Below are 141,038 nucleotides of genomic sequence, written 5' to 3'. Positions count from 1 at the left end.
ATCCGCAGAATTTTTATTAATCCATTTCAAGAAGAAACAGGAATTTTCCCCCTGTGACTTTTTTCTTCCCTGATGCACACCTCAGGCCTAGAGCACTGTCTGTTGTACATCAGTTCCCACCTTTGTTTCTCCCTTTCCAGAACTGGTGGGTTTATGAGCCAGTAATTTTCTTTCTTTCTTTCTTTCTTTTAAAGAAAGCACTATCTTTTTTTTGTTTTTAAAATTATTTTTATTGATATTTATTGAGCTCTACATTTTTCTCTGCTACCCTCCCTGCCTCTACCCTCCCCTCTTCAATCCTCCTCTAAGGTCTCCATGCTCCCAATTTACTCAGGAGATCTTGTCTTTTTCTACTTTCTACTTCCCATGTAGATTATATCTATGTAAGTCTCTCTTAGTGTCTGCATTGTTGTCTAAGGTCTCTGGGATTGTGGTTTGTCGGCTGGCTTTCTTTGCTTTATGTTTAAAAACCACCTATGAGTGAGTACATGTGATAATTGTCTTTCTGTGTCTGGGTTACCTCACTCAAAATGATGTTTTCTAGCTCCATCCATTTTCCTGCAAAATTCAAGCAGTTGTTACTTTTTTCTGCTGTGTAGTACTCCATTGTGTAAATGTACCACATTTTCCTTATCCATTTTTCAATCGAGGGGCATTTAGGTTGTTTCCAGGTTCTGGCTATGACAAACAAAGCTACTATGAACATAGTTTTTTTTTAATATTTATTTATTTATTTATTTATTTATTTATTTATTTATTATGTATACAATATTCTTTCTACCTGTATGCCTGCAGGCCAGAAGAGGGCACCAGATCTCATTACAGATGGTTGTGAGCCACCATGTGGTTGCTGGGAATTAAACTCAGGACCTTTGGAAGAGCAGGCAATGCTCTTAGCCTCTGAGCCATCTCTCTAGCCCTGCTATGAACATAGTTGAGCACATGTTCTTGTGGCACAGTTGAGCATCCTTTGGATATATACCCAAAAGTGGTATTACTGGATCTTGAGGAAGGTTGTTTCCTAATTTTCTGAGAAATCACCACACTGACATACAAAGGGGTTGTACCAGCTTGCATTCCCACCAGCAGTGTAGAAGTGTTCCCTTTACCCCACAACATCTCCAGCATAAGTTGTCATCAGTGTTTTTGATCTTGGCCATTCTTACAGTTGTAAGATGGAATCTCAGAGTTGTTTTGATTTGCATTTCTCTGGTGACTAAGGATGTTGAACATTTCCTTAAGTGTCTTTAACCATTTTTGATTCCTCTGTTGAGAGTTCTCTGTTTAAGTCTGTACTCCATTTTTTTTTATTGGATTATGTGATCTTTTGGTGTCCAATTTCTTGAGTTCTTTGTATATTTTGGAGATCATACCTGTCTGATGTGGGGTTAGTGAATATCTCTTCCCATTCTGTAGGCTGTCGTTTTGTCTTGTTGACCGTGTCCTTTGCTTTAGAGAAGCTTTTCAGTTTCAGGAGGTCCCACTTATTAATTGTTTCTCTCAGTGTCTGTGCTGCTGGGGTAATATTTAGGAAGTGGTTCCCTGTGCCAATGCGTTCAAGTGTACTTCCCACTTTCTCTTCTATAAGGTTCAGTGTGGCTGGCTTTATGTTGAGGTCTTTGATCCATTTGGACTTGAGTTTTGTGCATGGTGATAGATATGGGCTTATTTTCATTTTTCTGCATGTTGATATCCAGTTATGCCAGCACCACTTGTTAAATATGCTTTTTTTTCCATTTGATATTTTTTGCTTCTTTATCAAATATCAGGTGTTTGAAGATGTGTGGATTGATATTTGGGTCTTCTATTCAGTTCCATTGGTCCTCCTGTCTGTTCTTATGCCAATACCTAAAGAAAACACTTTTTTTCATTTTACATACCAATCCAGTTCCCACTTCCCCTCCTCCCATTCCTTTCACTTACTCCTCCAGCCACTTCTCAGAAAGGGTAAGGCACTTTGCTTTGGGGAAGGTCCAAGGCCCTCCCTACTATGTCTAGGCTGAGCAAGGTATTCATCCAAAGAGAACAGGTTCCAAAAAAGCCAGTAGAAGCAGTAGGGATAAATCCACTGCCTGTGGCCCCTCTGTTTGCCCCAGCCATGCAACTGTCACTCATATTCAGAGGGTCTTGTTTTGTTCTATGCTTGTTCCTTCCCAGTCTGACTGGAGTTGGTGAGCTCCCATTAGCTTAGGTAGACTGTTTTCGTTGGTGTACCCATCGTGGTCTTAACCTCTTTGCTCATATTCTCACTCTTCCCACTCTTCAACTGGACTTTGGGAGGCCAGTCCAGTGCTCCAATGCAGGTCTCTGCCTCTGTTTCCATCAGTTGCTGGATGAAGGGTCTATGGAGCCAGTGATTTTCACAGAGAGATGGAAGCCACAGCAGGGGGACTATCCTTTCAGGTTCCACCCCACAAGAGGTCTTAGCCAGCTCAGGCTATGCGCTAGAACATCACAGAGCAAGCAGTTGAAACATCAGGCTTTGATGTCTCAAGGCTCTGGGGATTGGGAGGAGGTAGGTGGGAGATGACAGAGATAAGGAATCAGAGACAGAGGAGTGAGACAGAGACAGAGAAGAGAGATGAAGACTGAATAAGGAATAGAGACAGACAGAGACCAGCTTTGACAAAGATAGCACTTACCAGGCATGGGGATTAGAAAAATTAGTAAAGAGTATGAAGATGTGAGTTAAAATAGCAAAACAGAAAACATAGGATAGTACCAGGAGGGAGTTCCAGTGAATACTAAAATCACCTGCATTTAATTTTCCATAAGTTTTATACCCCAATACAATGGAGAAGAAGACAAAAGACTGCTTTAACATGATACAAAGGACAACCAGAATAGATAATTGCTTCAGTACTTTGAGACACCAATTCATTAGCATTCTGTTGTTTAGGCAGGGAACCCACCCTAGATCAAGTATCCTGAAGGTAGCCACTCCCAAGGTCAAACTATTTCAAAAGAAGGAGCAGAAGTATGCTTAAATTTCCTGACCATTGGTCAGGGTAGAGTGGATCTACCTCTATGGGTCATCTTAATGTTCAAAACACAAACACACTCCAGGTCAGAATGTGTAGCCACACTTGTCAACAACTTCGAACTCTTTGACCTTCAGACAAGGTAGAAATAGGCTCACATTTTTGGGCCTCCCCAACAGATAAAGACACACACAGAGAATGAGACAGACAGGGATGTGGGGTGGGAGGAGGCTCTGTTCCCAGGGCTTCCAGCTATGAGCATGGAGCCCAAGACTTTAGTTTATGACAAGCTACCAAATGCAAGTTCCATTGACTTCTGTTGCCACAATTTGGGGGTCAAAACATTTGGGCAGAGGGAGTAGATATGGTCCAGATGTTGACCCTAGGAATTATAAGAGCTGTCCACAGACAGATTGATCTCCTTTGTGAGACACACAGGACCATATTTTATTGTTGTCTAGACATTAGACTTGACTATGGACCTGCTTTGGTGGCTGTGAGAGTGAGCCCTGGGTCTCTGGTCTTCAGTAGTTACAGAGAGAAAAGGCAACCTGCTGCTGACACATTAATCCCAGCACCTCAGGAGGCAGAGGTAGGCTGATCTCTGTGAATTTGATGCCAGCCTGGTCTACAAGAGCTAGTTCCAGGACATGTTCCAAAGCTACAGAGAAACCCTGTCTTGAAAAACAAAAAAACAAAAAGCAAAAAAAAAAAAAAAAGGGAAAAAGAAAAAGAAAGAAGAAGCATACCTTTATGTGCTTCATGTAGTGTGGGAGCTATTTGTTACACAGCTCAGTATTGTCCCTGCTTGACTCATACACTCCTAACGAGAATGAGGGTCTGTGTCTCTACTCCTATTTCATGGCACAAAGATACAAAGCTGTTTTATAGGCATGTCCCAAACTCCTTATTTTCTATGTTCCTCAGAAATAGTAAAAAGAAACAAGATGGGGCTTCCTGGGAAGCCATTGCAAAGCTGGTGGACTCTCTTCTGGTGAAAGGGTTAGGAATAAGGTTCCCCAGGATTCTACCTCCAACAGAGTGGCAGATCACAGATTCTCTCCTGAACAATAACCTTGGTTCTGCTGATGAAGTAGAGCCAGTCCTCCATATCCCAAGCAGGAAAGGTGAACCTTCACAGTACAGGTACTGGTAGGTCCATGCTGTATCCCATAACCCCCAAATTCCTGAGAACATGCAAATGGGAAAATTACCAAGAGCCTTTGGTTTAACACATGCTTCTACATGTTTTGAACGAACACAGTATTTGTTGTATGTTATTCATTGTGGTAGTGCTATATATGTGTCTCCTCAGAGCAGCTTGTTCCCTAGATGGTTCATTGGTCTATTCACCCACAATTTCTATACATCTCTAAAGAGTACCATTTTAACAGCTTTTGGTAGATACCAAGAAGCAGTTACATTTTACAGCGCATAAATCTAATTTCCTCTGCACTCAATTTTCTCAGGCTTCAGAATCAATTTGGATCTGTCAGGATTTTATTCCAAAGTCTATTACTGCCCAGCTCTTTCCTTCCACACCTCTTCAAACTTCCCCCTTTCATCTGCTCCATCCCCCCTGAAAAAGATGCCTTGCTGATACAAAGTAACAGTTTTTATCTCTTTACAACAAAATCCAATTAGGTCTGAAGAAGACTTCCTGGGAGGCCCTCTGACTTGACACGTGTCACATCTCCACTCCCTGATAAGGGTTGTGTCCTTACATTAGTGACTGACAGGACTGACTACCGTTCCCTGTAGGAGGATGTGCTCTCCGGGCCTTCCTGGTGTCTGTAGCCAATTGGCTCTGTGTATTTCCATATGAAACTTACCAGCCTGGCTGGGGTAAGCTTCCACTGTAGAACCCACACTGAATACCAGCCACATGTCAGTCCTATAAACAGGTGCCTCTGCTGGACCAGTTTACAGATGGGAGACAGACACTAAATGTGTCAGTTGTCCCGGGGAGTGGCAGAGCCTTCACCTGTCCCCACAGACAGTTGCCACATTTGCTGGCCAACCTAAGCTGGGCGTGGTATGTACACCTTTAATCCCAGTACTCAGGAGGCGGAGGTTGCTGAATCTCTGAGTTTGAGGTTACCCTGGTCTACATAGTGAGTTATATGATACCAAGGACTATGTAGAGACCCTGTCACAAAACAAAACACCACACATAAATAATAATCCCGTTTCCCCCTGCCCCCAAGTTGTTTTTTTGTCAGGGAATTTTGTCAGGGAAACAGACATCTCAATAACGAAGGAACTTTTCAAGGCCTCTTAAGAATGATAATCAATTCACAGAGCATGGGAAACTGTGTGTGTGTGTAGATGAGGGGTGGGGTTAGCTCAGAGTCTAGTGGTGGGGTAGGCACTCCTGGCCTTCTGCCTTAGAGAAGCTATCCTTATCTGCACTGAGCTAGCCAGTTTGCTTCTCTCTCCTGCTTACCTGGTGTTTGGATGGTGGTGTAATGTAGTGGGGAGCTGCAGGCTGAGTTCCTGCCACCCCAGATCCTGGTTGCCTGGCTAGCTTATGCCCCGAAATAACAACATACAAACTGTATTCTTTTAAACACAGCTTGGCCCATTATATCTAGCCTCTTCTCGGCTAACTCTCGCACCTGGACTAGCCCATTTCTAATAATGTGTGTAGCACCCCAAGGTGCGCTTACCGGGAAGATTCTAGCCTATGTCCATCCTGGGTCGGAGCTTCCTCGCATCTGCCCCAGAGAGGAGAGCTATCGAGTCTGAGCTTACTTCCTCTTCCTCCCAGCATTCTGTTCTGTTTACTCCACCCACCTATGTTCTAACCTAAGCAGTTTCTTTATTTTTTAACCATCATTTCCCCTTTTTCTGTTTAAACGAACAACAACAAAAAAAGTTAAAGCCTTCCTTTTTTTTTTTGTTTAAACAGAAAAAGGGGAAGGCTTCCACTTTAACATAGCAAAATTACATATAACAAAAGTTATCAAGCAAGAATTACAGTTACAATATTTACATCTATTTTATCTTTTATCATGACAAAGGAAAACAGCTATAACTATCTATCTATTCTTCAACTCCATCAAAGACTCCAGAAGGATATAATATTACCTAAGTAAACAAGTAAGAAACTTCCAAAACTCTAGAAGTGACAGAGACATCTCGCTGCCTGGACAGTCACCCAAAGTTCTTTTGTACCGCTGGGGCATCCATCTTCAGCCTTCAGGCCCATAGTATCCAGCAGACATTTCAATGAAGCAGGAAATTTCAAAGGCAGTTCAGTCACTATCTGCTGTGTCCTGCAGAATGTCTTGCAGACTCTTTCATGAATCAGGAACCCCGAAAGATCATCTCACCTTTAGGCAAGTTCAGCAGTCCTCTCTCTGCGGGTTCTTTGTGTCCAGTTTATACAATAGTCCAGGCAAGAGCAGTTTCTTGCCCAAATGGCTATCAAACTCCATAAGGATCCTCTTCGATGCCCATCTTCCTCTTGAAGTGGATTGGTGCTGCCAGGAGCAGAGTGTCTCATTGTCATGAAAAACCCTAAGTTATTAAAACATTTAAAATGCCATATTCTATAATATTTGAAAGATATGAAGAATGCCTATCTAAAATATATCTATGTACATCTAGAAAATCTTAACTAACATGACTATAAACTTGACTATTATAGATGATTATCTATTAACAACCTATAGACGTTACATTTTTAAATGAACTACACAATCACAATACTTTAGTCAAGATCAGAAATACATATACATATAACAAAATTGACCTTAAATCTCTATCAATAAAGCAAAATCTATACTAATGCAAATTACTCATACCTATATCATATCCCCCTTTAAATGTAAAAGAACATTTATAAACAATATATGGGAACATGGGCGCAGTTTTTCTCTCCAAACTGCTTCCTGCTGAATGGTATAACATGTGTGCCAGGGTCATCTCAGTTGGCAGTTGAGTGAAGTAATTTTTTTAAGGTGTTCACAGCAACCTTTCAGGAGGGCGTGGTCTATCATACCATATTGGAATAGAAACAATCGACAGGGTCTCATCCTCTGTGAAAACAAAAGAAACTCCTTTCCAAAGCATCATGTCCTTAGATCCAAATTTTAAAGTGAAGGTATTTTCAAAATATCTATGTTGGATTAGTTCAGCAGCATTTATAAACAAATATCTTTTAGCATCTGTTGCTCTTTCCTCAGCATTCAAACAATTCAAAGAGAGCATAATAGCATACAGTATCAAAATTCTCTGTGTATTTTCCATCTTTGTGCAGCTTTATTTTTAACCTCTATTTCATTTATTTTTACTTTTATTTTATATTCTCTGTATATATTTGTCCTGGAATAACTCTGTAGACCAGGCTGTCCTTGAACTCTCAGAGATCCTTCTGTCTCTGCCTTCCAGGCATTGGGATTAAAGGTGTGTGCTACCACACATTGAAGTCATAGAGGTCAATCTCCCTCTGTCTCCTAAGTGTTGGAATTAAAGGTGTGTACTACCACACCCAACTACTTTCTTTCTTCCTTTTTTTTTTTACTTTTAAGTACTTTAACTTTTAGCTTGCATATATTTTTAACACACTGTAAATCATTTAAACATTTTCTTTGACTTTGAATCTTTCTTTTACTGTATATCTCTCTTTTTCTGACCACACGAGCCTTGAAATTACTGAGCAATATGGGTAGGTTTAAAGCTGTGGCTTTGATGACTTAGCTTTCCAGCCTCATGGCTGAGGTACCGGCTGTAGCCACGTTTATCACCACAACTCTGTGGCATTTCAAGGTCCTTGCCAGCAAACAAGCTACAACACTCAAATGCTCTCTCTGTAGCTGACCTCCTGCCTCAAAGAGTCAGAGTTTGCCCTGGTAGGATGGCCCACAAAGCCGGCATTTTTAAATGGCGCAGCTTTTTTCCTGCTACAGCTGAAAACCGAAAAGCATGCGTTCAGCTTTTATCAATACCATTTAAGTGTTTCGTGGCAGGACCTCTTAAGAGAGCTGCAAGTTTTTGCAGCTAGAGCTGAGTCAGGAAGCCTCTCTTAGATGAGAGCGCTTGCTTGCCTCTAGCAAGCAGAGCAGACCCAAGAAATTGCTGCTACCAAGAAAACATGCTTTATTCTTTCCCAAGCTTTCTCAGGCTTTCTGTGGACTCAGTTGTCCAGACATTGGGCAGCCATTCTGTAGTGGGGAGCTGCGGGCTGTGTTCCTGCCACCCCCGCTCCTGGTCTCCTGGCTAGCTTATGCCCCGAAATAACAACATACAAACTGTATTCTTTTAAACACAGCTTGGCCCATTATATCTAGCCTCTTCTCGGCTAACTCTCGCACCTGGACTAGCCCATTTCTAATAATGTGTGTAGCACCCCAAGGTGCGCTTACCGGGAAGATTCTAGCCTATGTCCATCCTGGGTCGGAGCTTCCTCGCATCTGCCCCAGAGAGGAGAGCTATCGAGTCTGAGCTCACTTCCTCTTCCTCCCAGCATTCTGTTCTGTTTACTCCACCCACCTATGTTCTAACCTATGAGGGCCAAGCAGTTTCTTTATTTTTTAACCAATGACCTTCCTCCATCAGTGTAATGGTTAGCTGTCAGGAAGTGTTGAGGTGTCTCTCTGTGTCTAGTCCATGTGGGCCACTAGGCAATATGTCACAAATGGTGGGTCACACAGAGGATCCCTCTCAAGAGGCAAAAAGTTCACAGTCACCGCTCTGCAAATCTGGAGTCGGGTGGGGCCTCCTGACACATAATTTATATCTTGCTATGAGGTCAAAGGTGGAGGGCAAGGCAGTGCTCTGAGCATAGGCCATAAGGCACTGACAAACCCAAGGGCTCTGTCCTCTGACCACACAAGTCCCAGGTCCCCTAATGCCACCCCTATGGTGTCATGTATAACCCGCCCTGGCGGGTCAGTTATTCCAGGGTCCCGGAGAGGCACTATCTGAAAAGACATGGGCGGGAGAGAGGAAGGAGGCCAAGCAAGAAAGATCTGTTGTCAAAGCCTCCGTTTATTAGCGTCATGGTTGTGGCTTATATAGCCCTTGGACGAGGAATTTGGGTTGGGATGGGGGCAGGGGCATGGCCAGGGCAGGAAGGGATCTTGCAGCGATGGTCACGAGCTGACACTTGGTCACGAGTTGGTCAGGAGGACACGAGTCGTTGGTCAGGAGGTCATAGAGTCCTCGGTCAGGAGGTCACGAGTCGACACACCTAGTTCTCTATGCAAGTGGAATCGTTCCTTTTGTGATTCCAACCACAAACAGTTCTCTAGATAGTTGGAATGTGGGGCAGGTTCCGCTAATACCGTTGGGATGTAGGGCTCTCTGCAAACATCCCCAGGACAATGGTCCCCACCATCATCCCTGGAAAATGGCTCCTGACAGTCATGTGAATGTAGGGCCACACTTGCTACAGCTGTTGCTAAAGATGATTTTATGTGTATGAGTGTTTTCCCTGTATGTATGTATGCATGCACACCTTATTCTTTCCTGGTGCCCATGGACACTAGAAGAGGTGCTTGAGTACCCTGGAACTGGATCTACACATGGTTGTGAGCTGTCATGCAGGTCCTGAGAACTGAACCTGGATCCTCTGAATCAGTTCTCTAGCTCCATTCCCCATGTTTTTAAGACAGGGTTTTACCCACATAGGCTTGACTGGCCTGCACCTCCAATTGTAGATACTTTGACCTTGAACTCAGAGACAGGGCCTTAGAAATCCATCTGTAGCTCAGCCTGTTCTTAAATTGGAGATCTCATGCTTTCGCGCCTTGAGTGTTGGGCTCACAGATATGTCACGCCGCTGCAGCTCATTCTTGACATATGTCACAGCAGCTCTGATCTTGCTGCTGTTCTGTGATTGTACACCCTAACCAGGTTTTTGTACAGCCTTCAGACCCTGTTTTCCCACCCTCCTACAGGTTTGCCCTTAGGGTTCTCTCTACCAAGGCATGGGGCAGGGCTCTCTTCCATTCCTTCTCTTTCAGCTGTCCTGTCTCAGCCTCTTGAGAGAAGGATTACAGGTGCATGCCACTGTGCTCAGTTTCCCTTCTCCCTTCCAGTGTGTTAGGAAACTCTTTGGGTCTACAGGGAGGTACTGCTCTGTGGGCTGCAGCAAATCTTTCTTTGGCTTGCCAACTCCCAAATAATGACGTGGAGACATGGAGACTTTTTTTTTTTTATTATGAAAATTTGGCCTTAGCTTGGGCTTGTTCCCAACTAGCTTTTTGGTTTTTTAAGACAGCGTTCTTCTGTAGCTTTGGTGCCTGTCCTAGAACTCACTCTGTAGACTAGGCTGGCCTTGAACTCACAGAGATCCATCTGCTTCTGACTCCTGAGTGCTGGGATTAAAGGCATGTGCCACCACCGCCCAGCCCCAACAAGCTTTAAAACTTACATTAACCCATATATATTAATCTATGTTTTGCCAAGTGACGTGTTACCTTTTCTCAGTACCGTACATCTCCATGTCTGACTGGCAAATCTCCTGCTTCAGATTCTTTCCCAGCATTCTTACCTGCCTGGAAGTCCCGCCTATCCTCTCCTGCCTAGCTATGGCCATTCAGCTTGTTATTAAACTAATTAGGAGGTGCATTAGACAAGTGAGGTTAAATGGGCACATCTTCATAGTGTCCAAAAAGATTATTGCAGCAGTGGACTATGGACCTCCTCTCCACTTCATGCTGGGATGCAGCTCTGCTGATAGGGTCGACATATACACCTCATTATAGCTCTCAGAAGCCTGGGAGGTGCTAGTTTTGAAGAAGTCAATTCCCAGGAAGTGGCAGGCCTTTATTTCTTACAAGCCTCCAGCTTATACTCTGCCATGTACTTGATCTAAGCGGTTCTCAACCTGTGGATTGCCACCCCTTTAGGTGTTGAATGACCCTTTCACAGGGATCAGCTAAGATCACTGGAGAACACATATATCTACATTAGGATTCAATACAGTAGCAGAATTGCAGTTACGAAGTAACAACAAAAATAACTTTATGGTTGGGGGTCACCACAACAGGAGACACTTATTAAAGGGTCGCAGCACTAGCAAGGTTGAGAACCACCGGTCTAAATAGATAATTCATGATGGGAACGAACTGACTCCCACCAGCAGGCTCTGCATGCAGGACTGAGGGACCTATGAGACTGGTGCTCCTTTCCAGCTCTTCCCCAAGGCAGGGGTCTGAGCTTCCTTAAGTGAAATCAAACCTGGAGGGGAGTGTAGGTATCAGTGGGTGTGTACAGTGTCGGGGTGATGCTCTTTAATGCCCTTCATCCTGTCGCCCACTGTCAGTAGACCCCATTCTATGTTGCTGAGAAAGTAGAGGGCAAGTTCCTGCTGCATAAGTTCCAGGGATGAACAAGGACACAAGAGGAGAGGAAGGGAGAGGAGCAGTGACACCTGAGCTAGCAGCTCCCCCCCCACCCCTGCATCACTGGGTGTGGCTAGGCAGTGGAAAGTGGAAAGGAGGTTGGTGCCCTCTTCTGACCTCCTGTGGATTTTTTTTTTTTTTTTGGTTTTCTGAGACAGGGTTTCTCTGTAGCTTTGGAGCCTGTCCTGGAACTAGCTCTTATAGACCAGGCTGGTCTCGAACTCACAGAGATCCGCCTGCCTCTGCCTCCTGAGTGCTGGGATTAAAGGCGTGCGCCACCACCGCCCGGCTTGGATTTTTTTTTTAAACAACAAAATTCTGGCAGTTTTCCAAGTTCCTTTCTATGACAGGGAAGCGTGCTTTTTCTTCTTCTTCTCCTTCTTCTTTTTCTTCTTCTTCCTTATCCATTTATTATGTATACAGTGTTCTGTCTGCATGTATGCCTGCATGTCAGAAGAGGGCATCAGATCTCACTGTAGATGGTTGTGAGCCATCATGTGGTTGCTGAGAATTGAACTCAGGGCCTCTGGAAGTACAGCCAGTGCTCTTAACCTCTAAGCCATCTCTCCAGCCCCCTGAGCCTACTTCTTTATCTCCCCAGATATCCTCTTGAATCTGAATCCCTAGGTCCTCCCTCCTGACCTGCTCTGCTGTTGCCTCCCATTCTATACTCTGCTGGGGGAAGCCCTTGGCTTCTCAAATGAAAATGGGCTGGGAGGTTCTTCAAAGGCCAGAAGAGCAAGGGAGAGGACTGGGAGAGAGCCATATCCCGTCTTGTCAACAAGCTAGATTCCAGTTCCTTCCAGGCGTTTGGTAGCTGGAACACCTTAGGCTGTGTCTAAGGACTTGAAGACCCCGCGCCCAGAGCACATGGACAGAGAGCCCAGATTGTAGCCACCTCAGAGTTGTAGCACAGGGTTAGAGGGAACATGGCCAGAACCCAACACGGCAGGGATGATGTCTGAGTCTTGGGATTCTCATACAGCTGCAGTGACTAGAGCTTCAGGTACAGGCCTGGTAGTGGGGCGTGTGAAGGGCTGTTGGAGGGAGATGAGGCTAATCTTCCCTCTTGTTGAGGTCATGCAAGTGGGGCAGAGTAACTTACAAGTGAGGCCTGATCTCAGGCACTCAAGTTTCTGTCCTCCCTATTCTGCAGCCTGAATACCTACATCTTGGGGTCCCTCTGACCAGCAACACCGTTACCTGTGGTCTGGGTGGAGAGTTAGGGATGCGAACCTCCCAGACTTGGCCTGAGCCTCTGAAAACTTCATGCTCTGTGACACCCTGCCCTGAGTCCAGTGTGCTGGGGTGCAAGGGCCAGGATGGAGCCCACAAAGGGTAACCTCTCTCTCAGGACATAGCTGGGCCCCAGGCGCTCAGTTCTGTGTTTGTGTCCTAGGCTGAGGCTCCCACAGAGTGTGCAAATGTAATACCTAGTCGTTAAAGGAATAATTTGCCCAGGTGGGCAGGGTAGCTTTGTTTGTGTGACGTGTGTATATGTGGTGTGTGTATCTGTGAGTGATGTGTGATATGAGGTGTATATATGTGGTGTGTATGTATGTGTAATATGGCTGTATGTGGTGTGTGTGGGTGATATGTGGTATGTGGTGCGTGTGTATGTATGTGTGTGTTGTAGGTGCCAAAGCAGTCTAAACTGCCTCAGAACTGTTCTCCTTCCTGGAAAATATGGATGGGGCCCATGTGTCATCCTGCCAAAGCCATTTTTTTTCTTTTTCCCAGAACTAGAGACCTGCCCTTTCAGACACAGCAAGGTCTTCAGGCCGAGTATCAAATGGAGGTGACATTTAGGTTGAACGCCAAGTCTCCTTTGGCCTGCAGCTCATGGCAGCACATTGTTACTTTGTTGAACTGTCCCCTGCTTGTGACTGTGCGAACACATTGGATGCTTCCACTTAATTCCTACCTCCGAAGGACACTGGAGACCAGACCAGTATTTTTCTAGAGGAAGGCCTAGCCATCACAAGCTCTCAGTCCCTGGAGTAGATCTCTAGTCAGACACAGGGAGAGGAGGGTCCCTGAATGTTCCCTCCAAACTAGAAATAAAAATCCCCCAAACTGACGTGTCCCATAGGTGGAGAGCCCTGGGCCACGTCCTGGACAGATGGAGAAGCTGGCAAGAAATTTGAAATCTCAAGAACCGTATGGTCCGCCAGAAGCAAGGCCAATGTCGCGTCTTCTGGTTGTATAGAGTAAGCATCAGGGACCTGCAGGGAAATGTTGGTGAGGGGAGCACAAGCACCTATGGGCGCCAGGCATGTAGAACCTGATCTGACCACAAGGTGACAGCACTATACCTTCCATACCGGCTCAAGAGGCCTGGCCAGGAGGGAGGACCTCCCTTTCAAACTGGCAGCAGGCCAGCCTTGACCAGCAGAGGCTTGGCTTAGGGAGTAGCTGAAGGTCAGGTAGGGGGTCCACGCAACAAGAATACCTCATTCTTCAGGCTCCCGCCTGTGATGTGGTCCTTTCTCCTTTTAAGGTTCCTGTCTTTTGCCTTCTTGTTATTTCTGTTTCATTTGTCTCCTTATCTTGTCTATTTATCTGTTTGTATCTCTCTGTTTGTCTCTCTCTCTATCTCTGACTGCCTTTGCTTTCCTTTTGATCCCAAACTGTTTGGGCCCACATCCTAGGTTTCCCTTTTTTAGGGGGGAAGAGGGTTTCGAACTGAAGATCAGAAAAACAAAGCAGTCAGCCACTGGCTTTTACCTCTACCTCAGACCAAAATGGGTGATCCTGTCTCCAGGAACCTCAGACTGAGAATTAGAGTGAGACCTATCTCCTTGCATCTTACAGTCCTCTCTAGAGCTGGTATTAAAGATAGGCACCACTACTGCCTGGCCTCCATGGCTAACTAGTGTGGCTGCTGGGATTAGAGGTGTGTGCCACCACTGCCTGGTCTGCAAGGCTGAACAGTGTGGCTGCTTTGCACTCTGATCTTCAGGCAAACTTTATTAAAACACAAAAAATATACCATGATATTTCCCCTTTTGGTCTAAAATACAAAAGGTTATAAGTAATATAAGAAAAACTATGCCAGGCAGTGGTGGCGCACACCTTTAATCTCAGCACTTGGGAGACAGAGGCAGGCGGATCTCTGTGAGTTTGAGGCCAGCCTGGTCTGCAGAATGAGTTCCAGGAGAGTCAGAACTACACAGTGTCTTAAAAAACACAAACAGGAAAACAAAAACCAGTTCCATTTTGGGGCTGTAGAGGTGGCTCAGCAGTTGAGAGCTCTAACTGCTCTTCTAGAGGACCAGGGTTCAATTCCCAGCACCCACATGGCAGCTCACAGCTGTCTGTGCCTCCAGTTCCACAGGATCCAACACCCTCACACAGACATATATGAAGGCAAAAACATCAATGCATATGAAATAAATAAATTAAAAAAGGAAAACTATATACATTAAGTAAAATAACTATATGCACTATATATAAGTAATAAATAAATCAACAATTTCTAGTACATTTGCATCTGACGAATTCAGAGAAAATACTTCATATCTCTCCTATCTTTTTTTTTTTTTTTTTTTTTGGTTTTTCGAGACAGGGTTTCTCTGTAGCTTTGGAGCCTGTCCTGGAACTCCCTTTGTAGACCAGGCTGGCCTCGAACTCACAGAGATCCGCCTGCCTCTGCCTCCCGAGTGCTAGGATTAAAGGCGTGCGCCACCACCGCCTGGCTTCTCTTCTATCTTGATGAGTCCAAAAAGTTTACCAAATTCACTTTCAATTCTAATTTGCTAGGTCTCCCTTTTTAGCTGGGTTGTCACCAGATGGAACCTGAGCTTTGTACACCTCAGTGTTCTCATTTCTCACATGGGAAAACAGCATCTGTGGTAGGCTCACTACTATGGGGCTCAGATGAGCAGAAGCGTGGCTTGGAGGACCCCGTCTTGCACACACGTGTTACATTAAATCTCTGTTTTATGTAGTCTGAGGCCCTGTGAATGAGGACTGGACGTGTGTTCCAGGCACTCTCTGGGTCTTCTCAGCCAGTGCTTCCTCGTTCCTTGTACATATGAGTGGAGCTGAGAGGATCGATAGCCAGGCAATGGTTTGCCCAAAGGTTAAGAACGTGTATGGACTTTCATAGTTCCAGAGCAGCCTAGGACTGTGGCCTCCAGTGCCCTAGAAGCCTATGCCTGACTGACTAATGTCTATAAAAGTCCTTCTTTTCAGCTGGGCGATGGTGGTGCACGCCTTTAATCCCGGCACTCGGGAGGCAGAGGCAGGCGGATCTCTGTGAGTTCGAGACCAGCCTGGTCTACAGAGCTAGTTCCAGGACAGGCTCCAAAGCCACAGAGAAACCCTGTCTCGAAAAACAAACAAACAAAAAAAAACCAAAACCAAAACAAAAAAGTCCTTCTTTTCAGAAGAGAGGACCTGAAATACACTTAGTCTACACAGGACATGGTCTACACAGCTGGGGAGGACAGCCCGCACCTTAGTACCTATTCCAATAGACACCTAGTGCTTACAATGACACTGAAGAACCCACCTGATACCTACTCTGGTGTCTCACACCCTGCCCAACATCCTAGGAGGCACTTTTCTTGGCAGAGTTGGGAACCTCACATATAAGAGCAAGCAGACATGAGCATCATGGATCCTGTGACCACAACTCTTCTCTTAGCTGCTGCACATGGCCCAGGGGTAACACTTAAATTTTGTTTGTAATTAAAAGAAGGTGCCCTTTAAAAATGCTTGCTGTTTCAGCATCTAGGAAGCAAATTATGTTAAAGTGGATTTTCTTTGTTCTGGGAAGCTAATTGATGGGCTATGTATATGCATAAGCACGTGCATATGTGTGTGTGTGCATATAGAATGTGCTTGGAGCTTCTCAGTCCTAGTCATATGATAGAGACATTCAAGGACTTTACAACGACACAAAACAAAGCTCATTGCCTGCCCCAGAAATAGTGTCTCCGCTGATTGGAGGGGCCTGGTTGCACTGGGTGTCTTGGGAAGATCTTGATAGAAAGGACAAGAACCTCAAATGCTTGGTGCATAAGGGGCCAGGCCCTGATGGCCCTGATGCAGAGGTCCCTGCTCAACTTTGATGCTCGAGCTATTTGGAGGTTCTGCCCTGCCTTGGAGTTCCCAGTAGGTTTATCACCAGGCTGCTGCCCTTGATTTTAAGGCTGCATCCTAATCCTGACCCAGGGGATGAACATCATGTTGAGTTCTGCCACTCAGAATGGGTGGGTAATCCCACCTCAGTCATCGTAGAGGTGTCGATTATGCTAGGGGTTTAAAGCCCCACCCTCTCCTTCAAAATGTGTCAGTCTTTGGACATGGATCTTTGCAGATAAAATTTAAAATGAGTTCAGAATGAAGTAGCATGTTTTAATTCAGAAACTATGAAAATTTGCATCAACACACACACTCACTCACACACACACACACTCACACACGCACATACACACACACACACACACTCACTCACATGAAGCCATGTAAAACCAGAAGTACATCTAGGGTAATGCTTCTACAAGCCAAGGAACTTGAAAGATTTCCAATCTCCCGTAGTATCTCAGAACACAGCCTGTGACCCTAATCCTGCTCTGTAAACAATCCAACAAAGTGGGCACTGTCTGGGGCAGGGCAGAGCCATTGGAAAGACCCTGTGGGTAGCAGTGGGCATTTCAATACCAAGACTTGGTTTAATCTCTGTACCCTGGCAGAATGCTAACATTCTCATGAAAGTTGATCCCTCCTTCCAAACCGTGTCTGTTTTCTTGAGCTAGGTGTTCTGTATTCCCTAGGGAAGGAGGTCCCTTCCTTTGTTTTCCTCTTACTCCTGGCATTATGATGAAGTTTGAGGAGGTGAATAAGGAAAGCTCCTCTCTTCCATGATAAAAAGCTTTTTCAACTCCAGCATTAGTGTCCCTGCATCCGCATGTTCTTGTTTATTGTGCCAGTGGTTGCTCAGCTCAGCAAGAGGCCCAAGGCAGTGACCAACAGGAGCAGGTACAAGGGAGCTACTGCTGAGGTAGCAGGCCCAAGCCAGAGACGTCTACGGGAAGGACATCTGAGGGAGCAGGCCCCAGCCAGGGACATCTGTAGGAACAGGACCTCAGGTGGAGCAGGCCTGAGACATCAACCTCCACAGGAGCAGTAACAGGTACAGGGAGTAACTGCCAAGGGAGCAGGCCTGAACCAGAGACCTCTGTGGGACCAGGCACGAGTCAGGAACCTCCGAGGGAGCAGGCCCAAGCCACGGACATCTGCGGTAAAAGGCCTGAGCCAGCAACCTCCACCAGAGCAGGCCTGAGGCAGCGACCTCCACAGGAGCAGGCTTGAATCAGTGACCTCTGCTGGAGCAGGCCCAAGGCAATGACCTCCACAGGAACAGGTGCAAGGGAGCCACTGCTGAGGGAGCAGGCCCAAGCCAGAGATCTCTGCAGGACAGGCACAAATCAGCAACCTCTGAGAGAGCAGGCCTGAGCCAGCGATTTCTGCTGGAGCAGGCCCGAGCCAGCGATCTCTGCTGGAGCAGGCCTGAGCCAGAGATCTCTGCTGGAGCAGGCCCAAGGCAGTGATATCAGCAGAAGCAGCCCCAAGCAAGCAACTTCCATGGGAGGGGCCTGATCGACCCCCAGGATTGCAGAGCGATCCCCAAGAGTGCTAAGTGACCTCTGAGAATACCGAGTGACTTCCGGGGTGACTGGAACTGTGGCCCTGACCACACCACAAAGAGCAACCATCTGAGCCTTGGGTCCACTGGCACCTGGAAGATCAGTCACCAGAGACACAGCCCCCAACTACACCAATCAGAGGAAAAGATGGGCAGACAAGGTACAAACACACTCAAAACCACAAAGAGCACCATGACACCAACAAAAATTAGTGACTCACAACAGCAAGACTCAAACACCCGAATATAGATAAAGCAGAAGAAAATGACTTAAGAAATAACTTTAGGAGAATGTTTGAGGCCCTTAAAGAGGAAATTGAAAATTCCCTCGAAGAAATGGAGAAAAAGACAAACAAAAAGATTGGTAGAAATCAACAAATCCCTTAAAGAAAACCAAGAAAAAACAGATGAAAGAAATGATTCAATATTCAAAAACCAAAATAGAGACAATAAAAAAAACACAAACCAAGGGAATTATAGAAACAGAAATTATGAGAAAACTATTAGGAACCACAAATGCAAGCATAAACAGCAGAATACAAGAGATGGAAGAGAGTCTTTCCAGACCAGGCCATGCAGGAGGCACCATCATGGGTGTTGACATCCGCCACAACAAGGACCGAAAGGTTCAGCGCAAGGAGCCCAAGAGCCAGGACATCTACCTGCGGCTGCTGGTCAAGCTGTACAGGTTTCTGGCCAGGCGAACCAACTCCACCTTCAATCAGGTTGTGCTGAAAAGTTTATTCATGAGTCGCACCAACCGGCCACCTCTGTCCCTGTCCCGGATGATCTGAAAGATGAAGCTTCCTGGCCGAGAAAACAAGATGGCTGTGGTTGTGGGGATGGTCACAGATGACGTGAGGATTCTTGATGTGCCCAAACTGAAGGTGTGTGCACTGCGGGTGAGCAGCCAGGCCCGAAGTCACATCCTCAAGGCTGGGGGTAAGATCCTCACCTTTGACCAGCTGACCTTGGAGTCTCCCAAGGGCCGTGGCACTGTACTCCTGTCTGGACCTCGGAAGGGCCGAGAGGTGTACCGGCATTTTGGCAAGGCCCCAGGAACCCCACACAGCCATACCAAACCCTATGTCCGCTCCAAGGGCCGGAAGTTTGAACGTGCCAGAGGCAGAAGGGCCAGCCGTGGCTACAAAAACTAACCCTGGATCTTCCTGTTATTAAAAAGCTTTGGATGTTGAAAAAAAAAAAAAGAGAGATGGAAGAGAGAATTCCAAATGCTGAAGATACAATAGAGGAAATAGACTTGTCAGTCAAAGAAAATATTAAATCTAATAAAAACTTAACACAAAATATCAGGAAATATGTGACACAATGAAAAGACTAAACTTACAAATAATGAAGATAGATGTCCAACTCAAAAGCACAGAGAATATATTCAACAAAATCATAGAAGAAAACTTTCCCAACCTGAAGAAAGATATGCCTATGAAGATACAAGACACAACACCAAATAGACTGGAACAAAAAAAGGTCCCCTTGCCGCATAATAATCAAAGCATTAAACATACAGAATAAAGAACGAATATTAAGAGCTGCAAAGGAAAAAGGCCAAGTAACATACAAAGGCAGATCTGTCAGGATTACACCTGATTTCTCAATGGAAACAATGAAAACCAGAAGGTCCTGGTCAAGTGTTATGCAGATATTAAGAGACCACAGATGCTAGTCCAGACTACTATACCCAGCAAAACTTTCAATCACCATAGATCGAAAAAGAAGAAAATCCATGACAGAACATGTTTTAACCAGTACCTAGCCACAAACCCAGTCCTACACAAAGTACTAGAAGGAAAACTTCAACCCAAGGAAGTTAGCTACATCCACAAAACCATAGACAATTGATGATCTTACAGCAGAAAATTCCAAAGAAGGAGAAAACACACACAATAACATCACCAACAATGAAAACTAAAATAACAGGAACTAGTAATCACTGGTCATTAATATCCCTTAATATAAATGGACTCAACTAACCTATAAAAAGACAGGTTAACTAACTGGATACGAAAACAAAATCCATCCTTCTGCTGCATACAAGAAACACACCCCAACCTTAAAGACAGACATTATCTCAGAGTAAAGGGTTAAGGAAAAAGTTTCCAATCAAATAGACCTAAGAAACAAGCTGGTATAGCTATCCCAATATCTAACAAAATAGACTTTGAATCAAAAATCAATTAAAAGAGACAAAGAAGGACATTTCATATTAGTCACAGGAAAAATCTATCAAGAGGAAATCTCAATACTGAATGCCCCAAATAACAGGGCACCCTCATATGCAAAAGAAACACTACTAAAGCTTAAATCACACATTAAACCCCACACACTAATAGTAGGAGGCTTCAACATTCCACTTTCACCACTTAACAGTTCTGCCATATAGAAACTTAACAGAAAAATAAGGGAACTAACAGATGTTATGACTTAAATGGACTTAACAGACATCTACAGAACATTCCATCCGAACATAAAAGAATATACCTTCTTTTTAGCACTTTATGGAACCTTCTCAAAAATTGACCACATATTAGGTAACAAAGCAACACAGATACAAAAAAGTTGAAGTAACCCCATGTATCTTATTGGATCACCATGGCTTAAAATTAGAATTCAACAGCAACACCAGAAAGCCCACAAACACATGGAAATTAAACAATGCTCACCTGAATCATCAAAGGGTCAAGAAGAAATAAAGGAAGAAATTAAAGACTTCCAAAAATTCAATGAAAATGATCACACAACATACCCAAATTTATGGAACACAATGAAAGCAGTGGTAAGAGGAAAGTTCATAGCACTAAATACCTACATAAAGAAGCTGTAAAAATCCCACACTAGTGAGTTAACAGAACACCTGAAAACTCTAGAACAAAAAGAAACAAACTCACCCAGAAGGACTAGATGGCAGGAAATAATCAAATTGAGAACTGACATCAACATTAAGACAAAGAGTTGGTTCTTCAAGAAAATCAACAAAATAGATAAACCTTTATCCAAATTGACCAAAAGGCAGAGAAAGAATATCCAAATTAACAAAATCAGGAATGAAAAGGGGGACATAACAACAGACACAGAGGAAATCCAGAGAATCATTAGGTTATATTTTGAAACCTGTACTCCACAAAATTGGAAGACTTAAAGGAAATGGACAACTTTCTGGATAAATATCACTTACTAAAATTAAATCAAAGTTAGATAAGCAAATTAAATAGACCTATAACTGCTGAAGAAATAGAAACTATCATCAAAAGTCTCCCAACTGAAAAAAGCCCATGGCCAGATGGTTTCAGTGCAGAATTCTACAAGATTTTCAAAGAAGAACTAATACCCATATTCCTCAAATTATTCCACACAATAGAAACAGAAGGAACATTGCCAAACTTTTTATGAGGCTACAATTACTCTGACACCGAAATCACACAAAGACATTACTAAGAAAATTACAGACCAATTTTATTCATGAACATTAATACAAAAATACTAAATAAAATAATGGCAAACTGAATCTAAGGACACATCAGAAAAATCATCCACCATGATCAAGTCGGCTTCATCCCAGAGATGCAGGGATGGTTCACCATATGAAAATCTGTCAATGTAATCCACCATATAAACACACTGAAAAAAACCCCACATGATCCTCTCATTAGATGCTGAAAAAACCTTCGACAAAATACAACACTTTTTCATGATAAAGGTCTTGGAGAGAGTAGGGATACAAGGAACATACCTAAACATAATAAAGGCAATATACAACATGCCAGCAGTCAACATCAAACTAAATGGAAAGAAACTCCCAGCGATTCCATTGAAATCAGGAACAAGACAAGGTTGTCCACTCTCTCCATCTATATCTATTCAGCATAGTACTTGAGGTTCTAGCTAGAGCATTAAGACAACAAAAGTAGATCAAGGGGATACAAATAAGAAAAAGTCAAACTCTCACTATTTACTGATGATATGATAGTTTACATAAGTGACCCCAAAAATTCTACTAAGGAAATTCTATAAAGTTCTGTAAACACCTTCAGTAATGTAGCAGAATACAAGATTAAAAAAAAAAATTAAAAAAAAAATCGGCCCCTCTTTACACAGATGATCAATGGGCTGAGAAAGAAATCAGAGAAACATCACCCTTCACAATAGCCACAAATATATAAAATATCTTGGAGTAACTCTAACCAAACAAGTGGAAGACTTTTATGACAAGAACTTTAAATCTTTGAAGAAAGAAATTGAAGACACTAGAAAATGGAAAGATCTCCCATGCTCTTGGGTAGGTAGAATTAACATAATAAAAATGACAATCTTATCAAAAGTAATCTACAGATTCAATGCAATGCCCATCAAAATCCCAGCAAAATTCTTCAGACCTTGAAAGAACAATACTGAAGTTCATATGGAAAAACAAAAAAACCCATGATAGCCAAAACAATCCTGTACAATAAAGGAACTTCTGGAGGCATTACAATCCATGACTGCAAAATCTACTACAGAGCTACAGTACTGAAAACAGCCTGGTACTGGCGTAAAAACAGACAGGACCAATGGAATCGAATCAAAAACCCAGATATCAATCCACACACCTACAAACACCTAATTTTTGACAAAGAAGCAAAAAATATTGAATGGAAAAAAAAGCATATTCAACAAATGTAGTAATAAGAGCAGCGGGGCTGCGTCCCTGGCACCCGGCCGCCCGCATGGCTAGCTTATGCCCCGAAATAATTACACCGGAATTGTATTCTTTTAATCACTGCCTGGCCCATTAGTTCCAGCCTCTTATTGGCTAGCTCTTACATATTGAACTAACCCATTTCTAATATTCTGTGTAGCACCATGAGCTGGCTTACCAGGAAAGATCTTAACCTGCGTCTGTCTGGAGTGGGAGAATCATGGCGACTCACTGACTCGGCTTCTTTCTCCCAACATTCTGTTCTGTTTACTCCACCCACCTAAGGGTTGGCCTATCAAATGGGCCTAGGCAGTTTCTTTATTAATTAACCAATGAAAGCAACAGATTAATACAAGACCCACCTCCATCAAACAAATGTTGCCAGTATAACTGAATGTCAACATGTAGAAGAATGAAAATAGATTCATATCTATCACCATGCACTAAACTCAAGTCCAAATGGATCAAAGACCTCAACATAAAATCAACCACACTGAACCTCATAGACGAGAAAGTGGGGGGCTAGAAAGATGGCTCAGTGGTTAAGATCACTGACTGCTCTTCCAGAGGTCCTGAGTTCAATTCCCAGCAACCACATGGTGTCTCACAACCATCTGTAATGATGTCTAGTGCCCTCTTCTGTCATGCAGGTACACATGCAGGCAGAACACTGTATGTAATAAATAAATCTTTAAAAAAAGAATTAAAAAAAGAAGAGAAAGTGGCACAGGAGACCACTTCCTAAATATAACCTCAGCACCACAGACACTGAGAGAGACAATTGATGAATGGGACCTCATGAAACTGAAAGGCTTCTGTAAAGCAAAGGACACCGTCAACAAGACAAAACGACAGAACGGGAAAAGATCTTCACCAACCCCATATTGGACAGAGGGCTGATCTCCAAAATATAGAAAGAACTCACAAAATTTGTCATCAAAAGAACAAATAATCCAATTAAAAATGGAGTACAGACCTAAACAGAGAACTCTCAACAGAGGATTCTAAAATGACTAAAAGATACTTAAGGAAATACTCAACATCCTTAGTCATAAGAGAACTGCAAATCAAAACAATTCTGAGATTCCATCTTACACCTGTAGGAATGGCCAAGATCAAAAACACTGATGACAACTTATGCTGGAGAGGATGTGGGATAAAGGGAACACTCCTGCATTGCTGGTGGGAGTGCAAACTGGTACAGCCACTTTGGATTTCAATATGGCGATTTCTCAGAAAATTAGGAAGCAACCTTCCTAAAGACCCAGCAATACCACTTTTGGGTATATACCCAAAACATGCTCAATCGTGCCATAAGGACATGTGCTCAACTATGTTCATAGCAGCATTGTTTGTCATAGCCAGAACCTGGAAACAACCTAAATGCCCCTCAACTGAAGAATGGATAAGGAAAATGTGGTACATTTACACAATGGAGTACTACACAGCAGAAATTTGCAGGCAAATGGATGGAGCTAGAAAACTTGATTTTGAGTGAGGTAACCCAGACCCAGAAGGATAAATAAATGTACTCACTCATAAGGGACTTTTAGACATAAAGAAAAAAAAAAGTCTACAATTCACAATCCCAGAGAATCTAGACAACAAAGAGGACCCTAAGAGAGGCTTATATGGATCTGATCTACATAGGAAGTAGAAAAAGACATGATCTCCCGAGTAAATTGGGAGCATGGGGACCATGGGAGAGGGTTGAAGGGGAGGGAAGAGAAAGGGAAAGGAATGGAGAAAAATAAAATCAACAAAAAGGTAAAGCCAGGACATTGTATGATTGAGGATGTCTCTGCAGTCCAAGAAAGGAGTCCCCTACTTCAGCATTCCTCCTGCCCTGGAGTCATGGGTAGGTTCCTTAGGATGTTCTTGGCTATAATTTTCAGCTGGGGGCAAGTGTGCGTCACAAGGATGTCTCTAACTAACCAGGGCAGGTGCACAGTGCCTTTAGCTACTCAACCTTCAGTTCTACATTGCTGATCTTGCCAGAATCTTCGAGGGTCTCTGACCTCTCATCTCATCTGACCTACAGTGCACTTGGGCCTGCAGAATGAACTTACAGGGACCCCACTGCCATTTTGGTTTCCTGACTACAGTAAAGGTTTATGGGAACAAGGACCCTCCAAATCCAAGAGACACACTAATCTTACCCCCAAGTTTTGGCAGATAGAGAGGGCTGGGAGTGGTCCCATGGTGCAGCTTTCTGTCCTTTTTATGGGGGTCTTCCCACCTCCAGGTGTCCTTTAGGCAGACCTTATGTGCACCCGTATGTTCCAGGCTGCTGACTTCCCATCCCAGAGCAAGAAGCTGTGGAAAAAGGGGGCAGAGGGAACTGTGGCTGGACTTCTAAGAAGTCAGACATGGATAGCCCTCGGGAGGGGTCTGGGTGGAGACATCAGGAACCTTGGTTGCTTCAGTTTCACTGGATGGGCCCTGGCTTTCCTGTCACAGGGTCAAGTAGATATTGGTTTTCAGGAGCAAAGGGAATGAAACGTGAAGTGGTCAGGTCAGCTCAGGTCAGGGGACTTCCTGAAAATGATGATATCTTCCTGGCTGTGGATATGGAGATATGAGCCAACAGCTCACTCTACAGTCTATCCCACTGAGCCCTGGTCTTGAGCTTGTCTCTGGTCCATAGAAAGGGCACTGAGGTGGAATGAAGGCTTCTTAGCAGGCTCAGAGAACATCATCTATTGAACTTAATGGCTTAATAATTGGGGCTTGGACAAAGCCTGGAGTCCTGGCAGCTAAGATTTGGGGAAGACTGGATATGGCCCTCATGGTTCATGGCCTTCTCTTAACACTGGGAGGCTCTCCAGAGGCTAGCAGGTAGAACAAGCCTGTGGAAGGCAGGGAGGCCTCAGTGGCTTTGAGAACCACCGGCATTGCTCTGAGAGCATCTAACAGTTTCCAGAAGCTCTTTGAATTCCAGTCTAGGAACTACTGTTCTCTCTGCCTTCCAGGCCACTCCACATGAAACTCCCCATCCCTAATAAAGCTGTGCTCACATGTCTCTGTCCTTCCATTGAGTTTTGGATGCTCAACGTCAGGGCCTCCTTATGGCTCTCAACTTGTAGCATCCAGTCTGTGATCTGTCCTAGTTTGTGGACAGGAACTTGTACTGTCCCCAAAGTTGTATGGCAGATTCTTGTAGGGACTTCTGGAGGCATCTGTGCCTGTGAGAGTAAGTTCTCCACATGCATCTGCCAGTAGAGACTCCAGTACTGGCCTTTGCTGCTATACCCACTCACTTTCATCTGCGGAACTACACTGTCCCCGCCAGCTGTTGGCACCAGCTACCTTTTAACCATCTTGCTTCTCTGAGGTGGCCTGGCCTGGTCTGCACGTCCCCTTCCTGTGTCTCTAGGATGGCCCTTCCCTTCTTTTATCTCTATCAACGTTAACATCCAGCACCTTCCGCAGGTGTCCATCCCAGGTTGTCCGCTCTGCATCTGGTGACTGGTGCTCCTCTTTGCGTCCCACTCACCTAGAACTAGATTCATCCATCACAGCTTGGCCTTTCTGCTCCAACGCACTTCACCTCAGCAATGTGTCTTCATAAAGTCATGGTTCTTTCGCAGTGATTCTTTCCTCCTTAACACTAGTCCGTGGCGGTAGAGCCTTTATCATTCCTTTGACATTAGTGGCTCTGCAGAGGAAAGGGAGGCTGGCACATCCCTGACATCTGAGGACAAATGTGATTTCAAGAACAGGGAGGTGACTTTATTTCCCACAGGCATGGAGCATTGTTTGGACCGTGCAAGGCTGGGAGTGGATCCGAGAGTGAGCAGTAAGTAGCCTGGTGCTTGCAGATCCCTTCCGTGCTGGCCCTGGCCCACAGATCTGCTCAGGGGCCCCTCAGCTTTCCTGAGCCCTGCTCCTAGGCCCTGAAGTTTATAGCCCTGGCTGCTGTCTGCCCAGAGCCCCTGCTGGAGTAGCCCTGACCCCTCTTGGGCTCAGCGTGAGTGGACTGGATCAGACTCCCTCTAACAGATCCCATGCCCCATATCCCTCTGGACTCTGTGCCCAGCTTGTCGTCTACTACCCTGGAGTTCTCCTGGCTGTTTCTTTGGCTTTGTTTCCTGGCCGTGAATCCTTGAGGATCAGGAGTGTACGGAACAGCCCTCATTCGGTATTAGGTACAGATCACGTACTTCAAAGCCTCGAAATCACGCTTCTCATCTCCAGTGTCCACAGTCAGAGACTGGGCATAACCGAGTTCTGTGCTAGGGCCTCTACAAGCTGGAATTAAGGTTATGGCTGACGTCTTGTCAGAGGCTTGAACTAAGTTTATGGAGTGGGCGGAGTTCAGAGTCCTGAAGCATCAAGCCGTTTTCTCAGTCTGTCATCCAGGCTCCTCTCAGCTTCTGAGGTGTCACCTCGGCAAAGCCAGCAGGAGAGGCTCCATGAAGTTTTAGGGACTGTGATATTGAGAATGACTGTTCATCATTCTTGTCATTAAGAGTGAGCCTCATCAAAAGCACAATGGCCCAATCATGTCTACAGTCCCCACCGGTGGCTGGGCCAGGGAGGCAGGCCACCTCAACCCCTACCCCATTCCCTGGGAAGCCAGCACCCTCAGTAAGGATGGTAGCTCTCCTTGGGGACTTGGTTTCATGTTCTGTGGGATCAGAGGCTCAGACAGGATGTGGCTGGGTTTCAGAGGTAGAGAGAGGGAAGCAGAACTTTCTGTAGTCAATGGGACTGGAAGCTTCATACTCAAGGATCAGGAAGTCCCCAAACCAGAACGTTCTCTGATAGTCCCCATGTTTTTAAGCTATTGATGTGGAAAGGCCTGTCTTCTTCTGCTTAGCCCTTTCTGGGGGCCTGGGACAGGACTGTGACTTAGAGCAGAGAGGGCCAACTTGGATGATATAACTTGAGCCATAGGGCTGGCCAAAAGAATGCATCTGCTTCCTTCTTTTGCTCCAAACTCAGACTCCTTCCGTTAGCACCCAATCAATTAGTCTCAGGAGGCTTCAGGGTGAACAGCCCCATGGTATGGGGTGGTAGATCTTGCAGACCAGCACACTGTTCATGACCTCGTAACTGGACCACAGAGGCAGGTGTGAGATTTTGCTGGGACTTTGAGGTCTCAGAGCTGTGCTGTCATCACTGATGCCTGACCCTGGTGGTCAACTCTTTTGAGAATGACATGTTTTGATCAGTCTTCCTATTACTATATTTGGCTGGGCCTCAGTCAATCCAGCGGCTGTCTGGGTGGGTAATCAGTGGTATAGTCTCTGTCCATATAAGAATCTGAAGCCTGGGACTTAAGCCCCACCCTAGCTGGCATCAGTTACATCTCACCCTACTGGTTTAAATGTTATCAAATATATACCAATTTTTAAATCCCATTTTTCTCTGTTGTATTTCGAAGTCAAGAAGTTTAGCTTCCTTAATTTTTAAGGTCTCATAGTTGGGAAGATCGGTGGCCCTGCTGATTGTGATAGTTTGATTCGTGGCCCTAGGATGTTGAAACATGGATTTCCAACCACAACTCCTCAAGTCTCAAGAGCCAGGAGCAGGCTGGCTCCGTAGGCATTCTCCCCTCCGGATTCCTGCTCTTCTCTAGCAGGGCAGTCTCCGGCCAGCATGCCTCCTGCATTCATTTGAATCCATCTGTGAACCTGGTTGACTTTGAGTATATTAGAGATCAGTTCTCAACCCCCATCCACACACCACAATGTCCTTCTGCAGCTTCCCTGACCCACATCCTACTCTGTTCTGGGCCTTCACAGGTATCTGTGACCTCTGTCCTCACCCTGTCTGAGCACTGCTACCCCAGTGGACACTGCCTTAGTTTGCAGCTACAGAAAGGAGTCTCTGGCCTTGTTCCTCTGTGGGTAGGAACAAGGCCTGCCATGCATGCACCCTGCTTCTAGCAGAGCTGGTGTAAAGATCTCCTGTACTCACCGAGTACATCCCAGTGCGCAGTACAGAGCTGTGAGTCTTGTTTCAAAATTAATTACATTTTATCGACTACTGGGCAAGAGATCAAACACAAACAAATCTCCTGTAATCCCCCTCAAATGCGGAGCAGGCCCCAGCGTGCTCAGCATGGAGGTCTCAGCAGCTAGTCACCATTCTGCCTGGCAGGGAGTGGTGTGGCTGCAGGGCTCAGACCACACAGCACGGATAGTGAGAGGACACAGATAAGAAAATCTCTCTGATTCTAGGTCTCACTGGAGCATCTGGGAGGCAAACTTTTTCTAGACATTCAGTCTTCCCAGTGTGCCCTCCCTTGATGGACAGAATACTCATTTATTAGCTCTCTCCTGCTGCTTACTTGCAAAAGCAAGCTGAATGTGGCAATGCTTGTCTGCTTGGCAGAGCTTTGTTGTCATAGGATGGAGAACAGCAACACATGTGTGTGTGCCTGTGCATGTGTCTGTGTGTTCTGTGTGCATACCAGAGCTCAACATTGGGCTTCTTACTTGGTCTTATGGAATCCTTATTTTTTATGTACGTGAGTGTTTTAGCTGCATGCATACATGTTTACTACAGATGTGCCTGGTGCCCGTGGAAGTTAGAAGAGGCCATTGGATCCCTTAGAACTGGAGCTATGGATATTTATTTGTAAGACAACATCTGTATGCTGGGATACAAACCTGGGTCCTCTGCAAGAACAAGTGCTCTCAATCACTAAGCTATTTCTTTTACTTCTTTATTTAAAAAGTATTATTATTATTATTGTGTGTGGGTTTTTTACTTCATGTATGTCTGTGTGCCTCATGCCTATGGAACTCAGAAGTCAGACAAAGGCATCAGATTCCTTGGGACTAGAGCTACAGATGGCTGAGAGCAGTCATGAGGTTAAGAGCCCCCCATGCTCATAACTGCTGAACCGTCTCTACAGCCCCAACCTGATTTTTTTGAGACAGGATTTTTCACTGAATCTTGAGTTCAGTGACTCAGCCAGACTGACTGACCAACAAACTCCAGGAATCCTCCTGTCTCTGCCTCTCTAGCATTAAAAATTCAGACATTTATCACTTCATCTAACTTTTTATGTGGGTTCTGGAAATTTAAACATGGGTTTATATGCTTTCATGACAGGCACTCTACAGACTGAGTCATCTTCCCAGAGTCAGGTGGATTTTTAGTTGGTTTATCATGTAGCCCCCAACCGTATACACCCTGAGGAAGGCTGCTCACACTGCCCCACTCTTACAATGCTATGAATAAAGACTACTGCTCTTAATCAAATCCTAGAGGGGACAGCTCCTGGTCTGATAACTCAGTCTATTTTCCTTTCTTCACTGCCATAGGGCCATAACAAGGGTCACATTATCCTAAAATGACATTTAAAGCAGAAGGAGGGGCCAAATAGAAAAGGCTTCCTGCTCCCAGGATAAATGTCGCCCTACAATTCTTTAGCCAGTTTTATTTAATGAAATAATGAATACACATTAGTGACTTTTTTTTCAAGACAAGGTTTCTCTGTGTAGCCCTGGCTGTCCTCGAACTCACAGAGCTTCACCTGCTTCTGTCTCCTGAGTGCTGAGATGAAAGATGTGTGCTACCACCTACAGATTCTTTCTTTCTTTCTTTTTTTAAAATTGGCTTAATAACCTGGCTATTATAGACTGAACGGGAGAGTGTCTAGGTTCTATTTGCAAGGAAGGAAGCAATAGATACGACCCCAGGAAGTGTTACCAACCCTCGGTCACCGCAGGGAAAGAAAGCCTTCCTGAGGTGACAACACTTGTCTTCTCTGTTCCTGTCACCCTTATCCCTGCTGTGACCTGCAACCCATGGGGTGGGGTCCTGACTCCACTTCCTATCTGTTTCTGCCTGTTCCTGTGTTGGCAGAGGCTGATTGCTTATTCCTGGCTGCTCAGACCATGAAATAATCACTCAGAAACTGTATTAATTAAATCACTGCTTGGCCTATTAGCTCCAACTTCTTATTGGCTAGCTCTTACATCCTAAACTAACCCATCTCCATTAATCTGTATATTGCTACGTGACTGTGGTTTACCAGGTAAAGTTCCATCCCTGGCGAGGGTAAATGGCATCTCTGACTCCCCCTACTCTCTCTCTATATCTCTTCTGGCCTGGCTATATTCTGTTAAGCCATTGACTAAAATCAGCTTCTTTATTAACCAATAAAAGCAACACATATAAAGAAGAAGTTTCCACACCATTTCCCCCTTTCTGTTTAAATAAAAGGGAAGGTTTTAACTTTAACATGGTAAAATTATATATAACAAAATAGGTATCAAGCAAGAATTAAAATTACAATATTTATATCTACTTTATCTTTTATCATAACTAAGGAAAACTATAATAATAACTATCTATTCTTTAACTCCATCAAAGATTCCAGAAGGATATAATATTATCTAAGTAAACAGAAAGTACATTGTAAGCAACTTTCAAAACTCTAGAATTGACAGAGATCTCTCACTGCCTGGACAGTCGCCCGAAGTTCTTCTGTAACATTGTGGGCACCCATCTTCAGCCCACTGGCCCATAGTATCTGTCAGACTTTGCCATGAAGCAGAAAATTTCAGAGACAGTTCCACCTATATTGGCAGCTTTTCAGTCACTTTTTTCCGTGTCCTGCAGAATGTCTGGCAGACTCATTTATGAAGGACTGTCTCACCTTTAGGCAAGTTCAGCAGTCATTTTTCTGTGGGTCCTGCATGTCCAGTTCACACATCAAGCAGTCCAGGCAAGAGCATTTTCTTGCCCAAATGGCTAAAAAAAACTCCCTGAGGAGCCTCTTTGATGCCCACCTTCCTTTTGAAGTAGATTGGTGCTGCCAGGAGCAGATATGTCTCATGTCATGAAAAGTCTAAGTTCTTAAAACATTTTAAATGCCATATTTTATAGTTTTTGGGAGATCCAAAGAATACCTATCTAATGAAAAATATGTATCTATATACCTAGAAAACCTAACTAACATGACTACAAGTTTCACTATTATAGATGATTATCTTAACCTGTATTTCTTAATTATACATTACATTTTTAAATAAGCGGCACAAACATAATACCTTAATCAAGAGCAGAAATATACATATGACAAAATTGACCTAAATTTGTATCATTAAACCAAGATCCATACCAATGCAGATCTCTATAGCATATCTGCCTTTAAATGTAAACAAACATTTATAAACAATATTTGGAAATTTTGGTGTAGTTCTCTCCAATCTGCTTTCTGCTTTTTGTTGGGCAAAGTAATTTTGGGGGGTGTTCATGGCAACCTTTCAGAGGGTCTTGGTCCATCAAACCACATTAGTCTGGAAGGGATCCATAGGTTCTCATCTTCTGTGGAAACAAAAGAAGAACCTCTTTTCCAAAGCAACAAATCCTTAGACCCAAATTCTGAAGTCAAGATACCTTTAAAATATACATTCTGGTTTTTCTTAGCAGCCTGTACAATGAAATGCCTCTGTACTTAGCTCATTCACAGTTAAAAAATTCAAAGAAAACACAATAAAAAATCCAGACTCTCTGTGTATATTCCATATTGACATGGCTTCTTTTTCTTTTCTTTCTTCTTTTAAAAAATTTTTTGGCTTATTTTTCTTTATTCTTTTAATCTATGACTCTCTGTACTCTGTTTCTTTAAAGACTTTATTTTATTACTTTGTAAAAACAATTGACTTATTTATATAACTCTCTGTACTCTTTTTCTTTTCTCTCCCAAGCCTATGTACATTTATCCAACACTGTGACCCATTTAGAGGTCTATGTCTGTCTGAATCTGTCTTTATTGTGTATCTGTAATTATTTTCTGACCAGACGTGCCTTTTTTTTGATGCTAAGTTAGCTTGGCTAAGGCCAACATGGTGCTGCCTGCTTGCTCTGCAATTTGGTGGAGGTATGTTTGCTGCCTCTGAGAGCCATGCACATTGCCCCATTTTTAGGCACACAGCGGGTCTATGTTGTCATTAAACAAGTTGTAGCACTCTGCTCACAGATCCCATTGAAATTCTCCATAACTGAACCTCCTGAAAGAGTCAGAGCTATTTGTGCTGGCAATATGGTAAGTCTTTTTAAAGAAGCTGCACAGTTTTTGCTGCTACTGCTAAGTCAGGAAGCCTTCTCTTAAAAGAACCTGCCTCTGCTTGCTATCTAGAATTTCTTTTTGAGCTCTCTCAGGTTTTATGTGTTTAGCTGGCACACGTTTGTGTGCCAATCTGTTGACAGAGGCTGCTTGTTCATTCCTAGCTGCCCATACCACAAAATAATCATTCAGAAACTGTATTAATTAAGTTACTGCTTGGCCTTAGCTCTAGCTTCTTATTGGATAGCTTTTATATCCTAAACTAACCCATCTCCATTAATCTGTGCATCGCCATGTGGCTATGACTTACCAGGTAAAGATACGTCCCTACATCTTGTCTCTTTGATTCTGCCTACTCTCTCTCTATATACTCTTTAGTCTGCCATATTCTGTTAAGCCATTGGTCGAAAGCAGTTTCTTTATTAACCAATAAAAGCAACACACGTACAGAAGGACCTCCCACACCATCTATGTCTTCTGTGTTTCTCTTTTCCTTTCCTTTCTAGCCCTGTGTTTTACCTGTTTCTCCTTTTGTCACTGCCTCTGTCCTAGCTCTTTCTCCATCTCACACCGCTGCTCTTGGGCACATGCAGGGATATTCCTCCATAGCTTCCCCAGGCTCCCATCTCCAACACCGTTTTCTAGTGGTTAACATTATAACATGGATGTTTGGGGGACATCACAGTCAATGTAGAACTGTGTCAGATACCTGTAAAGCCAGCACTTAGGTGACTGAAAAGGAAGAACGTGGGTTCCAGGTAGGCCAGGGCTACAGGGTGAGACCCTGCCTCGACAAAATGAAATGAAACCAAGTTAAAGCGAATCTGTGGGAAGCGTAATCTATTTTATTTTCATGAGTATTTGTTTTGCCTGGGGGTATGCATGTGAACCATCTGCATGCCTGATGCAATGGAGGTCAGAAGAGAGTGTGTTGGATCCTCTGGAGCTAGTTTGATGATTGTGAGCCACCACATGGGTGCTGTGAACCAAGCCCAGGTCCTCTGCAAAAGCAATAGGTACTCTATAATCTTTGAACCACCTCTCTACAACAAGAAAAATTTAAAGGATATCTTTTGAGTTTTATTTATTCTTTGTAAATGGGGACTGCTTGTTCATTTCCTGGCCACCTAGACCCAAATAATCACACAGAAACTATATTATTTACATCACTGTTTGGTCAATGGCTTCAGCATATTCCTCCTACATCTTAAATTAACCCATTTCTATTAATCTATGTATCACCATGGGGCTGTAGCCTCTGGTAAGGTTCAGGCATCTGTCTCCTTTGGCAGCTACATGGCATCTTCCTGACTCCACCTACTCTATCTCTTTGTCTTTGTACTGATTTCCTGCCTGGTTTTACTCTGCTAAGCTATTGGCCAAAACAGCTTTATTTATCAACCAATAAAGTAACACGTATACAGAAGTCCATCCCATATCAGTTCTTCTTTCATATAATACCTCCTTCCATTCTTCCCAACCCCCACTCCACCTACCCTCTTCCCTGGATCCACCCCTGTCCCATCTCCCCTAGAAAAGAGTAGGCCTCCCAGGTGTCAACTGAACATGACACATGAAGATGTAGTAAGACCAGGCATAAACCCTCATCACAAAGCTGGGCAAGGAAGTCCAGTAGTAGGAAAATGGTGGAGCTGGAGAGATGGCTCAGCTCTTAAAGGCTAGGCTTACAACCAAAAAATTGAAGAAAAAAATGTTTTTTGAGACAAGGTTTCTCTATGTAGTCCTGGTTGTCCTAGAACTCACCCTGTAGACCAGGCTGGCCTCAAACTCAGAGATCTGCCTGTCTCTGCCTCCTATGTGCTGGGATGAAAGGCATATGCCACCTCACAAGCACTAGCTGCTATTCCAGAGGTCCTGAGTTCAATTCCCAGCAACCACATGGTGGCTCACAACCATCTATAATGAGATCTGGCACTGTATCCTGGAAAGTGTATATATAATAAATAAATAAATAAATAAATAAATAAATAAATAAAACAATTTTTTTGGTGTCATGGTCTCATGTATCCCTGGCTTGAACATGATTTGTAGCTAAGCCTGATTTTGAACTTTTAATTTTCCTGCCTCTGCCTCCTAAGTGCTGAGACTGCAGGTGTGTGACATCATGCCTGGCTCCATTTCATCCTTTAACTATAAAGTAGCCCTCACCCTGGTAAGGTGGTCATATCTGGATATGGGTCTTTTAGACATAATCAAGTTGATTCTAAATAATTGACTGAAGTGAAACCATCCTGGGTCATCCAGGAGGGACCCCAAAATACAGAGTGTCCTGATAGATTCAGAAAAGGAGAAGAAAGGAATCCCAGTAACAGTGGAGGCAGAAACTGGGACAGCAAGACAAGCCTGGGGTGGGTAAGACTACAGAGTGCACCAGTAGCTGGAAGAGGCAGGTGAACACTTGCTGGAGATCCAAGGCAGAGTCTGTTACTATGTGACTTGGAATTTCTTTTTTTTTTTTTTTTTTTGGTTTTTTTCGAGATAGGGTTTCTCTGTAGCTTTGGAGCCTGTCCTGGGACTCCCTTTGTAGACCAGGCTGGCCTTGAACTCACAGAGATCCGCCTGCCTCTGCCTCCCGAGTGCTGGGATTAAAGGCATGTGCCATCAATGCCTGGCATGACTTGGAATTTCTTGTCCATGCTCCTAGAGGTCAAATTCTTGCAGCCCAGGGCACAATTAAAGTGAGTCGTATTCCGATTGCCTCAACCCAGCCATCCACAGCAAGCCAGTGGCTGCCACACACCACAGGATGTCAACATCTTGCTGAGCCCTATCCTGTATTTCAACAAACAAAAATCCCAGCAGACCTCAAGTTCTAAATTACACAGTAGCCTTGAGACACAGGCCTGTAGGGAAGACCTTTTTAGCTTTACCTGGTAAGCCCTGGCCTGCCCAACCAAGTCTAATTGTGTCTTGATGTGGGAGTCCCCTCTGTGTGTTGTGATTACCATTAATGAATAAATAAACTGCTTTGGACCTATAGCAAGGCAGAACTTAGGTAGGCAGGGAAAGCTAGACTGAATGCTGGGAAGAGTCAGGGAGATGCTATGGAGCCACCACTGGAGATAGAGGTGATGAAACTTTGCTGGTAGGCCACGACTTCGTGGAGATACGCAGATTAATGGAGATGGGTTAAATTAATATGTAAGAGTTAGCCAATAAGAAATTAGAGCTAATGGGTCAAGCAGTGATTTAATTAATATAGTTTCTGTGTGGTTATTTCAGGTTTAAGCTATCTGGGTGGCCAGGAACCAAACAAAGGCTCTCCTCCTACAGTCTCTGGTAGGTTTTTGTTATTTATCCGTTTACTTCATCTTGATCACACCATGTCATCACTTCCTCTTAGATAGTCTTAATGGAGATGGATAGGTCCTTGGAGAGGGCAGCATCCATGGTCAGGGCCACACTTGAGTGCTGCTGCTTTCCGGTGCCTTCTGACTCTGTCTTATGGGTGGGTCCCTGAGGTCCTCTCAGAGAAACTCTCCTCATAGCCCTGTGAGAATTCCAGGACAATGTTGTCATCTTGTGGTTAGTTCAGCCTACAGAGGGGACATGGTGATTCTTCTGACTGCTACAAGCCTCTGTTGGACTCCTGTCAGTCACCTGCGACATGACCAGTTTGTGGTCCCTTCATCACCTTCCTCTGTGACACCTTGAATTTTCCTGCTGGAAGCTTGTAACTTTTGTTCACATTGCTGGGTGCTTTTGTCACCCTTCTGGGCTCTGGATTTTGTCTGCGTGGCATGTCCTGGACTCCTATGTGGTCAGGCACGTTCTAGTGCTGGGCTGTGAACAGATGTCACAGTGATGATCAAGACTTAGCTTTAGTGGCCCCCATGTGAACAGACACCAACCCTGAGCTCAGACACCCAGCCTGGGAGAGCAGTCCAGTCTTGTTGACTTGAGACTCAGCTTTGAAGAAGCTGCCAACACCTGTGGATGCTGCAGCTTCCGGATCAGATGATAGACACGTGGGCTCATAGGCCCTTTACACATTCACATCTGGCCATTGGTGGTTGACCCTGCATTACTTTTATTTATTTCTTTTAACGGGGTCTCATTATGTAGTCCTTCTAGCCTGGAACTCACTATGCAGATTAGGCTGGACTTGAATGCAGAGATCTACCTGCCTCTGCCTCCCAAGTGCTGGAATTAAAGGTATACACCACAACACCTTGCTAACCCTGTACTTTGGGGACGTTATGAAGTGTCTTCAGAGGATCCATGGGTAAGTGTCCCACAATATTTCCAGGGCTCCCCACAGTTCTCCCTTGTCCTGTTAGTCAACACCATATATGAGTCTACCTGCTATATCTGCAGGGAGCTCATGACCAGATGGACTTGGGAGATACCTGAACTCTGTTCTTAGAGGCAGTTAACCTTCTAGGATAGTCCTCACAGGACATGCCTAAGTACTGGGGAAAGGGAAGCAGCCTGGCGGGCAGGGGTAGTGCATAGGGCTGAAAGCAAGATTGCAGATGTTCTGAGGGAGGAGGTAGAAGCCCTGCCTTGGTCCACAGGAACCAGCTGTGTCCCTCCTGAGAGGTCCCTCACGAGGGTGTGTAGTGTTTGGGTATAAGACGTGCCTTCATGTGGAAGCCTCTGCTCTGTCTGCTGCCAGCGGCTTCTCCAGTGCCTTCCTATTTTTAGCACTCACTACATCTGCCTGGCTTCCTCGGCACCTCTGGCCCTAGACACTACAAATTACAGACATGTTATCTGAGGCTGAGCTGCAGGCAGAAATTGCAGTCTATTAAGATTTGAAGAGATTTAACGTAACCAGACAAACAGGAGAAGGAATTTAATTTAGTGATAAAAAGTAATCAAATCTCTACTGTGGACACAGGGCACCTGGCTTGTTGATTGCTTCCAGACATCAACATGTAGTCCATTATGAAGCAATTAACATGGTGTGTGGTTTTCCGGAATGACCAGCCTGGTAGGCCCCACCCCTCCAGTTGTTCCAGAGTTGGATGGACATTGTGAGACCACGTGGGAGGAGACACCAACCTGAAAATGGTTTTTTCTCCCCCACTAAGAGATTGGTCTTGGTTTGGACTCTCTGTTGTCCTTTTTAGCAAACTCAGACTGCTGGAAGTCTCATTTGCAGGCATTGTGTGCACCAGCGCTAGTATCGCCTGCCTTCTGCCGCTTCAGCAAACATCCAAAGCTTTGTTTCTCCTGTTCAGTTGTCTGCTCTGAGGAGTGCCAGCAGCTTCCAGCATGTTTGTATCTTTTGGGGTGCATCTCTAGCCCTTCTGATCAGCACTCTGGGTGAAGGGGTGTAAGAGGACCCCTTCCTCATATCCAGAGCAGCAAGGACTGTCCTTTCTTTGCTGAAATTTCTCCAGGAGCTTCCTCAGCACATGGAACTCAGACAGACCCTTGAGGATTTGGCCTATGACTTCTCATGTATTGAAAACGGCTAGGATTTCTTGCTTCATCACTGAAGCTACTCTCTGCCCAAGACCTCTGTATCCCTTTCTCATCTGCCCAAAACTCATTTTAGGCCTTTACATTGAGATGTAAAATGACCCAGCTCTTTAGTGTGTTTGGGTAGCTGAAGCTATGAGTGTAAACTCTTCACATGAAATCACAAACCCCACTATTGTGTTTGTGAGTATATACCACATGTGCAGGTACCAGCAGAGACCAGAAGAGAGCATCAAGTCCTCTGCAGTTAGAGTTACAAGCGTTTATGAATGGCCTGCCATTGATACCCAGATACCAACCAGACCCTCTGTAAGAACAGCATGCACTCTTAACTACTGAGCTGTGTCTCTAGTCCCTGATGTCCAGATTCTTGTAAAATGCCCGAGAGAGGGGAGTAGCCTAAACAGTACCTCAAGAAATAGCCGGGCAATGCCAGGCACTAAGACTAATGTCCTAAGGGACAAACTCATTCTCAAGGATTCTGCCAGGTCAGAAGAGCGTTTGACTTCAGTGAAGGCTGTGTTGGTGCTGGGTGGGCACTGCTTTCCACAGTATGACTATTCAGGAGGATGTTTGGGACAGTGTAGTAATCAGTAAATGATCTGATTACTGAGAGGGAGTACATCGAAGGGAAAGGCCATATGCTGAGTATCGACAGCAGGTCACAGTGAAGAATAAGCCATGTGGTTTTGTTTGGAAGTAAAAATCACACTACATGCACATATATGTAAGTGTGTGTGCACACGCTTATGTCTGTAAGGCCAGGAAAGAAATACCATAGGTATCCAGGCACTGGTGATGCATGCCTTTAATCCCAGCAGATGGGAGGCACAGGCAGGCAGATTTTTGTAAGTTTGAGGCCAGCCTGGCCTACAGAGTGAGTCCCAGGACAGACTCCAAAGTTAAAGTTACACAGAGAAACTCAAAAAACCACACATGAATGCAACCCCCCTACACACACAAAATACCTTGAAGAAAACATTCTTGGGAATAGCCGTAAGTCATCACAACTAAATACAATCAATTACCCAAAGCCCACAACCCCCAAGACACTGTGAAGGATTTTCCTCTCGTATACTACCTGTGTGGACAAAGGTTCAGGAGGGACGTGATAGGTGGTTCCCTCTGGAATCTCAGTCAGGATGTGGCTGGGGTGCTGTTGCTTGGTTGAGTGATAATCAAGCACTTCACAGGGCTGCTAAAGAAACATCACTTCCTTGTCATGTGTACGTCTTCACAGAGTTGCCTCTTGTTTCTGCTTGGTCAGTTTCCCTATGACAGACGTACAGCCCCTGGTGGAGTTGGTCAGATGGATTGCTCAGTAGATGATAGACCACATCTCTGGTCGGTAAAACCCTTGCAGATTCCTGGCACTCTTCGAGCAAACTGTACCCCTCACTCTGAGTCAGATACCACTCCTGGCTCTGTAGAACCATAGTGTGATCCTCAGGGTCTCCCAGCAGGCTGGAACCCAGAGAAGGGTTATTGCTATAGCTAAAATCCAAAGGACATTGGGAACTTCTCATGGAGCACTGAGACCTTATGATCTGGGCCATGGCCCTGCAGTGGAACCCGAGAGAATGCTTGGCTGTCAGGAACGTAACTGCCAGGGTCTCTCTTTAGGCAGGTGATCAGGGTGTGTTCAGAATATTCGACATCCTGCACCATGAACTAGAAGACAAGGCTGAGCCTATTGTTGGTCCTTAGGTCATGGTGCTAGGCTTACATTACCAGGGCCACAAGCTTTTGCTGTCTCTGACACTGGAGGCCTCTTCTCCAGAATGACACACTCACTGGAGGCGGCTCTTCATCAGTCCTGCCGAGCAGCCTTTGGCAGGCTGCCTGGGAGCATCTACTGAACCAATGGCTTCAGTTTTAATTGAATGTGAAAATGTATTTCACCACAGAATAACTGTTATTATTTCGTGTCTGAATTTTGAGTAAAGTAAAAATAAAACTTCCCAGCACCAGTTTGGCTGCAATCATGAATCTCGCCCCTGTTCCCCACATAACAAGTTGTGTATTCATGGAGCGGTCACACTAACGGCTACAGGGCTGTGATTATATTGGTAATTGGATACACCGATTAGCTGTTTCTTTTGTGTGTAGGGCTGCTCAGCTGATAGTGTTTGCCTAGCATGCATGAAGCTCTGGCTTCGGCCCCTTGCATCATTTGGTGGTTCGTGTAATCATAGCTCTGAGCATGGATGAAGAAGGAGCAGAAGTTCTGGGTAGGATTGGTGACCTGGCTCAGTGGGTAAAGGAACTTGACATTAGTGTGATCCCTGGAAAGAGGAGGACATAAACTTCCTCAAGCTGTCCCTGACTTCCGGGGGATACTGTGATATGTATATTCTACCTCCTGACAAATAAATAAATGGAATAAATGCAAAGCCTTTCTCAACATTATCAGAAATTTTCAGGCCAGCCTAAGCTACATGGGACCCTTCTTCAAAAACAAAACAACTGGATGCCTATAATTCCTGTACTCTCGAGGCAGAGACAGATGACTTTATGTGAGCTCAAGGTCAGACTGGTATACACAGTGAGTTCCAGCACAGCCAGTGCTACATACTGTGACCCTGTCTCAACATGCAAAAAAATGCAACAAATACAAACAAACCGAAAAACAAAATCAAGGTCATCTTCATCTACATAGAGATTTTGAGGCCAGCCTGGGCTACATAAAACTATCTCAAAAAGAACAAAACAAAAAACAAAAACAACTGTAGAGCTATATGACCCTGAACATGCCCAGTCTCATCTGACCTCAGGAACTAAGCAGGGTAGTATTTGGATGGGAGACCAACTGGGAATACTCAGTGCTGTGGACTTTAACACACAACAATAACAATGAAAGTTCTGAAGAGATGGTTTCGTGGTTAAGAGTATTTGCCGCTCTTCCGGAGGACCCCAGTTCAGTTCCCAATATCCATATCAGGTGGCGTACCACCTGGAACTTCAACTCCAGGGAATCTGTTGCCCTCTTCTGGCCCCCATCGATTCCCTTAGACCTCACACGTGGCATTCATGCACACGTGAAGAATATAGTAGAACACACCTTTCATATCAGCACCTGAGAGGCTGAGGCAGGTGGAGCTCTCAGAATTCAAGGCTAGCCTGGTCTATGCATTGAGACCCTGTCTAAAAAATAAGGGTTGGAGAGATAACTCAGCAGGTAACAGGGCTTAGGACCTGGGTTTGATACTCAGCACACACATGGCAGCTCATAACTGTCTATAATTCTGTTTCCAAGGAATCCAGTACTTTTTTTTTGTTTCCACTGGCACCAGGCACACACATTGTGTACATTTATATATGCAGAAAAAAATTGCATGCAACAGATAAAAATAAATCTTGAGTGAGGTGGTGGTGTCACATGTTTTAATCCCAGTACCTGGGAGGAAAAGGCAGATGGATCTCTGAGTTTGAGGCCAGTTTGGTCTACAGAGTGAGTTCTAGAATAGCCAGGACTACACAGAGAAACCCTATCTAGAAAAAAAAAAAACCCAAAATAATAAATCTTGAAACAACACCCACATTAAATATATATGTATATACACACATATATACATATATTTAAATATATATACACACATATATACATATATTTAAATATATATACACATATATATTTAAAAAACAAAATAAATGAAAATGGGATGGTGCAAGAACTACATGTGCAAATGAATGCATAGGTGTGAAGATGAGTGTGGATAAGTGTGTATATGCAAGTATGTGTAAGAGCATTCTCTGCATGTGTGTATGAGCATGCATTTGTTTGTGCGCACAAGTATGTATATGCATATGCATATCTTTATGCACATGCTGCACATGTTTGTGTATATATGCATGTGTGTGCAGGTACCCACTCATGCAGTGGATATGCACTGACTGAAGCTCGCTCTTTAGCCCTGCTTACTCAAGATAGGGGAAACCCACAGCATGCTGAGCATATGGGCTCTGGCTTGGCCTTCTGCTGCTGCAGAGGGTAGAATCTGGATGTGCTGGGCATGCAGAGAAGGTGACTGGAAGGTGGTTAACATCCCCCGGAAGCATCTTCCATTCTGGCTTTTTCGAGACAACGTGACTAGGATGGTGTGGCTGGGTACACCAGAAGGCTTCCTCAGAATTGTGGATCACTGTCATCCTGCCTGGTGGCCTTCTGTGGATGTTCCCTTCCTCCTTTCCATCACTGGGCTGTGTCTAGCAGAGCAGCTCAGGAGTTGTGGAGATGGTTGCCCATTGCTGAGGCAACCAGGTCTACTGGGCTCCTTGACCTACCAAATGGCTCAAACAATCCTGGGGATCCACAGGCAGCAGGTGAGTGGAACTGGCCAGGCAGCCCAAACTCAGACAGAGTGACAGGGCTACAGAAATGGACCCCATCCCAGAAATAAACCCAGTTCATAGGTGATGTGAATATGGGCCAGGGAGCACTGGATGGAGGACATGAACTTCCGGTCTCAGCAGCTGCATTCAGAACCCCTGGAGGAAGGAGCTAATCTGTCCCTATAGCTCTAGGATGGTCAGTTGGGTTTTTGTTCTAGTGGAGAGTGTACAGAAATATTTGTGATTTTATACCCAGTCTGAATCAACGGTGGTTACCTAACAAGTAGAGTTTGTGCCTCTCAACTGTCTAGTTGCTCTGTGAAGGTGACACTGCCTCGTGGCATGATCGGGGTAAATTTTCTTCTTCCTCCCTCTTCAGGAGTGACCAATGCTTCTGGCTAATGCTTTGGGAACCCATGAGGTCCCTGCCCAAAGTGCTGGTGGCCTTTTCTCCAGCAGAGCCGCTTTGTCGCTCGGCAGGCAGCAACTGGGGATGTTCACACACCGTTAAGGGTCAAGGCCCTGCATACGGCCTCTGATCACTGTGTAAGCTTGCGTGCTTTTACTATTGGCCATTTTGGCGAGACAGGGTACTCAACAGTGACTTTAAGAACGCCACAGAGAGTGCTAGAGAGATGGCTTAGTGGTTAAGGGAAACCTTGGCCCAGGCTCTCTGAAACTGTGGGCCAGCTCTGAAGTTCTCTCTTTTACATTGCTTCTCTCAGGCATTTGGTCACAGTAATAGAAAGTTAATCCATTGTACACATACAGAGGAAAAGAGAATGTTCTCTGAACCAAGTACTGGCGCCATTATGTTACCAGAACAGGCATGGAATCTGGAAACAGGTAGCTATGAGGTATCAGCCAGGAGAAAGGCATCATCTGGATGACATTGGCTAAGCTCCTCTGTCTTGATGTGCCTGAAGCTCACACTACCCCTGAACACCAGTGCATCCCTTTTTCCTGATTTATGCACTTCCTAGTTGGGGTATCTCTCTGAAGCTACTGAATGAGCCCTGACTATTAGAGAGACCATTCTTTCAAAACATTTTTAGAGTTATTTTTATTTTATGTGCATAAGCATAAATGTTTTGCCTCTGTGTGTGTGCCACATGCATGCCCGGTGCTCCTCAAGTTCAGAAAAGGGTGTCAGATCCTTTAGAACTGGAGTTACCAATGGTTGTAAACCACCAAGGACCTTCACTGAGCAACTGATCTCTCTAGCCCCACAGACACCATTCTGTTAAAGCGAGTAAATTTCTTTTTTGGTTTTTTGAGACAGGGTCCTCTGTGGCTTTGGAGCCTGTCCTGGAACTAGCTCTGTAGACCAGGCTGGTCTAGAACTCACAGAGATCTGCCTGCCTCTGCCTCCCGAGTGCTGGGATTAAAGGCGTGCGCCACCATCGCCTGGCAGCAAATAAATTTCTGAGAGGAAGATGCAGAGGCTTAGGGTTTCGTGGCTAATGTTGATCTAGCAAGCAGAATTCTGGCTGCCTAACTGTGTCTCTGTCCTACTGGACAGGGGAGGGTGGTGGACTGTAGTTCCATTCCGGGCTGTGGAAAGCCCTTTCCCAAAGCCATGGAGTGGCTGAGGCTACCCCAAAGTGCCAGTGAACTGAAGGAGATGGGAGGGCCTTCCTTCTTTAAGAAGCATCCTTGGGGCCGGGCGGTGGTGGCGCACGCCTTTAATCCCAGCACTCGGGAGGCAGAGGCAGGCGGATCTCTGTGAGTTCGAGACCAGCCTGCTCTACAAGAGCTAGTTCCAGGACAGGCTCCAAAACCACAGAGAAACCCTGTCTCGAAAAAAAAAAAAAAAAAAAAAAAAAAAAAAAAAAAAAAAAAAAAAAAGAAGCATCCTTGGAGCCTTGTCTACAGCTGGACACTTTACTGAAGTCACCTTAGCAGAACTGGCCTCCAAGTATTTAGGTCGAGTTCTCTGCGGGCTGCTCTAAAAAGAGTCCGTCACCTGGAAAAGGCCAGGAAGGCTGAGCCAGAGACTCAGGATATGTTCTGGGGCCCAGCGGGGTGCTGAGAAGCAAAATATTCTGAGAAAATGTGAAATTCCTTTTTCTTTACATGAAGCAGATTAAGAGGAAGTAGGACTTGGCAACCATCTGCTGGTTCCATTGGCACTAACTGAAGTGCCTACAGAGAAGATCTGTCGGTTGCATCCAGAGGAGAGGCAGGCTTGGGCTTGGGTACAGCTTCTCCATTTCTGCCTCTGATAGTCAGACATCTGCCATCTCCACGCTGCTCAACCGAGGGGTAGGAACCTTAGGCCAGGCGAGTAGGTGACCCCTTCCCTCATCACGAACTGACTGAGGACCTCCTGAGATCCCCATCCCCGTATCTCCACCCTCACCTCCATGGAGAATTGCCATTGCTGGAAACCAGGCTTTCTCTGTGGGTTCTGGATTACTTGGTACTTCTAAGTATTTGGCATGAAGCCTGAGCAACTGGGGTATGTTGGTCAAGGTATGGAATTAGGGCTCTCTTCTGTGAATCATGATTGATGGATCTAAGGGGGTTGATCTTATTTGAGATTAAGTTCAGCTGCACCAAATAGAAACTCAAGTACAATAACTTGAACAAATGTGGAACAGACAGGCAATGTGGGGCTCAAAGAGCTGATGGGAGATGTTAACAAGAACTCAGACTTGCTTCCTGGGTCACTATCTTTAGACTTTAGACTTCATTGCTAAAAAATGTCCGCCACACCCTTACCAACAAAATCAAAATTCAAAATCGAAAGAAGAAAAAGGAAGCAATTTCTATGTCAGGACAAAGCTTTCCCAGAAATCCCCCCAAGATGTTTTCTTTCATGCCTTAGGGCTCAGACTCTGATGCATAATCTCATTTCAGGACACCAGGCAAATGTCATTATTTACGGTTGAACTATAGAAGCACAAAACATCAGATTGTGTGAGGAGATGGAGACAGATTCAGTAGACCAGCTGATGACTGCAGACTCTGACAGATCCAGGGGTTTCGTCTTGGTGCACAGAGCAGGAACCCTGCCATCTGCAAGAGGGAGCAGGTAGGTAGGAGACATAGCCTGAGGGGCTTGGGTATAGAATGGACAGTTGAGGTTGGTTTTAAAAAGTACCATAGCTTACAGAAAGCACAGTGGCCCCACTATTAACCCTCTGTGTGAGAAGAGATGCCACCATTGGTGGACTACTAGTGAGTGATGTGATGTTATGGGCCAAAGTTGATGTTCTCACAAGAACCACAGAAGGGCTGCTCTGTGTCATGTGCTGTGTGGTAGACAGACACATGCTGAAATGTATCTGCCATCATGTACCCTAGGTCAGCTCGCAGCTCTAAGGCCAATGCTGTTTCTTTAGCTTTGCAAAGTCCAAGCTTTATTGTGCCCATCTTATCCAAGGAAGCCCTGAGATGCTTATTGCCCGGGTCTAAGCAGTGATCCAGGAGCCACGCAGGAGTGGAGTGCAGTTCTGATAGGTCATCAGCAGGATCCGAGGACAGCTGGAGCAGGCAGCCTAGGAGCCTCCGGCACTGAATAGGGAGGGGCCAGCCAGGGTTTCTTCTGGGTATAACTCCTGCCTCCCCATGAGGGCAGGCTTGCTGAGTAAACATGCGGCCAGTGAACTTTGTCTGTAATGAGTACGCTCAGTCCAGGTGTAATTACCCATAATTTTGTATTTACCTTGCAATTTGCAGGAGCATCTTAGGTGGGTGCATCATCTCTTGCTCACTGCAGAAACTGAGCCCTTGGAGGCTGTGTGTGGTACCCTTGTGTGAGGCATATGGTGCCAGCAGCTGATTGTCCAACCATCCGGGCCACTCTCTAAAATACCACTGGGATGAGGAGTTCTAGACAGCAGCCCTGCTGGGCCCTGTCTCAAAGGTCACCAGACTGAATTTGCCATTGGTTCCTGATGTCATGTGATCAGTCCAAGAGGACCGCCATGTTTGCAGAGAAAATTGCCAAGTTGTCTGATGGAGGTGGAAGGACCATGGAAAAGGCCTCTGTAGCTGTTCCATGAGATACATGGACTACAGGCCCAGTGAAGGTCTAACAGGACCACCCTCTAGAGCACGCAGGCTCCAGAGCTCTTTGCTAGGGGGATCTGGTATCTGCCCCGAGATGATCTTGAAGAGGATAGATAGATGAGTGGTCAGGACAGTAGAAGGCTACATGGTACCTTCTTCAAGGTGTGACCCACTAAATATCACAAATGACTTGTCTCCAAATCCAGAAATCCACGTGGAAGACCGAGAAGGCAGTATGTGCCAGCGCCTAGCCTGGCAACTTGTTTTCTAGATGGTGCTGGTCTCCCCACCCCTGTGCTGAGCCCAAGCCCTGCATGGCACATTTCTAGCTTGTTTCTCCAGCACTAGTCTCTTCCCTAAGGTTCAGGATTAGCAGATCCCCATTGCAGAACACATTTTCTCTTCATTCCCTTTCCTGCCTCCTGCTCTTTCTCTCCCTCTCTCTTCTCCACCTCTCTTCCTTCTTTTCTTCCTTCCTTCCTTCCTTCCTTCCTTCCTTCCTTCCTTCCTTCCTTCCTTCCTTTCTTTCTTTCTTTCTTTCTTTCTTTCTTTCTTTCTTTCTTTCTCGTGAGACGGCTGTCCTCAAACTTTCTATAGCTGAAGACGATCTTGAACCGCCTGTCTCCACCTTCTGAGTGCTTAGGTTACCAGTATGCACTACCACTCCTGGTTTATGCTATCCTAGGAATCAAACTGGCTAAACGGGCATCTTGGAACTAGTCTCAGGCAGCTGGGCGGTCAGATGAGAGGATCAAGTCTGTAATAGTTTATCAGGTCCAGACAGGAGATGAGAGCTAAAATTCACATCCTTATTACTGCCACTTTATGGACTGGCACTACTAGACAGTCCAAAGGTACAGTTTCATGGTGTGGCTCAGGCAACAAACTCACGGCAATCCTCCTGTCTCAGCTTCCTATGTTCTGGGATCACAGGCATGAACCACCATATTTAGCACTATGCTTTATTAATTGATTTTCCTATTTAATTTTTTAATTCCCAGAAATGCAATTCATATAGAATCTTCCATGTAGGCTTTTTGTGTCATAAAATTTAAGTACAGAGAGCTCCATGCATAGCTGCATCCAGGTGCTTTGATTGCATTTTTTTTTCGAGACAGGGTTTCTCTGTAGCTTTAGAGGCTGTCCTGGAACTAGCTCTTGTAGGCCAGGCTGGCCTTGAACTCAGAGATCCACCTACCTCTGCCTCCCGAGTGCTGGGATTAAAGGTGTGCGCCACCACAGCCCGGCCTCAATTGCATTTTTAAGGGTCCCCTTTTCCTTTCTTCACTTTGACCTCTTTGTCCTGTCTCACCCACAAGCTGGATCTCCGTGAGCTGACCGCCAGGGAACCCTCTTTGCAACAGCTAGAGCAAAAATCTGGTACTTGAACACCGTCTTACCTTGCTTGAACCTGCTCCCTTCCTGAGTCAGTCTGTGGACTAGGGTAGAATGTGCTAGCTGGCCAGAATGGAAGCAGATAGGTGCTGGGAGTTCAGGTGACTCCTAGAGATTTAGGGGAGGGAAACACTGTGTTCTGGGTAGATAATGGAAGCAAGTGTCTAACACACCAACTAAACCCGGTGCCTTGGTGAGGGACAAGAAAAGGAACCCAGGAAGCTCACTTGGGGCTTCTCTTCCTGTTTTCCCCTCAGAGGAAAGAAGAGTCTGCACAGTGTCCTCCCTATACAGATCCTCCTGAGCCTAGGCTTCTGCTTTTGGAGTGTTAACAGCATTCAAGGGAGTCCCTGAGGGTGCTCCCCCCACCTCATCCTTCAGACCAACTACTAAATAAAAGAACTGGAGGACAAGGAGGCAGGGTTTCTCCTTCATGAGCATGCTCATCAGGACCCGCTGCCACATCCTCTGTCTTTGAAAGGGAAGGTCAACAGTATGAATAGTCAAAGCTCAAAGATAATGAGAGCAGCTAAGCTGCTTTGTCCCGGTGAAGGACCAGTGTCTGACATCCTTCCTTTTCCTCTAGGTCAGGCCTCCAAAATCACCCATAAGTAACAGAGACAGCTATGATGAGGACAGAGAATCGAACTTCAGAAGGGGACACTTCTAGGTAGCAGCGTCTGAGGCGGGTGAGAGGGACCACACACATTGTGCCCTCCCTCCATTTTGGCATGCCTATGCTTTGGACAGATCTCTCTTGACCATTGGGAAGATAGCAATCAAATGAGGATGCCCATATTGCTATGGACATTGGTAAGTGTTACTCGAGACCATTTGGAGAAGAACAAGAGTCCCGATATATTCTGGGAGTAAGAAAGGCTGAGCTGTACAAGATGAGCAGCAGTTAGCTGATGGAAGGGGACTTCAGGGGAGTGCAGAATGCCGAGGAACATGGTGTACAAAGGCCTGAAAAAGAGAGGAGGCTAGAGGACAGGAGTGGGAGGTGAGAAGGGAAGAGTGACGTGAGTGAGTTGGGAGAGGCCACAGGGGCAGGCTGCACAACTTTTGGCAATACCAGTCTGTAGTCTGAGAGGTGTCTCACAGTATCACTAGATACTGATAGATGTCTCACAGGGCAGATTAGCTTCTCAGAGCAAGGGTGGTAGAACTGGGGGAGTACATGGGGGCCCACTCTCATCCATGATAGCTGAGTGTTAGTAGAGACACTAGACCTGTTTCTACCCCTAATGGTTAGGTAAGCACTGGGCCTGTGCCCATCTGTCATATCCAGGTGAATATATTGGGCCTGCTTCCATCCATGATAGCTGGCCTTACGGATAACTTACGGGATTCTGGACCCCTGGAAGATCTGTTGGCCAACACCAAAATAGACAACTCCTAGGGGACACACTGTGAGAGCTGCCATTTGGAGAGATTTGGAGCTGATGAGGGACTTGCTGAGAGGTGGACCCTTTCCAGTGGCTACATGCCTACTGCCCCTTTGGTGCCCTTTGAAGACGGAAGACATGTCACCTTGGCAAGAGAAATGATCACAAACAGCTCCAGAAGGCTGAGGTGCAGAGAGTGGGCTGCTAGGAGAGAGGCTCCACTGTGTGGAGCAGACGAGACCTGTGTAGACTTAATGGCGCCCTAACGATTAGGCTCTCTGCAGGCTGGGGCATCTCTATCTGATATGGCCGTGTGACTGTTTGGAGTCTGGAGTGTTAGCCAGCGCTAACAGGGTCGGTCTCTGTTTTGTATATGACTGACCTTTCTCTGACCAGTGTGCCTTTTTGGTTTTTGTTTTTTTGGGACAGGGTTTCTTTGTGTAGTGCTGGCTGTCCTGTGACTCACTCTGTAGATCAGGCTGGCCTTGAAATCAGAGATCTGCCTGCCTCTGCCTCCCAAGTGCTGGGATTAAAGGTGTGTGCCATCTTTGCCCGACTCAGTGTGACCTCTCTAATCAGAATAGTTTTGATCTTTCATGAAACAGGCCCGTTCCTTTGGTTCTTGCTGTTTAGAGGCACCGGATTCTCATGTAGCCCTGATTTTCTGACACAGAAAGTGATCTTTGTTTACCCTGACTCAAAAGAGGCCAAGCAGAGTCCTGGGGTCTCTAAAGTTGGGACCAGAGAACTGAAAGACAACATAGTCACTCTCAGAACCACTGATCTTGGTAGCCCCATAGCCATTCATCTGGGGGTATCAGCTGGCTTCCCTTCCCTGCTCCATACCTGTCTCTCTCATGGGCACCAAGCGCTGGATGTTCTCCTCCAGAGGGCTTATTCCCATGATAAGAGAGATTGACAAGGGCCCTTCATTTTGTACAGCCCACGTTGGGGTCTACCACTATCTGGAGTGGGTACAGAAAGAATACAAGATACAAAATGGATGGAGTATAAGTCATGGAAGAAGAAGCTGAGGGTGAGGTTGGCAGAGGGAGAGAATATCAAGACATCTGATGGAGAGCAGAGCTTACAGGTCCCTGGTCTCAGTCCCCTCCTATGGCACTAAAGCTAGGGTCTTCATTATACATTAGATCTCTATTGCAGCCCACAGACAGTGCAGACACTTGGGGACAGAGGACCAGTTAGTGCCCAGGCTTCCCTGCAGGAGCTGAAGACTCACTCTTTAGGTTCCCAGGGCTCACGACTCGATGACACAAATGCCACGTCCCAGACCTCACCCAGCTTGTCTGCAGAGTCCCAGAAGATACAGGAAGTTTAGAGGGTACCCTGAATGGCCCAATGCACCTGATGCTTTTTTCCCCTGCACCTGCTGAGACCTTCCCATCATGCCAGGCAGCAGTGACCCACCTTTCAGAGAGAGAGGTTCCTCCTTTTCTGGAGTCTCTGGGCTTCCTGCCTTGGTGGGGAAAGGGCTTGGAAAGCCTTTTTCATTTTTCCTCTCTGGTTTGTTTTTAAAGCATGGAGAGCAAGCTGTTCTGTGCCGCTGAAACATATGAGAGGAAGCGCGGTTTTCCACACACACTTGCTTCCCATCTCAGACCCCATGACTGCAAAGTTTTAGAAAGTAAACACTGCAGACACAGCAGAGAAGCAGATGGTGAAGGGCTGGAGCCGGCTCCTGGAGGCTGGGACATACATGCAGGGCTGGGAGCTCCTTGTCTCTCTCCTGCCTCTGCCTATTCACATGTCCCTGGGGTTCAGGAATAGAAGGCGAGGGCAGGACGGGCAGTCAGCTGTCTGCTCTTGTGGTCTTCCACCACGTAGGAACTTGCTCCAGCAAGCACGTGAACCTCTGGGGGACACTACAGTGACATCCGGACTGTAGCAGAGACTATGGGAACTAGCCACATTTTCTAAAGCTACATTTCACATTTATAACATAAAATTGTTGAAACATTGACTGTCAGTGGGAAAATGATCACTACTGGTTAAGTGGCCCCTGAGGCCATTGGTGCAAGGGCCCGGCGGATCCCCGTGGCTCGCTTAAGGGATCCGTCCATTCACCTTCTGTTTGCACATGAAGGGTTGTTCTAGAGCATGGGAAGTTGCTTTCTGAGACATAGATAAGGGGAGACGCTCTGGGTGAATGGGGGGTATCACAGTCCTGAGGAAGACCCACCTTTGAGCAGCTTCGGCTTTTCATAGTGTTCCTGCTGCAAGGGGTCATTGGAAGAGGCTGTTGGTGGGGTCAGGAGGGCAGAGCCAGCTGCAGGGTTCTACGGGGGCTGAGTTCACTGAATTTCTCTCTCAGATGGACTTTCTCTACAAATGGGCCCCTGCTCCGTGTAGCCCCGTCTCAGAGCTCCTAGGATATTCCCAGAGGGGCTCATCATCGCTTCGGTTGTGGACTCAAAAAGGGAGAGCTCTGGTTGGCCTGGCAGAGAAGTCCGTGTGGGTTGCCAGAAGTGCTAAAATGCAAAGAGGTGCTACCAAGGGCACTTCTGGGACCACACCCCAATCCAGGCCATGTCTCTCCTGCATAGAAGCCCACGTCAGTCACCGCTCCTGTCATTGTGGAGGCACCAGTGAGGAGGACCATCTTTGCCTGGGCACATATCCTCATCCACCCCGTGTCAGAGGCCAGGACTCACTGTGCTTTGTTCTGGTCAGTTCTGACTCCTGCTTTTTAGGCAGAGCCTGAGGGAATCTGTCCTTACAAAGGAGCCTTGGTGGAGGGAGCTGGGCAGGGAAAGTGCAGCAGTCTGTGCAGAGTCTGATGGATCCCAACTATAGCTCAGGAACAGGGTCCTGGTGACTACATACTGAGCAGCCATGCCTGGAGTATGACAGTTCCCCTTGGGGACTCAGAGTGAAAAATCAGTTTCTGGCAGTCTCATCTTATCTCCAGGCCCATCCTGCAGAGGAGGGGAGTATTCAGGAAGACCTGTCTTATCTCTTCTGACTGCCTTCATCTCTTCTGACTGCCTTCCTCCCCCGTGTTGAGAAGACAAGGCAGGAAGCATTTGGACCAGCGTGCTGGAAAAGAGAAGCATGTAATGTTGGCAGGAAGCAAGGGGCTTTAAATCCATCCACTTGAGAAACGCGCCTTTGAGAAGGAGCATATGGCTAAACCGAATTGAGAGCACCCTTTTTTGAGATCCCTTCCACCCGTAGCCCGATCTAGGGCTGAGGTCTGGAGGTAAGCATAGAGGAGTGGGACAAGGGCAATAGGTTGAAAGTTCTTCCAGGCTCCTGGTGTGTTTGAGGCAGTGATGACTCTGGCTTCTGGGTTTGGGAACTCGAAATATGACACTTTGGGTCAGGGGGCTCTTACCCATCCATGACTGGACAGGAAGCTCACCTAACCATTCACAGCGTCTGTGGGCTAATTTGTCTTTGGTGCCAGAAGTTATCCAGAAGCTGCTATGATGATATCTGTCCCACTCTGTTTGGGAGATTGTGGCACTATGTGAGGAAGACTGTGACAAGTGCCCTTGAGGTACTTGCGCAGCTCAGTGTTCTGTGTAGATTGAACGCATAGGAGGCAGGTCCAAATAAAGTAAGACGGCCGTGAGAAGGAGCCCAGGGATGGGACTGGGGCTTCCATGTCCGCAAAACACAAGGACAATCTAGTCCTCCGACCACAGTTATGGGTTTGTGGAGAAAAGATGTGGAGCTGCCATAGCCATGTCTAGCCCATGGTCAGCTGGAAGGGGCTCAGAGTATGTTTGTATAATGAATGAGAGGTAGACTGTCCTTGGAATTCTGAGGTCCAGTGAGGAGCCACACTCCAAGGTAGGAGCAACCTGGAGATAAATCCTTACATCCAGAGAGGCTCCAGTTTTTCTTTCTGGTGCTTAGAAAGCAGAAATTCAGAATGTTTTTAGTTCTGAGCTGCCATGGTGTTTGACATACAGAAAGTATTAATGAGAATAAGGAGCCATGTGTATGTTGAGTGTGTGTGTGTGTGTGTGTGTGTGTGTGTGAGTGTGTGTGTGTATCACCTCTCCCCATTTCCCCCCAGACTTTCTTGTGTCAGTTTTCACTGACGAGACAGTGGAATGCCAGGCACCAGGGAGAAGTTCCCTCCAGTGGATGGAAAGAGAAGACGCAAGACAGGATAAAGGGATCCTAAGGCAGTGGGGTGTGTGATTTGCCTAGACTGGACACCTTCTATTTCTGGAATATTTTTCCATTGGATATTTTAATCACAAGCTCCTTTAATTAGTTATGAAGCTATGAGTCAAACCTGGGGTCTTGGGTTTGATAAGTGCTGAAAGGAACCTCAGAGTCAGCACACGACACCCCAAGACCAAGTTCTCAGCACAAAAGAGATGTATTTGCTACAGAGGTAGAGGGCAGAGATAAAGGACAAAGACAGGATAGATGAGGAAGGAGAAGGGGAAGGGAACAAGGGAGAGGGGAGAAGAGGAGTAAGGGAGAGCAGAAGGGGTGTTTGTCTTGGGTGGAGCAGACAAAGGACTGCTTCTGGATAGAGAGGAGACAGAAGTGGCACATAGGCAAATGGTGGTTTATAAAGGTAAAGGGGAAACCCCATGTTAGGGTGAGTAGTTTAATTTTAATTGGGCATGTTGATTAGGTGAGCCAAAGGTGGCTTCTGTTTACTGGACTTTAGTACTTTAATAACTGGATCTTGGTAGTCAGCCTCAGGAAAAGGAAGTGTCCAAATAAGGGAATAGATCTTGGGGACTAGCAACTTTTAGCAAGGCAGAGGAAATGGGGGAGAAGGGTAAGCTTGTCGTTCTGCAGGCTCAAGAATACAGTACTAGCTCAACCACTTTCCGTTTATCTTCTGCCCCTTAAAACTCCTACCACCTTATGCCACCTTAGATTGAGGACCAAGTTTCCAGAACATGGGGTTTGAGGTAATGGAGCTGTATGAGGGGGATTCTGAGTGCTTGTGGGAAAACTCCAAGAAACCAAGACAAGAATTTTGTGACTTACTTTTTTTTTTTTCCAAAAATACAAAATGACTGGGTGGTGGTGGTACACACCTTTACTCCCAGCACTCAGGAGGGAGAGGCAGGTGGATCTCTGTGAGTTCGAGACCAGCCTGGTCTACAAGAGCTGGTTCCAGAACAGGCTCCAAAGCTATAGAAAACCTGTTTTTTAAAAAAAAAAAATCAACCCAAAATCCCCAAACACAAAATGTTTCTTGGATTATGCTTTCGTGCCTCTCCCAGTATAGCAGATAGGAGTGAGTTTATTTCAGATTATTCGTTACAACTGGTTATTGTTGTATGTTTATATACCTCTATGGGAAAACATATCTTAGTCACATGTTGCTTGTCAGCCATGTGCAGCGTGCCCTGTGACTATACATGTTATTCACGTGACTCCTTTTAACCCTCAGAGAATAACTTGTCTGATGCTTTGAATAAAGTTGACTATTGCATGAGACTTTAGTTCACCTCATTAATCAGCTACACACCCCCAGCTCCCACCACCTCAGTAAACATGGGGCACTCATGAACCACAACGCTGCCCAGTATATGCTGGGGAAGAGTGTCAGGCAGGGCTTCTTGGCAGCAGAGCAGGAGTTGGAATGAGACCACAAAAGATTCAGGAGCCAGAGGACGAACAAGGAGCCCATGGCTCTTCAGATGCATTCCTGAGCAATAGGCCCTAGGGATGGGACAAGATGTCTGAACAGACTGGTTGCTGTCAGGCTCGAGTCTCAAGGGACCAATGACTAGTCCCAGACTAAGTCCAGGAGACACTCTTCACTTATATCAAAATCTCAAAGGTTAGGTCTATTGAAGAGATAGGTGCCCAAACAATAGAGACTATATGTAGAAGGAACGGTGGGCTGTGTTCCTGCTGCCCAACTCCCGGCCACCTGGCTAGCTTATGCCCCAAAATAATTACACGGAAACTGTATTCTTTTAAACACTGCCTGGACCATTAGTTTCAGCCTCTTATTGGCTAATTCTCACATCTTGCTTTAACCCATATTTAGTAATCTGTGTAGCACCATGAGGTGGTGGCTTATCAGGAAAGATTCAGCATGTCTGACCTGGCGGCTGGCTTCATGGCATCTGCCTCACTGCCTTCTTCCTCCCAGCATTCTGTTCTGTCTACTCCGCCCACCTAATTTTCTGCCCTATTAAAAGGCCAAGGCAGTCTCTTTATTAACCAATGAAAGTAACACATAGACAGATGACCCTCCTACATCAACTATAGGTCATTCTATTTTCAATAATTCCAATCACAGGGCTAGGTTGATTGATAGGCAAAGACCAGGCATTTGAGCATCTTAATCTTGCCCATTCCAAAGAGGCTGTTAGGCTGACACAGCTTGTGCCTTAGCTGATAGAGGTGGGAACATTCATCTCGCTTCAGGGAGAAGAGATTGAAAGTTAACAGGTTTTCAAGTGCTGCAGAAGTCAGCTTGGTGGGGATGGTCCCAGAAAAATCTTCCACAGAAGATGAATGTGCCAAGACTGTTTTGATTGTACTTGCCAGAGCTCAGCCAAACACATCAGAGCAAGTCCTTTGGTTGTACAGATGCCTCAGGCACAGCTACCACAGGCTAGAACGTCTCCCAAGAGCTCAATTGTCTCCTGCTACTCACTCCTTCGTCCAGCTTTCTATTGCTAGGGAATACATACCCAGGAATTCTTTACTCATATTCCACATGGTGCACAAAACTAATGGTAAAAGGGTACATTTGGCATCTTCTAAAAAAGGTCAGGCAATAAGTCATGGCCTGTCTTGGGCCATGGACTTTCCAAAAGCCAATACTTGGGCAAGGGCTGGGAAGAACTCTGTTAATTGGCCGTGATGCATATATCATTCTTGGAACTGGGAACTGGTTATCATTACCTCTACCAATGGCTTTAAAGAAATCTTATAGTTCAAGGAGAGGGGAAAATGAATGCTTGCTAATCAAATAATAGAGGTGACTTGAGTGTAAGAAATGGCACAGGGGCTGGAGAGATGGCTCTGAGATTAAGAACACTGGCTAGACTCCCAGAAGTCCTGAGTTCAATTCCCATCAACCACATGGTGGCTCACAACCATCTGTAATGAGATCTGGTGCCCTCTTCTGTCATGCAGGCACACATATAGGCAGAACATTGTATATATAATAAACAAACAAACCTACCTTAAAAATGACATGGTCATTCTTTCTCAGCTAGATACACAGGCAACCCGGACACAGTGTGTGGTCAAGTTTTATCAATATCTTCAGAATTGTGCCAACTTGACATTATTACTAACGGGTTTCAAACCTGCCTCCACTCCATCCACCTCTTCATGCCTCAGCTCTGATCCAAACATGCTAATATGAACTGACAATACTAGATGTATTGAGAGGACTCTTCTGGAGCCAGAGTTACCCAAATCAACCTGATGAAAGGAAGACTCCATTGTGTAGATGCGATGATAATCATGATGATGCTGATGACAGTGATTATGGTGATGGAAACTACCGTGAAAAAGACCTAGTGTGGTGACACACGTCTTTAATCTCAGCTCTTGGGAGCCAGAGGCAGGCAGATCTCTGTGAGTTCAAATCCTGGCCATCCTGATTTACAGAGTGAATATAGTGAGTTCTAGGACAAACAGGGCTGTGTAGGGAGGCTATGTCTCAAAAAACCAAAAAACCGAAAACGAATGGAAAAAAAGAAAAAGAATTGACAGTGACAATAACAATGGCGATGGTGATCATGATGATGCTGGTGATAATGGTAGTGAGATGGTGGTACCCATAGTAATGAAGGTTATGGAGGTGATGGTGATAATGGCAATATGGTAATGACAATGATGGTGGTGATGATAAGGATTCTTCTGAAGATGCTGGTAATGGTTACATTACGCTGTTACCAACCAGCCTAGGAAATTTGAAGATAAGTCAAGGGACCTCTACAAATACTACCCCAAATTTGACCAAATGGTAGGGAGGAAAAATAAATGATCAAAGTGTGCTAAATAGGAGTTGTTGCAAGCTGAATTTGCACAAAGTTCTTTTAGAAGCAGCACCACTTGCTCAGGCCCACTTTGCCATATTACAGAACACTCACAGGGAAAAACCAGAGATATTTTAGATGGGAATACACAAATATTAGGGCTAGGGAGATGACTTACTCAGTAAAGTGCTTTCTACAAAGGTCTGAGAAGCTGAGTTTGAATCCCAGCAAGTCATGGTGTCAGAAATTTGTAACCCCAGCACTGGGGAGACATACAGATTTCTGGTCTAGCAAGTTGATGAGCACTGGGTACAAGGAGAGACACTGTCTCAAAGTATAGGTGGAGAGTAATAGAGGGAGATACTTTATGTTGACCTCTGCCCTCTACCTGTTTGCACACACATATGCAAATATGCATGTGTGTATATGATAAATACAATGTAAAAACGCAAAAATGTTTTTAGATATTGACAACTGAATTTTTGAAGAAGTGTTGATGGGCAGAAGGTTTGTCTTCTGGGAACAGTAGAACGCTTTCTTTGTGATGAATGGGGTAATGGACAGACAGACTGAAGGCAGGGGCCCTTGAGATTCCCTCATTGTGAGTTCCTAGAAGTCCCGTCAAGATTTCAACCTCCAGCTGCCCCAAACCCTACCTCCTCGTACATGTACCCATGTTTCCAAGCCTGGAGAATTCTGGGTCTTGGGGCACTATCTTGGAGAATGCAGGTGGGGGTTATTGAGATGGTAAGAAAGACCCCGACAGAAGAGAGACCCAGAGGGGATGGGGGCATCAGGACTGGGGAAAGCACTTCTTCCTCTCAGGGCCTGGCTCTGTGGGAATCGCAGCAGCCCTGCTGTGCAAAGTGTTTGATATTCAAATTAAACTGGTGCTTGTTTGGGAAAACTCAGCTCCACAGAAGACTTTAATTGGTGCCTATGGGAACATTTACACTTATGGAAAATTAATGAAAACTTTGTTGCTGCATTTAAGTAGAAATCTTGGGAATTTTACCACCAGCACCAGGCACTCTGACATCCCATTTCTATACCTTCAAGGGGACAATGAAGGAGACAGAGCCACAGGCCGGCTCTCCATTGCTAGGTCCTGTAGGAAGTAAAATGCCCCCTTTTGGGCCTTGGTTATGGAATTCTGAGGCAGAACATGAAGCCAACAGGGGGACTGGAGGGAGGAGCCTGTGGAGCTGGGTTCACACTCTGACCAACAGTAATAATGGCTGGCATCCGCTGAGGCCCCTGTAGGAAGATGCTGTTATTCCTGATTGCATATGCTAATTCTGAAGTTCTCACATCAATCATCAATTAAGAAAATGCCTTTAGGCCAATCTGCTGGAGGGAATTCTTTAGTTGAGATTTCCTCTTCCCAAGTGACTTTGGGTCAAAATGACAAAAAACTAACCAGCACAGGCTATGTTCTAAAAAAATGCATCATCAGTTTCATTGCTTTGTGAATGAACATACAGTGTATGTAGACAAACTAAGATGGTTATGATAGCATTAGGTGACGTAATCATCATAGGTCCACTGCTATATATGTAATTTGCTGTTGACTGAAACATTTTTTTTTTGTACAACACATGGCTGAAACACACCCATAGACTTGTGCATGGCACAACATACTATATATATGCGTAACAAGTCACACACAGTCACATATACACATACGCATGCAAAAAGACACAATTGCCAGTATATACACATGAAAACATACACATACAGGTATGCTCACATGTAGGAATACACAAACTCAGATACACATTGTAATATTAAGTTGGGGGCCTCACCCCAGGCCCTGGCATTCATCCTTGGGGTGCCAATGGAGCACCAATGGAGCAAAAAGCTCCATCTCAGCCCCGCCCCCCAAAGTTGCCTTGGGCTGGGCTCCACCTCCAGGAAAGCCTGCCAAATGCTGACCCCTCCCCAGGGAGGGTCAGGACCACTCCCACAGGCTATTTAGGCTTGCGCTGGAAAAAAGAACACGGGGTTTCAGGTTTTGCGTGTGCTCTCCCTCTCTGTCTTCCTCTCACCATGCTCTTGGCCACCTGAGAGCACTGCATTCACTAAATGTGGGCATTTTTGATTTGGTCTGATCTGTTCTAATTGGAGTTATTTTGTGTCAGTGGAGAGGGTCTTCTTAACACACATGAAAATACATACGTGCAGGCACACACTTACAAATGAATATACATACAGGTACACACACATACAAGTTCACTTATACCAACTCACCTATTCAGGCACACAGTGTTGGAAAATGCACATGTGGGCACACAATATATGCAGGAGTACACATGCAAACACATATACATGGAGTGTGCCTGCATGTATGCCCCTGTATAAATATGTGCCTATAACGTATATTACTATATAAATGTATTCCTTCACTTTTGTGGTTGTATGTATATTCTCTCATATACACACACTTAGTGTGGGCTTAGATGCATGAGCAAGACACGACAATGAAATGAAAATGCCCAGTACTACAGAGCTGGACAGGGAGCCCCACTGCAATCATAAAGGTGTCTTCTGTCCATTGTGGAGCAATCAGCTGGGTGTTCTGCATAGGAATGAGCCATGGTGGAGTGTTCCTTAGGGCCGCTGGTGCCGCATGGCCAGGTAAGGAGGTTGCTGGTCCCTTTCCTGCTACCACATGTCCTGTTCTCTCAAGGTTCTCTGTTTCCTGCTCTGTGGGCATCCTAGCCCTTCAGAAATATGATGCCAAAAAGAAGCTGACCAGCCTGTCTGAACCTGCATGGTGTAATCAGTGCCCAGAAAGGTCACACCTGTTCTAGGCCTTCCACTTTCTGTGGAAAGTGGCTGTGGCTGACTTTTTAAAAAATCTCATTTTCTGTCTTTTTCAAGTCTGGTCTTTGTTCCCCTCAGATGATGCATTGTACACACCCATAAACCTGGTTTCCACTCTAGTTGCTCAGGTCATTAGTTCCTGTTACCTTCTGTTGAAGGCCATGGCAGGCTGAAGGCTCCCATACCTGTTATGCCCAAATCCGTGGGTACCCACAAAAGCCAACAAAGGAGACCAAGTCCTATATGTAAAAGCAAAGAGCCTTTATATTAATCAAGTTTGCAAACTCGGTCTCTCCACATGTCCAACATATTGGAATATCCGGAGAGCCCCGAGCTCAATTAGAATTGGGTTTTTATAGTAGTAAAGGTGGGGATGAGGAGTCTCTGAGGTTCAGGATCCCTGATTGGCTGACATTTGTCTAGGGGTGTCCTGGTGAAGTACTGGCAGATGTTTCTATCTACAGTGCTTGGATGCCAGGAATTTCCTTTGAATGGTCTGCTCTCGGGTGGGGGTCGGGTAACCTCGGCCTGCCAGGCACTGTCTCAGGATAAACTATTAAGACTCTAGACACCATTTATATTTATCGATGGCCAGAGTCCCAGGTGATAATGGTTGGAAGTAAAGAACTTCCTCTGAATGACCTGCCCAGACTTAGCTTTCATGGCTGGCCCCCACATACCCAGGGAGTGGGCCTAGCCTCCCAGGCCTCTGATTGAGATTTTATAGGTTCCTCCCTCTGATGCTGTGACTTCTATAGAGCAGGGATAATGGCAATAAGAATGCAAATATACTTTAAGAGCACCCGTGCTCAAGTCTTGGTCTTGAGCTTTTAGCATTATCAGGGAGGTGAAGGAAACATTGGGACTCAGATCTTTGCTTCTCTCTTTTTAAAAATAATTTATTTATTCTTATTTTATGTGCTTTGATGTTTTGCCTGTATGCATGTCTGTGCAAGGGTGTTAAGTCTTGGAGTTACAGACAGTTGTTAGCTGCCGTATGGGTACTGGAAATTGAATCTGGGTCCTCTGGAAGAGTAGTCAGTGCTCTTAATGCTGAGCCATCTCTCCAACGCCTTTTCTTTTTTATTTTTCTATTTGGCTCCCTGCCTGCTACAAGGTGAACAACATCCTCTGTCCTGCTCTCCTACCATGGTGTGCTGCTCTCCACTGGTCCAAAGCAACTGGGCAAAGTAGCCATGGAATGAAATCTCTTAAATCATGAGCCAAGCCGACCTTTCTTCCTTGTACGTTATTTGTCCCAGGAACTGTGTCACAGCAGTTGAAGCTGATATTAGCACACGTGTTCTTCTGTCTGGGTACAGTAAGCCCAGTCAGCCTGCAGGAGGAGGGTACAGCATCTCGGCTAAGGTTAGATTGTCCCAGAGGCACCCACAGAGCCACTCACTGAACACAGAAGGACCCATGTCAGTCACTTTGTCAAAGCCACATGCTCCCTTCATGCCTCTGATGTCTGAGCGACTCTTCTTGCCCAGTACAGCTGTAGGGTAAGCTGGCATGTAACTCAAGAGAACCATTATTTTCCTGTGGGGTCTCCAGTGAGTCCCTTGGTGTTGAGAGGTCACCAAGGTGGCTGTGGGGGTCTGACCACCAACAAATTGCCTCTTTTCCTGTGGGGCTCCTCTCCTGGGATCCCATGCTCCTAGGCATCTAAGAAAGAATGCTGGAGGCAACAGATCCCATGAGGCCAACAACACAGTCTCAGGAGCAATTTCCTTTGATAAAGTTGTTAAGAAAATTATATGTAGTACTGAAATTATATAACTGTTATTATGAGTTGTTTAAAAATTATTTGGATTTAATTGATCAATTAGATTAAATTATATAGTAGTGAAAGTTGGCAAAGCTCCAGGCCAGCACTGGTGGAATTTGAACAGCACACAGTCCTGGTGCAGGCGCCTGATACCAAGCATAATATTTTTTAGATTAAAAAATTTTTTATTCATATGCCCATCCACGAGTGCATATGAATGCAGATACCTGTGGAGGCCAGAAGCACGTTGGAAGCCCTACCACTCAAGTTAGAGGCAGAGGTGTTGTGAGCCACCCTATGTCAGCGCTAGGTACTGAGCTGAGCTGTGGTCCTCTGCAAGAGCAGCAGGTTCTCTTAACACTGGGCAATCTCTTCATCCTCTGCACTAAAAAATGAGGTTGTGACAGCTTAGTCTGATGGTTTGCAGCAGTGATCCAGGTGAGGTGGCTGTGACATTGGTTCCTGAATCCCAGAGAGGGCACGTATGACTGGGTCCATTCTGGTGTCTGCTTAGGATGCTGACTTACATGGTGATTGGTGGGAAGGGTGTTCCCAGCCTCGCCCACAATCTAACTTTGCTCACATTCTACCTGTTCTTTTCAGTCAGGTTAGTGTATCTCACAGGTGATCAACCCATAAAATACCAGAAAGCAGGAAAAGTTTAAGACGAAAGAAATCAGTCTTCTTGTATTTTTATTTACGAGTAGAGCAACTTTACAAATAATGGCCCAGAGGGTTGGGGCACATCAGAGTATATATGTAAGTGACTTCAGCAGAGCCTCGGTATATGAAAACCCAGCCCATTCCAACAAATGTGGCAGGAGGGGCTCATGTGTCTTCAAGGGTTTGTGCTGTGTCCTTATGTGTAGCTAAGGGCACATCAAGCCAAGGTGGGGCCCTGGGTGGGTCTAATCTTACCTCCAGTGCACCAATTTGGTCCCATCAAGCTCCACTGGGTAGCAGACAGAGGAAGTACAGAAATGCTTTCTTTGGGGCTGGAGAGACAATTCAGGCATTATGAACACTTGCTACTTTCTCAGAGGACCTGAATTCAGTTCCCAGCACCCATGTCAGACTGCCTATAATTCTAGCTCTAGGAGATTCAATATCCTCTCTGGGTACCTACACACATAGATGCATTAATACACACACAAATAAAATAGATATGTATGTTTACTTTTTAAAGACAGGGTCTTACTATGTAGTTCTGGCTGGTCTGGAAACAGACTTGCCCTGGACTCACAGAGATCCACCTGTCTCTGCCTTCCAAGTGCTGGGACTAAAGGCATGTGCCACCACACACAGCATATAAAATAAATCTTTAAAAAATGTTTTCCTTTGATGGCACAAAACCTCTGATTTTCCCCCTAAAAATAGATCATAGGATGAAGATAGTTTAGGAAAGGGGTATCCTCCGTTATCTTGTGGTTGATATAACACGTGAAGCCACCCCATTCCTCCGTCTCTTTCTTTCCTTCCTCCTTTTTTAATTCCTCCCTCCCTTTCTCCTTTTCTTTATTTTCCCCTCTCTTCTTTCCCTTCCTTCCTTCCACACATGTTCTCATGTAGCTTGAGCTGTCTTCAAACTCACTGTGTAGCCCTTGTATGCAGATGGTCTGGTATTCTGGTGACCCTTTATCCCAGCCAGGCAAGGGTCCAGCATCCATGACACAAACCTGTTTCTACACAAATGCCAGAATCACTGTCAGGGCACAGTTGGTCACCTGGTCCTGGCCTGTCCCTTAGTTCCTAATGAGGGGCAAGGTACAGGGGTATGATCCCTCTGTCCTCACATCTGTTCCAGGAAGATACCCAGGCCTCTCCGAGAGCTACATGACACAGTAAATTGATTATGAAATTCAAAGACTTGTACTTCTCTATAAACAGGCATGTCGCACACGGTGAGTGCCGAGTGCCTCAGGGGCTGGAATCTGGTGCTGGAGAGCAGCCCTGGATGGTGAACAATAGTACCTGGGTCCTTCAAGCGCAGAGACAGATGCTGACTTTCAGGGCCAGTCCCCATGAACTTCACAGGAAGCTACCAACTCTAGGATGCTACATCTGAGCCATGTGGATGCAGACAATGAGAGAATCCTGTAACCCTTAGGTGAAGATGTTAGCCAGAAATTCCTGTTCACCAAAGCTCCTTCTCCCAGACACCCCTGATCACTGATGTCCTGGCATGAGAGCAGAGCTCTGAAGTGGGGCATGTTGTCTCAGGCACTCCCTACCCACTCAAAGAGCAAATCAAGGACACCGAGGCAGGTGCTGCTGCTCCAAGCCAGCTGATTTATGAAGAATGCATAAATGTGATTCGGGACCAGCTTGCTCCTAGGTACTAAATAAAATAAAAAGACGGCACCGGGCGCAGTGTCTAAGAACACCACACATACACAGTCCAGCTATGAATCTTCCTTACGATAGCTGTGCTTTGTGCCTTATCTTTTGGGAGTTCTGTGAAGAAACCAGGGTTGAAAAGATTACCACCAAGAGGGGAGATGGAGGGAGGCAATGTGAATATCATTGTGCAGACAGAGAAAGATGGCCTGGGAGAGCCCGCTTAGCCTGTCGCTACTCTGGTATTCTCAGTGTCCCAATATGGCCCAGCCTAGGCAGTGGGCCTTATAATCCTTGCAAATTCCATGAAAGTCCTTCTCCGATGCCTGGGGAGATCTCAGAAGAAAGATTCCCTCCCTCTACCTTCCGCCTTCTGCTGACATTCTGGCTAAATTGGATTTGGAGTTAGTAAGGCAGATTTTATTAGTAAACAGCAGAAACTAAGCCCAAACTGGATTAATCAAAAGAGGAAATATATTGATTTATATAAAACCAGAAGTTGTGCGATGAGTGGAGAGCTCTAGGCACATCTGGATCCAGGAGCTGAAGTGATGGGGGCAGGGTCCTTAGGTGTGTGTCTGTGTGGGGTGTTCTCAGTATCCTCAGGAGACATCTCTGTCATGCCCACGAGATGATTGATCTGGTGGAAACACAGGCTCCTTCAAGCCTCTGCTATGGTCTTTTCATCAACCTGCCGTATATGATCCTGGTTTGTGTATTTCTGTCTAATGACACATTTTTAGTACCTGTTAGCTATTCTGATATGCTAATATACTAATGAATATCAGTACTGACCTCAAGCCTGGGTGTGCGGCTGCTCTAGTAGCAGAAGGGGGCCCCTGGGACGCATAAGTTGTCTTTCTATATATGGTCAGCCCACCTGACTAGGTTTTGCAACCACCCACACACCACAGGTACAGATTGTTGACACACGTCCCCAGCTGAATTAGCCAAGGCCCCCTCTGCGTTCTGAATCCACCCACAGGCCTAGAACACTGCTTTCCCATGGCCCGTGTAGGTTGGCCTGTGAGTGTTTTGGCGTAATTCTCAGTGGAGTTAGTAGCTTCCTTCCCATCTCAACCTCTCTTGGGAGAAAGGGCAGCTTTGTAGGGAAAGATAAAGGGTTTCTCTGGGTGGTGCTCAGCTGTGACAGGGGCTGTGGCAAATGCGGAACCCAGCCTGGAGTTTCTGCCTCACCTGAGTTGCACACAATCCTCCATGACCCACGTGACATCTGGCCTAAGTCGAGGGTCTCAGCTTATGTTCGCACATCTCCTTCTGCCAAACCTCAGGAAAATACCACCAAAGCAAGCACAAGCCCGTGGAATGCTTGGTGGGAGTGGCCCCAAGGCGCCCGATAGTGTTGATCTTTAAGTCTAGAGATAGTCACGTGGAATATAGGCTTGTAAACACTGGTGGGAGAACTGACAGAAGCAGGCTACATTCCCATGTTAGCTCTGGGTTAGCTGTGTCATAGGTGTGGTGTGGGCAAACTGAGTGGGAACTCTGCTCTCCATGACCTACAAGAGCTGAGCTAGTGGCTCAGCTTCTGTGTGTGGCTCAGCAGAGAGCTGGCCTGCCAAGAGCTTTCCAGTGCAAAATTGTGAGAGATGTCTGAGGTCAGACACTCCACAGTGCCCCAACTCCCCGAAGGATGACCCCACTGTCTCTCTGAGTGCACCCTGCACTCCTACTGTCCTTTCCCCTGCAGCCTGTGCCCAGAGAGTGACTGCTGGGATTCTCCAGGTGATGTCTCCATGCGCAATAGTCGCTGTGGCCCACAGAGACTTGGGAACTCAGGAAGCATTGCTTACTGAGTCAAGGCTACCAAGGACAGAGTTGGTATCATGGGAGACAGTGGAAGACGGCACTGGGGGACAAGTACATTTTCAGGTATTATGTCTCAAACAGGTCTCCCTGCTGCCCAACAGTGCAGCCTTTGCATGCCCTGTGACCCCAGGCTGCATTCCACACTAAGCACTCAGCATCTCTTCCAAAGTCAACAAACCCAGGCAGGTCCTTCAAACTAGTCCCCTTTTACCCCAGGTTCCACACACTCACACTGTCAGTGGAATTCAGCCAAATACTGACTCAGGACCTGCTGCTCGGCATTTACACGAACAGCATTCATATCACTTTCTATAAACATATAATGAAATGTTTTTGATTTTTTTTATTTGAATATCAGTGGCTAATAAATTTGATTCTGGAGCCAAGTTGTCTGGGCTTAAATCCAGACCAAGGATTCCCTGCCAGCATGACCTTGGGCACAGATACATCTCCTTGGAGCCTCAGTTTTCTCTGGTGGAAAGTTAGGTCACAGCATTTCTACCCCCATCCAGTTACTGTTAGAAATAGCCTTTCAGGCTGTGCGGTGGTGGTGCACACCCTTAATCCCAGCACTCGGGAGGCAGAGGCAGGCGGATCTCTGTGAGTTCGAGGCCAGCCTGGTGGTCTACAAGAGCTAGTTCCAGGTCAGGAACCAAAAACTACGGAGAAACCCTGTCTCGAAAATCGAGAGAGAGAGAGAGAGAGAGAGAGAGAGAGAGAGAGAGAGAGAGAGAGAGAGAGAGAGAGAGAGAGAGAGAGAGAGAGAGAGAAATAGTCTTTCAGTAGCCTTCCAGCTCCAAACAGTGCCTATACTCAGAGCTGGTGAGTTCTGCTCTGTGGTTCAAAGGCTGCCCTTGTAAACTTGTAAATATCCAGACCCTGGTGTGTTACACACAGAACAGCACATTATGTCAAATGAGAGACATGGGGTGACAATTTATGAAAAAGACCAGTGTCTGTGAGTCACTCTGAAGTGTGAGGTGTGTTGGGCTCCATCTTGGTAGGCATGACCTCTACAGTGAGTGACTGTGGAGTGCTGGCCTCAGTCCTAGGGGTTGGGGCTTTCCTGACAGTGTCTTCTGAGTCCCTGAGGCATATTTTCTGTGAAAGGAAGAAGGAAAGTTTATTCAGGAAAGAAGCAGTGTGACTTTCATCACTGCTACTTCCATGAAGAGGTAGAATGTCTCCAAGTTACACAAGATACGCTGCCCTGTGGAAAAGACAGTGTGGAGGAAAGAGCCTGAACCAGGACCCAGAGCCTCTGCCCATTCCCCCTGAATGTGGACACTCACACTTAGAAGACACAACACATACATATATACACAGAAACTGCACACACATGAACACATAGGTGCGTACAAACATACACATCACATATACATTACACACAAGCATAATCATAAGGACACAGCATGTGCATGCACATATATACATACACATGCAGACACATCACATAGTACTCGTGTGCATACACACCATGAAGACACCACATATATGCACAAACATGTGCAATACATAGAGATGTGTTATACACCCTTTGTTCATGTGCACATCCACAAAGGAGACTCATGAACATAGAAACACGTGTACACAAACAAGTACACATACATGAACACATATGCATGCCTATGCACACAAAGGTACATACATAGACACATGGGCACACGCGCACACAGCAGACATATAAAAATGCATGCACACACAACAAATACATGCATACACAAATACTCATATCCAGAACCAAGAGCTACAAAGTCCCAGAGGCCTTTTCCTTCTATGGGAAAGACCCACCACAAAGGAAATTCGTAATAAATGCTCCATCATTTATTCATTCAGTAAATATTTGCTAAACACCAGCTACATGTCAGAAATCTTTCAGGTACTGTCGATACAGTGGTAACCAAGCATACAGGAGCTCGCATTCTATGATCCCGGTTAACAACCCATGCTGTGTGATTTCTGTCATCTCTCCTCTGATTCCAGTGGTCTTATCCACAGCTGCCTGTTTGGGGCTAAATTAGAGATGGGAAGGCAGGTTTTTGCTGTTGTTTTCTTCTGGCCGAGGGTACACCTGAGCTCTGAGGACTTGGGAAGCCTGGTCAAGATTTGTTTTCTTTTATTTGGTCCTGATGTTGCAATAGGATTGCTCCGTTTCCAGCCTCCTCCTTTCTTATCCCTGATACCAGAGGAAGGCGGCCAATCAGATTAGGTTTGGCCATAGGCAAATCAAGGTGGCTCTGACTCACTCCTTTGCGCACAAAGACACCCCACCACACCCCAGTGTGCACCCACAGCACAGTCCTGACCAGCGTTCCCTAAGGTTCTGTGTCACTAGGGGTCAAGTGTGTGTTTTATCCCCTGAGATAAGCCCGGGGTGTGGAGGGAGGTCCGAGGTTCTGCGTGGCGCGACGCTCTGAGCCTCGCTCCTGGCGGGCCTATCCTGGCCAGGGGTGGCGCGCGGGATCGGTTTGGGATGGCGGGCGGGGCTGCAGGCGCCGCGTGCATGTTGATGAGCGCAGGCCGCGTCACTGCGCACCGGCGCCGTGGTTTCGGGGCGCGCAGGAGCCGGGCGCGCAGGAGCCAGCGGGGCGCGCAGGAGCGAGCGGGGCGCGCAGGAGAGGGACGCAGCAGCCAAGGCCTCGCGCCGCCTCCTGGCCCAGGAAGCTCCTGGGGGGCGGGCCCTGCTGACTACGCGGGCGGTGCCCCGTGCCCGCAGCCCCGGGAGGTTTCTGAGCTCTGGAGAAGAAGGTCGGGTCGCGGCAGCCTGGCGCGTGGAGCCCGCGTGGCGGTGCTGAAGGAACAGCTCCCGGCCTTCCCCGGCCCATGGTCCCCGTCGCGGCCGGTCGCGCTCAGGCTCGTGCGGCCCCGGAGCCCCGGGGATGCCCGGAGGGTGAGGCGGCCCGGTCTGAGCCGCGCTCATGGCGGTGGCCAGGAAGATCAAAACTTTGCTGACGGTCAACATCCTGGTGTTCGTGGGCATCATTCTCTTCTCTGTGTACTGCCGCCTTCAGGATCGTTCAGAGGCGCTGGTGCAGGTCGTGCGAGGCACGGACCGCCGGATGCGCAATCGGCTCTCCAAGGCGAGTGCTCTGGCCGACCGCGAGGCCATCCTGCAGCGCTTGGACCATTTGGAGGAGGTGGTCTACAATCAGCTGAATGGTGAGCCACGGGTATCCCGGGATGGAGGGGAGGCAGGGTCCTGTGTCAGAACATTACTGTGTCCAGGAGTGGCTGCTCACACCCACCCCACAGTATCTTCCAGGGTCCAGGGTGGAAGCTACTCTGGGTCCTGCGGAGGGAATGCAGGAGGTAAAAGGGAGGCTTGGAGGCCTTCATTGACAGAGGGCAGTGATAGAGTGACTGCACCATCCACTCATCCTGTGGAACCGTCCCCTGCCTCTCCCACAATGACTCCAAACTTACTACCCAAGAGAAGTTGAACTTCTCAAGGAAGAGCTTCCAAGGAGCTGCCAGGAGGGCAGTGAGGGGCTCAGACAATGCCTAGATCCACAGTGAGACATCCAGACAGTGCCTAGATTCACAACCAGGGACCAGGGGTACCTTGCAAAGCTGTGAGGGTGGAGGTGACACTTGGGTCCACAGCAAGAACCCAGGGAATCATTCCAAGCTGTGTGTTTAGGTTGGTTCCCTCTTCCCTCCCTGGAGGAATGGCAGAAGGGGTGGCTGCTGCTTCTCTACAGTGGCTGATCCCATCTTCCTCACTGCAGGGCCCAAAGGGTTTCCGCCCACTGAAGTGACCTCTAGCCTGGATAGCCCTCATTTAAGGATGCTCAGGGGACCTGCAGAAAGTTTTATTGTAGGAGAAGTGTAAGACACCATTGGTGCTGAGTGGACAGATGGAATCAAGTGTCTGGCAGGGATGTGTAGGAGCTAAGTGCTCACATGGACTGAGGTTAGTGCCTGGGAACCCCTGAGGCATGAAAGTGTCTGCTTCTGGTGGCTGGCCCCTTTGCTTTTCCATGAGGAAAGGGGGGACTCAGCTGGGGCACAGTAGATGGGGGTTGCTGTTGGGACTAAACTAATTAGATGTTGGGTGCAAGATGAATGCACCACCTTTGTCCCCAAGGACATCTCTGTTAGGTTTCAGGAAAGAGACAGTTGGTGCAAGCCTGCAGCTCCAGCAGGCTTCTCCTATTTTGTGTGGCTCTTGGCAGAAGCAGCCCCAGGAAACCTCTTTCTGCAAGCGCTAGGAACTGGCTTCGATAGGCAGTGCATCTTCAACAGGGCTCAGGTCATAAGCTGCCTGTTTGCTGTGAAAGGTGTCACCTGGGGACTCCCTAGAGAACTGGAGTCCAGGCATACCTCTGAGCACAACCTAGAGGGACCAGGTGCCATCTGGGGATACAGGCAGCTCATGCATCCTCATGATAACGAAGCCCCAACTTCCCAAGGGCTTTTTTACCACCCACGGAACTTCTGGAACTCATGGCAGTCCTTACCAGCTCTGTGGCTTCTCCGTCAGCTGAAGGCACAGGGGAAGAAAGTTGAGTTGGAGCGGTAGCTTGGCCACACCGGCAGTGTGATTCATCTTCTGGAAGACGATGGGCCCTGTAATAGCACGGAGCTTTATTGAAGTGTATTTGCCAGGGTGTTATGGTCTGTTTTATGGGGTGAACCAGAGGATTATATAAAAACATTGGCACCATTTGAGCTTGTGTAACAGCATGCTGGCGAGTCAGCCTCGTGAGCTGTTTCCGTCTCCAGATCCCCAAGGACAAGAGGGGCCAGTATTTGGTGGAAGGAAATGTCGGGACCCTCAATAAACTTTCCTGACATTGACGTGGACAGAATGAGTTCCTCCCTCTGGCCTCTTTCCTCCTTGCTCCTCTGTTCCTGCCAGCTTTTTCCTGCCTCTCTTTCCCTTTTCTTCGCCTGTCATTTGTGCCTCTCCCTCTACCCTCAGTAAATCCCTTCCCTTTTCTCCTTGCCTCCTCCAGTTTCCCTTTCTCCTGTTTCTCTGTGCTGAGACAGCCTTGCCTTCCTTTCTGACTCCGGCTTAACAGAGTCTAAGCTCAGTCGTCACTCAGGATTTGTCCTTGGAAAGAAGCAAACCCCAAATCTAACATTGGTCTCAGGTAGGTTCTTTGCGGGGTGGGGGAGCACAGGCTTTTCAGGGATTGTCTGTTTAAGTAAAGTCATTTAGGCATCCTTATCCCCTCCCGGCTTGATTTAAAGCCTCTGATTGGAGGCACGGAGGAGAGCCATGAGCGCTTCCTGGAGGAGGCAGGTTGCTCTCCCTGTCGCAGCTTGTTTTATTTTAGATCCTAGAGATGTGGGCTTGAGCCCCAAGGGTTTCTATCTGGAACTTATCTCAGATGCAGCTAAACACTAAGAGGGAGCAGTTGCCTATTACATCTGCTCGGGCTCTCCCTCTGAACTCTCTCCTGGCTGGGGAGATGATGAGAAGAGGGAATCCTGGGGAGCGAGGGATGTCTTCCTTTGAGCCAGGAGGCACACGAAGGTGCTTTGATATGGCAGGCATATCATTCTCCTCATTTTCTTTGGCCCCATGACCTCATGGCATGTCTTATTCACACTGGCAAAGCACCCCTGTGTGGTGCAGACTCAGGCTTATAGGACTGGGAAGCATTTTGTGGGAAAGGGCGCACAGACTCTCTTATATGTGCTTGAGAATTGCTTCTAAATCCAGCACTCAATGCAAGAAACAATGTTTATGGGAAAAACTCATCCTCCAAATACCTTAAAGCCCAGTGCCCATGGGTGCATGAGCAGCTAGCTGGTCCAGGCTCTCAGGAGCAGTAAATTTGAAATCCTCCAGGCATGCTGCTGCTTCCAATCTGATGCCAGGAATTTAACCCTTTCCCCCTAGTGATTGGGGGTGGGAGTTCAGGCTTTTGTGTTTTCTGGGTTTGCCCCTCTATGAGCCGTTGAAGCACCAGTGGAGTGGAGGAATGGCCTTCTACTCTGCTTCTGGGAGGGAACCATGTGGCCCAGCGTCTTACACCCTGGGCTCTGCCCTGAATTTAGAGGTGGTCCCCTTTCCCTATGTGTCTGGTGACCTGAGGAGGAAAGCAGCATGGAAGGTGGTTGCTTTTGAGGGGTCATGGCTAAAATCAGAGCACATGTATGTGTTTGTTAATTCCCTCTAATCTGTGCTGTCCCCGGCCAGTGTTCAGCATGCCTTACAGTTGGCAACATTCAAAGCTGTGGTTGGCCTTATGGTTAGGACAGAAAAACTAGGAGCCAGGAAGTGGAATGACTTGCCAGGGTTGTATAGGAAGTTGGTGGCAGCGGCTGCTTGGAGAAAGAACAGGACCTACATTTCTGATACTATCACAAATTCATGTTAAAAATGAACCAGAAGATCTTAGTGTGGGCCCCAGAGGCTGGCCCTGGCAATCCTGGCACAGATGGCGTCTGTTTCCTTCGTAAACACTTGCTTGCCCTACTTGGTAACACTGGTCTAGTTCTCCTGACTAAGTACTGCCTGCCACTTCCACTGCCCACTACACCTCTCTCTCTCTCTCTCTCTCTCTCTCTCTCTCTCTCTCTCTCTCTCTCTCTCTCTCTCTCTCTGATTTAGAGACAGGGTCTCTCTGCTATGTTCTGTTTCTCTGTTGTGTACACAGTTCAAGGCTGACCTTGAACTCTCAGAAAACCACCTGCCTGCCCTCTACCTCCTGAGTGCTGGGATTAAAGGAGAGTGCCACCATGCCCAGCTCCTTTGTTTCCCCTCCCCTTTTTTCTTTAAGATCTATTTATTTATTATATATACAGTGTTCTGTCTACCTGTCTGCCTGCAGGCCAGAAAAGACCACCAGATTTTATTATAGATGGTTGTGAGCTACCATGTAGTTGCTGGGAACCAAACTCAGGACCTCTGGAAGAGCGGGCAGTGCTCTTAACCATCTCTCCATCCCCTCCTTTGGTTCCCTTTAAGTGAATAGTTTTGTCTGTGGTTCCATCTCTAGGGCTTGACACCCAGGCAGGATGGCACACCCATGGATATTTGAATAACTGGGCATTCCTCTGAGCTACACATTGCTTTTGATAAAATAAGTTTGATTTTTTTTTTTTTTTTGAGATAGAGTCTCTTTCTGCATAGCACTGATCTCCTTGGAATTCTATATATACCAGGCTGGCCTCAAACTCACAGAGATCCACCTGCCTCTGCCTCCTGAAAACCAGGTTCAAAGGCATATGCCACTACTCTCAACTGAGAATAACATTGTTTTAGGCCATTGTGTTCCGCTGCCATGCTTGTTGGCGGAAGTGCTGAATGAAAAGAGTTGGGGAAGGTCTCACACTGTTGATAACAGTCTAGATTCAAAAGAAGCAGCGTGAGTGAAGGGGATGCAGGGAGTGTGGAGTGAACCATGTTTCAGGAGAATGACTGTTCTCGTGCTGTGATCCTGGGCACTCAGTTCTTGTCTGTTTCCTGCCAAGAGGTGTGTACTGCAGCCCAGCCCCAGTGTGCACAGCTTTAGAAGTAGGCTTCAGAAGCCCTCATCTAGGGTTAAGATAGGGGCTGGAGGTCAGGTGGGGAAACTGAGGCAACTGTCAAAGGACACGAGTTCTGAGTTGCCTGCATGGCAGCAAGGCCAGGATTGCAGGTAAACACCAGTCCTCCCATCTTGTGATGGGCACAATGAATTAGCATCTATAAAGGGCTTTGGGAGCTGGAACTGAGGTCAGAGGGAAAGAAGGGATGGCTAGGAAGAATGTAGAGCAATGGTGTGGCTTTTCCCTGTAACCTTTGGCTTCAGAGTAGTGAGGACTGAGCCTGAGGCAAGGTGTTAGAGTTAGGGATGGCTGATGCTATGGCTGGAGAATGTGGCAGCTCCCCACCTCCTGCTGTATCAGGTGTGACGGGGACAAGTCCCAGACATCTGTCCTACCAGTGGCTGGCCATATGCTTAGAGTGCAGCTGTATCCCCAAGTACAGTGAACTTAGCTCTTGGATGTCCTTACAAGGGGTGGCCCATCTCTGTTATGCAGGTGACCAAAGACAAGTGACAATAGGCAGAGGAGCAAGAAGATGATGCAGTAGTTGGAGGAGGGTATGCCACTGAACCTGGGGATTGGCTTCGGGCTCCCTTGGCACGCCAATCATACATCCCTCTTGAGCTTCTTGTTATGCAGGGGTCTTAGTTCCAGAAAGGGGCTCCTTTGGAACTTCTCTGCACACTGGAGAAACATGAAGGATGCCCCACTTGCAGGGAACATGATTGCTGGCAGAAGGGTTCTTGTTGCCCAGCAAGTTTTACTTCTCAACATGGCTTGCCGCTGGTTTCAGATGCCCTTCTCAGCTCACACCCATTGGTTTTTACCCTTCTCAGAGTATATGGTCCTGCGTGGCCTGCCCAAGTAGCAAGCGTGATACCTGCTGGAAAAACAGCTACAATTGGTTGGATTGACTGGGCTCCACCCACCGTTCCCCCACTTACAGTCTACCTGCTACTGACAATAGCTACAAAAAGTGACAAATCAGTGACAAATCACTGGAGTGTGGCCCTGGCTCTATAACTGGGCAGGTCAGATTATGTAGTGGCCGACATTTTGCTATGCTGTGCATAACTCTTAGAGTGACTTTTGTTATGGTTTTGGTTATAGTTTCCTCAGTGGGAAGAAATTTGGCTCTACCTTGGAGGACCCAGATGGACTGAACAGTCTTCTGGATAGTGGTCTTCATCAGAGATGCTGACTATACCTGACCACAGTTGTATGGGGACTCCTGAGCCTTCATATGACAAGCAACCCTATGACATGAAACTGAAACACACTGCTATGCTCTTTCTCCATGAGCAGTGGGCCCAGTCTGGCTGAATCTGGGGCTGCAATCTACAAAGACGTGGGGTGGGGAGGAGGGGCAGACTCATAGGAAAGCACTCACAAGTGGTGGCCCCGATCTCAGGGTATGCTGGGGCGGAATGATTATGTTTACAATCCGGCTTGCAATCAGCATATTCCAGTCTGTTACAGATAGACTACGGAGCTGTAAAAGATGATTTATCATTCGTTGGTTGGAAACTGGATAAAATAAGCCTGTGAATTCCTTTGCCATATCTGCCTCCACAGATATTCATGTGAGGGCTGACGTGGTTAAGGGTACTGACTGCTCTTCCAAAGGATCAGGGTTTAATTTTCAGTAGCCATATGGCGACTCACAACCATCTGTAATTCCAGTTCCATGGCATCTATAGGCACCATAGGCATGTGGTACCCAGATATACATGCAGGTAAAACACAGATACACACTAAAGTAAAAACCCTCAAAGAAATGTAAGTGGGCTCTGGGTCTCAAGACCAGCTCATCAACCTCACTCTGTCTCAGAAAAGCAAAGATGCCCTAAGAGGGAAGAACAGGTGTAGCTACCAACAGGAAGAGGTAAGGACTGCTGAGGGGGGCAAAAGTCAGCATCCTTCCACTGCTTAGCAGGGTCCTTTGTTGCAGGGGGCTGCTTGGTCATTCCCAGCCACTTAGCCCCGAAATAACCACTCAGAAACTGTATTAGTTCAAACACTGCTTGGCCCATTAGCTCTAGTTTTTTATTGGCTAATTCTTACACCTTAATTTAACCCATTTCCATTAATCTGTGCATCACCACAAAGTCGTGGCCTACCAGCAAAGTTTCAGCACGTCTATCTCTGGCAGCGGCAGGTCTGTGGCATCCCCGACTCCGCCCTTCTTTCTCCCAGCATTCAGTTCTATCTTCCTTGACTACCTAAGTTCAGCCCTATCAACAGGCCAAGGCAGTTTCTTTATTCATTAATTGTAATCACAGCACACAGAGGGACTCCCACATCAGTCCTTGACCTCTATGAAGGTGAGCGTGACAGTCCCTTTAAAACTTTTTCAGAAAGAGAGACTGGCTTTGCAAGTCATTTCAAAGATTTTTTGGAGGAAGACGGCATTGTATCTAGCACATGACAAAGTGGTCATTAGCACCATTCCCATGCCCTCTGCTGCCCCCTCTATGGAGCATCCTGGGATTGCTCAGTGGCTCTTATTTTGCAGCCCTTGCTGACCAAGCAAACAGATCCTTGTTCCACGGGATCTGCACGCTGATGAAGGACAGGGCACCCTGTGGAAGTGTGTAAGGGGAGTACGTGAACACTTTCCCTGGGATCCCTCCAAGTTAGAGGCCTTGTGAACCTACCTCATGCTGTTAGGGGCCTGGTGATACTCAAATCTGTGCTGAAAGTCTCCATATATTCAAAGTACAGCAGGCTCCACGTGCTCCACCTGCAGAAGGTAGTGCTTTTCTTGCATACCTCTATGGCTGAACAGAGTGACCTTCCAGAAGGAGCCCAGGTAAAACTCCTTCAGCAGAGATGATCTGCAAAGGGAGTGAGGAACAGAGCAAGTTGGTGGGTGAGGTACTTGAGGTCCCATATGGGTTGAACTGTGTCCTCCAAAGTTCACAAGGCCTTAGAATATGGACTTGAGTGGAGAGGGGTCTTCTCAGATATTGAAGATGAAGTCATACTGTCTGGAGTGAGCCTAAGTTTAATGACATCTGTCTCTATGAGAAGAGGGAAAAGGGGGCTGGAGAGATGGCTCAGCAGTTAAGAGCATTGACTGCTCTTTCAGGTAACAGGAGCTTGGTTCCCAGTGCCTACATCAGGTGGCTCACAGTTGTCTGTAATTCCAGCTACGTGGAATCTGATTCCTTTATCAGGCCTCTTGTGGGTACCTGCATGCAGGAAACAAGAGAAGACACAGGAAGTGGCTTATAAGGCTAGAGGCGGAGACAGAGCAGTATGGCCTCAAGTCAAGGAATTCTGGGATCTGCCAGGCGCTGAGAAAGACAAGGTACTATCTTAGAACTTCCATAGTGACAGGACTCTGTTCATTATGCCCTGAATCTCAGATTTCTGCACTTCCAACTGGAGAGAAATCACGAAATCCATGTCAGGCCCCCAGGTATGGTGCTGTGCTGTGTAGCTGAGGACTTTCACATGAAGGGACAGCCAGGGACTCTGTCCAGTAGACATCTGAACTGAGATGTAAATGAAGGAAAGCGTGACCTAGGAGCATCCTGGAAAACAGGCCGAGTGGGTGTCAGCAGATGCAAAGGGCCGATGGTGTCATGAGGGTCCCAGTGAATAGCGAGGGAGCGGAGAAGTATTGTATAAAGTGTCTTGAAGGAGGCAGGCAGAGCCCACCTTGGCCTCCTCAGTAGCTTGTCAGATCTGCAGGTATCAGCTGTGCTCCTTGGCTTCTGGGAGGTTTTGGGAGATTCCTAGGAAGGGAGATGACAACAGAAGTGCTCTAAGGGATCCCTGATTTCTTTTTAAGATTGTGTGTGTATGTATACACGTGTGTGCATGCACGCTCAGTACCTGCAGATGCCAAAGAGGTCTTTGGGTTTCCTGGAGCTGGAGTTACATGTGGATGTGAGCAGCCTGGCATGGATGCTAGGAACTGAACTTGGGTTCTCCGAAAGAGCGAAAGTGCTCTTAACTACTGAGCATTTCTTCAGGCCAGACACCTGGACTTTAGCTAGGGTGGTGTTTTTGCCTTCAGGGATGGTTTTAAAAAGCATCCATGATTTCTCTTGAATGTTTTGGAACAGATGAACTTCACCTGGCTAGTGATGTTTTTGTTGATTAGCAGAGGGGAAAGAGCAAGGTTCTCAGGCAACCCAAGAGCTGGACTGTTCCTCCATCCATGCTGGAGGATGTTAATCAGGCTCATACAGCCTGTGACTTGATCAAACCCAAGAAGGCTTTTAAATTCAGTGCTCCAGCCACAGGGCATGACCAGCTTTCCCAGGTATCCTATGTGTCCAGTTTATTGATTTATGGATTGTGAGATATTGAATACTGTCCCTGACTTCACCATCTGCCAGAGGCCAGCCCTTCACAGCTACAGCTACAACTGTGTCCCCAGGGAAGCCCGCCTAGCGGAGTGCTCCTGTTTTCATTACAGTGTGGCCTTGACCAGCTGGTTCCTCTCCAGGATACCCCTCCCTCTTGGCAGCATCTGTCTCTCAGAGCCTTGGTTTCTTCATTTGTGAAGTGAATATGAGCCTTGTAGGGACTGGCGGAGTTACTGTAGGCAGGAGCCTTACCATGTTTTGTAGGGAAGGCGTCTGTAATGTATGCACCCCTCATCTGTAGACAGCCAAGTGAATCTGAGTCACAGCATGGCCCTCCAACTTCCCAGGCAGAGCCACTAACAGCACTGTGTAGCCTGCTGCAGTTTCCAAGTCTGGCTCCTTAGTGGCTCCAAGAGGCCGTCTCCATGTGTGTGTGTGTGGGGTGTGTGTGTGTGTGTTTAGGTGTGGGGGTAAGACTGACTGTCATTGTTCTACTTTTTAATTTTCCATTTACTAATATTTTTGACAAACAATACATGATGCATTCTTTTTTTTTTTTTTTTTTTTTTTTTTTTTTTTTTTTGAGACCAGGTTTGTCTGTGTAGCCCTGGCAGTCCTGGAACTCACTCTGTAGACCAGGCTGGCCTTGAACTCCACCTGCCTTTGCCTCCCAAGTGCTGGGATTATAGGTGTGCACCACCACCGCCTGGAGCAGGCTGTCTTTCTTTGGTAGAAATGCATACTTATCTAAGAGATATTGATGAAGAAGTGGAGACCATAAATGGAGTTGGACTGAGAATTTGATTGTTTCCTGCTCGAGAAGAGGGTGTGACCTGGGAGAATGTAGCTGATAGATGAGGTTGATAAAGTCCTATGCAATAGTCAACTTTATTCAGAGCATCAGACAGTTCATACTCTGAGGGTTAAGAGGAGTCACATGGGTGAAGTGTCCAACCACAGGGCAAGCCGCATGTGGCTGAGACAGGCTCTTCCCTGGAAGCACACAGCAAACAATAGGCAGTTGTGAAGAATAATCTGAAGTGCTCAGAAAATTTCACATACGACTCCATTCTTGAACTGGGTCCCAACATAGTTAATATTTAGTTGATAGTTAATCTTCTAGTGTGAGCTTGCCTATTTTTTGCCTATTCATTCACATTATTCACCAAAAATTAGGTCATCATGGTTGAGGTATATGTGATCTGTAAAGAAGTTGGTCATATTTTTAGAAAGTATTTCATAAGAATGGTTGGAAACAAATCTACTTACCTGGCTATACCCTTGACTTTTAAAATAGACAAATTTAGCTAATTCAAAAGATGAGTCAGTTTCAGGAAATCTGCTGAATAATATAAACTTGACCAATCTGGGAAGACTATACAGAGGAAAGGAAGAAGGTGGGGTAGTGATCTCGGGGCTTCAGCCTGGTTGTCCTTCCTGGACCATCAGTGTGACCAGAGTTGGTAGAGAGAGACACCCAACTCTGGGTCTGGCTCCTGGCCAGAGCATCCTGTGGCTCCCAGGCTGATAAAACAAACAAATGAACAAACAAAGAAGACTATTTGGGTGTTTGGATGCTCAGTGATGGAGGCAGCACAGATCAGAGTGTTACCTTATCATAGTTTAACCATGCGGGTGTAGGGAGGATGGTTGGCCGCTCTTTCTGATGTCTGGCGGGGCCTAGAGTCTGCATTTTGGCAGAGTCCCTGTGGCCCAGATATTTACATGCAGTGTGAGTTCCCTGTGTACTGCCCTGGACTGATTGAGTATTATACTGCCAACCCTGTTGGTATTAGGGACTGGACCCTTGGGCCCAGGAGTGGGTGGCTCTCAACTTTGTCACAGACCATAAAAGGAATATGCAGCAACTGTCAGGCCCCACAGTGTCTCTTTCTGGGTCAGGGCCACCTGGAGCCTACCGCATGGATCCTGGAAGCTCTGACCGACTAAATCAGGCCACAGCCCTGAATCCAGCCCACAAGATCCTCTTGGATGCTTTAGCTGCTGGTGGTGTGTTTTAAAATACACATGTGAAGTACAAATGTCCTTCACAATGCTGCCCCAGGCCTGGGTGTTGTGCCAGGGAAATAATGAGGCCCTTGTCCCAGGACCTCCCAGATACTCCTCCAGGCTCCCTGCTCCATAGCCGTGGAGCCCAATGGCAGCTTCTTCCTCCTGGGTGTCCCGCCCTCCTGAGGAGGGGTCTGAGCTGCAGTGCAGGAAGGTGGGGACAAGGCTGTACTTAAGAGGACCAGATTCTCTTGAGGGCCTATCTGGTTCTAGGTCTTGGAGCCACATGGCTTTCAGCTTCTAGGAAGATAGAAGAGAGGAAGACCCTTTTCCCCTCTTTCTCCATTTTGTTTGGTTTTTCGAACGCATGGAAGCAGGTCCCCAGCCACAACATACAACTTCACCTCCCTCAGAGAGGAAGATGTTTTAATTTGAGTTTAGTAAAGCACCAGATCTGTGACACAGCATAGACACCATGCACTGAGTTATTGCTTTTGAAGATACACAGGACATGGCACTGTGCTCTTCACCACATGATAATGGAGCCTGTGAGATCTCTGCATCTGGCCTGAGGCTATCCACGAATGCAAAGCTGTGGGACGGGGCACCTGCTACGTGCACCGGTACCTCTCAGGCACTACTCACCATGAAGCTCATCTCTGGGAGCCTCCTGCTGTCCCTCTGTGAGCTCTTTGGGGTGGGCCCTAGCATCCGTTCTGGGGTTCAGTGTTACCCCTGAGCCAGCTCTTCCTGAGGGAGATGATGGGGTGGGCCACTCTGCTCATGTGCTAATGCAGGACTGAGAGAACAAGGCAGGGTAGCCACATGGCAGAGACTGGCCCAGCACCCTGTGACTTCCAAAAGGGACACTCTGCAGGTGTCAAATCTGGTTGACTAGTGAGCCCATCTCTTCATGTAAATGTAATATATTCTCTTTCAGTTTTCTATACAATCAATCAGAGTAAATCCTGTGAGGATTCCTATAATATCTTGGTTGTAGTGTGGGTTCTGAGTATCCTCTGGAGGATACATGCAGCAGGTCCACCAGGGTCGGTTCTGTCACCTTCTCACCTCCATCGTGCCTCTGTGGGTGGCCCTACCCAGCTAAGTTCAATATTGAAGTGGTATACCTAGTCTCATTGATCTTTCTATAATACTCCTGGCCATGTTGCAGGTGCAAGATGCTGCCTTGAGGAAAGTATACCAAGAGCTCCATGGTCCCCGTGTCTTGGTGAGGGCCAGAGAAGAAGAGAGAGAAGAGGGTGTGCTTTTTCCTGTCTAATGCCTGGTCTAGGCTCAGACCCAGGTGTGGAGGCCCTGGGGCTGGTCATTCTCCTGGGCTTATCTTTATAGTCGGCAGCTTGCTGTCTCCATATACTACCCCACTCCACTTCCAAGGCTCCAAGATCACATTGGGACCCCAAGTCATTTCAATCAAACATTCACCTGTCTCCTCTACCCTCTTTCTCTGTGAGTCATCTGCTTCCTTACCTCCACTGCCAAGTTTTGGGGTGGACATGCCCAGCTTTGGTGAGGGGCTGCTAGGTGTTGTCCAGCAAGCAATGTATGCAGACTGCTCAGTGGTACTCAGTGTTCAGGAGAGAGCAGATAAGCAGAAGGCTGAAGTAGGGGTAGGAGGTCTTGACGTTTTCATTGGTACCCAGATGTCATCAGGCAGCAGTGCCCAAGGAGTATCCAGAAAAGGGCAGTATGATCAGTGGGGACCAGATTATGGGGACATTGAGACTGTATTTTCTTTCAAATGCTATTAGAGTCAGGGAGCATTTGGGACAGAGCAGAGTGTGAAAACATAGTGCATGATATTTGTGTGCTGTCTGCTGTCTGGCGGACTACATCCCTGGTAGATACTGATACACTCATCCCTGGGATGTGAAGGCCCCACTGCTCTCCCTGACGACAGACACTCCTCCTGAGAGCCAGTTCAGCATAGGTTAAAGTACTCGTGCCTTTAAGATGGAAAGGGGCCATATTACAAGATACTGGCTGGGACTACAGGGAGAGACCGGAAATTTGACAAGACCAGAGGGCCCAGGATTCATGGACCCTGTACTAGAGTGGAGACAAGGCAAGGAGAGGGCGGGACTCTCGAACACCTCGGACAGCTCCCTGCTGAAAGGTCGTGGGGCTGAAAACTTGGGCTTTCCAGTAAGATTTTCCATTTTCACAGGGAGGCAAGAAGTTGAGAACTGTAAATTACTTTTCTCTCCTTCCTGCTCTCTCTATTTGTGAGGTACCTCTATGGTGCTAGACAGTTTGTTTGTTTTTTTAATTTTTATAATTTTTTGTTTACTTTTTTTTTGTTTTTTGTTTTGAAATAGAGTTTCTCTCTGGTGTCCTGGAACTCTGTAGACCAGGCTAACCTTTAACTCAGAAATCTGTCTCCCGAGTGCTGGGATTAAAAGCATTTGCCATTATGTCTGACTAGACAGTTTTGTTTTGTTTCGAGACAGAGTTTCTCTGTGTAACAGTCCTGGTTGTCCTGGAACTCGCTTTGTAGACTAACTCAGAGATTCGCCTGCTTCAGCACCCTGAGTGCTGGGATTAAGGGCATGTACCACCATGACCAGCTTAATTTATATTTTTGGTGTTTTACTTGCATGTATATTTGTGTGACAGTGTTGAATCCCCTGGAACTATAGACAATTGTGAGCTGCCATGTGGGTTCTGGGAATTGAACCTGGGTCCTCTGGAAGAACAGTCAGTGCTCTAAACCACCAGGCCATCTGGTCAGCCTCCTATACTAGGCAGTTTTTAAAAAATATTTATTTATTATGTATACAATATTCTGTCTGTATGTATGTCTGCAGGCCAGAAGAGGGCACCAGACCTCATTACAGATGGTTGTGAGCCACCATGTGGTTGCCGGGAATTGAACTCAGGACCTTTGGAAGAGCAGGCAGTGCTCTTAACCGCTGAGCCATCTCTCCAGCCCTAGGCAGTTTTTTTAAAGTATGTGTTTGAATGCATGTTTCCTTTCAAGTAGGAATGTTACAGAATGGGCAATATGCTCAGGTAGGAACATTGAATTTTTTTTTTTTTTTTTTTTTTTTTTTTGGTTTTTCGAGACAGGGTTTCTCTGTAGCTACGGAGCCTGGCCTACTGGCCTTGAACTCACAAAGATCCGCCTGTCTCTGCCTCCCGAGTGCTGGGATTAAAGGCGTGCGCCACCACCGCCGGGCAGAACATTGGATTTTATTGGACTGAGACCACCAGTCCTTGTCGATGGAGAAGTTGGTCTTTATTTTATTAATTTTTTAGTTTTTATTTTATGTGTATGGGTGCTTTTTCTGTATGTATGTCCATAAATCATTTACATGCCTGGTGCCTGTGGATGCCAGAAGAGGACATTGGCTTCCCTGGAATTAGAGTTATAGATGGTTGTGAGCTGCCATGTGGGTGCCAGGAACTGAACCAAGGTCTCCTGGTCTGCTAGAAGAGCAGTTAGTGTTCTTAACCACTGAGCTATTTCTCTAACCCAATGGTCAGTGCTTTGAAGCTGTGACACTACCTCCTTAGGGCCAGAATCTGGGGCTGCTGAAAACCCAGACTAAGTGCAATCCTGAAGTGTTTTCTCATGCCCCACAGTGCTAGGCTCTGACACTACCAGGCCTTTTCTCAGCTGGAGAGAGATGGAACCAAGGACTCAACAGACCTCAATAGTGAGGATGGCTGGGGTAGGTGGCTCCCTGGACACCATTCCCAGCATCCTCACTGTTGAGTGCTGGCCCCTTTGGAGAAAGTCTTAGGGTCAAACCAGCCTCACTTACCATGTTCCATGTCTCCCACCTCCTCTCAGTTCTGAGTGAGGCCTCAGGGTTAAGGTTAATAATAGATCGCACAAACAAAATCAAAAACCAAGCTACTGTAAACACAAAGTTTTGTGTGTGTGTGTGTGTGTGTGCATGCATTCTTGGTCCCCACAGACAACTGTGATGGCACTGGTCTTTTAACTTGTTTTACTCTAGAGGAGACCAACACCCAGGAGACTTCACAGATTAGTGATGGCAGAGGTTGGATTTGAACCCAGGTATGACTTCCATAGCTCACTGAACCTGGCCAAGGAGACATGACCTTGTTGGGTAAGAACTGGGTGCCGTATCTCCCACTTATTACAGTAAGAAGGAAATTAAAAAATATTTTATTATCTTAAAATTGCACATATTTATTTCTTGTGTAAATATGTGTACGTGCACATGCATATGGTCACTAATGTGTACACATGGAGGTCAAAGGACAACCTGAGCTCTCCTTTTACCATCTGGGTTTTGGCAGGTCAGGCTTAGCAGCAAATGCTTTTACTCCCTAAGTCATCTCTCCAGCTTGAAACTGATTTTACTTTAATATGCAATTCAGCCAGTTACTCTATGCATGCCCCAATCTAAAACCAAGCAAGTTTTGATTTTATTTTCAAGTAGGAAGATCATAGGCAGTACCTGAGCTGTACAATGAGGAATTACCACACATTCTGAGAAGGCTGTGGGGCTCCTGCCAGTACTCAGTGCTCAAGCACTTGACAGTGCTTGGGAACACAGAGATGCTCTTGATTGGTGGGAACAGAGAACATGGTTCCCACAGGCTGAATAGTTGGACTGGCCCCTCCCCTGTGCTTGCACAGTCTCGATCACAAGCCTGATGTCTTTGTTCCTCAATGTCTTCCTCTGTCAAGGGAACAGTAGGTACTCACCTCTGGAGGGAGGCATGAAAATTTGGGAGCAGTGCTGGTCATGAAAGGGTCTGACTTTCGTGGGTTCTGGTTATCATTTCTTTAGTGCTGTCATTTCTGCCATTCACTTGCCCTTCCCACCCAATTCCACAGGATCCACTGCATTGTTCTTTAAAAAGAGTTTTTAAAAGATTTATTTATCTTGCTGGGTGGTGGTGGTGCACGTCTTTAATCCCCAGCACTTGGGAGGCAGAGGCAGATCTCTGTGAGTTCAAGGCCAGCCTGGTCTACAAGAGCTGTAAAACTCTAAAACTACAGCAAAACCCTGTCTCAAAAAACCCAAAACAACAACAACAACAACAAAAGATTTATTTTTCTTAAGTATCTGTGCAGTGCCTACAGAGGCCAGAAGAGGTGTTGGATCTCCTGTAACCAGAGTTACAGACAGTTGTGAGCTGTCATATGGGTCCTGGAAACCAAACCCAGATCCTTTTGCAAGAGCAACTAGTGCTCTTAACCCCTGAACCATCTCTCCAGCCTGATGATGTTCTCTGATGCTCCCCTGTAACCAAAAGTCATGTGTTCTGGTGGATATGAGCCCTGTGTGCCCTGAGCCCACGGGCAATGCTGAGTGTTGCAAACTGACTCTTCTCTGAGAGCCTCCAGTTAAGTATGAGAAGCAGTGGCCAGTGTCACTGTTCTCTGAGGGTGGTGCGCTATAAGAGACGTGAAAACCCACAAAAGCACAAGGGAGACATGTTTTAAGGACAAGTCAGATGGCTTCGTGGAAGGGGAGGCATTCAAGCTACACCTTTGGTGTAGGAACGACCTGGGCACACATTCCAATTGAATGACCTTCGGGAAGTTATTATCTCTCTTTGAGCCTTGGTTTCCGTATCTGTGAAATGCGAGCTAATTCCTTGCGATAGGATCATTGAGATTAAATAAGATGCCTGTAGAAGGTTTGGCAAAGCCAAGTTGATCTTCAGAAATGTTAATGAAGATTTAAAAGAGACAATTAAAATGAGGGAGTATGTGAATAAATGGGGAGGATAATGCTAGGCATGTAGTAGATAAATAGTGCCTGGTGGGGGGGGATGGTAAGTGGATGAGAGATGGGTAGATGTTTGGGTGGATGGATTGATGAATAGATGGATGAATGCACAGATGAGAAGATATCTGTACTGTGATTTCTACCACGTCACTCGGGTGTCACCCTAGACCACCCTGCTCTTGCTGCCAGTGATCATTAGACCTAACCTTGTTATATGGTTATATATATGGTTTTATATATATATGGTTATATATATACATATATATGTATGCATGTTTATATATGGTTATATACAGTGTGGCATCTGCTGGTTAATAGTGTAGGGAAGAGCTATGAAGCCCTGTGTTCTAGGGATTCCAAGTCCCTCCCCCCCCCCATTTTCCATGCTCTGCTCTCAAGTGCAGAAACTCCTTGGGAGAATTTATCAGTTATAGTCTCTGAGGGCATTTCCCAGTTACTGCCATGCCCTGTAAAATGTTAGTGACCTCATAGTTTACAGATATTGGTCTATGATATGGACAACCTGTTATTAGTTCAGGTCCCCAGGGACTCTTAAAAGACCTAGCCATGATGAAACGAGCTCTTGTATTTGGAGAGAGTAGGTAAAATTGAAAGCGTATGAGAGAGACGTTATCCACACAGGCAAACTGGGGGCTGTCATTATTATCTGCTCTTTGTGATCGTCAAAGTGAATAGCCAGGCACATTAAATCTGTCTGCACTTTTAGGGGGAGAGGGAGAGGAGCAAGGGATGCTGGAGGAGTGTCATGTTTGTCCCCAATCTTCTTGATCTACCCACATACTCTACAAGATTGGCAACCAAGGTCTCGGAACCACGAGGGAAGTTTGTATAGATGCAGAAGGTAACAGTGGTCATTTCCCCACTGTAGACAGTGAGGCCCTGCTCGCTGGACACATATGGAGACCGCTGGTACTTTGGGGACCCAGGGGTAGAATGAGGATAGCTATCTGAAGTTGGCCTTCGTTGCTCCTGTGGGACTCACTAACAGTATCTTGTCTGTTTATATGCCTTGTTAAATGGGCTCTGGACATTGTCATGGAATTTGATTGTAGAAATGTTTTGCAGAGAGTGAGGATGGAGAGGATTCCCTTGGAGAGGACCAAGGTTGTTTCTCTGGGTTCCTGAGGACTCTCCTGGGTGGTCCTTTAGTCCACCCTCAAAGTCATTCAGGCCCAAATGTTTCCATATATGTTGGGACACAGAGGTTCCACTCTTGCCTGGTTTTGGAGAGATGAAATAATGCTGCTGATTTCTTCACTGGAAATGTCAGACTTCAACGTTCAGATCCACCGTCAGGACAAAGTTCAAGTGCTAGCCAGTTCCACTTCTGCTGCCTTCTGCCTGGGTCACGCACTTCATCAGACCTTTATTGTATTTGTAGGTGTTTGGTCTGCATGTAAGTCTGTGTACTACATGTGTTCCTGGGCCCACAGAGTCCAGGAGGTGCTATCAGATCCCCTGGAACTGGAGTTAGAGATGGTTGCGAGCTGCCATGTGGGTTCAGGAAACCAAACCTGGATCCTCTGGAAGAGTAGTCAGTGCTCTTAACCACTGAGCCACCTCTCCAGCCCTGTTTGTTGCTTTTTAGATGTTGATTCTGTTGTTCGTTACATTCTTAGTTGTTTGCAGTGATCACGTGTTGCTTTGCTCTATTGCTTCTATGGAATCCTAGCTAACAATGAGTCCTTTCTCTGGGCTTGTGATGGCTCTGAGTGTCATGGATGTTAACTGAATCATGGCAGGCTGAGGTCCCAACTAGGGGATGCTGCTCCTAAACCTGGTTGTCATACCCTCCACCTTCACTTTCAAAGTCAACTACCCTCTTCCCCAGAGGCCTTCTCTCTGCTTCTTCCTCTGTGACGGACTTGTGGCTCGCAGCCTGTGTGCTCAAGGCTGCTTCCGCTCTCAGAACCTTGGCTGATGCTGCGTTGACAGATGGAAAGCAGTGACTCACAGAGAAGCAGAGAGCTCCAGAGCCACACAGCCTTCCAAGCTGGCAATCACAGCCACCCACGAGCCCCAGGTACTCTGTGCGGAAGAGGTGGGCTGACCAAGTGTGAACTGATTTCGCTGGAGGCAGGGACGTTTGCTGGGGCTTGGCGGGAGCTGACAGCACTTCTGTCCCTGCAAGGGCTCTTGCCTGGCCAAGCGACACGAGCCGAGTTCTTCTTGGCAGGGCCATGGATAATTTGGCAGCCTGGATTTTCCTGTGCTGAGATCTTGTCTTCCTTTGCCTTTCTGCAGGAGAGAATTCAGCCTCTGATGATCAGAGACTATGTGACTTGAGTTCTTTGTCTCACCACGCTTCAGAACCACGGCTGAAGAGCATCCCTGTACTGGGATCTCTCTGTGGTTCATGGACTCCACAGGGAGGCGGGTGTCTTCCAGGGCTAACCCCATGGAATTCCTGCCATGCATTGCATTTAATGCTCACTTCATGGCTGCTCCAGGCCCAAGCGTGGAGTCCTAGTTCCAAGCAGGAAAATAGGTACAGGGTGTGGATGGAAAGCAAAGCTCACATGTTACAGTGGTAGGTATACTCTGTAGACATGTCTCTCAGAATGCATTCAGCAGGCCCCATGTAAATGCCAGCGACAGCCTGTGAGCAGACTCACTCCTGGCTGCAAGGCCCTCTGGAAGTGAGTGGCCCACCAGAGCCATTCAGACCATTCTGTCAGAAGCAAACAGTGGGTCTGCTGGCAGGGGATGCAAGGGGGAGTTGAGGCTACCAGACGTCACCACTGATCCCCCACCTGCTACTTCCTCTCTTTCTTTAATTTTTTCTTTCCTGGGGCTGATATAACAAAGGGCAAGTCTACAGGTCACTGAGTTGGAGGCACAGGTAGCTTGTCTTCCCCTGACCTCTCTCCTGATGGTTCTAGACATCCAGGGATCCTAGACTTGCCGTGATGTTACTTCTTTGCCTTCTGGCTGTGTGTGCCTGTCATGAGGACACTGTCTACTGGAATTAGGACATCTTAATCCTGAACACTCTCATCTCCACAATCCCATTTAGTGATGTCAACAACCACCCCTTTTACAGACAAGGCCACATTTGTAGTCTTTGAGGGTTACCGCTATAGTCTAAGGTACAACTTGGGCTCTCAAGAAGCTACCGGGAGATGCTTACTGTGGGTTTAGGTAACCCTCATGTAAGCTCATCACTGCCCTGTAGCAAGCATATCCATGCTACAGATTACTGTGTCCCCTAAAGAGGGTGGATGCCCATACTTAAACTGAGAACTTAAGGCCTTGACTGTAGCAGCCTTTGCAGCCATCATACACCAACAGCTGGTGGACAGGCCTTTCCATCCACGCAACTCCCTCCAGAGTTAGCTGCTGCTCTGTCACACTGCTTTATCTGCAAGTCATTGCTGAAGTGATTGCTCTGAGGGTTCTCTTAGCCCCACATCAAAGTGCACAGACCCACAGGAGCAGAGGCAACAGCAGTAGTGTTGGCCACCATGCAGCCTGCAGCCACTATCTCTGCCAGCCAAGCCTATAGGAAGTGCTCCGCTCCCAAACACGCCAATCCTGGTGCAGATGTCTGCACGTCTGGGAGTCCAATGGGAGAGACTGCAACCATCATACATGGGGTCTGAGCACTTATGAAGCTGCGGGCATTTGCTAGACCTTCCTGTTCTCGGGCTTGCGGAAACAAGCGACCACAAATGAAGGCCTGGAGTGAAGAAGCCCAAAGTGGGTTTCTCCGTACTAAAACCTTGTGTCTGGAAGCCGTGCTGCCTTCAGAGACTCTGGGTCTGGTCTCTTCCTTACCCTTGCAGTCTTGAAGAACCCACCACCATCCCAACATCCCCAGTCATGGTTGTGTTGCTGTAGGGACTGCCTGGTTCGCACATTCTCTCTGCTGTGTCAGATTGCACACTGCCTATAACTGCATTCAGCCCCCACCCTGCTTCCAATGAAACAGATTTCCCATCTCAACCTGCTGGACTTAATCATACCCACAAAGTCCCTCTGTATACAGTCACACATCGCTTCCCAGAGTCCAGGACCTAGCCAGCACAAAGACTTCCATGTTAGTCTGTTAATCATTTCTTGAAAACTATGCCTTGATAGCAACCTACATATCGATGCTTCTCTTGAAATCTTAGGTCACCCGGCACCCTGGACGCCAAGTCTGGCTGGCAGTATTTGGTTAGATCTTAGTGGCCCATTGTAACCGTCAGTCCTAGTCATCCCTAACCCTTTAGTAGCGAGCATGATAGTGAATGGCATATTCTCCCTAGAATTTCTGTCATCATTTTTCTCAGAGTGCAGCTTGAGGAGGTGTAGGAAACTGATTCAAATCAGACCTCGCCTCCTGAGTCATCCTTGCCTGGCAGCCTGCTTCCAAACTGAATCAGCCCCTTATGTAAACAGTCTCATGCCCACCCCCTGGCAATGGTGCCACCCCCAGTGATCTCTTATAATTAAAGAAGTGTGTTCCCGTCTACCAGGTCACAAGAAAAGACTTTGAATGATTATTCCATAAAGGAGGAAAAGTGCTGGCTTTGCACATCACTGAGCCATTGCCTTCGTAACTGTTCTGTCTTTGGATTCGATTAGGATGGAGGCTCTCACACTAAGATTGCTCACTGCTTCCGAACCAGATGAGGACCAGGGCTCTGAGCTAGAGCACTGGCGTGGAGTAAACTGCCGCCTGCTGTCATGTGACCTGTCCCCATAGGAACAAGGAGAGGTACAAGTGTGCAAGTGTGGACCTTCTGCTCTTGGCTCTTGCTCTGGACACTTGCATCCCACAGCCAGGGCCAGCTCATGCTCATTTGTACCGAGACACTGAATTGTTCCCCAGCCCCAGGACCTGGTTCATTTCTGTGTCAGGCTGGTCTATGCCCTCCAGCTCTAATCCACCTGCTAGGAGGTGACACTGGAGACTCAGTGATACCTGATGGCCCAGAACACAGAGCAACTCAGAATTCCTCTCCCGGTGCACTCATTTATTCATGAGAATGATTGGAGGACGGATGGCCCAGGAATGGCAGGCCAAGTGAGCTTTGTTTCTGCTCCCTTAATTGCTACTCTGTAGTGAACATCCCCAACACTTATCTTAAAAATCTGTGCCTTTGCCAACATTTGATCCAAAGCCCCAGAGTTGTTGTTGTTGTTCTTCTTCCTCTTCCTCTTCCTCTTCCTCTTCCTCTTCTTCTTCTTCTTCTTCTTCTCCTTCTCCTTCTCCTCCTCCTCCTCCTCCTCCTCCTCCTCCTCCTCCTCCTCCTCCTCCTCTTCCTTCTCCTCCTCCTTCTTCTTTGTAACTTTAGGAGCAGTTTATTTTTTTTTAATTTTTTTTTTTTTTTTGCTTTTTCAAGACAAGGTTTCTCTGTGGCTTTGGAGCCTGTCCTGGAACTAGCTCTTGTAGACCAGGCTGGTCTCGAACTCACAGAGATCCGCCTGCCTCTGCCTCCCGAGTGCTGGGATTAAAGGTGTGTGCACCACCGCCCGGCGGAGCAGTTTATTTTAACTTACAGTTCCAGAGGGGTAAGGAGCCCATTATGGCAGGAAGCATGGCTGGAGGAGTACAATGCTGAGAGATAACATCTGAACCTTAAATATATATATATTTCTATATCTATATATATAGATATCTACATCTATCTATCTATATCTATATCTATCTATCTATCTATCTATCTATATATATATATATATATAGAGAGAGAGAGAGAGAGAGAGAGAGAACTGGAAGTCCAGTGACAGTCTATAAGCTCTCAAAGCCCAACCCCAGTGACAGTACTTCCTCCAGCAAGACCACACCTCCTAAACCTCCCTAAACAGCAACACAAATTTGGGGACCAAATGTTCAAATACCTTAACCGTACAAGGAACATTTCTTATTCAAACCACTCCCAAAAACCCTGTCTCAAATAATAAAATGAATAAATAAAAAACAATGGCTAACACATCTGCAGTTCCAGAACTCGGGATAGTGGAGGCAGGAAGATAAGGGATTTAAGGATATCCTTGGCTACATACTGAGTCAAAGTTAGCCTATGCTACATGAAACCCAGAGTCTTCTTGACACCCAACAAGGGAACTGAGTTCATAGACAGTTGTCTGGCAAGGCTCCAGTAGGGCCTAAGATGAGCTCCTGTCTCAGTGGACAAAGTCATCCAGGTCAAAAGGCCTCCTCTGAGGATTATTTAACATGGAAATTGGCAAAACATGGAGTAAGTGAGGAACAAGCCACTGCTGAGAGTTGGCGGGTGTGGCTGAAGGGCACACCCATAGGAAGGATGATGGATGCTTTGAGAGATGGTCAACCATTCTGAAATACTTAAAAAACTTAAAAGGATAAAAATCACGAGGAGATTACGTTATGGAAGGTGTTGAAGAATATTATTTTAAGGTGTGTTACCTTTGTTTATGTTGCATTTGTTTAACTCTATGAAACTGTGTTGATGTGCCTGTCTGAAACACCCGATGGTCTAATGAAAAGCTGAATGGCCAATAGCAAGGCAGGAGAGAGGAATAGGCAGGACTGGCGGTCTGAGAGGATTAATATGAGGAGAAATGTAGGAGAAAGAGATCTGGGAATGAGAGAGGAAGGAGGAGGACTTCAGGGGCCAGCCACTCAGCTGAAAAGACATATAGGAATGGAGAAAAAAGCCCGAGGCCAAAAATAGATGGAATAATTTAAGAAAAATTGACAAGACACAAGCTAAGCTAAGGCAGGCACTCATAACTAAGAATAAGCCTCTGTGTGTAATTTATTTGGGAGCTGGGCGGTGCCCCTCCCAAAAGTCTCCAAAGAATAAAAAAGCAAATCATCACACCACAGAAAGGAGAAAGCATAGGTTAGAAAACTATATAAGAACGTTGATGTAGTTGCAGGTTGGTTGAAAATTTGAGGTCAGCCCAGGCTACATAGAGACCTTGTCTCAACACACACACACACACACACACGCGCGCGCGTGTGTGTGTGTGTGTGTGTATATATATATGTACAAAATTCCATAGTTGAAATATATCAGCACTAAACTAAAGACTCATTGGCTGGATCACACAGAAAATTAGATAGTGCTAAAGAGAGATGTAATACCTGTAAGTTGTTCTTGAGAAAATAGCCACCGTTCAGTGAAGAAGAGAAAAGGAAGGATGGGGAGGAGAGTAAGGCACACATCTTGCTATGTTCCAGGAGCAGAAAGGCACAGACCGCCAAAGGGCTGGAAGGTAGGGCATGGAAAATAAACCAGCCACACTCTGGACAATTTAAATTAACCCTTCATATACATCCTAGTAAAACTACAAGCTGGCAGCCCCTGCCAGTAGGAAAAACCCTAAGCTCCTGTTGAGAATGCAGAGTGGGTTCAAAGGGATTATTGTTGCGTGATAATGGATCTGGAGGCCTGGGCAGGCTGTATGGATCGGTCAGGACATAACTGCGGGCCCCGCACCACTCCTACTCTTTTCTTCCCCCTTCCTCACTCCCTTTCTTTCTCCCTTTCTTCTTTTGTTCCTTCCTCGTCCTTCTTCACTATTAGCTGTAAAAGTTTAGCCATTTAATAAGAAAAGCTCCCCACCCTTACTCCATGACAGCATCCTGAGAATTATGGGCTTAGCCATGTGCAGAAGGCCATGGAAAGTCAAGGAAAATGAAGAAGTCACACTCTTGCGAGTATGACTGGGTTGGGCCTGGAAGCCTCTTTGCCCAGACAGTGGCATGAACTCCATGGAAGGCTAGGGTCTGCCCTGACTTCTGCACTTGACTCAGCCAAGACGTGATCAGACTCAACAGTTAAGTCAGTAAGTTGTAACCCCAAAGTGTTAAGATCAAGGCATATTCAGAGGGAGAGGGGAAGGGGAGGTGCTGTGAATAGTTGTTGCTAACAGTCCCCAGGCTACAGCCTGCTTCTAAGGAAGGAGTGTTAGATTCGGAGGCCAGGAGTGGGGAGTCTATGAACAAAGGTGCTGTTCAAGAGGCTACAGCCCCTGGCTGTTGAAGCAGAATTTAGGACAAGGGCCACTCTAGGGACCCAAAGCCCAATAGCCATTGCCTGCGGCACATACAGGCTTTGAGTTTATTCAGAGGAGAGTGGAGATAGTGATCGTAGGCAAGAGGCAAGCATGCCTGCAGAAAACTTAGCTATCATTAAAAAAACAGTGCACAGGGAACGGAATAGGGCAAAGATGCGTCTAACAAAACCATGGTGGCAAACAATTCACCAGGGAAGTACTGCGGTGTTCTCCACCATGTCCCCAGATATAAAGAAAGCATTGGGACTAAGAGAAGAAATGAGCCATCTTGGGAAATTGAGTTAGAGGGCACTGTCATCTCTGTCAGATCACACAGTAAGAACTCAGCAAGAGGACTTGCATTTATTTATTTATTTATTTGCTTTTTTAGAGATGTATGGGACTATTCTTAAGACTTGAGCCTGCAGGGTCAACAGGATGGTTCAGCAGGTAAGAACTTGCTGTCAAGCCTAAAACTTGAGTTTGATCCCCAGAGCCCACATGTGGGAAGAGAGAACCTGCTCTTGAAAATTATTTTGTCTTCCGCATGGGCATATATGTACAACAATGTTAAAAAAATTTTCAAGACATGGTTTCTTCTCTGTGTGGCCCTGGCTATCCTGGAACTCACTGTAGACCAGGCTGGCCTTGAACTCAGAGATCCACCTGCCTTTGCCTCCCAAGTGCTGGGACTAACGGCCTGTGCCATACTAGTCCAAGCTAGGTGTGGTGGCACATTTCTTTAATCCCAGCACATGGGAGGCAGAGACAGGAAGATCTCTGTGAGTTTAATGCCAGCCTGGTGTACATAGTCATGACTGTAAACTCACTATGTAGAGAGACCCTATTGAAAAAAAAAATCAAAATAAAACAACAACAAAAAACCTAGGCCACAGGTAAACCCACCCCATGGATCATGTTTTCTGCCCAGAACACAGCTGGTAGAATCTGTAGAAGAGAGATGCCAAGAATTTATACATGCTCACCTAAAGCCATAACCTATATCTCCTGTGAGCTAAAGAGGACATGGTATTGAACATCATAAAATATTCAGAAACCAAATGATATAAAAATTGTTAGGTTCAGCCTGATTTGTATTTAGCTTTAATCTTTATATTAATATACCGAAAACAACTAAGGTCAAAATGAATTATATTGCTTAAGATCATTAAATAAATTGGAGAGAAAGACAGTAAGTAGAAATTCATGAAGTAGAAATTAAACTGAGGAAATAGAGGGACCCGTAAAAGCTGTGAGGCTTTGCTACCCTGGCAACCTGAAGAGTTGGGGGGGCATCCTGGTTATTGTCTCTAAATCTCCTAAATCTCCCTATGAACCCCGAGGTTGCCTTGGTCACTTTTATGGTGGCTCAGAGTGTCCTCCCTCTCCTGAGCAGAGCTGTCTGTCCTTCCATGCAGTTAAGTCTCAGTGTTAACCTAGACTCCAACCTCATTTAGCAAAGTCCCTCTGCCTTCCAGACGCTGCCTCCCAGGGACTTGAAAGTAACCCCACCTCAGCCCTCGTTTCCGGTGTTTTGCTTTGCCCCGCTGCCCCAGTTCTTCATGACACCACCATCCCTGCTCCCTACTCCAGAAAGTCTATCTTCCTCGTCTGCCCTCTGCACAGTTCACCTCAGTGACTGGACGGTCTCCTCCCCACTCTACCCGGGCACAGGCCCTCTTGTAGCCCCTCTGCTGAGAATCCAACCCCCCAACCTCCCTTGGTCCACCATGCCCTTGATCTCTTCCCAGAATGCCTTGTTGCATCCCAGCCATCTTCCGGTACTGACCCCAAGTGTGGAGCTGTCACCCACAGCTGGTGCTCACAGGTTGCCGTGGTCCGTACCATGCTTAGTTCCCCACCCTTGTCAAGTTTTCTGAAGACAGCGTGTGCCTGCCCATTGGTATGGCTTTTGTCAGACTCTTCACGCCTGTTAAAATATAATTTTTACGTGTGTGCATATATGTGTGTACATGAGTGTGCACACATGCCAAGTGCTTATGGATTCCTGCAGAGGCCAGAGGAAGTCCTTGGATCTTCTGGAGCTGGAGTTACAGGTATTCGTGAGCCATTCGATGTGGCCTCTGGAAGCAGATGGACAGAAAGATAAAAGGTACTGTTTCATACTGGCTTCTTATGTTTATGGTTATCCAACGGAAGTTTTAATGGACTCTCCCATGGCGGGAAAGTGCTAGGGTAGAGTGAGGAGGGCAAACTGTGAACTTAATCTGTCCCTTGTGTTCACCATGGCCATAGTCTTGTAGAAATAACATGGGACACTAAACTATGGGTATTGACTTTTCTCTCTGTGATGAGATCCTTGACTGATTCTGGGGGTATGCCTTTAAGGTCTTCTTGCCAATAAGAAGGAAATGTGGTAATCATCCCCCAAGAGTCTTTGCCAAAAAAGCTGACTTCTTATTCAAGGTTATCTCTCTCTCTTGACTGGTCTCATGGAATTAAAGGCACTCCTTGTTGCTTGATGCTTTGCCTATTGGAATGAGGTGCTAGTGATCTGTCTTCTGCTGAGGACATTTGTGCCTGGGTGACTGTTTGGACTCATTATACGAAGGTGTTGGACGTTGAGTGGCCCCATCTTTTCAGCAGGGCACCAGATCCCTGGAAGGTGACCCTGGATTGAGTATGGGGAGCCAGCTTCTGGATATGTACAGGATGTTGGTTTCTGTTTGTTTTCTAGGAAAGATGTAGGAAGATGTTTTAAAGCGGAGTTAGGAAATGTAGATTTCCTGTTGTTCTTCCAGTACATGCCATCAGGGCTGAGAACAAGCGGCAGTATTGTTCAGCTAGGGGAGGTTTGGGACTGGAAACTAGAAAGCACTGCTTCTTTGCTTCTCCAGGAACTGCTGTGCTTTAAGAAACCATGCCTCTGCCTTCTACACAAGAGCTAAGGCAGCTAAGCCCCCTGGAATGGACCCATACTGGGTCACCCCATGTGAGGAACAGTCACACCAGAATCTTCTGCCCCCAGATACCAGCAGAGCTGGGTCAGGTCCAAGTGACAGTGTGTGGTGCGGGCTGTAGCTGTGTGGCAAACAATGAAGTCATAGAGTCTGCAAGTCCCATCTCTCATGGTTCCAGGAAAAGCCTTCCCACCCTTTCCAGCTGCGGAAAGTTCCAGATATCTCTGGCTTGTGGTCCCAACTCTATCTGTACCTTGTACACAGATGGCCTTCTCTGTGGGTAGACAAATCTTCGGTTCTGAGGACACCAGCCATGCTACACTTGGGATTTAGCCTTATCCTGTGTGACTTCATTTTACTGTGGTTGCATTCTGTTTCCAAACTGGGCCACATTCATGTTTTTGTTTGTTTGTTTGAGACAGGGTTTCTCTGTAGCTTTTGGAGCCTGTCCTGGAACTAGCTCTTGTAGACCAAGCTGGCTTCGAACTCACAGAGATCCACCTGCCTCTGCTTCCCTAGTGCTGGGATTAAAGGCGTGCGCCATCACCGCCCGGCGCACATTCATGATTCTTCACATCAGGGCTTAAACAAATTGACCATAAGCATATTTGAAAGATGCAGCTCAGCCCGCAGTAGTGTATGTAGTCTGGTCTCGTGTACTTTGTGGGTGTAACACTTGTCCTGCTTGCTGTAATTGGGGATCCTGAGAACCAGAAAGGAATGAAACAGCAACATTCTCTACTTTCTAACCAAGCCCATGTGCCCCTCCTGCCCTGTCTGTACTGTGCCCGGAGCTTAGCCTACAGTGAATACAGGGCCGCAGTAGAGAGAGTGAAAGGATTCCACAGCTGCTGCCCACAAGTCTGGGCAGAAGGGACTGCCCGGCTCAGTATGGATTATGTCAGAACCTCAGTGTTTGGGTGGCCGTGTAGACTATTAACGTGGTAAAACAGGCCTCATGACTTTTCTATCATGGGGAGGTCATCTCGGTGTCCTTCCAGGCTTGCCCTCATTTCCTGGTGAGATCAAGCAATTGTATCTCTTTACAAGAAATCTTTGTGAAATAGGATCTGAGCTGATGCAGAAAGAGTGCAGAAAGATGAGAGACCAGAATCCTGGCAGGGAGGTGCCACAGTGACCTTCCTTAAAGGCAAAATTCAATTTGGAGTTTTCGGTCAGTGTAGCTGGTACAGATTCCCACTCCTGAGAACCGAGGGGAGCTGAGGCCCACCCAGGTGGCTCTGACGTCAGACCCCACATCCCAGGCTGGTTTTGGAGATTTGCTTTGCTCCTGCTGACCCCTCTCTGCTGGTGGCCCCTGACCAGAGCCTCCTAGCCTCAGAGGTGAGTCTGTGTGGAACCCACTTGGGAATTTTCCCAGGAACAATTTTCCTGTCCCACATCTCTTGATAGGACTCTACAAAGCCCTGTGAATAGCAAGGAACAGGTCTGTCCTTAAGACTGATGAACATGTACCACCTAGAGCTCCTCCTTAGGCCCTTGGGGACACTTTAAAAACAAGGTGATTGCTAGTGCTGTTTGTCAACTTAGATGGATCTAGAGTTAGGGAGACAGAGCCCCAGGCTTGTCTGTGAAAGAGTTTCTAGGTTGGAGTGGTAATATTTCCTGGGCTGGGGTCCTGGACTGAACAAAAAAGAGAAGGCAGATTGAGCACCAGCAGCCATCACTCTCAGCTTCCTGACTGGATACAGAGTGACCTCATACTTCTCCCACCTTGATGAACTGTACCCTCAAACTGTCCTTCCTTCCTTAAGTTGCTCTTGTTAGGAACTTTGTCCCAGCAATCAGAAAAATGATTAATATACAAAACTTCTCTGAGGAAAGTCGGATGTGTTGTATGTCCTGTGGGGTCAGACGCTAGGAAGGATGTGGGGGCCATATGTGGGCCAGCAGAACACCAGGAATCTGCTTTGCTTCATCACAGTGGAGGTTCCTAAGCAGGAGCCTAGCCTGGGCCCTGGATCTACCACCTCCACTGAACAGCAGGAGGTAGGCATTATCTGGGCTGTTTTGTAATCCTGAGTCTATTTTCTCACCTGTTCTCCAAAGGGTTGGGGAGGTCATGCCCTGGGGCTGTGTGAGTACAGATAGATCTCCAAGGGCAGGAGTCTGCTTGTTCAGCAACCAGCAGAAAGCCAGGGTGCCATCCACAGAAGGCAGAGAACAAAGACCACAATAGTGTACCAAGAAAGAATCCCATAGGTGGTCTAGTTAACCTTGAGGATGTGACAAGGGATCAAACAGGTGGTCTGAAAAGTCTCAGAGAATGAAAACAAAGACATCAGCAGAAGGAAGAGGCCTCAGGAGGAGGAATCTTTATTTAAAGGAAGTTCCAGGACTGGAGCCTCAGTGGTGAAGAATCCAAGCTCTGTTCCAAGCACCCATATCCAGTGGCTCACAACCACTCATAACTCCAGCTCCAGAGGATCTGATGCCCTCTGCTGGCCTCCACTAGTACCTGTACACACTTGGTATACATTCTCACATATACATGTACACATAGATACAAATAAAATAAAATATAAAAATATTTTTAAAAGATAAATATTTAAAGGAAGTTACAGAAGAACAAGTTAGAAGGCAGACAGAAATATAATCTCACAGTTAACAGAACACATTACCCAGAATCAAATATTTCCTGAAGGTTGAACACGACCATAATAAACTCTAGATGGGAGAACCAGCCAGCTAGCCAGAGGAGAGTCAGAGAGACAAAGACAGAGATGATAGGGAGGTAGAGACAGGCAGCAGCAGAGAGTATGAATGAGAATGAATACCTATAGAAGGAAAAGGTTCTCTTGTGCTGGAACTCAATCCTGGGACTGGGTGAACAGGAGATGTTGTAGGAGCTGTGGGCTGCATTCCTGCTGCCTGGCTCCTGGCCGCCTGGCTAGCTTATGCCCCAAAATAACAACACACAAACTGTATTCTTTTAAACACTGCGTGGCCGTGCGCTTACCAGGAAGATTCTAGCCTACGTCCATCTTGGAGAGCAGCGGCATCGCGTCTGGCTCTGAGAGGAGCTGCCCTGCATCTCAGCTCACTTCCTCTTCCTCCCAGCATTCTGTTCTGTTTACTCCACCCACCTATGTTCTAACCTATGAGGCCAAGCAGTTTCTTTATTAATTAACCAATGACCTTCCTCCATCATTTCCCCTTTTTCTGTTTAAACAAAAAGGAAAGGCTTTCACTTTAACATAGCAAAATTACATATAATAAAACAGCTATCAAGCAAGAATTACTACCCAATAATAGTCGGAAGTAAAAGGGTCCCTAGATGAGGGCACTGAGACCCGCCTATGATTGTACCACTTGTCCCCACTCTGCAATGAGAAAGGCTGGAGTCTACTCCATGGTCACCTTGTAAAGAAGCCTGGGATACAGCATGGAGACCAGCTGTTTCCAGCGATGTTGCCTGAGTGTGGTCACGTGACCTTGAATATGTTCTTTGACTCTTTGCCCCTCAGTTTCCTCATCTGCAGGTTGAAGTGCCTTGTAGACCGAGCTCCTGGGGTACTGTAGAGAATGAAGGAGTGGACATGTCTACAGAGAGTGTGCCAACAAAGACTGTTACTGCCACACTTGCATGCCATGACAGAGCAAGACCCAACTTAAAGTAACCAAAGTGTGTGTGGTTCTGAAAACTTAAAACATTGGTGATAAAAGTCAACATTGCCTTGATATTTTAAAATTCTTCATTATGTAGCCTGAGGTTAGTTAGGGATGGAATTGCATTTTGGTCCTGGTGTGTTTCTCAGTGCTAGGCTTCCCAATGAGTTCTGTTCATGTAATTTCACAGGATAAATACTGATCCATTTCTTGTTTTAAAATCTCATGGAATCTTGCCTGCATTTGCAGAGCATGATAGGGCTTTTGCAGAAAACCTTGGGGGACACTGTGGAGCCACGGGCAAGAAGCCCGTATACCCCTCATCTTACACGCTGGGCGTTGAGAGACATGGCGAGAGTTGGTGCTCCTTGAAACAGAGCCTTCAGCGTTCCTCTTGAAGTCACAAAGGCAACCACCAGAATCGCTAAAAATACAACAGAGCTGAGAAAAATCGGGAAGGCGGTGCATGGGAGGGGATGGAGGTGGAGGGAAACAGACTGCACTCATTTTTCTCACTGAGTAGCCTTGGGACGTGTCTCTGGTTTACAAAGCGGGAATCAGATCCATACAGCTATCACGGCTACAATGCTGTGTATTGGCTACGACATGGAAAAAATGCAGCAGGCCAAGAGGCAAGTATTTTGAAGAGTGGGGTTTGCAGGCTAGTGAGCTCAGGTGATGTATTCTGAACTGACTGGATAGTTCATCAAGTGTGTATTTTGCATTTACAAATGAGTCCCCAAAGTTGGATACTGGCACCCCCTGCACAGCCTCCAGCCAGGCAGCAGGATCTGAGGACAAGGGCTCCGAGGGTGTCAAGGCTGTTCTGCCAGCTTGGAAGCTGCTTTGTGTCTGCCCCTGGGAGTTGCCTGTTGTTTCCCTTCCAAAATGAAAGACACAAAGTGTAGCATGTTTAAAAATAGTAGGGTTTTTTTTTTTTTTTTCAGATATGGTGGTGAGGCAGGAGGGGCCCATTCCGGGCTACATAGTGAGTTCTAGGCCATCCTGGGCTATAGGAGAGCCTATATATAAAGCATGATTTTTAGATATGTTGCAATATTAAGATAAAAATAAACAAGTAAAATAATGTGTCTCATAACTTTTCAATTTTATATTCAGTGCATATCCTTCAATCCTATACAGCATCAACTCTATGTTTGGTGGAATATTCCAAAACACACAGCGGTCCAGGAGCATGGACTGAGTAGAACCCCCCCACTGACTATTTGAAGTATGGAGGTTTACACCTCATATTACCTAGCTGGATCTCCGCCAAGGAGAGCAAAGTATATTGTCTCTACACATGGTTGTTGCCCTGGACTACAGCTCCTCTAGGAGGGATGCTCTGATATTATGACTCCGGTGACCACTAAGAACTTGCCTAACTGGTGTCCCCTGGTTCCATAGCCCCTGCCCCATCTAAGATTCTGAGCAGAGCAGGCTCTGCCCTAGCTTTCTGGAGAGTCCTTGCCCCTCTTTGCTGGCCTCTCTCCTCCACTGCCTTGTTTCCTCTGTTCCGTAAATTGTCACCTGTGTCCTCAGACTGAAACCCTATGTGGCAGCAATTTGCAATTGGTCTGCAAGACAAGCACTACCCATTCCCAGGCTGGGGACAATGACTCTGCATTAAAAAGTTTATTTTAGTTCTTTACAATTAAGATTTTTATATACTAATTAACTTTAATCTTTGTTTCAGATATTACTACATTGTGTGTATGTGCTTGCTTTTGTGTGCCACAGCATGCAGGTGGAATTCAGAGGATTCCGGGAATTGAACTCAGGTCATCAGGCTGGTGGTGGCAAACATCCCTAACGTCTGAGCCATCTTGCTGGCCCTGATTTACCCTTTATACCAGCTTTAGGATTAAAGAAAGAGTGTGGAGTCCAGAGAGGTCACAGTCTTGGCCTCTGCATCTCCTCTGATGGCATCTTAGTGCAATGACCTTTTACAATGGTAAATTGATAATGGCACTGGACTCGTGGCTGAGGTTAAGGGTCCTACTGGACATTTCTATGCCACCAAGGTTCTGCTGTGAATGTATGGTGACTAAGTCTCACCATCATGGTGTCATGTGGAGTAACCACACTTAGGCTAACCTTGCTCAGCCTCCCCAACCTTGCCAGCCGTGTGTCTCCTGGCTCTACAGTCAGACTTTCCCTGACCACGCTGGGCTGGGGTGGGTGCTGGGAGCAACGCCAAGGATCTGCTGACCTGTCCTCTCTTGTCTTCTCCAGGCCTCGCAAAGCCCATTGGGCTGGTGGAGGGGCCAGGTGGCCTGGGCCAGGGAGGAGTGGCTGCCACTCTGCAGGATGGTAGCCAAGAGACTGAGGGCAAGTTCGAGGAGTTTGGATACAATGCACAGCTCAGTGACCGCATCTCCCTGGATAGGACCATCCCGGACTATAGGCCCAAGAGGTGAGTTCTGCTGCACAGAGGTGCAGGGCTGCAGATGGACTCTTGGTTTCTTTGTGTCTCTGTCTTCCTTGACACCTCTGTCTCTCTATGTCTCTTCTCTATCTCCCTCAATCTAAGTTTCTGTCTCTCTCTTTCTCTGTCTCTGTCTCCCTCAATCTCTCTCACTCTGTTTCTTTCTGTCTCTCTTGCCCTTCTGCTGTCTGCTATATTCATCCTTTTGACAGCCAACCACTGCATCAGTCCCCTTTCCCTTTGTACTCAGGCTAGCAGGCCGGAAGTGGCTGGGCTATCTATGTGAGTTCAGCTATGACTGTGTGCATATACATATATGCACACAGAACCTCAGATGTACTTGGACACCTGAGCTAGAGGTTTTGGTCACTGCTCAGCATGTTCTCCTCACTGACTTTTGCAGCTATTCCTGTCATTGCTTGGTGAGTCCTAGTGTCTGAAAGTCCTTCAGAGGCTGTGACCATCTTGTTTCTCCCAAAACACAAAGAAGTAAAAGATTCAAAAGAGTTGCCTTCTTCATTGCTATGACCTTGCTTGTGTCCCCAGGACTGGGTTCTTATCATTGTTTATTATCTCCTTCCAAAAGCACAAAGGGACCTGACCAGAGCTGAACTTGAACAAACTCCTTCATAGGAGGATCAGTGAGGCCAAGCATCCATCAAAGCATCGAGCTTTGAGTTGGCAGTAGCAAGCTGGCTGTCCTTGGACTCCGTTACAGACTCCCAGGACTGGAGACCTAGACAGGGGATCTCAGCAGCTCCTTGATGTCTGAGCTCAGGGCCCAGCATGCTGCTCCAGTGCCTCTTGGGGCCTGGTGAAGGTGGATGAGTGGTGAGTCTGTTTGCAGTTTCTCTGCCTCCCAGTGGACCAAGACTAGAACTCTGTCAAGGCGGGGCCAGGAGAAGATGGAGCAGGAAACTCAGGGAGGTGACTCATCAGAGTAGTGATCACAGTGATGGAGAAAAAAGGAGTGGATCACCTACACCACCCACCAGGTTCCTCCGAGTCTTCAGGTTGTTTTAAGACTTCATCTCCACCTCCACCTTGCTCTGCGCATGAGCTGAGGTAGGAAGATGGCCAAAGCCCAGAGTCCCAGGTGGCTGTAAAGGCCCAGAATCTGGAACAGTTCTCTGGGGCTGTGCTTGAGCCATCTTCCAGAATGGTGCTGGGCTTGGGTGATGCTCCAAACATGGAGCAGAGACTGCAGCTCCAGGGACATCCTGGCAGCTGTGCTATTTTTTTAAGTCCCAAAATAGCCTGTATTTTTCATGCCTGATTCTTTTATTTTTGGGCATTTTTTGAAATTCAGAAGTTGAATTATTTACATCATGAGACAGGGAGATAGTTGCTGCCTTCAAATTTTGGGTTGCACAAAGGTCTCTGACATACTTTGATGGACCCTGGTGAGACCTGTTATATTCTTTCTTACAGCCTCCTGACCTAGGTAGGGAGGGTATAAGGAGGAGGTATGGAGAGTGTAGGGGGGGTCCTGACATGGAGTCTCTTGCCAAGGAGCAATGAGCTCTCCCTGCTGGACGTGCCCCTTCCCAGTGAGTAAACAAGGACAGGTGTCTTCAGCACTCCATCACTCAGATCTTAGGCCATTTCTCCTCATGTCTAGTTTCATGTGGTATGGCAGAAGCTCCACTTTAGGTGACGCATGTGTAGCAGGCCTGGCCAATCAGAGCATAAGCATGATGGGAACCAGCCCAGGGAGACTGAACCAGGAACGTGTCGGAGCTGTTGAGAAGCAGAAAAGGACTAAGTGGGACATCCGAGCTTGCAGTCTGATTGGCAAAGTGAAGTGGGCTGAGATGATGCCTGGAGAGACACCCATACCTCCGAGGAGCCCCCATGTAGCTGTGCCACATGATAGTCCCCCACCTGCAATCTTATAGTGGCCTCCAAATTCCTGCCCTCCAGAACCCTGGCAAGAAATGGCCATTGTATTGAGTCATAAGCTTAGAAGCTGTGGTGTGCAGTCAGCAATAGGACATCTGGTGAAGAATGCCAAGGTGAACTCATGGGCAGTGATGCCATGTCTGTGAGCACTGTCTATCCAGTAAACACCTGCCCTTTAGTGCCAGATGTTGGTGGACAGATAAGTGGGAAAACTGATCATTGCAAGCTCAATCTAGGCTCTCTCAAAGTTGTCTTGCTGTGGTTTCCTCATGATGTGGTTTCCCCATCATGGCCAGAACCTGCCTGCAGAATTGGCAGACATGGCCATTAGAAGCTGGACTGAGAGAGAGGGAGAGAGAGAGAGAGAGAGAGAGAGAGAGAGAGAGACAGAGAGACAGAGAGAGAGAGACAGACAGACAGAGAGAGAGAGAGACAGAGAGAGACAGAGAGAGAGACAGAGAGAGAGACAGAGAGAGAGAGAGGGAGAGGGAGAGAGAGAGGGAGAGAGAGAGAGAGAGACTGTGTGTGCACGCGCACATGTGAAGGGTGTCCCAGCACCCACAGGCAGTACCATCCATTCAAATGCCTCCTCATGCTTCCTTGTCAGAGCCATCTTCGGACCCCTCTTGTCTGGGGGTGGACAGCTTTTCTAATTAAGCGTCAGCTTTAATTATGGCACACAGTGTATCACATCGATGATTACTAAGCCTGCCCCTGGGATGATGAAAGGAAGCCGGTAAATCCAAATTAAACTGTGTCATCAAAACGAACAGCCTTCCCCAGCAGCCACAGCCATGATGTCCCTTGTCTCCGTCTGCAGTCTCCATACATGCATATTCATCATCTGAGCTAGGAGCAGCTTGGCTGTCAGCTCTGATGTGTGCAGACTGAGTGCATGGCAAACGGAAGGCTGAGCTAGCTCCTTGGATCCAAGCTGGCAGATACATCCGCACGGGACAAACCATACCCCCATCCCCTTGTGCTTTTGGTCACAGAGGAAGGCAGGAGTTTTGGACACTGAAGATCTCAGAGAAACTGGGGTTTCTTGAAGACATGACCCGTGTTCTGGTGCCAAAGTTTTTACCCCCAGTTTGTTTTGTTTTGGTGTTGGTTTTCTGGAGGGTCTCCTCATGTTGTCCAGGCTGGCCTGATATTCACACTCCACTTGCCTCAGCTTTCTGAGTTCCGGGATGAGAGGTTTGTGCCCCCACTCCTGGCCCCAGCCTTTTACTAGATGTAGCGTTGTGGATAGGCCTTGTCCTGGCTGTACAACTAGTCCTTACCAGTTCTCTCCTCTTAGGTCTACACTCTAATAGGGGCATCTAGGACAGCTAGAAGTTCCTGCAGAGGAACCGCCCCAGCAACTGTTTTCTAGTGCTCCAGACCTGCCCCTGGTACCACAGATTGAAACCTAACCTGATAGCGAACGTCACTGTCCTTGCATCCTTAAATGTGGACCACTGGAGCTGGGAAGGGCACAGAGCACAGGACTGGCCGTAGGCCTCTCAGTAGGGAGAACTGGACACGGTACATTAGCTGTGCTATGCCCTCAACCTTTATATGCCCTCAGTCCAGCCTTCCCCTCTCTTGCTGTGTGACCTCTGACCAGGTCTACTGAGCACCCACAGCCCCTGTAGAGGGTCCTGGGCTAAGACAGCACAGAAGCCTGGCACAGCTGCTCAAAGTCAGCAGAGGACACCAAGAGCTGGCTGGCCCAGAGCATAGTGTGTCACCTAGACCTGGGAGATCTGCCAGCACCTGTGACCCAGGAATGGTTTGAAGATTGTCATTACCTGGAGGACAGGGGACATAGTTACAGCCCTGTAGGGCTAGGGGAGTCTGCCTGTCTCCAAGTGGCTAGTTCACTCAGGTGGTAACCCTCTGACAAGTTTGAGGTCCCTTCCTATCTCCCTTTGAGAGCTGTTAACTTGAGAGGCACCTGCATGTGTCTATGTACGTTTGTGTGTCTTGCTTCTGACATGTGGTTGATGTGTATCTATGTCTCCAAAAGGGAGTTGGCATCGCTTTTCTGGCCTGTGAGTAGAGGGCTGCTGGGGCAGAGTATGTGGGCTTGGCTTCAACTTTTGGTTCTTAAGGCTTTTAAGCTTTGAACATGAAAGTGTATCTGTCGAAAACTCTAGGGACAGGCACTGTGTAAACGTATGTGCCTCCACAGGTCAGTTACATGACAACTGAAGATGTCTTTGTGAGATGTGTCTGGGTATCCAGGCTTGCGTGAATGTGGATGTGCATATGTGGAAGTGTGCACATGTATATGCTCATTTGTGTAAATGTGTGTGTATGCATATGTGTGGGTATATTGCAGGGCAGTCTTGCCTCCAGCACCATGGATGGATGGATGAATGAATTCAGTATGTGAAAGACAATTTGGTAGAGGAGGGACATCCTAGTTTCTGGATCCTTAGTGTCTCCTGGCTTTGGCTAATGTCAGTCACTACTTCCTGCTTCTTAGATGATAGTGGGAAGGCAGGCGCACAGGTGACTGCCTCGTTGAGGATTTTGAATTCATGCGTGTGCCTTGCATAGATGAGCATGTTTCACAGCAAGGCAGGATGCTGCCGTGCAGCACAGCAACAGCACTGTCCCCAAAGACCTGCCTGCTAACAACCTCCCCACACAATATTCCCAGAAATAAAGGCATAGTTTCCAAACGAGGAACTTTCTGTCTGCCGAGGCTCAGCTCAGCATGAGCCATGTGTCCTGCCGCCTTGCAGCGAGTGACTCGCAGGAACATACCACCACTTCACTTCTTGTCTTCGCACACTTATCTTTCCAGGACACAAAGGGCAGACCACGCATTTCCATTAGCACAATGATCTGGACATCTGAGGAGAGGTGCTCAGGTTCTTGGCTGCTCCTGCTATCTCTGTGGCAGGATTCCCTTATCTCCCCGTTGTGAGTAGGAACCTCTGCAGCATGCAGTCCCTTTAGTGCACTTCCCAGACTCAACCTCAGCCGTCCTCATGCAGCTCGTACTCAACCATGGGTCTACAGAGACCCCACTGCATGCCAGCAATAGGAAGGGATACTGTACTTGGTTAACCCGTATGTGCCCAATATGTGTTCCCATATGTGTTAGGAAGCGCTGGTTGGCTGATTGCTGCCTATCAGAACTCATGGTTGAAAACACTGCTTTATTCTGCTTGGGGACATGACTACACCCTGCCCAGGCTTGGGAACAAGGAATAGCAACCACATCCTTGTGCACGGCAAGCCAGAAAGCCAGTGTGGCCAGCCATGAGAAAACCTGAGATCTGGCTTTTTCCTCTCTGACAGACATGATGCATGGTATTGGTGTTGGGAGGAAGCACACTGAGTTACTCTGGGGCCATGAAGTAGCAGTTTATTCTTTTCCTGTGATACTGGGGTCCTGGGGTCTTGAATGGCCGGGAGAGTTACCCAGCTCACACAGCACCTCTAGGGTAACCAAGGCTAGGAGGGGTACAGGGTGGCCTGAGATATTACCTCATGAACACTTCTGCCCAGAGTACTACACTGACTCCATATTGTAAAGTCATCATTTGTCTGACGAGGGACAAGGTACGTCAACTTTCTGTAACACACAGAGAATAGCAAGGATGTTTGTCAGGCCTACATCAGAGTCCCTGAGGAGGGGGCAGAACTGGGGGTGGAATGGCCTCCGCTCTGTGTCGTATCTAAGCTTGCTGGGGAGGGCATTCTATCACCTTTTTAGTGGAAAAAACACACCTCAATTCAAAATGGGCTAGGGAAGCCAGGGGACGAGACAAACAGCCAAAGCTCAGGATGTGCGAGTGTTGAAGGGAGCTGCGGCCTGCGTTCCTGCCACCCAGCTCCTGGCCACCTGGCTAGCTTATGCCCCAAAATAACAACACACAAACTGTATTCTTTTAAACACTGCCTGGCCCATTTCTATTAATGTGTGTAGCACCTTGAGGTGCGCTTACTGGGAATATTCTAGCCTACGTCCATCCTGGGTCAGAGCTTCATGGCATCTGCCTCAGAGAGCAGAGCTATAGCGTCTCTCTGAGGCGTCTTACCTCACTTCCTCTTCCTCCCAGCATTCTGTTCTGTTTACTCCACCCACCTATGTTCTAACCTACCAGGGCCAAGCAGTTTCTTTATTAATTAACCAATGACCTTCCTCCATCATGCGGGGAAGGTGTGAGGTGTAAGCCGGCAGTCACTCGTTTCTGTATTTGTCAGTGTTTAAAGGATGCACATCACGTCTGCCTTTATCTCTCTGTGTATGTCCAATTAGCTTGTCTTTATCTCTAACTCTGTCTTTCTTGGGGATAACTATGAATGAAGCTGTTTCCCATCCTCTTTCCTGGGCTTTCCTAACCATGATACCAAGTTCTGGTGGGTGGGAGCACTCACTGTCTAGTGGGTGGGAGCACTCACTGTCTAGTGGGTGGGAGCACTCACTGTCTAGTGGGTGGGAGCACTCACTGTCTAGTGGGTGGGAGCACTCACTGTCTTCTGCATGGTCTCACTCTGCTTCTGCTGGGCAGACCCTGATATTTCTGGGGAGGAGCCATTACTCCTCCACTCCTGGGAGACCCTGGCTCTTCTTACAGGTGACCAGGAGTTCAGTGGCCTGTGCCCACTTCTCAGACCAGTGGATGGCGAGTGCAAGAAAAGTCTGGCCTTCTCACTGAAGGCGATGTAAGAGTAAGATTGCTATAACCAGTAAGGGAAAGCAACCAATATGCCCAAGGGAAGGCAGCAAGCAAAGGCTAAGCCGTGGGTACCTGTGATGGGGGATGAAGGAGCTCTTCCTCTCAACAGCCCTTGCTAGCCTGAGGGCCAGAGACAGGGCACTCTCAAAGCACACACCCCAGTGAACCAGTTGTTGCTGGTGGAAAGTTCTTTGGAACAACTGCATGTGCCCAGTGACCAAGTCCATGGGCTTCTGGCCAACTAACCCAGAAACAGAAGGAGAATTGGTGCAGTCCTCCCTCACCCGGCTAGCCACTGCCTCTTGATAGCACGTGTAGTGATACACAGATGCTCCAATGGTATTTGGCTTATATGTCCACCATCATCCTCTGATGAAGGACTAGTGGAGAGAAGACCCCGACAGAGGACGCAGGTGAGGGCCGTGGACCTGAGGTCCATGTACTGAGTGAGTGTTATACATAACTACCCCCAGAGCAAACCAACCACCATCTCACTTGCAAAAGATCATCCCAGCTGGGCGTATTGCTTACTTATACCCCTCATAGAGGGGTAGGAATGACTACAAGATGGTCACCTGAGTATCTAGTTTCTCCCTGCCACCTGTTGTATGCAATTCTGCTTTAATTGCACGTGGCCCCTGGTAGGGGCTAGAGTGTAGTATATAGGACAGGGCAGGCTAGGAGAGGCTTCATCTGTGAAGCTGTGGGAAAATCAACATTCCTGCTGGCTATAGATTCTCTGGTGTGGCCTTTGGAGGGCAGCACTCACACCGCTAGGTAACTCCTCTGGAAGAAAGCCCAGTTGGTTCCCCAGAGTGAACTTTGGTGGAATTGTGCCTGTTTGTTGTTGGGCCTTAGGAGGGGAAGATTTTTTACACCACCCCCTCCTCCAGGCAGTACCTTCAGCAACAATAGGAGTAAATCATGGATAAAGGTCTCTAATGATGGACTCAGCAGGGAACAGCTGCACCCCTCTCCCACAGAGGTATGGGGTCCCTTCTGTGTGGCTGCAGCTCCTGCAAGCCTGCTGATGGTTTCTGTTTTACATGCTTTGCAAGTTTATGAAATTGTACGTTCCAACTTTTTCTCTCCATGAATAAATGGACTGAGGTCTTCTTGTCAGGAAGTGTTTGTCTGAGTGATGAAGTCTCCATGGCTACCCACACGCAGTCCATATCAATGTGGTGCTACGCAGCAGTTGTCCCTTGAAAGTCACGCGGGCAGCTCTTGGCCACGAAGGAGGCGACTGCTGGGGGAGGCTGAGTCCTTAACTGTTCCCGGTACAGGACATCCAGCCCATGCTCGGCTCCTGATGCTGCTGACTTGGGTTTGAATTGCTGCGGCTGAGAGAAAGGGTCCTCATCTCTAATAGAGGTATTTGGGAACTCTTGAGCTGAAAAGACTGAGTTCACGAGGAGTGGATGGTGAGCAAATGCTGTCCCTGTTCCCTTGGGCTGTAACTCAGTCCGAATGTGAAATGAACATTACCGTTCCTACGTCACAGACCCATCTGTGTCCCCAAAATTCAGTTTGAAATTTTCACCCACAGGACTTCAGATGCTTCGTTTGAAAGCAGAGTTACTATGGCTGTGATTAGTTAGGGAGGGAACCCCAAAACCCCATGGAGAGGAGGGGGTCTGCAGAGACTGGGTAGGAGCCCAGCTTTTTGTGCACCTATCATTTTCTTATATATTCAAAATCTTAACTTGTATTATTTATTTGTCTGTCTGTTGATTGGTAGGCTTGGGGGCATGTGTGCTAAAACACATGTCTAGAAGCCAGTGGACAACTTGCAAAAATTGTTTCTTCCCTTCTACTTTGTAGGTCCTGGGGATTGAACTCATGTTACCAGGCTTGTCAATGCCTTTAGCTGTTGAGTATTGGAACAAAATAGAAACATCCCCCAGAAGCATTAGGGACACGTAATTCTGCCGACTCCTGCCCCCATCCCCAGTACTGTACTGGCTGCTGATGCTGTATCCTGGTCAGACCCTCTAGCTCTTCTCTAGCCTCTCCCCCTTGCTAATAAAGGCATGCAACTGTTTTGTTTCCCTCGGTATTATCATCTACGCTCACATCCAGTGTTGTCCCACCTCTGTCTGCCTTTGCTACTCATTCCCACTCCTGCTTCTGAAGGGGTCAGGTGGCATCCACCCAGTGTATCCCCCCTGTAGCTTTCTGTGTTGCACAAGTAGGTGTGTTTAACCGAACGGCTTTTTCCATTTTGAGGAAGAAAACTTTAGTTACTTTGGTACAGCATCCAATAACTTTCAGTGGGTCTCATTCTATGATTTCACCTGAGTTTCATGTCCTCTTTTATCCATTTCTTCTTTATTGTTTTGAGATAGGGTCTCATTCTATCCCAGGTTGATCTGGAACTCACTATTTATCCAGACAGGCCTCAAATTTATAGTGATCCTCTTGTCTCATCCTCCTGAGTACTGGGATTACAAGTATAAGCTACTGGACCAGCCGGCCTCCCTTCCCTTTCTCTCCCTCCCTCCCTCCTTCTCTGCCTCCTTTCATTTCTTAATTGGATTTTATTTTATGTGTATAGATGTTTTGCCTGCATATGCATGTATATATGGATATGTCTATGAGTCACATGCATTCCTGGTATTTTTGAAGTTCAGAAGAGGGTGTCAGAGCCTCTGGAACTAGATGGTTGTATGTACTGTGAATTCCAATTGGTCTTAATAAAAATCCGGAGTTAGATATAGGGGTTAATGCTGAAAGATCAGAGAAGCAGAGCTGCCAGTCACTGGTTCTTACTTCTACTGAATCCTTACACCAAAGGGGTGATTCTGCCCCTATGAAACCGCAGACTGAATCCTGAGCTCCTGTCTCTTCCTGTCTTATATTCCTCTCTCCACCCAGCCATATCCCTTCCCTTGGGAGCCACCATGTGGATTCTGGGAATCGAAACTGGGTCCTCTGGAAAAACAGTCAGTGCTCTTAACTCCTGAGACATCTCTCCAGCCCCTGGGTTGGATTTTTGAGACAGGATTTTACATATCTCTGTTTCTTAGAGTTTCTGTTGCTGTGATCAAAAGTAACTCAGCAGGGAGAGTTTATGTTGTCGTACGCTTCCAGGAAATAGCCCAACACTGAGGGACACCCCAGTCCCAGCTGCCTACTACACCTCCTGATGACCACCATGCCTCCACAGGTGCAAACAGATAACACACTCTGAAGACCTTCCCCAGATCTCTGTGGTCTTCATCTTTGTCAACGAGGCACTTTCAGTTATCCTGCGCTCCGTACACAGCGTGGTCAACCATACACCTTCCCAGCTCCTGAAGGAAGTCATTTTGGTGGATGACAGCAGCGACAATGGTGAGTGGGGACCACGCCTCAAGGGCGGTGACATTGAGCACACAGCTTTGGAGCTGTGGACCAGCTCTCGGGGTGTATTGACTCTTGTGGCTGCCCCAGCCAACGGCTTCTAAGCTTGAAGCCATAGAGCTGGCTTGCTAAGCTTTGAGGCAACAGCCTGGAGGTGTGGCCAGGGAAAGCACCTTGCTAAGCCCCCCATCTTCTGCTGATAGCCACAACAGGTGGGGTTCTTGGCTGAAACCTTTTACTCTGACTTTATGTTGTTGGGGTGCCACCCCTCAAGGCCACTACTGATGGGCCTGCATTAGTTACTTATATCGGAGAGAATCAATTCAAGGAAGGGTCTGTTTTGGTCCCCAGGTTGAAGGTATAGTCCACCATGGTGGGGAAGGCAGAAGCAGCATGAGACAGCTGGTCACATCCACATCCAGAAAGCAGAGAGAAACAGATGCTGGTGTTCAGCTCAGTTTCTCCTGTTTTATTTAGCTCAGGACTCCTGCCCAGGAGTAGTGCCGCCCACAGTTAGGACGGGCCTTCCACCTCAGCTAACCCAATCTAGAAACTCCCTATTTTACCATTTTAGCCATTTTCAAGTATGTGGCTCAATGATATTGAGGATATCCATGTTGGGCAACCACTACCTCTACCTCATAACTTTGGGGGGGGGTGTCTTTTGAGTCTCATTCTGTAGCCCAGCCTAGCTTGGGACTTCTTTTTTAAAAATATTTATTTATTTATTATGTATACAATATTCTGTCTGTGTATATGCCTGCAGGCCAGAAGAGGGCACCAGATCTCATTATAGATGGTTGTGAGCCACAATGTAGTTGCTGGGAATTGAACTCAGGACCTTTGGAAGAGCAGGCCATGCCCTTAACCACCAAGCCATCTCTCCAGCCCAGCTTGGGACTTCTTATGTAGCCTAAGCTGATTTTAGACTCACAGATCCTCCTGCCTCACCTGCTTGAATTTTGGTATCACGGGCACGAGCCACCATGTTCTCATAGAAACCAGTTCTTTACCTGTCCCAGCCACCAGTACCTTCCTACTGTCCCTCTGGATTTGACACCTATAGGCATTTCATGAAGACAGTCAAACTGCATTCACCTGTTAGTGGCTGGTGTGTGTCACTTAGAACCATGTTGCAGTCCTCCGTGTTGTGGTAGTATCAGAGTATCCCTATCTCACTATGACCAAGTGGCTCCCTAGTGTGGAGGAACCTTGCTGGCTGCACGGGACTCCATTCCTGTGTGTACAGACCTGGGTGGACATTCCTTCACCTGTACAGGGTCTTCATTCATATAACACTGGTTATAGCTCAGTGGCCTCTAGCTCAGCCATAGCTGCCTACGCTGCCTCTATCACTTTGGTCTTATTTTTCCCTTCCCTACCTTTCCCACCAGAGTAGCAGCTTCCTAGCATTGGGGTTTTGTCCTCCCATAGTCTTGCCAGATGTTGGATCTCATCCAACCTAATGTGGCCTCACAGTACCTTTTTGAAACCCCAAGTTAGGAGCAGGACTCAAACGTCCCAGTCATGGTCTGGGCTCTTGCCAGTGTAGCATGCTAACATACTTACCTTTCCCCTTCAGTGGAACTCAAGTTCAACCTGGACCAGTATGTTCACAAAAGGTACCCAGGCCTCGTGAAGGTTGTACGCAACAGCCGCCGGGAAGGTCTGATCCGTGCCCGGCTTCAGGGCTGGAAGGTGGCCACGGCTCCCGTTGTTGGCTTCTTTGATGCTCACGTGGAGTTCAACACTGGCTGGTAAGGGCTGGGGTTCCTGAATGCATGGAAATCCTGTGGCCATTCAGATCAGAGAGCACATAAGGACAGGTCAGGCCGTGGCTCTGGAGCTTTCCAGAGATGAGCTCTGCTGATAGCCAAGCCATTTGGCATAAGAAGGAGAATTTTCTTGACCCTTGTAGGGAATTCTAGATCAAGAAATTGTAGATACTACTTCTCATTCAGGGGAAGGATTGGGCTCAAATGAAAACCCAAGGGGACTCTGTGACCAGAAGGTGAAGAAGTACCCCATCTTGTGGCCACAGGCCAGCAGGTATGCAGGACATCCATTGCAGGAGCGACCTATCTATCCCTACAGGATGGATTAGGATTCTGTGGTCCCTGGAGAGAGGGACCTGTCTCTACTTGCTTCTTAGACCAGAGTAGGCCTGCGTAAGCTTAAGATATCCACAAGGGTTGAGTGCCCCAGAGTCTCTATCCTGGAGTTTCTCACGCGTGTTCAGCAAAGGATGCCTTGGAGGACAGTATCTTTATCCTGCAAGTGGCCCATACCGGGGAAGCCATGTCAGAGCTAGCTTCTTGTCCCATGCTGCTGAGAAAGATTATGTCCTCCTTGCTGACCCTGGGCAGGAGTTGGGCAAAGGAGCAGGGGGCTTCCTGCTTCAGCAAAGTCCTCTTTGGATGACCAGGATCCTTAGGGTGTGCTGTACCTGCAGGTATGTTTGGCAGTGATCACCTATGGTCTTTGTTTCTCATATGGAAAAGGGGGCACTAGAGACCCTACTTGTGGCTCTACTCTGGGACTCAGTGCCTCTGCGTTTATCAAGATTACAGCACAGTGACAGCTGTCATCACATATGCGCATGTCACATGAGCAACTGGGACCTTAAGACATGGGTAGGCCAAGGTGTTGTGGGAAGTGAGAGTGGGCACCAGAGGGTGCAGAAAACAGAGTGGGACAGAGAAAAGGTGGCCTGGAATCGTACCTCCCTGGGCCACTGTGACCAAAGCCCCTCACTAGCTACTGGCAATAGCTGGGATTTGTCCTCTGCCAACTCAGGCACCCAGATCAAGGTGCTTTGGAGCTGCATCCCTCTGAGGCTCTAGAGAGGGTCTTGCTCTCTCCGCTCCTGGTGGCCAGGTGTCCCTCAGCGTGTGGCTGCTCTTCTCTGCTGGCCTTCACATGGCCTCCTGTCCCTTATTGGAACCCTGGTTACTGGCTCGGCCAGGAAGCTCCTGTTCCAAACCTGTTGAGAAAAACTGCATCTAAGCCACAACTGTCTGAGAGGCCGAACAAGGTGAGCCAGGAAACGTACAACAGCCAGGAGTTCAGAGGCACCCTGGACTAACAAGTGGGCAATTGCGCACAGTTGTGCATGTAACACTTAGTCCCCCAACCCCCAGTTGACACATGACAAACTTTTGAAAAATGAGCTGGTGGGCTGATGAGATGGCTGGAGGGCAGAGGCTCCTGCTGCCAAGCTTGACTCTGATCCCTGAGACCCACATGGCAGGAGGGAATCCGTCCCTCTAAGTTGTCCTCTGATCTCCACATATATATTATGACATGCTCGCTCTTGCGCAAGTGTATGTGTGTGATTTAAATTTCCTTTAAAGAGGTGGGAGAAGCGATACAAAAACTCTGAGTTATAGTCTCTCTCGAAAATGGGGCAAAATAGATAACTTAATGTTCCCTGGTGACCTGACCCTTGGGCGGGTCCTCACTGTGGACCCTGAGAGGCTCTGTGAATACCTTCTGTGGGCTACTGTGGACCCCGAGAGGCTCTGTGAATACCTTCTGTGGGCTCAGGCTGCTGGCTGTGCTCAACAGGTGTAAGAGAGACCTGGCTTCCTTCTGCTCCTCATCATCCCATGCTTCCCTTCTCTGTCGTTCTGTGACAAGATTCTTCTTCCATTTTTCTGTCACCTCCTTGAATCCTGTATCATTCATTAGGTGTCATCATGTATCCTCCCACCAGAATCACCTCCTACTGTGGCGTGGGTTGTGCACTGCACAGTTCACACTCTCTCTACCATCAGTTCCCTGAGGGACAGTGGACGCTAGGAGAGCTGAATTTATCAGTCAGAATGAAATTGTTTAACCTGTATAACTCTCATTTCATTCAACTGGAAACCCCATTTCTGTGAACGGCACCTTCCGAGCACAGCCTTTATTGCAGATCCTGCATGTTAGCAGACATGACATTTGCAGTCTCTCTGGTGTGCTTTGTGCATTCATCCATTGATGAGGCAGTAGGTCAATAGAGGCTCCCAGAGGGATGAGGTTAGGGGCTGGTCCCTCTCCATATTGCCCCGACTCTTGATCCTTCCATCTCTGAGGCACACAGACCCTCAGCCTCAGTCACCTCAGTCTCAGATATTACCTGAACCTCAGTTTGGATGCACTTCTCTAAACAGAACCTTGTCCTGTGGTAGACAATGCAAGGCCTGTCCGTGCTACCTCCATGATACTGCACAGGCATCCACCAAGCTGATGCCATGGAGAGAAAGCCTGCTGTTTTGGCCCTTCGTCTCTGACTTTAGAGCCTCTCTTGCCAGTCTCTCCCACGGCCTGCTGATCCCCTACCCCCATGCATACGGGGCAGGTGCCAATGACTGGTAAAGCTGCTCTGTCAGTGTAGACTTCCATCCCCACACCCTAGTGTCCTCCCACTCAGTGCCCAGGGCACTGCACACTGGATCCCATCTAGAGCTGCAGAGCTCACCCCACTCACTACTTCCTGCTTTCCATGGTGCCTTTCACCTCCCACACATCCTCTACTCAAGCTTCATCATTCCCCTTAACCATGGCCTGTTATGTAGGCTGTGCATTGTGTACAGCATATGTAAGCACCGTGAGGCATGGATTTTTTTTTCTTATGAATGTAATCTGTTACAACAAGGGTGGGCCACAAAAGGTCTTCAGTTAGCTCTTGCAAATGAATTACCTAGAGGTACAGGAATAGAGGGGAGAGTAGGATTGGGCTAAGAAAGCTCTCTGTACAATCCCAGGGCCCTGGCTGACCCATGAAGAACATCCAGATGTCCCTGTGCTTAGCACTGACCAGTCAAAAAGGCCCAGGCTTTGGTCAGGTTATTGTTGTGGGTTAACCATTCCGAGTAGTCCAACACTACCATAACTGGGTCCTGTGCATAGCAGATGGGGGCCAACCAAGCTTAGATACCAGGCCTAGCTGAAGGATCTGCACTCTTGGCCAGTGGAGCTCCTTCCTTGGGTTGCTGAGGGTTCTGGGATGGCTCTTGTTCATGGCCAATGCCTTCCGCAGGGCTGAGCCCGCCCTTGCGCGGATCCAGGAAGACCGTCGGCGCATCATCCTGCCAGCCATTGACAACATCAAGTACAGCACATTTGAGGTACAGCAATATGCCAGCGCTGCCCACGGCTACAACTGGGGCCTGTGGTGCATGTACATCATCCCTCCGCAGGACTGGCTGGACCGTGGTGATGAGTCGGCACCCATCAGGTGAGCCAAGATGAGTGTGAGGGTGGGAAATGCCACCAAAGATGGTTCAGGACCAGAGAGAGGGTCATTTCCTTGAAGAAGCCCCAGCCTGGCCTCAGATGAAAAACGTGCACCTTACAGGGGTGATAGGGACTGCCAAGACTACAGAGTGCCATGTCTGGGGACAGGGCTAGCTCAGATCTAAGTTCAGAATGATGACCAAGTCAGAGCAGGTTACACAACCTGGTTGTGTGAGGTTGGAAGGAGAGGCAGAGACACAGCAGGGGAGAGACTAAAAGAGACAGCAGTGGGGGAGGTCAAAGACAGAGAGACAGGGGTAGGTTGAGTGAGTGACAGAGACTGAGACAGCAATAGAAAGACAAGACAAACTGTGAGACAGTCGCAGAAGGAGACAGAAAGACTGAGACATAAAGGCTAGAGATGTATAAACAAAGACAGAATCAGAGAGAGAGAGACTAAGGAGGAGACAGAGGCAGATAGGAAAGAGATTGAGAGAGATAAAGAGAGGGAAGAAAAACATAGAGACAGAAAGGCAGAGAGCAGGGGAGGCAGCATGGGTCAAGAGGCAGCCTGTGGCTGTGAACCGTGTTAGTACTCTGGCCTCACATTGCCCCGTGGAACATTTACTTTCAGTTTGAATTGGTTCCGTAGACTTGAGGAGAGGAGATTTGAGCATTTTGAAAATACATGATGCCAGCATTTCATGAAGATCTGGGAGCCCCATTCATCCAAAAGAATTCCGGGCTCTGCCCAGCAAGGGCTCTGGGAGCTCATTTGTGGGAGGCCCTGCCACTATCTGTCATCCTGTTGAATTTTGATGTCATCACACCTCATTAAATTTCTTTGACCTGCCCGTGTTGCCACTCCCACGTTTCTGCAGTTTCCATGCTTTTTCCCAGAATCCCCCTCCCACCACATCATCTGATGAGCCTCTGGGGAATCTGTGCCTTCACATCTGGTAGTTTGTTACACTTTCTCCTGGGGACCAGCCTGGGTTTGAAAATTGTCTTTGGATTGAATGAATATCTCCAGGTGCTGCTGGTCCCGGGGAGCTGTTGCTTACCTTGCAGTGGGTCTTGGTGGGACCACCTCCTTGCCTCCCAGTGAAAATGTTGCATTCTGGCTAGAATGCTGCAAAGTAGCTTCAGTCCCTTGGACAGTCCCTCCTATAGGAGGGTCTCCTGGAGGTCTTCCAGGCTAGTGCAAGCTCAACCCTGCAGACTGTAGAACTAGTTGGTAGAAGTGCCCTGCTCATCTCTGGCAAACAGCTATTGGCAGTAAGTCCAGATGAAATCATTTGGCACAGAAAGGGAAAAAAATCCATCGCCGAAGAAAAAATGGTTTCACAATGCTAAGACAAAGGAGCTTTCAAAATTGGCAAAGTACCATTTCTCCATACTTCCTAGCTCCACATGGCTCTTTCCTTAGAGATGGACCATGTCTTGGAGTTGGGGCAGCCTGCAGTGATCGAGTAGGGGTCTGTGCTCTGAACTTTGCAACAAGGCCAGAGGGTGGGTGGAGCTTCCCGAAGCACAAGGCTCACAGATGGTTCCCAAGGGGCTCATTGAAGCAGAGAGTGACAATCTGAAGGTTATTTTTCTTCATTTGGGATTCATTTCATGATACCGATTAGTAGCAAGATAAATGCCTGTGTGTGACATTTTAGAAATCTGTGGAAGTCAGAGGCCCAAAAGGAGGCATCCCCCACAGTTTGTGGCAGGCTCTGGATATCCAAGAGACAGTGGAGCACAAGCTTGCAGGCCTAAGTCTGGTGGGATGGTGGTTCCCAAGCACATTCTTTAGAACAACCCACGAACTGTTAACCTTGCTGCCAGAAACCAGCTAACCAGTGGGGCTGACTTAACAGATGCCGCATAAAAAGGATGTGCATGTGGTTAAACACCGGGAAGTAGCTGGACAGAAACCCCAATGAAAAACTCACAATTGAACCCTTGCAGAGATACCACTGTGTGTACTCAAGAGGATGGCTGAGGCTGGAGAGATGGGTCAGAGGTTAAGAGCATTGCCTGCTCTTCCAAAGGTCCTGAGTTCAATTCCCAGCAACCACATGGTGGCTCACAACCATCTGTAATGGGGTCTGGTGCCTTCTTCTGGCCTGCAGGCATACACACAGAATATTGTATACATAATAAATAAATAAATATTAAAAAAAGAGGATGGGTGAAACAGAGATTGACAATACTTTTAGTGGGTGGAGCACACAGAAGCTCATGTCTGGCTGGTGGAAGCCACTTTGGAGAACTGGCAATCTCTTTTAAATACACGAGAACTTTGTATAATCTAGACACTATTCCTGGCAGGTTTCTTTTCTTTTCTTTTTTTTTAAGTACTGATAGCTAGAATATTGTTTATTTGAATGTACTTTGATTCCAGCTTTGTTCACGTTTTGGCATGTTTTAATATTTTATCTACATCTTTACTCTTGCATGAGTTTCTAAGAATGGCTGTGCTTTAGGTTATATATTGCTTAGTTAGGTTTCATGATCCAATCTGTGTTTCTTTTTTTATTTATTGATTTTTTTTGAGTTCTACATTTTTCTCTGCTCCCCCTGCCTCTCCCCTCCCCTTCAACCATCTCCCAAGGTCCCTATATTCCCATTTTACTCAAGAGATCTTGTCTTTTTCTGCTTCTCATGTAGATTAGATCCATGTATGTCTCTCTTAGAGTCCTCATTGTTGTCTAGGTTCTTTGGGATTGTGGTTTGTAGGCTGGCTTTCTTTGCTTTATGTCTAAAAGCCATCTATGAGTGAGTACACGTGATAATTGTCTTTTTGTGTCTGGATTACCTCACTCAAAATGATGTTTTCTAGCTCCATCCATTTGCCTGCAAATTTCAAGATGTTGTTATTTTTTTTCTGCTGTGTAGTACTTCATAGTGTAAGTTACCACATTTTCCTCATCCATTCTTCGGCTATGACAAACAATGCTGCTGTGAACATAGTTGAGCACATGTCCTTGTGGCACGGTTGAGTATCCTTTGGATATATACCCAAAAGTGGTATTGCTGGGTCTTGAGGTAGGTTGTTTCCTAATTTTCTGAGAAATCAGCACACTGACATCCAAAAGGTTGCACTACCACGAGCAATGGAGGAGTGTTTCCTTTACCCCACATCCTCTCCAGCATAAGCTGTTCATCAGTGTTTTTGATCTTGGTCATTCTTATAGGTGTAAGATGGAATCTCAGAGTTGTTTTAATTTGCATTTCTCTAATGACTAAGGAAGTTGAGCATTTCCTTAAGTGTCTTTCAGTCATTTTAGATTCCTCTGTTGAGAGTTCTCTGTTTAGGTCTATACTCCATTTGTTTTTATTAGATTATGTGTTCTTTTGATGACCAATTTCTTGAGTTCTTTGTATATTTTGGAGATCAGATCTCTGTCTGATGTGGGGTTGGTGAAGATGTTTTCCCATTCTGTAGGCTGTCATTTTGTCTTATTGACCGTGTCCTTTGCTTTACAAAATCTTTTATGTTTCAGGAGGTCCCATTTATTAATTGTTTCTCTCAGTATCTGTGCTATTGGGGTTATATTTAGGAAGTGGTCTCCTGTGCCAATGCATTCAAGTGTACTTCCCACTTTCTCTTCTATAAGGTTCAGTGTGGCTGGCTTTATGTTGAGGTCTTTGATCGATTTGGACTCGAGTATTGTGCATGGTGATAGATATGGACCTATTTTTATTCTTTTACATGTTGATATCCAGTTTGGCTGGCAGGTTTTTCAAAATGAATGAAAGCACAGTTCATTAAAAGTTTTATATACAAGTGTCTGTAATGGCAATTTTTAAAATAACAGACTCAGTGTAGAAACAAGCCAAATGTTTTGACCAGGTGAGTCCTGCATGACATGGCTTTCCTCACTCTGAAGGACCAGGAGTCACAGAGGAGATCCTGACAGATATAGATAGCCTCCTTCCTAGATTTACCCTCGGAGGTGGTTTGATAGTCTGGTGTACATCACTGTCTTGGTATTGCTGTCTCTCCTGCCTGAGAGTCTAAAGGAGAATCCAGTCGGGCATTAACTCTGGAGCACTAGGAACAAGAAGGGTGGGAATTTCAGAAATCCACCTCCCTCTGTCACCCAAGTGCTGGTGGGATTAAAGGTGTGCACCATCACTGCCTGGTTGACATTTATGGATTTTTGGTGCCTAGATAATTAGCATATCCATTCATGATTTCAACAAAATGCCAAAAGGCTTTTTGCTGCCATTTTTAAGTGTGTGGGTTTAAATTGAAATATTACACGGCAGTTGGTAGTCTGTTGACTACAGCTGCGTAGCTGTTTACCCTGTGACTTCAGAGCTTGTCATTCAGACTGATGTCAGTCAAGGTTCATGAAGCTGAGAATTGTTCAACTTACAGAACTGCCCCATGTGTTCCTGAAGTTTTATACACCAACAAGACGAGACATTGAAGGAGGAAGACGAGGGGCAAGGCACGTGGAAAACAGTGGCCAAAACCACTCTGGTCTGTACTGTTTTGCCAGGGCTTACGGTATACAAGGACAGGTTCATGTCAGCGGCAGGGCTTACGGCATACAAGGATAGGCCTGTAGCAGCTGAAGAAATGACCTTCTCACCATACCCAGGACACTTTGATGTCTGTGGGAACAAGAAGCATGGGGATATGAAGGTGCAGACTCAGCTTTGGTCTCACAGGCAGACTGGGCTCTGGGCGACACCATAGTGATGCCCTCACTCGGTATCTCTCCTTTCCCAGGACACCTGCCATGATTGGCTGCTCATTTGTGGTGGACCGGAAGTATTTCAGGGACATTGGCCTGCTGGACCCAGGCATGGAGGTGTACGGCGCAGAGAACATTGAACTGGGAATGAGGGTGAGTGGGCACAAGACTGGCATGCTCTGGGGAGCCAAGACTGCTTACAAGGGTAGGCCCGAGCCCCATGCTGCTTGGGAGATTTTATTAGTCCAGACAAGACAAAGGCCTAGTGAGAGTCCTTGCCAACAGTTTTAAGAGTGAAGTTCTGCCTGTGAGCCAATCAAAGCAGATGGAGCATGTCTGTTAGTGCTCCAAACTATCATTCCTGTGTTATACACATGGGCTGGTGGGGTTGCATGGGAAAGTCTCATCCTCAGAGCAGGGGCCCCAGGTGAACACAGTGGGGAACACATTGGTCCTCATGCTAATTGGATATAGTTCAACACCCCTTCCACCTTGGTTAGAGCGGGAAGACAGAGCAGCCACGGAAGGCATCGATGCTTCTATGAGGGGAGCTGGGGAACAGCTTGCGGTGGAGGTTGACAAGCAGAACTGGGCACACGATGGGCTGGAGAGATGACTCAGAGGTTAAGAGCATTGCCCGCTCTTCCAAAGGTCCTGAGTTCAATTTCCGGTAACCACATGGTGGCTCACAAACCTTCTGTAATGGGGTCTGGTGCCCTCTTCTGGCCTGCAGGGATATGTACAGGCAGAACACTGTATACATAATAAATAAATAAATATTTAAAAAAAAAAAAAACTCGGGCAAGTGGGAGACTCGCGGAGCAAAGATTTCACCAGAATAATTCCTTAAAATTATTCAATCAGTGTTGTTCTTTTCAAATAAATGTTACCTAGGTTCATCTTATCCATCTGACAGAATTACGCTTTTCTCAAGAAGAGAACTGGGGGATTTATGGCAGGCCAGGAATTAACATTGCTTGTGGCCCTGCACGGCCCCCTTGAACATGTCAAAGGCATGCTCTTGGGGGATTAGTCTAAGGGCTGGCTAATCTTTGTGAACAAGCATTTATATCCTAGCATTGTTAATTTACTTATCTCTAACAGGCCTGGTTACCATGCTACTTACCTTTGGAATATTTGGGGGCAGCACCCCCTTAACTAAATTCCATTTTGTGTAATGTTATGTCACCTAAGCAAATCTATTAACAAATTCTTTATAACAGCAATCCTATTACTTTGAGTTTTTTTTCTACATCAGAAAAAGTACATTTTCTTAAGGTAAACTCACCTTCCTAGGGGTGGTCCAGTGCCCCACAGGATTAATCCTTAAGAGACCAGACAAGGGCATGACTCCACCTAAAGGTAGCTCTTATTCTTTGCAGAGACCTGGACACAGAATTCAAGAGGGTGTAACATGCATGCCCCTCATGTGTATGAAACACAAGTGAGCCTAACGTGTACATTCTGTTTTTATTTATGACTGCATTTAGGGGAGCTTGCATTGAAACAGACGTTTCAGAAATGTAAAATAAATCGTAAAAGAGGGAAGAAGGGGAAATGGCAATGAAGGAAGGGAGGTGAGAAGAGCTAACACAGCATACTACAAAACCCTGCGAGCTGGGCAGGAGGAAGGCCAGCCTTCTTCCGAGCCAGGCTTCCCCGCTCAACCCTAAGGCTCTGGAGGCTGAGCCCAGGATCCTCTGCTCTCATTGTTTTTGTTTTGTATTTTGTTTGTTTTTGATTTTTTCGAGACAGGGTTTCTCTGTAGCTTTTGGAGCCTGTCTTGGAACTAGCTCTGTAGACCAGGCTGGTCTCGAACTCACAGAGATCCGCCTGCCTCTGCCTCCCGAGTGCTGGGATTAAAGACGTGTGCCACCCACCGCCCGGCCTCTGCTCTCATTGTTAAAGACTGAAATCTGAATTCCAAAGGCTTCTGCAGGGATGAACTCCACTTATCCAGGGACCCAGAGTCCTGGGGGAACCCCCAAACCAGGAGCCTATAGGACAAGCCTCTCCAGATCTGGCCTATGGCAAGAAAACAAGGTGACCTTCCCTCCCCCAAGTACCCAATTTGATTCCTCTGACACCTGTGTGGCTCCAGGTCCCTTTAACTGTGGGGGCAGCCCCTTGCTGGGCACCTTTTCTTAAAGAATCCACAGGAATCTCTGCTCTTCCCAAATGTCAGGGTTCCCTAGTATTAAAGCATGTCTCTTGCATTAAAAAGTAATCAATGTAAGATGGCTCCTCCAAGAGCCCTCCATGTGGTGTGGTTCCAGAAATTGCCAGAGAAAGGGTATCTCTGCAGTCATTGGCAATCATGGAAGATGTTTTGCCTGATCAGTGTCATTCTAGCTGACCCTTCAGGCTATGCTCCTGTTCCCCACAGTGGTGCTGGGCTGACCACTAGGTCCAGAACATAGGTGTGAACAAAAGGGACTTGCAAGCTGGGAGAGTCAGGGCACCCCGGGTTTGGGTAGCTGCAGTCCATCACCACCCCCACTCATAGTGCCTGAATGGTCTGGAAACAAGGAATGTGTACCAAGCCAAGCCCGAGACGGCAGAAGACAGGTGGGATGACAGTGGTAGCAAGCCATCGCTGCTGGCTGTCAATTCACAGGGTACCTGTGACCTTGACTTAAGGGGACAGAGTTGGGGAACTGCCTGTGGGATGAGGGTCATGGTCTTCTAAATTTCTTCACTCTTTAAGCAGGTGGATATAGAGTAACTTTCTCAGGAGAGGCAGCTGTTACTGAGGACTCCGAAATAAAGACAGAGGGCACTTAGGAGCAAGAAGGGAGGTAACCAGGTCTGGAACCCATCTCCATGATGGCTCAGGAGAGCAGCTGCCATGTCCAGGTCTTTGGGTCTTGGTGAACTCACACACCGTGCCCCTGTATCACTGGCCTCCAGTCTTAGTCACTCTTCTTACTGCTGTGACTGAATGCCTGATAAAAACAACTTATGGACAGAAGGAAAGAAAGGTTTATTTTGGTCAGGAGTTTGAAAGTGCTGCCTATCACGGCGTGGAAGTCACAGAAACAGGAACGTGAGGCAGTCGATCCCACTGTGTCCATGTTCAGAAAGAGGAGAGAGGCCACTGGTGCTCAGCTGATTTCTTTTCTATTCAGTCTGGACCCTCAACCCATGGAATGGTGCTGCCCACATTCAAGAAAGATTGTCCCTCCTCACCTAACCCAATCTAGAAACGTCCTTACAGACAGGTCCAGAGGTGTTTCCATGGTAATTCTAAGTCTTACTGAGTTGAGAATCCAAATTAACCATCGCACCCCTTCCCCAAGTCCCAGAGGCTACCCCACTGTGTCAGGAGCCGTGTCCCCCCAAATTATTATAGGAAGCACCGCCGTGAGGAGTTTTTGCAGAGGGCTTCACTTTCCAATTGTATTGAGAATAGTCTTATTGACCAAGCCTATCTCACACCCAAATTAACTGTTAATAGAGAGCCTCTGTTAAGGGAACCTGCCTCACATTCCAGACTATCTAGAGAACTAGGTGGGTCACCTTGTGACTTCCTGACCAAGGAATCTTGACCTGACCGATCGTAACCTCTCGGACTACGTGACGGGCGTTGACCACGTGGCAAGACCCCGTGCCCCAGCCCCCCAAGCTACTCATCCAGGGGCTATATAAGCTGTAACCATGACTCTAATAAACGGAGGCTTCGACAAATCTGCCTAGCCTCCTTCCTGCTTATCAGCCTATGTCTTTCAGGTGGTGCCTCTCCGTGACCCTGGAATAACTGACCAGCCAGGCGGGTTACAAACCCTAGACAGAGTAACCCGTCGAGGCGGCTACACCACTGGATGACTGACACCTCTGACTGTTCCAGGACCCATGCCCCCACCCACTGTGAGAACTTGGGTGTGGCTATGGTGTCCCAAAGGACCTATTATCCTGTCACAGCTAATGTATGCATGGTCTCTGGTGCATGGTCTCTGGCGTGACTGATCACTGAAGCTGAGATCCATGCTAAGGAGGGCTTTAACACCTCATAATTGAAATACTTGCCTAACCTTATATTTCAACCCCATCCTGAGAGACAATGGGGGAACTTGTGCCTGTGAGCACACACAGGGGAAACGTTCAGTGTTACCACCAGCTGATTGGGTCCTTCTGCTCTACCCAGATAGGAATCCTGGGCCGCAAAGAGATGTTCCTGCAGGGCTGGCAGTTCTAGGCCTGGGGACTGGGCTAGCAGACCCAGAGGCCTCTGGCTCCAGACCGTTCAGAAGGCAGAACCAAACTGCTCTGGACACTCCAGATGGAGGCTCGTTGCCCTGGGCGTCAAACTACCAGCAGCCCAAACACTTGGCAGCTCCTGTGATTCTCAGCTTCAGAGAGCTGAGAAGCTGAAGGTGTCAACTTCTAGTGACACAGCTCTCAAGATAGCCTTAGGTGCTGGGACCCTTTGATCTAGGGTGACAAGAGTCCCAGCTCTCCAACTTTGGAAGTAAGGATCTTTTAGCCCTTAAGGCTTTGCAGCTCTCTGCATTCTTCCAGCAACCAGGGCCCATTCTTTCACATCTATGGCTCTCTTCTTTCTTCTTCTTTCTTCCTTTTTCCAATCTCAACTCTACCTCTGGTCCCCTGTATTGTTGTATTGTTTCTGCTCCTTGTCACTTTGCCCCACCCCTCCATGGAACTCTTGCTGCCTCTTGTCACAGCTGCAATCTAAACTGCCTTTGCTGTCCCAGTACCATAGATTGTCTTCTCCTCATGCGTTGCCTGGTCAGCCTGTCGCTATCACGTCTTGGGGTCAGCACAGGAGGGAGTCTCCCAGTGACTTTTACAGCCAGCTGACTTTTATAGCCAGAAAGTGGGTATGGCCAGTGTGTTTGTACCAGTTAACTTCAGTCCTTTGTACAAACTGAGGGAGTGTGTTTACTCCAGTTATGGCGAAACTCCTCCTGTAGCTGTCATCTACTGTGAGGATGGATAACGGTGCTCGCTCCTATTCCATTCCTTCCTGTTCCGTGCTCTCAATCACTGAGCCGTCTCACCAGCCCCTAGAACACACTTTTTGGAAGTGGCTCTACAAAATAAGAACAGGGTCTCAAGTCTCTTCTTTGTTTTTCCTTGTAAAAATCAGTTTCAAGGCTAAGGTAAGGCCCCATGTGGTGGGCCTGGGCTAGCTGCATTCTCAGTAGCTTCAGGCAAGTTTACCATGTGGGAGCAAGTCCTTGAGTTTCCTCTCTGCAGCCGGCTTTCCAGACTAGACTTTGTTAGATTTTGTCCTGACCTTTATTAAACCTAATGGATGAGACAGAGTCTTTTCCCCCTAATTGGCTCCAGGACTTTCTTCACTGGGGATGTGCAGATGGCATCTCTACAATCACAGGGATGAAAATTGTTTCTCTAATTGGGTTGAGTTGGTTAGGAAGGTTATGTGGGCCATCATATTAATCACAGGTCAGCAGCAGTGGAAACAGGGAATGGCCAGCAGACCATGATGAGCCTGTGACTGCAACCAGCATCCCGAACAGGTACCTACCCCAAAGCCTCTATACTGTTGACCCTCTACCAGGGACACTTTACCCCACAGGCCTCATAGCCTGACTGGCTCCCACTGTCCCTTCATGTCTCTCTGTTCAGGTGTCACCCTCAGAGTCCCCCATCTTCCCAGTCTTCCTCATGGAGATCCCTCAGTCCCTCGGTGCTCCATGGTGGCACCAAGGACCTTCAGACTTGAGAGATGCAAATGTTCTACACTGAGCTCTGTCTTCAGGCTTCTGAGAACAAATATAGTAAAAAAGGGAGGAGAGGAGATAGGACGTTTGAACTGGTCAATGAATACGATGAGCATTAAGGTGTATGTCTGAGGCAGGAGCAGGCCATTCCCTGGGATGATATTTTAGGCCCAAGAGGATATCTGCTCTGAGTCCAAGGTAGGAGGGCTGAGAGAGCACCTTTGAGTTGTGTGTTAGATCTGAGGTCATTAACACACTAATGTTACTTATATTGGGATGTCTCAACTGCCCCCTGCTAATGGGTGGCCTAGAAGCAGCCTGCTTCCAACAGATCCTGTGTTAACTGCTGTAGGCTGCCAAGAGCTTTCTAAGGGCACTGGCTACACAGCCCAAGCAACTCTACCAGGTGTAACGGCCCAGCGGGTCAGTTATTCTAGGGTTGTAACCCGCCTGGCAGGTCAGTTATTCCAGGGTCCCGGAGAGGCGCTATCTGAAAAGACATGGGTGGGAAAGAGGACCGAGGCCAAGCAAGATCTGTTGTCAAAGCCTCACTTTATTGGTGAAATGGTTGTGGCTTATATAGCCCTTGAATGAGGAATTTGGGCTGGGATGGGGGGCAGGGGCATGACGAGGGCAGGAAGGGATCCTGCAGCAATGGTCACCAGTCGACGCTTGGTCACCAGTCGGTCACGAGGTCACGAGTCTTCGGTCAGGAAGTCTCGAGTCGACACACCTAGTTCTCTATGCAAGCGGAATCGTTCCTTTTGTGATTCCAACCACAAACAGTTCTCTAGATAGTTGGAATGTGGGGCAGGTTCCGCTAACAGATAACTCTCAAGACAGTTGGGTGTGGGGTGGGCTCTGCCAACAAACAGTTCTCAATACAGTTGGGGTGTGGGGCTCTCTGCAAACATCCCCAGGACAATGGTCCCTGCTATAATCTTTGGGAAAATGGCTCCTGACAACCAGGCAAGCAGCAGGGCTCGCCTGGACATATCTGATGGACCACAGTAGCTCAGTGAGAATGCCAGTGTGAGACAGAGCACAGGGGTCCCTTGCTTTCTGGGTGTTGGACAAGAGTGGCCACAAGCTGAGCCTCTTTACCTGGAGGAAGAGGATGGACGGTATCTGCTACCTCATGCACAGAAGCAGCGTCACAGGCAGTGTGTCTTCATAGATCCCTGAGACTTGCATTCAAGCTTGCCTCGGCTTGCTCACTGTCTCAGCCTCAGTTTCCCCATCCATTGTAGAGGAGCGCATGAGAACTAACTCCTGCAACTGTGTATGCAGTGGGAGCTCACGGTGGCTGTGAGAGGTGCTTGCCCGCCTTCTTACCCACTGCTCTACTCCCTTTATGAAATTGTCCTGCTGTAAATGGGGATGGGTGGAACATATTGGCTCAAATAGAATTGAAATTGCACACAGTTTGTCAGTGTCAGGTGTGCCCCTGCTCAGAGCCTGCTTGTGGCTATGTGTGTGCACATGCATGCAATAGGTCATGTGTGATGAGCATTGCCACGTGTTATTTATGTCTGTGCCTTAGCTGTGGTCCTTCAGATATCCTCGAGGTGACCTGCTGGAGCTGCAAGTCTGCTGCAGACATTTACCATAAGTTCTTCATCTTCTCTCTTTTTTTTGACTTTGATTTTTCAAGACAAGGTTTCTCTGTAGCTTTGGCGCTTGTCCTAGAACTAGCTCTTGTAGACCAGGCTGGCCTTGAACTCACAGAGATCCACCTGCCTCTGCCTCCCGAGAACTGGGATTAAAGGTCTGCACCCCCACCTCTCGGCCTTCATCTTCTTTTACATCCTCAGACTCATGGGCTCTGGTAACTACCTGGCAGGCACTTGTGGCTTCTCTGTGTCATCAGGCATGAATTGATGGCTTGGTCTGACTACCTACATAGCTCTGGAAATGGAGTCTACCAGTGAGACAAGGCTTGTGTTTATACAGCTTTTGATACAAATGCTAGGCCTTTTTCCTCCCCCCCGAAAGGATATATATGTGTGGTATATTTCAATGTGAGTATATGTAAGTGTGTATCTGTGAATGCATGTATATTAATGTGGTGTGTGGTACATGTATATGTGTGTGCCTATATGTCTGTGTATGTATGTATAGGTGTGGTGTGTATATGTACACATGTATGTAAATATATAATCTTTATGTGTATGTGAGTATGGTGTATGCACATGTGGGATGAGTGTAGTATGTGTGTACATATGTGTTGTATGTATACATGTGTGATATGTCTGTTGAATACATGTGGTGTATGTATGTATATGTGTGTATATATATGGTGTATAGTGTGGTCTTTGTGCATATGTATATGTATGCGATATCCTAGTATGTATATATATATGTAATATGAGCATGGTATATCCACATGTGTATATGTGTGTGTACATGTGTGATATTGTGTACATGTGTGGAATGTGTTATGTGTGCATGTTTGTGTGGTTTCTGTAAGTGTGTATATGTGAGTATAGTGTATGTGGACTTTTTTTTGTCAGTGATGCCTGAGAGAGGTTATTGTCCAGGCCTTGTGGCATGCGGGGGCTGATCAACTGTCTTTTTTTAATTTCTGCAAATATAACAGACACTAAGGATGTAGCTCTGTGGTTTTGAATGAGTGTGAATGCTGTGTGCATGTGTTCACCATATGTTTTTCTCTCCCTGGCTGGCTTTTCTTACTTGCCGCTCCTTCTCTGGCTGGTTGAAGAGCTGTTCTGCCCTCAGGGATATCAGCTTCTTGTGTGGTTGGGAAGCCCCTTCCTGTGGCATCTGGCTGTCATTCTAGGCACAGGGCTTTTCCTGGTGTTTTCTGTTGGCACAATGTTTCCACCCTAAGATCTTGGTCAGTGTACAGTGCGTGCTTGTAAAGAAGTGACCTCGTAATTGCCTCTACACAGTTGTAAAACAGAGGCTCCTCCAATCTTTGTCACAAGAACAACAGCCTCTGTCATGTACTATGTGTGTGTGTGCATGCAAGTGTGTGTTGATGTGTGTACTTATGTGTCAGTGTGTGTTGTGTGTATGCATGTATTGTTGTGTGAATAGTATGATCATATATATTTGTATATGTGAGTGGTACATGTGTATGTTTGTGTATATATGTGTGTGTCTATATATATATAGTACTTGTTTTGAGCTTTCTACTTTCAACCGTTACCTCATTTTAAAGTATTTTGTAAAATACTTTATATCTAGTAACTGACTATGCCCTCATTATCTGTCTAGAATGTCTTGGCTATTCCCTTGTTTTCATTCCTGTGTCATGGTTTGAAAATGGAATGTCCCCAAAGGTTTGTATATAGAAGACTTGATCCCCAGCTTGTGGTGCTATTTGGGTAGGTGGGAACTTTAGGTTATGAGGCGGGGCCATGCTGGAGGAAGTAGGTCACAGGAAACAGATCCTTGCCAGGAGGCACATCATGCCCTAGGCGCCTTCCTGCGGCTCCCTGTTTATAAGGCAAGCAACAATATTCCCAGTGTGCCGCTCAGCCTCACTGAGCTCAGGCCCTCAGCAGTGAAGGTGAATGACCGAGGCCGTGGGTGATGAGCCCACCTTCTCCTTCAAGGTGATGAGCCCACCTTCTCCTTCAAGGTACTTCTCTCAGGCATTGTCACTATGCCTGTGAAACTTGTTATTAAAGAAAAAACTCCATTATGCTGGGTATGGTGATGCACATCTTTAATCCCAGCACTGGGAGGTAGAAGCAGATGCAGATTTGTGAATTTGAAATTCTGGTCTACAAAGAGAGCTCCAGGGTAGTTACACAGAGAAACCCTGTCTCAAAAAAAAAAAAAAAATTACAATCCCCTTGCATCTGTTGTGGTTGAATTCATGCGATGTTATGCGTTTGTGTGGGTCACAGAACACCATTTTGATGGGAGCAGGGACCGGCACAGGACAAAAAGGGGATTGACCAGAATTCTCCAGAGAAACAGACCAGCAAGACCTAGGTGGACCTAGGAAGCCACTCACAGTTATGGATGCTGAGAAGCCCCAAGGTCCATGTCAGGGATCTACGGGTGCAAGTCCCAGTTCAAAATGTTGCCATGCGGAACAGCCCTAGGGACAGGCTGAGCATGAACTCCTCTCCCAGTCTGCATCTTCCCTGGCCTACTTATTATGCTGGAGTATCAGAGCTCTTACCCAGGACACTCCAGGAACACTTGGTCGAACATCCCATTCCTGGGCAGAGAGAAGGCACTGAGCCACTCGCTATCTCATGGAGATTTGCCCTACAGCTGGGGAGAGCTAAACATAATTGAAATGGCTGGAGCAAAGCCTGTGCTTGGCAACCAGAGTGTGAAATCAATTTCTACTGCAGAGCCGCAGATGAGGGGCTTCAATGTTTGATTTCTGAGAAAGCAAGCTATTCTACTTTCTGCTGGGGTCATGCGTTTGTGTAGGGTACCAGAGGCTGCGTGTGTTCTTCGCTTCTCTGTGACTGAAGCATCAACAACAGCTCAAGTAAGGAGACATCTACCTGGGTATGTGGTTTTAGAGTCTCAGTCTGCCGTGGCTGCGAAGGCATGGCAGCAGAAGCAGGTGCATCTGTGGTAGGAACATGAGGTGCTTGTTCCCATCAAGCAGAGTGCAACAGGAGGCAGCCTTCACCCTAGTGACTTACTTCCTGTAGCCCAGTCCCCTCGCTTAGTATTTTCACAGGCTATCAAAATAACACCAGATACTGGAAAGAAAGCATCTAAAAATGAGCCAGGGTCAGGGGTTGGAGATTCCAATTCAGTTTCTGTTGGGCAACTGGTCCTTTTTTTAGTCAACCCAAATCAGCTACAGGTTGACTCTGGCAGCTGGGCTAGGGAGGTGGTTGAGAGACCCTACCCAGAGCTCTGAGTGGGGTGGGTGGCATTCAAATCCACAGTCATATAACATGGAAGAGAAATCAGGCATGACAGGAAATCCCAAAGGGGAGGCAGCTTCTTGCCCAAGTCCTGGTGGATACAGCCCCTAGTCCCTGCTTCTTCTTAGACACCTTCCTCTGACAAACCCAAAATATCCAGGCCCCTCGGAGCTCCAGACTCGACTGGACCAGTTGTCCTCCTGTGCTATGTTGGGTTACCTGGCGTGTCAGGTGGGCTCCTTGGCGTCTAACCAGGTCCAATCCTCTCACCCCAGGTGTGGCAGTGTGGAGGCAGCATGGAGGTACTCCCGTGCTCCCGTGTGGCCCACATTGAGCGTACCAAGAAGCCATACAACAATGACATTGACTACTATGCCAAGCGCAATGCGCTGAGGGCTGCCGAGGTGTGGATGGATGATTTCAAGTCCCATGTGTACATGGCATGGAATATCCCCATGACAGTAAGGCGGGTACCTGGTGGGGTGGGCGGATACAGGGAAGCTCGTAGACCCTAGGGAGGGAATGGGAGTGAGGGACTCGGGAACACTGGGCCACTTCCAGGCAGCCTTCCCTGCATGGTGGGTCATGTAGGAAAGGGCTTGTCACTTTCTCACTGATCCAGCCACAGCGGCCACACCCTTCCCCTCACCATAGGTAATTTACAGGTAGCCACCAAAGGTTGTCAGTAAAGGTCAGGTGTGCCCTTACCTCCACCCCAGTGCTGCTTTCTCCAGCTGGTCCAGCCTTTTGCAAATAGGCTCTTTTTTTTTTTTTTTTTTTTTTTTTGTCCCATAGTAGAACCAGGCCTTATATTCTGATTCAGGGTACATGTGTGATTTCTTGTATTAATATGTTCATTTTAAATGGGGACTCATTCTGCAGCCCCAGTTGGCCTTGACTCACAATAGTCTTCCTCTTTCTCCCTTGTGCTTGGGTCACTGATGCCTGGCCAACTTAGCCTTTTTAAGTGTCTCTCTTCATCATCCTAAATTGGCTCTCCGTCACTAAGCCTGCACACCTGGCGTTTGGATAAGCATGTGGAGCATCTGGACCGGACCACCTCCCTTCCTTACAACCCTGCTGAGATGCACAAGACTGACTACCTTAACTCAGGACCTGCAAAGTCCCCTTCCAGGCTTCCCTCCAGCCTCACGGGTCAGGACCCCATTAGATGGTAGTAGAGTAGAGGCAAAACCCGAGAATCCTGTTGTCTATAGCACAAGGTGATTAGGAGAATCCAGAACTATACCTCTGTTAACATTGCAAAGGAAAATAGGACATCACAGCCGGCCCCAGGGGCCACACATGAGGTTCGCCAGCCCCAGATCCACTCAGTGGAGGGAAATACATGTTCTTCAGTCAGGAGTACTACAACTAATTGAATCCTCAAAACAAGGCTAGTAGTGAGGTTAAGAGACTGTTCCAAGACCACACATGAAAAGTATCAGGTCTCAAACTAGCCCAGGCCTGAACCTGCTCTACCCCTAGACCTGTGGGGAGATGGAGCATCAGAGGGCCATGGACGGGGCAGTTCCCAATCCACCTCATATTCTGATGGCTCAGGGCCTACACAGGGCACTAAACTCCACAGCAGCTCGGGTTTCACAGTTCCCTAGAAAGACCACGAACTCAGTGGAGCTGCCGTGTGTGCTTAGCCATGGTGGAGATCCATATGGTCCCTTTTTGAGCCTTCCTAGCGTTAACACATGACATTCTACCAAGGGTGGCTGTCCTCGTAGCTTGCGAAATTCTGTGTCCGGGGCTCAGTCATGGTGACAACCCCCTAGAAATCAAACTCAGTTTGACTGATACACTCTGGTCCAGGGCCCCATTATGAGTGTCACCGAATCACAGGCAAATCCAACACAGATCAGGCAGGAAGAACAGAGCACAGGTCTCTTCCCCAAAGTAGGGCAGCTGTGGACAGGCCATGTCTGTACCCACAGCCAGAACCCTCGGTGAGTTCCAGGTCAGGAGGTCAAGATGAGACCATGGTGGCACAAGGCTGCAGCCAGGGCCACTCTTAAGGATGGTGAACCCAGGCCCCTGAAGTCCCTGACGTGGGAAATCATGGGGTAGCATGGATCTGCAACTCTTACTCTCTCCTGCATGCTGTGCCCCACAGAACCCAGGAGTGGACTTTGGGGATGTGTCCGAGAGACTGGCCCTGCGCCAGAAGTTAAAATGCCGCAGCTTTAAATGGTATCTGGAGAACGTGTACCCTGAGATGAGGATCTACAACAACACGCTCACGTACGGAGAGGTACCGCCTCTACACCAGGGCCCCGCTGGGCTTGTGACCTTCTTGCCCAGCACCCCAGCACCTGTGCCCCAGGCCTTTATACCCAGCGTCCTGTGTCCTAACACCAGGAACTCACCTGCATAAATGTGTTATATTATCAGGCACATTCTTGGACATTGAGGCTCCAAATGACATGGGTATACTTGTGTTCATGAGAAGCACCACTGTTGGGCTCACATAGAAACATGCCTGCACATTTGCATGCAGGAATATACCCAAATAAATGGATCCGCGAGATGGCTCAGCAGAGAAAGATGCTTGCTGCTAAGCCTGAGCACTTGAGTTTGATCCCTGGGACCCACATGGTAGGAGCAGAAAGCCAACTCCCTCAGTTGTTCTCTGACTTCCACGTGCACTCCATGAAAAGTATACAGCCACACACAAGATAAATACTAATTAATTAATTGGGTTTTTTTGAAGACATAGTCCCTAGCTATTCTGTAGACATTTTGATGTACATCATACTGGTATCAAAATTACATAGATCCTCCTGCTGGGATTAAAAGTGTGCACCACTTCATCTATCAAAAATACATAAATTATAAAAAGAAATATCCCAAAATAGATATACACATGTATAAACAGACATTCACATGTGTTTACACATGCGTATGTAGACATGCAATTACACACATGCTGACAAATGCATAAACTCGCAGGCCCATCACACATCTGCACACATCTGTGTATATATTCACATTCATTCATATCAAGATGCATGTGTGCATGAATGCATTACACATGAATGTGTATTCATACATGCATGAATACATAAATTTATGCTCATTCATCACGTGCATACCTGTGCATGAGGCCATACAAATACATACCGAAGCATGTCTGCCCCTATGGGTATACGTGCACACACACAGGTCACAGGTGCATACTGTTAGTGTTCACATACATGGAGCTCCCCAAACACTCACTTTGTGCACCAATGCCACATAGCTACATTCCCACCACAATGCGTGCATTCTAAGCATATGCAGAAGCACGAGCACGTGAGACAGCAACTGTCTCCTGAGCTCAGTATGTGTTGCCCTGAGTTTCAGAGCGCACATCTGTGCACAGAGCCCTCTCTAAAACCGGGGAGAAGGCCCTGTGTTCGGACTTTGGCCCAGGTCTGGAATCTGAGGTATCCCACCACAGAACAGGCAGGAAGAGGGGAGGGCATACCCTTTTTATCCCAGCTACTCAACCGCATGAGGACAGCCCAGCTTCCCTAGAGAGGGAGGTTGTATGGGTAGGGCCAAGGGGCCTTGTGGGTAGTCCTTGCAGACCCATCCATCCCTGGAGTGGGGCCACCCCTTAGTCAGATCCAGTTTGTGAGCACAGAGCTTTCCCAGAAGTGATTGGAGAGGGAAGCGGCTGTCCTCTCTGTTCTGCTGTGCTGCCCCTCCTTCTTCTGCCCACTGTGGGATCCATACCCAACTCTAGATGCTGTGACCCTAGGACTTTTCCTGTCCTTTTAGGGGTGTGTGCTCTGTGATTGACTTATTGAAAACTCCACAGCCTGAAACCCAGTAGGGTAAAACAGAATATAACTCTGGAGTCAGAGTCTAAGTTCACCACTGCTCCTGGGGGCTGCAAAGTGGGTGCCCTGGCTTGTTACATAGGTTAGAGACTATTTGGCTGATGATTGGGTCTTATCACTCCTCCACCAGCTGGGAACTGGAGCGAGGGATCCAATGTGTACTTTGGGGGGACCAGCAACTGTCTCCTGAGCTCAGTATACACAGTCACTTTTATTTCAGTCCTTGACCAAAGTGTGTTGGAGGCAAAAGTCTCTGAATCTGCATGGGAGGAGATACTAGCACAGGCATGTCCCTAAGCTAGTAACACAAGCCATCCTATTGACCAAATCCAGCCTCGCCTGCTGGAGGCCAGCTAACTTTCCATATACTCACAGAATGTCTGTGTGACAAGCATAGTCATCTCTCCCCAGGCTGCTAGGGAACTAGCCTCCCTTCACTTGGTCATCTTTTCCACCTCCTCCTCCTTGCTCCCACACTACACCATACCTCCTGCCCTGCCCCAGGCAGATGCCAAGCCCCAGGGTTTTATCCCAAGTGGGGAATCCTGGATGTGAAGATCATCACAGGTAGCCCACAGTCAGCTACCAAGTGGTCACCTCTGCTCCTAAGTGGGAGACAGAGTGGGGGAGTTCCTGGGAGTTTTCCCTCCAGCCTTGGGACCCTCCTCAGTGACCTGCAGTTTCTCTGTTGCTTCTGGATATAGGTGAGAAACAGTAAAGCCAGTGGCTATTGCTTGGACCAAGGGGCAGAAGATGATGACCGGGCCATCCTTTACCCCTGCCATGGCATGTCCTCACAGGTAGGCAGCACCTAGACCTCCCAAAGCAAAGGGAGGACAGGCATTGGGATGGGTCATGGAGAATCCCTTGACAGTTGGGACCAAGTTTAGAAGAGTATGAAGCAGCTTGGGACTCTAAAGGCAGTTGGTGCCATTACGTTAAAAACAAGCCTGTTGGGTCAAATGGGCCTTGGCAAGTCATGAACTGGCCCCCTGCCTTGGTTTCTGGACTAGTTAAAGGGGATAGAGGCAGCATGTCTTTTCTCAGGTGGTCTTGTAGATTAGTGGAAGTCATGATAAAGTGTTGCCTGGTCTAGACACGATGGAGGAAAAAAGTTGTTTTCCATTCTGTTCTTGTTAGCTGTGCTTGCAAGCCTGGATCATTTTGAGACAGGATTGCCAGATTTAAGTGCCCTTTGCAGTTTAGGGCTGGGGTTGTTCATTTCTCTATGTGGCTAATCCCAGCCACAAGTGAATCCCATTCTCTGCTGTTGATAATGATACCTCCCCAGCAAGTGCTGAGCTCCGTCTTCTCTGAACCTGAACCTCGTTCATGAACATACATCTGGGTAGACCTGGACTTCTGTTGAGTCCATGGTTTTGGTGCCTCCAACATGGATATAGATAGCGAGTATCTGCTGGGTGCTTCTTAATTTCAGGCTGCAAGGTACCTGCTTTGACACAGTGGCCCAATGAGTGGGAGATTACTGTCCCCCGTGCCACCCATTGTAGTGGCCTCTGGGAGAGTTAAGCTTTTCTGGCCTTTCCCAGTTGCTTTTCAGCACAATGGCCTCCGACTGAGGGCGGAGGGTGCTATCAGTGGAGTTGTAAATGGTTTCCCTCCAATCTTGTCAACACTTGTGACTCAGTTCCTGGCTCGCACCATTTTCTCAGGTTCAAGAGGAGTGAGTGTGTGCTAGTGGGACCTGAGCACCTGACAAAGTGTTCATGTCATGATGGACATGGCCGCAGCAACACCACGTTCTCCTGCTAGAGTGGAACGTTGTGCGCCCGGGCACAGACAGGATGTGTTACCTTGAGCTTGAACCTGAGTTATGCTCACATCTCCCACTGTCTCCCCAGCTGGTGCGCTACAGTGCTGACGGCCTCCTGCAGCTAGGCCCCCTGGGCTCTACCGCCTTTCTGCCAGACTCCAAGTGTCTAGTCGATGATGGCCGGGGGCGCATGCCCACCCTGAAGAAGTGTGAGGATGTAGCCAGGCCTACACAGAGGCTATGGGACTTTACTCAGGTCAGTGAATGGGCTGACAGCCCTGCAAAGTCAGACTTCATGACTGTGGCAAAGACCGAAAGAAACAGCTGAAAGGAAAGACTTAACTTGTGTTTATGATTTCAGGAGATTTGCCATAGGCAGCTCACATCGTGATAGGAAGAAGGGAGGAACCTCTGCCAACTGACTTCTTCCTTTCCCTCTATTATTCCATGTTCACCCCAGCCCATGGGGTGGGTATATGCTGGCTGCCCTCGTCCGCAAACACCCTCACAGGCACGCCCAGAGGCATGCACTGCTAGGCACTTCTTGGTGAAATCCTGTTGATAGTCAGGAATAACCACCTCATGCCCTGTGGCACAGAAAGCTGATAAGAATGGACTAGAGTCACACAGGAAGAGAAAGGGAGGCACAGCCTTGCCTGCTCCAGCACTGGACTCAGGCAGAGAGGATGGAGTAAGACTAGCCCTGGCCACTGGAGCTCCTCAGGGTTCTGAAGCTGACCATTGCCCTGCTCCCCCTCACTTACCTCAAGCCCCACTCCTATGGGTGTCTGGGTCCTGATTCAGGTTCAGCCCCCCTCACTATCCCTTCCTTACACCCCAATCCACTCAGCAGCCTCTATGGATCACATATCCTCTGATCTTCTCCTGGCCCCTAGCCTCCAGGGATCCCACACAGAGGGACAGTTTGTAGGAAGAGTGGGTTCTAGCTACTCTGCCTGTAAGGATGAGCTGCCACTGTTGCTTGCTGAGTCAATGAGGGTCTAAGGTTCCCAGGAGACTGGATAGGTAGACAGGGAGGGCCAGCATGGAAGAACCTGCTGAAATGGCTCCAAAGTCTCCAGGCTTGAGCCAAGGCCCATAAGGTTTGGGGACCACAGATAGACCAAATAATTAAGGGGGCCAAAGAGAACTCAGAAAAACAACAGTCTTAGAGGGCCTAGATATATTCGTGGAAACTCTTTGAAACCCAGAGAATTGAACAGAAATGCTAGCCCATCTGAAGTGGGCAAGAGGAAATTCACATAATCTAAGGAAACAGGTCCCTAGGTCTTCATGGTGACAGTGTGGGCTGGGATCACCCCCATCAGGAATGCATCATGGACTCCCAAGCTAACTCTATCTCTCTTGTCCTACAGAGTGGGCCCATTGTGAGCCGAGACACAGGCAGGTGTCTGGAGGTAGAGATGTCTAAAGATGCCAACTTTGGGCTGCGGTTGGTGGTGCAGCGCTGCTCAGGGCAGAAGTGGATGATCCGAAACTGGATCAAACCTGCCAGGCACTGACCTCTGCCCCACCCCACCTCCACACACTCGGGCCCACGGACTCTTGAGTGCGGCAGGACTCAGGGGATCCTGGACTGGAGCCAGGATGGAAACTTCTCGCCCACCCCCACAGACCCAGAGCAATGTGGGCCCTGTACACCTCAGGGCTGGGCCCTGCCGCCTGGAACAGCAGAGGAGGCCTGGGAGCAACAGCTTCAGTTTGCTTTAGGAACCAGACTTTCCTGGGACAGGTAGCTCTGCCTGAGGGAGGACATCTGAGGACAGTGCACACCCAGACCAAATCACGTGCCTTTTCTACAGTGTTCCCCAGCTGACTGCGAGGACAGCCTCCACGCATGTACTAACCCTGTACATAACCCTTATGGAAAGAGTGCTGAAGGCAGGTGCGTCCTCATGCCAAGCACCCTGCCCTCCTAGCAGGCTCAGTCAGGCCTCCTAGCCCAGCTGCCCCTCGCTCACCTGCTCAACCTCAACATAATCTAGGGCAAAATCAGAAAGTGGCCCCTTGTGCTTTGGTAACGAGGCAATGGGGAGAGATCACACGGACAGACAGACCCAGCCAACAACACCTGCTCCTTTCTTCCTGAGGATCAGCCTGGCAGTCGTGGGGCGTGAGTCTCAGTCTGGGAAGTAAGTCTCTTGTTGCTCCTCCATGTACGCAGTGGGCATCGTCAGATGATCCTCCTGGCCCTTCATTTGTTTTATAAATAAAGTTTTGTCAGCGTACAGCCATACCTGTTGTCTGAGACCATCTGTGGCTACAGTGTTGGAGCTGCAGCACAGAGTGCAGGCCACGCTGCGTGGCTAGCAAAGCCAAACACTCTGAATATCTTGAATTTTAGGGAACGCTTCCAGGCATCTTTGCTAGTACAAGAGGGCTGGCCTCACTGTGTTGTGGCCCAGCTGGCGAGGGAGAAGACAGACGTGGAGTCA

General features: G+C 47.1%; 2 protein-coding genes and 1 pseudogene across 3 annotated transcripts; 2 read left to right on the top strand and 1 right to left on the bottom strand.

Annotated features, from left to right (window-relative positions):
- Positions 1 to 18,580: 18,580 nt before the first annotated feature.
- On the top strand, positions 18,581 to 19,175 carry LOC130871771 (60S ribosomal protein L18-like; annotated as a pseudogene).
- Positions 19,176 to 68,356: 49,181 nt separating this feature from the next.
- LOC130871416 (uncharacterized) lies at positions 68,357 to 68,938 on the bottom strand. Its single transcript, XM_057764748.1, has one exon. The coding sequence runs from the start codon at positions 68,936 to 68,938 to the stop codon at positions 68,357 to 68,359; it is 582 nt and encodes a 193-aa protein (XP_057620731.1).
- On the top strand, positions 68,619 to 140,833 carry Galnt9 (polypeptide N-acetylgalactosaminyltransferase 9). 2 transcript variants are annotated; one of them, XM_057764235.1, is made up of 13 exons: positions 69,122 to 69,177; positions 93,960 to 94,018; positions 95,583 to 95,681; positions 102,355 to 102,535; positions 112,301 to 112,467; positions 114,059 to 114,233; positions 117,500 to 117,697; positions 122,432 to 122,549; positions 133,248 to 133,433; positions 135,098 to 135,235; positions 137,513 to 137,608; positions 138,671 to 138,838; positions 139,959 to 140,833. In XM_057764235.1, exons 3-13 carry the CDS (start codon positions 95,663 to 95,665, stop codon positions 140,103 to 140,105), a joined length of 1,593 nt encoding a protein of 530 aa, XP_057620218.1. In that variant the 5' UTR covers positions 69,122 to 69,177; positions 93,960 to 94,018; positions 95,583 to 95,662; the 3' UTR covers positions 140,106 to 140,833. The 2 variants fall into 2 exon arrangements, with proteins under 2 accessions (XP_057620217.1, XP_057620218.1); XM_057764234.1 differs by lacking the exons at positions 93,960 to 94,018; positions 95,583 to 95,681 and having other exon boundaries at positions 68,619 to 69,177.
- Positions 140,834 to 141,038: the final 205 nt, after the last annotated feature.

This window comes from Chionomys nivalis, chromosome 3 (assembly GCF_950005125.1).
Source record: "Chionomys nivalis chromosome 3, mChiNiv1.1, whole genome shotgun sequence".
NCBI classification, from domain to species: domain Eukaryota; kingdom Metazoa; phylum Chordata; class Mammalia; order Rodentia; family Cricetidae; genus Chionomys; species Chionomys nivalis.
This window is presented reverse-complemented; position numbering and strand designations above follow the sequence as displayed.

What these genes read in the sequence shown, in the direction of transcription:
- Galnt9 (XM_057764234.1), top strand. Translation starts at nt 68,937, where the DNA reads ATGGCGGTGGCCAGGAAGATCAAAACTTTGCTGACGGTCAACATCCTG. An exon ending in GGTCTACAATCAGCTGAATG is followed by an intron (nt 69,178 to 102,354) that starts GTGAGCCACGGG and finishes TGTCTTCTCCAG; the next exon opens with GCCTCGCAAAGCCCATTGGG. An exon ending in GCCATGGCATGTCCTCACAG is followed by an intron (nt 137,609 to 138,670) that starts GTAGGCAGCACC and finishes CTGTCTCCCCAG; the next exon opens with CTGGTGCGCTACAGTGCTGA.
- LOC130871416 (XM_057764748.1), bottom strand. Translation starts at nt 68,938, where the DNA reads ATGAGCGCGGCTCAGACCGGGCCGCCTCACCCTCCGGGCATCCCCGGG.